We start from the raw sequence: 121,896 nt of genomic DNA, 5'->3' as shown, positions 1-121,896 counted from the left end.
TCCCCAGTGCCTAGCACTGTACTTGGTGTAAAAAGTGGCCATATGACTAGGTTTGTACCTGTTGACCTGGCTCAATTATTAACTGCACTCTCTTTTACTCTCAAAAGGGTCTTGTTTGGCAGATAAGCAATATATGGCCACCCTCTACATGGTATATGCCTGGTAAATATTTGAATGGATGAAGGAGCCTTCGTTTTCAGCTCTGGCATCTGAGCACTTACTACCATACAATAAATATAGGAAGAATTAAAAACATTTTTTAAGTGAGCTTCTTACGATGTCTTTTTCCTTAGCTTGACTACCGCTGATTTAACTTTGCTTCAGTTTACCTCGGGCTACACGGCGCTCAATTGCCTTTTGGACTCGCAGCATGGTTTCAGACTTTGCTGTAACTTGTCTCATTTTGTAATCATCAGCCACATTTCCTGATGCCAGTCTTTCAAAAGGTCAATAAATTAATAAAAACAAGATAGCCCGCAGTGGAGGCTGATAGGCAAAAACAAAAGGTGTCAGAATCACCACTTAACTCTGGAAATACTGCCCTCACGTCTACTTCGTCACAGCGGGCGCCAAGCATCTGTTTTGCCCAAGACAAAAATGGCCTCCGTCAGAGTCAATTCCCTTTCCTTTGCGGACCAATCGAAACCTAGCATTCAGGGCACCCGGTGTCCTCACTTCCGTCTCAGCTGCTAGGATCTCTAATTCTCTTAGCGAGTCCGGACCGTCCGCCTCCAACTCGGAAGGGCTTCGGCGGCTGGGGCGGCGAGGCACGCAGGCGGCGGGCGGGATGAGCGCGGCGCGTGGCGGAGCGGTGCGGTCGCTGCGGGTGCCCGGCCGCCACGGCTATGCCGCCGAGTTTTCCCCATACTTGCCGGGCCGCCTGGCCTGCGCCACCGCGCAGCACTACGGCATCGCGGGTGAGGCCGGGCCGCGCTGAGCCGCTGGGGCGGGGGCGGGTTCCAGCCGAGCTCCAGCTCCCTCTGGTGGTCCAAAAGCACTTCCGACAGTAGACGGCGCCAGAAAAGAACACCGGGGGAAGCAGAGGAACGCCTGGCTCTCTGACCGCCTTTGTCCAGTGTGGGGAGTTGGTTTAGAGTCGAGTCCATCACCTTTTCCAGTTACAGTGCGGAAGTAGCGTGTGGAAGATGCCTAGAGCCCCTAGTCCTTATGCCTTAGAGCGCACCGACACCGTCGCCCCTAGTGACACACACCCCTCCAGGTACACGTGGCCCTGCGGAGAGCGGGCTGAACCTGTGTGGGGCCCCTTCTACCGGTCCGACGGGACCAACAGCCCTTGGAAGACGGTCTGCAGGGTCACCCCAGTACCCGCTAATTGGACCACATTCCCCACAGGCTGCATTCCGGCTGTGCGTCTTAAGGATGCTCCTGAACAGACGCCAGGAGTTTCCCCGCAAGTGCCGACACGAAGTTGATCACGTGCTTTTCTCGCTTTTTCTTGTCTCCGGAGGAATACAAGCATTTGCAGGCAGTTAAGAGGTTCAGGTTAATGGTCTCTGGTCCTGGACTAGGTTGAAAGGCGGGGTTCTATTCTTGACTTACGGGCTTTCTTTTAATTCATCTCGTAGCTGTTGTATACGCACTGAAGGTCTATGAAAAAATTCACTGCATAATGTCAGCTCTCAACAGTATTTTTTGTTGGGTCCTACTGTGATTTAGTGATTTATAAAACTGAGAGGGAGAGAAATATTTGCCTTAATATTTTCACCATTCGCTTTTAGTGGTTGCAAATTCAGGTTTACAATACTTGCCTACCGTTTAGGTTGAAGACTCGTGAGTTTGTAATGATATTTTAAATTAGATCCTTAAAAAAACGCCTTAAGAGGAATTGATACGTTTTTTTAAGTCAGTCATGTTTAATAGTTTTTTTTCCTTCAACTCAATAACAAATATAACTTTTAAAATATGCTGATCCTTTAGTACAATAATTCCTCTTTGGTAGATAATGATATGTTGTGTTCAGCATTTTACCACCGAGTACGTGGTAAGTTCCACTAGGCATTTTGTTTTAAAATTCCATGCTGAATTTATTTTATTTTATTTTTTAAAGTATGGAACCAGTACTCTTTATTTTATTTTAAAAATAAATTTATTTATTTATTTATTTTTGGCTGCATTGGGTCTTCGTTGCTCTGCGCGGGTTTTCTTTAGTTGCACCGAGAGGGGGCTACTCTTTGTTGTGGTGCACAGGCTTCTCATTGCGGTGGCTTCTCTTGTGGAGCATGGGCTCTAGGTGCACGGGCTCGGTAGTTGTGGCTTGCCGGCTGTAGAGCGCAGGCTCAGTAGTTGTGGTGCATGGGCTTAGTTGTTCCGTGGCATGTGGGATCTTCCTGGACCAGGGATCGAACCAATGTCCCCTGCACTGGCAGGGAGATTCTTAACCAGTGTGCCACCAAGGAAGTCCCAGAATGTATTGTAGATTTATTGTGAAGGCAGTGTGATGTAGAAGGTACACAATCCCTGGGGTCTGTTAGCCTGAGGTTTCTCACCTGTAAATAGGGATGATAACACCTGTTTGGGAGGTTTGTGTGCCTGTCATCCTGCCTGGCCATAGAGTATGCACTTAAATATCTGTCCCCTGTTAGAGCTGTGTCTGGATTCCAAGCATAGGTGAGATGGTAAGCTTAATATTTAATTAAGCACAATGTAGAGAGAGAGACAGAGTCCTGATCATTTTGTATATGTGGCCTCAAGTAACTTGAAATTTGTGACTGTAAAATTAGGTACTCAGTACTTGATACCTCTTTGCCTTGACATGGTCCCCCAGCAGGTTCAACAGCATGACCTCAGCATTTTTCTCCTTAGGCTGTGGAACCCTGCTAATACTGGATCAAAATGAATCTGGGCTTAGGCTTTTTAGAAGGTAAGATGACTCGAACTATTGAACTTATATGTGTTCTTTGTTGCTTTTAAGACCTTAATAGAATTAGTTTTGAATCTTTGTGATCAATAAGATGTTTTAATTTGCAGTATAAAAGAACCTTCAGGATTTGCATAGGATAGAGCTTATTTTTGCCATGAACTTGTGATTATGTCACTTTTCTTCTAAAGCTCTTGTCTCTTAGTATTCACTTATAAATTGTAAAACTTAAACATAAAAAAATGTGAGCTAGTTGGTATACTGTTTGACCTTCCTGTCTTTGCTTTCTTCTTAATGTACTTTAGCTTTACTCATTCAGGAACTAATTATCCATTTTGTGGATTATCGCTTCTTTCCCTTTCTTCTTTCCATGCCTGTCTTGTCTGTGTGACTGTTAGACTCATTAACATCTCCATCAGAGTTAGTCAAGGGTAGAGAAAGGAAAGGAAATTCCATCAGAAAATAACTACCTACTGATAGCTCAGGTGAAAGATTTATGGGAAACATTGAAATTATTGATCTAAATTAGTGTTTTCAAGTGCTTGTTCTTCCCTCCTGTGAAACACAGAAAGCAGTGAGCACCCAGGTGTGGCAGCATGTCCTCATGTAAATGGTGCCATATTTCTAGTTGGGAGCCCTGATTTTAATCGAGCTGTGCAGTTTTCTGGCTGTATGACTGGGCTGTTCTTTTAAGCTCTCTGAAGTCGTTTCTGAATCTGGCAAGTGCCTGCTCTACGAATCTCCCATATTTGTGAAGACCACGTGAGATAATGTGTGTTAAAATAGGTGATAAACTGTAAAAAAAAAAAAACAATGATTGTTATTTTATGTTCAGCTGCCTATGTAACTAGATTTTTTTGTTTTAATTTTCCTGGTGTAGCTTTGACTGGAACGATGGTTTGTTTGATGTGACCTGGAGTGAGAACAATGAGCACATCCTGGTCACCTGTAGTGGTGATGGCTCGTTACAGCTCTGGGACACCGCCAGGGCCGCAGGGCCACTGCAGGTCTACAAGGAGCACACTCAGGAGGTAGGAAGGGAATCTTTCTGGGCTGATTGTTTTTCTTTGGTTGAAATCCATGTGGGGGTGGAAACATGGGGAAATGTCTTCAGGGGACAAGAAGTTTAAGCTTTAGTGTTTCTTGTGCATGTTAGATGTCACTTGTTATTTGATTATTCAAACATAAAGTACCTTTTAGCCTAAGGAGCTGGGAAAGAAGAAAAGGTCAGGCTTCTCGTTAGTCAGTAAAAACGCCTCCGGTAGGAAGTATACTGGGGCACCGTTTCCTCCAGAGGCGCATCGCTTTCTTTACGCTGTAAGGAAGGATATGTCTCCATACGGTGCCTTAAGATAGAGGTAGGTGGACTTTTCACAGAGACATCATAAGATTGCCTTTAGGACTTCACTGTGATTCCTAAGGATTTTCAGAATATATTGAAGCAAGAGCTTGAAATACTGACTATAAGGCAGAACTTACCGAAGAAGTTTAAAAACTAAATCTCTTACATGTGCTAGATATTGTGTGTGGGTATGGGTAGCATAGAGAATAGTTTGGCCTTCAGTCATATTAAAGTACATATATACTTTTCATGAACATGGTGGTAAAGACATTCTCTTTTGGTGTTTTACCTTAAATGTTTTAAGAATTTTCTCAAGGTAGCAATAGATGCTTCAAATGAAAACTTGCAAATTTACTTTCAAATTTGTGCCTGGCTCATGGAAAGACCTCAGTAAATGCTTATTAGGTGCAAGAATGTTAGTCTTTTGTAATAATAGACTGGTTATGTGAGGATTCTAGACATCATTTTTATAGTTCTAGCTATTAAAAATGAGTATCTCTAAGATCTGACTGAAAATAATAGAAAATTTTAGTTCCTCCATTTTATTGTAAAGGAGGCTCTTTGAATAAATGTAGTTATAAATGATCGTGTTTTCATAGAACCACTGAATACCAAGACAACTTTGGTAAAGGAGGAGCTTTAGTTTCAGCATGTTCAATGCAAAAATCCCCACAAAGCAGCATGTCCAAAATTCAGACATTTTTGTGGTACCTTCATGATTTTTGCCATTTTCTTATACCACTTATATTATGATTAACTTAATGTTTTTCTTTCTTTTTTAAAAATATTTTTCCTCTCAAAAGTTTTCTTTCTTTTTCTTAAATCGTTGGGCCTTGTATTGGTTATCTATATAAATTCTAGGGCTGTAGCTAACAAATCATAAAATAATATATCCAGTTTTGTTAAATGGTAGATACTGATTTAATGTTTTTCTTTAAATGAACTTTACATAGTTATTTCACTTATTCTAAAACAGCACATATTCATGAAACCATGGAATTGATAGCTTAGTGTGTACATTTATTTCATGTATGGTAAAATAAATATATAACAAATAAAATAAAATGTATGTACCAGTTAAAATCATCTCTTGTACAACCAATGGTGTTTGTACTGCTACTACCCTGGAAAATACTGTTCGAGAATGTTCCGTGTGATGGTCACGCAGTCTTTACTTCAGCTCAGTGAAAGTGAATTTCACTATCTCATGTGATAACTTATTTGACTTTTTTTTTTTAAATTAATTTATTAATTTATTTATTTTTGGCTGTGTTGGGTCTTCGTTTCTGTGCAAGGGCTTTCTCTAGTTGTGGCAAGCGGGGGCCACTCTTCATCGCGGTGCGCAGGCCTCTCACTATCGCGGCCTCTCTTGTTGCGGAGCACAGGCTCCAGACGCGCAGGCTCAGTAATTGTGGCTCACGGGCCTAGCCGCTCCGCGGCATGTGGGATCTTCCCAGACCAGGGCTCGAACCCGTGTCCCCTGCATTAGCAGGCAGATTCTCAACCACTGCGCCACCAGGGAAGCCCTTATTTGACTTTTTGATTGCTCTACTGGTTAGATAATTGCTCTCTTAGGCCTAAATCTACCTTCAATATCAACGAACTGTTGCTTCAGATTCCTTTCTCTGACATGGTGAGACTAAGTCCAGTCCCTCTTTTCCAGGAGAATCCTTGAAAATAGCTGTCATGCCCCCTGTAAGTCTTCCCTCTTCCAGACTGTACATTTGTAATTCCTTCGACCTGTCCTCAGGTTACATGGTCTCTATATCTTTCACCCTCCTGGTAAACTCCTTTGGGTAATCTCTTGTTTTACAGTGTTGCTTTTAATGTTGTAAACCTAATTTATTCCAGAAATGTGTTTATTAGTGCTGAGCTTTATATGACTTCGCCACCATGATCTTGAGCCTCTAGTTCTAATAATATTACCTAACGTGGCTGTGCATTTTCCTCAGCCACGTTGTAGTGCTGGGTTACTTTCAGTCCACTCGTAAAGATCTTTGTACTACTGTTAAACCAGTGGTGTACATCATTCTATAATTATGTAACTGGTTTTTTGAACTGAAGACTTATTTTATTGTTTGTTTTTTCAGACTGTTGTTCTAGGTTGTCCTTCCTCATTTTCTTTTCAAATGCAATTTTTGATAAGCATTTTGTATCACTTAGATGCCTTGGCTGTTACCATAAGAGAAAACCAAACTAAAAGTGCTTTCAACGATCTGAGTTTTTTATTTCACATAACCAAGGATATGGAGCTGGGAATGGGTCCAGGTTTGTTTCACTTAGGCTTGGCAGTGTCGTCAGATGCCCAGGTTTCTGCTGCCTTTGCACTCTGCTCTCCGCAGTGGGTTTCCTTCTTCTAACGCTCCGTATAGTTCCAGTTATCGTCTCATCACGTGCCCGGTCGTAACTCTGTCACTTGTGAGGGAAGCAAGTCACCACTCGTACTTTCATCTAAGTAAGATTCACCCCTAGGATGAGGAAAGGACAGAGCTTTCCCTGAAGGGCAAAACTGGGGTTCTGTGAGCAAGGAGAAAGGGAGATTGGTGGTTGGGGAGTCCCCATCACTATGTGCCACAATATTACTTCTTGTCTTCTCACGATTGTTAGTAAAAGTCGAACCACACCAAGCCGGATAACGAGTAGAGAACTGTAGGACCCTCAGGTTGTCCTCCATGAGATTGTTAAGAGAAAGAATTTCTGGTGATCAATCTAAAGCTCAGTATTATAATCCCAAATACTTGGCATTTTTCATTAAAGAGAAATACAGCATTTATCTAAAGTTTGTCTCTTATACCAAATATGCAGAAACACTTAAAAGGATTGATTTAAGGTCAAATAGAGTTTTGAGGAGCTAATAAATATTTGTTGAATATTCAACAAATAGTGTTGAATAAAGTCCAACAGTCAGTTTTCAGATAGTCAGATAAGTAGTTACTGAAGCAAAAAGGAAAATTCCAAGACCTAGATATATTTTAGGCCTTAAGGAATAAAGGTCCTGGTGAAATGAAAGAAAGAAAAACATGGAAAGTTTCCCTTTGCATGGCTTCTAAACTTAGCATCAAAGCAGGAATCGGATTCTTCTCTGTATTATTTAACTGCAGAGGCCATTATGTCTTTTGAGCCCCATAAAATGCCTTCAGCTTAGCCTGCTGCTGAATATATAATAAGAATGGAAGAATAAGAAAATTTTTAAAAGTTCAGCAAGAAGGAGAAAAAAGAGAGTAATTGAGAATTTTGTTTCTGACTTCATGGCTTATAGCACTGTGCTGTTGAGAGTGAGTTAAAAGTGACTTTAAGATGACAGACTCAGTTTAATATTTATTTCAGCATCTAATTCTCAATGTTCTTATTACAGTTTTTAAAAATAGTTAAAATTTGTCTTCATTGTCAAATAGTGAGGCTTATCAATTTGGTGAAAATTTTTAAAAGATATTTGATCCATTTAAAGTTTTTGATCATGAATTTATAAATAAAGGTAAAGAATCAAGGCATTTATCCTGCTTTTCCTGTATGAATTTCACTGTGGGGTAATCAAATCGTTGGTGCGGAAATTTTCTTGTAAAAGAATTCTACCTAGTAAATGTAGAAGGAATAATAGAATTAGAAAATCACCATTTAGTAGCCCCTAATGAAATAATGACCCTAGGCAAGGGTTATCTGTGGATGCTAAAACCATTAATTTAAGAGTGATCCATCTTATGAACAATCTTAGGATCACTAAAAGTGGATCAACCAGAAATTAAACACCTCCTAATACAATAGGAAGCTAAAAAATAGATTGAACTGAATCAAATCAAGCCTCTAGATCTAACTTCCAATTTAAAGAAAATAGGAAGGGTAGAGGAAAAAGTTGAACACCACCATGAGGAAACAATTAGCCAAATCCAGAATGTATTTAGAACATTCCATAGGACCAACAACTTTGTTTCTTCAACAAGTAAATGTCATTGGTGGGGTAGGGGGACCTGAACCAAGGTGGGAAAGGGAACTTTCCTAGATTAGAAATAACTTAAGAGACATAACAGCTAAGTATAAAATATGGATTTTGTTTGGATCCTATTCAGATAAACCAACTATAAAAGGATGTTTCTGAGACAATCAGGGAAATATGAACATGAACTGAGTATTAGATGATGTTAAGGAACTGTTGTTAATCTAAGATGTGAAAATGGCCTTGTGCTCATGTAAAAGGTGAAAGCATTCTTTCTCCTGAAGTATTTGTGAGTGAAATGGTCCGATGTTAAAATACTCCAGTAAGTAATGGAACAGATGAAACAGGATGGGTAAAATATTGATAATTATGGAAGGTATGTGATGGATACCTGGGGATTTATTATGCTATTCTCTCTACTCTTATGTGCATTTTAAAATATCTATAATGAAAAAAAATTTAAGTTTCACATTAAAAGAAATATGTAGCCCTTTCTAATCGCTCAGTAATTAAAAGTCAGTGTCCCTTTCCTTTGTATTGATACAGATAAGTATGAACATTCTGGACACAGTTTTTATTTGATGATTTTTAATTAAACAGACCAACTTAAAAAGGGCAACACTGTACAGTAGATTAAAAATGAGCTCTTTGGGAATTGGATTCAGTAATAAAATTTGTCCTCCTCAAACTGTGGTTCTAATGAAGTTCAGATTTCATAAAGCAGCACAAAATATTCTTCAGTATTTTTCTTTTTTCTTTGTGTAGTTTCCCAATTAATTTTCTTCACCACTACCAAGAGTAATTTCATTAAGAGAGGCCTTTAGAGGACCCTGCTTTTAAAGCATAGCTGCATATCTCTGTTCTTTTTATATTTCCTGTGTCCACTATTTGAGTGGGAGTGGAGGGGGGAATTGGGAATAGGGAAAAGATGTAAGAGTAGACTAATGTGAGATGTGCTTTCTAGTCTCCCGCCCTTGTTATTATTTTCTAGTCTTCTTACTCTACATTATTTTTCTTAGTAGTTTTTAAAAAATCACAACCTGAAATTGTGTATTTATGCTTACAGCCTATCTTCCCTTGCTAAAGTATAAGACCCATGAAGGCTGGGGCTTTATCTGTCTTGTCTAACACTATACGCTCCCTCCCACATGCCTTGTTCATAGTAAGTGCTTAATAAATATGTATTGAATAGTTATTTGACTTGAGGTTGGGATAATGGAATCTAATCATCCCTTTTCAGCTGTCTCCCAAACATCTCTCTGGTTGTAAACTTTTTTCAGGGCTTGAGGTTAATGTCCAAACCCTGTTCTTCCTAGACATTTCCACTTGACTGTCAGGCTGTCACCTCAAACGCACTGTGTCTAAAATTACACATTATCTCCCTTCCTCCAGTCTTCCGGTTTTGTTAATGCCACTGTCACTGACAGTTCTGAGGCACAGAACCTTGGTGTTGTCTTGCAGTTGTTCACTAGTCCTAGTCCCTAGGGTGCTTTATGTCCCTGTTTATGCCTTTGGGGGAGTTCCTGGTCACTATTTTCACCTCTGCTTTCTGCTATTGACATTTTAGCCAGCCCTCAGGGCCCTGCTAGGATACCTCTCTTCTGGGCATCAAGCTGAATTTTCCATCCCACCAGCTTTTGTATTTATGGTCTACAGTTTTGGTTTTTGTGTTTTAAACTCAATATCCTGGCTTATACTGTTAGTTTCTTTCCCATGTCCTAGTATATTAAACACAGTAAAACAAACAAACAAAAAGTGTGTATTGATTGAGTCACCTTTATTTCCTTTTTTTTTTTAAATAGAAATGTGGGAGTTGCACAGAAGTGGTATTTATTTATTTATTATTTTTGGCTGTGTTGGGTCTTTGTTTCTGTGCAAGGGCTTTCTCTAGTTGCGGCAAGTGAGGGCCACTCTTCATCGCGGTGCGCGGGCCTCTCACTATCGCGGCCTCTCTTGTTGCGGAGCACAGGCTCCAGACGCGCAGGCTCAGTAATTGTGGCTCACGGGCCTAGTCGCTCCGTGGCATGTGGGATCTTCCCAGACCAGGGCTCGAACCCGTGTCCCTTGCATTAGCAGGCAGATTCTCAACCACTGCGCCACCAGGGAAGCCCTATTTCCTTCTTTTTTATCCCATTTTTAACCTCACCGTGTATATCCTATGCTTGATTTTGTCCTAGACCCTGATGGTTGCCACTTTGTTATGAGTCACATAGAAGAGCTGGCAGCAGCCCTGGTATCAGCATAGTTTTCTTACGTCGTGTCTTTTGTTCTCATTGGGGCTGGGTTCTCTCTGAGCCCGCGGAGGCTCTTGCAGTTTTAGAAGGTGAGAAGTTGTCAGGTTTCAAGTCCTCTGTCATGTTGGAAATGTGTAGAGGTAGAGGAGTCTGAGCTAATGATGTTATCTTTTAATTGTATTTGTTCAGTTATCCTCTAAAATGAAAACAGTAGCTCTTTATAACTACTTGGCAACAGCACAGGTTGTGGAGATAAATTTGGTTGGTTAAATCATTTTAACTCAGTTTCTTGAGTGCCTATTATATTGCAATGAGCATAAACAAGATGGTTTTGTTTATGATGGTTCTTCCAAAATATAGCAGGTATGGCAGTTATTTAACACTAAATTTAGTAAAACATGGTAAATGCTGAACTAGGAGTAGGTGTAAGATGCTGTCGGAGTGCACAGAAGGAAGCATCTGACTCCTCGATGCCTGAGGGGTTCATCAGGGGAGGCTTACTTCACAGAAGATTTAAAGGGGCTGAGTCTTGACAGATGAGCGGGGGTTCACCAAGTGGATAGATAGGTAGGGGCTTTAATATGGGTACGGATAATTCATGAAAACAAAATGGAATCAGTCTGGGCCCAAATGGAGCTCCAGTGAAGGGTGATACCAACAAGGGCAGGGTTTTATTTCCTTAATATCACAGTGCCAGGTCACTGAAAAGTTCCATTTTAAAGTGCCTTCATGCAACATATTGTAGAGACAGCCTAGCATCATGACTAAAGGTGGACTCTGCGATTAGGCTGCCCAGGTTCAGACTTCAGCTCTGCAGCTTACTAGCTGTGGGAATTTGGACAAGTTACTTAACCTCTTTGGGCCTTGGCACGGTATCTACTTCACAGAAGTGAAGACGAAATGAGATAAAATATGTAAAGTGCTTATGACAACATCTGGCAAACAGTAGGTGCTCAATAAAGATTTCCTATTGTGGTTATTTTTGACTGTTCACATCAGCTTGGAGCAGGGGTTGGCCAGTTACTACTCGTGGGCCAGAGCCAAATCCAGCCCACTGTCTGATTTGTAAAGTTTTATTGGAACACAGCCATGCCCATTTGTTAAGTATCATCTATGGCTACTTTGTGCTCTACAAGGCTGAGTTTAGTAGTTGTGACAGAGACCAAATGGCCCATAATATATTTATTATGAACATAATAAATATATTAACATATTTATTATATAAATATTTAAGGCCTAAAATATTTATATGGCCCTTTACAGAAGAAACTTGCTGAGCCCTGGCCTAGAGGGTAAAATCAACCTCTTCTGGTCTCAAGCTCTTCCCTGATTGCTTCCGAGCCTATCTTTTTCCATCCATAACTGACAGGTGGCTGCAGCAGCACTTTGGATTTTGCTGACCCTTCTGTATACTTTATGAGCTACTCTCTGTTGCTGGATCATGATTTCTTTAGTGTTCCAACTGCTTTTCTCTCTTGTGCAAGAATATGGGCCGCAGCAGGGCCAGAACTGGGTGTTGAAACACTCACCTTAGTACATAATTTAAGTACATAATTTAAGGGGGCCCCAAAAGCTCAGTAGTCAAGATAAATAATCTCTTAATGCAGTATTTAAAAAATCAAAATTAATGTAAGAAAAATCTACGATGAACAAAATATCAAAGTTTTAAGTAAGGACATAATCGGTAGTACTAATTATTTTTTTGTTTTAAACTCAGGTTCCAACATGGCTAGGCATAGCACTAGGCAGTAGAGAACAGGGAATCCATACTTAAGCCACAACAAACCCCAGACAGTCGTGCTTCCTGCATAAATATGGTAGAGTTTGTAGATTCAAAATAACCTGCTGGTTGATCACACTTAATGGTATACTCAGGTCCATGGCAGGACTACTTTTGTAAAGTTTAATTATACACATATTTGGTTGAACTTAGCTTCCAGTAGTGATCTGTATATAATCTGTTGTATCAAGTAACAGAATTAAAAGTATTTCCATAAGTTTTCATATAGTTCATTGGAGATGGTTTACTGAGAGCAGCATTGGATAACTAAAGCTGTTTACCAAGAGATCTGAAAGTATCACGTCATTCCGCTAAGCTTTTTCAAAGAAAGGCCAGAAAGGGATATTAATTGAATTTTAATGCTTTCTGATAAACATTGACCTGGCAAGCTTTTTTAGATGACTAACTTTCTAATCTGCTCTGACATTTCTTCAGGGTGCTGCAAACAGTGATTTGTTGGTAGGTTTAAAAATATGTATAATTTGTTTTAGTGAAGAAGGTTTTGGAAATATTCTGTAGGATCCTGCTAAAGTAGAATGGAGTCTTATCTGTTAAGGGTGAGGCTGGAGGAACGGACAAGATGACCTTTCCCTTTCTCAGACGCCATATTGAGATTTGTAGGACTTTATTTGATGTTTCAACGAAGTGAATTAGTTGTTCTAACTGGCTATCACCGTTACAAACAGATTAATGTAATATTGAACTTGATGCTCTTTTGCATTCTAAATGACACTTTAAAATGTTTTTAGGTGTACAGTGTTGACTGGAGTCAAACCAGATGTGAACAGCTTGTGGTGTCTGGCTCATGGGATCAAACTATCAAACTGGTATGTCAGCATTACTGTATTTAAAACCAAATATTCCCTTCCTCAAAGCTTCCACTGAAGTTTTTTCTTTTCTGGAACATACTTCTATTGCTTTTCAGTTAGGCAGTTAATTTTCTTTGCAAAAAATATACTAAAGCATTTATTAGAATTTAAAATTTTCTAATCTTCTAGCTATAAACTAATAATTAGCTCAGTGTTGATTATTTTGGCCCCTTAAATACCATCTTGCTTTATATAAAAATAGACTTTAAAGAAATCCTTGAGATATATATGTATATTGTGTGTGTGTATAAATACATATATATGGTATATCATATATATTGTATATATAAAGCATAATGAATTTGCCTCTGTTAAGTAATTGATCTATTCATTTATTTGTAGTGGGATCCAACTGTTGGAAAGTCTCTGTGCACCTTTAGAGGCCATGAAAGTGTCATTTATAGCACGATCTGGTCGCCCCACATCCCTGGTTGCTTTGCTTCAGCCTCAGGTAAAGAATTCATTTACCAAAAGCGTTATTTGTAGGAAATGGTGGCCTCACTTTCTCCAGTAGGTGGCACTGTGTACCTTAGATTTGGAGAAGAAAAGGGACTACATTCCTATTTGAACTCTTGAGACTATTTCATTCTTTCTCAGTCTCTAGTTAAGAATTATCCCGGCCTGCTTCTAAACCTTTGACTTAACATGTGCCTTTTTGGTGAGGTGAGAGGTAAGGGACAAAGTGAGGGCTTTGGCATCAGACTTGATTGAATTTGGAAACTCTCTTCAGTGGCCGATTGTGGGGCGTCAGGGTGATGTGATGGGTTTTCGCATCAGTAATATGGGGCTAAGAATGTCTAACTTACGGGGTTGTTGTCAGCATGAAATAAGGAAGCATGTAAAATGTCTAGCACACAGTCAACCTCCTTTGCTTGATATTTACCTTCTTTTTAGGGATAGTCTGTTTAATTCATTGCCACTAAGCCATAGCAAGAATATGTTTGGTATGATCTTTTTTCCTAACTGTTTACTTTTGATTCATGTCAGCAATTCTAAGATAAAGCGGATACTTACATTTATATGTCTCTATGTTTTTTGTAGAGAAAAGTCATTTTATAGAAATTTAAAATTACACTTTGTACTGTTTGCATAAGGATTTACAAATTTGGTTTGTTGGCCGATTCCTAAATCATGTATAATCTGAACAATCTACTTTATATATAATTTGGAGAGAAACATTGCACAATTTCTCTGCAGTGCCATTTAAAACAGCTTGGTCCACCTGCCAAATGGTCATTTAAATAGCTGTCCTCATCTTCACTCGCCCCTGGCTGCTCTGGAGTGGGTCTCCCCTGGCCATTTACCTTCTTCTCACACCCTGTAACCCTGCCCTCACAGCTCTTGTACTTTCCTCCTCTTACCTTTTCTTTCTGCCAGTCTATCCTGTCACCCTTCTGTTGTCCTGACTTTACATGGACAAGTTCAGTGGAAGGGTCCTTCCATAAGGGGATGGGGAGAAGAAGCTGAGATAACGAGAATAACACTCCCTTCTTCCCATGGTTAGAAGGTAGAATCATTCCCAGTGGGGAAACAGTATGTTGGAAGACTTTAGAGGTTTTTAGAGGTTATATTCATGTGGTTAAGGATATGGAATATTAATTCTCAGTGATATTATATCTGCCACAGTATGACTTTTCATACTGTGAATTTTATAAGCACAACTATTAATGAATAAATATGTTTAATTAATGATTAATGGTCTGTCTTAGGCAGATCATAACCAGTTATAAATCTTTCAAAGTTGGGAACCAGTCTAGCTCCTTTTATTAGCTACTGAGCTGCTTTGCTTAGATGGCTTTATTTTTGGTTTGTTTATCAGAACAAAGGTTGAGTAACAGTTATAAGAATGTGTTAATTAATCATAAATATTTGTGGTGATTGACAAGATAATATCAGCACTCTTTATATCTTGCTTCTTTTATAACTTTCAAAAAATAAATTTATGAAGAGAAAACAGAAATGGTATCCCGATAATTCCTCTTTGAGCATATACGTAGTAAAGAAATTCAAACAAGACAGAAACATGCCAAGTAAAAAGTAAGTGCTCATTCCCCTCCTCCTATAGAACCACTGTTAACATTTGCTTGTATTCCTCCATAAAAATTCTTATGCTCATTCCAGAATATATGTTCAAAAAATTAAAAATGTTAATGGGGAATATTCTTCAGGAAAAAGTCAGATATCTTTAAAGGCTGAATTTGCTTAGTGATATTAGGTTTTACATGCTTATAGGTATAAAACTTTTGTCGTTGTTGAAATTGTACAGGAAAATAATTTTGTAATTTTGAGTCAGAAAATCTCCTGTCCCAAATTCATTTTCCCCACTGAAAACATTGTTATTATAAAACAATTTTTGATTGTGGAGATTTCTTAGTAGCTGTAGTCCATTATTACAGCTGAATTGACTGAATCATACCACCATTCAGAAAGAGTTCTTAGACTATAGGTTTAAATACACTTGTTGGAAGAGAACATCTCCCAATTATATATTATGAATTATACATATGCATTTATATTACATATTTAAGTTTATAAAATTAAAACAAATCTAAAGTAGAAAAAGAGGTACAACAGGTTTCTTTTATTTGATATACCACCAATAAACATTTGGCTAAAGAAAGATTTCTGATACTATTTCCTTCCTAAAAGCTCTGATACCTTAATATATACTGCTTCACTTTTCTTTTAGATAATTTGTATAATGTATTGAGTACCATTAAAGCTGTAAAAAGCATAGAAATAAAACAAAGGTGAGCAATTTAATTGGCATAAGCAAGGGCAGAGTTGCTTTTCTAAGGCTGCCTTCTTGAGTCACTTTCATCTGCCTCAGGAGACACATACTGGGAAGGAGAAACTGGTGTCTGCTCAGGGTATTCCAATGTGAGGAATGATTCAATTAGACCATTTGGGAAAATGTATACATAAATATAATCTATATGACACTTGTTATTTTACAATGTGTTTATTTCAGGGCAGCAACACCTTATAGATTAGACAAAACAATAACAACTTTCCCGGTCTAGATGATGTCAGTTTATTCTGATAATGAGAATGCTGATAGTGTCAAGGCAACAGATATTTTAAGGTTTGGACCTTGAAATGGTAAATGGATGTGTCTCCTCCATCTTTTAGAGGTTTGCCAATTCGATGAATGAAAAGTTACAACTAATTGTTGTTTTGATTTGTGTATTTGATTACTAGGGCTAGTGAACACATTCAGTATGTCAACTGGCTGCCGTAGTTGTTCTTTTGTGAGTCACCTGTTCATGTCTTTGGCCTGTTTTTCTACTGAGAGCTGTTTGTTGTTTTTCTGTATTGATGTATGAGCTCTTTTTATACTTAGGAATTAGTTCTCTGTATCTTACGTCTGTTACAAATATTTTCCCAATTTTTTTTCTGTCCTTTAACCTATTTATTATATTTTAATTTTTACTGTATAAGCATTGAAACTTTTTGGTAGTCAAAACTATCAATTTTTTGCTTGATAGGTTTCTGACTTTCATTTAGGATGAATAAGGAGTTGGCTCAGTGAAAAGTGGGAGGCCTTAGATGGCATAGCAAGAGAGAACATTCCAAGCAGAGTAGTATATTCAAAATTAAGAACTTGATGCATTTAAGAAACTGAAAGAGGGCCAGAGGGACTGTTGCCTAAGAGGAAAAGGGTAGTAAAAATGAGGTCAGGATCACAGGCAGGGGCCCAGATCATGCCTTGTGGGCTGGATTCAAGACTCTGGATTTTATCCTATGGACAGTGGGAAGACATGAAGAGGTTTAAGCCTGGGAGTGATATGATTAGGCTTGCATTTTTAAAAACTCATTTTGGCTGTCGTGTAGAGAATAGTTTGGAGGTGAGCAAGAGTGGATGCAGAGAAACAATTAAGAGAGAGATGAAGGCATGGATAAGGATAGTGGCAGAAGGGATGGAATAAAGTAGGCTGATTTGAGTGGTATTTCGAGATGATTTTATAAGATGTGGAAGACGTGGGAGAGGGATGAATAAAGAATAAGTCCTAGATTCTTGGCAAGGACAAATTCATGGATGGTAATGTCATAACTGAGATAAGAAATACATTTGAAAACGAAGATCTTGAGTTAGTTTTAGAGCATGTTGAGCCTGTGGGACACACATGTGGGGTTTTCAAGAGCAGGTGGAGTTTGGAGCTGAGAAATCAGACCTTATGAATAAGAACTGTGTTGTTAGCTCATAAATGGGATCGAAAGCCATTGCAGTAAATCAGAGCACCCAGGAAAGACTAAACAGAAGAAAGCTTAGAATAGAGCACAAGTTGGCAAACTATTGCCCTCAAATCAAATGACCCACTGGCAGTTTATGTAAATAAAGTTTTATTGGAACACAGTCACGCCCATTCATTTATATATTGTCTGTCTATGTCTGTTTTCATGCTGTAGTGGCAGAGTTGAGTAGTTATGACAGAGACTGAATGACCCTCAAAGCCAAAAATACTTACAGTTGGGCTCGTTACAGAAAATGTTTGCTGACCCCAGGTATAAGTCTTGAGGGGAGATAAAGGGATGGAAGGTCTTTTGCACAGTGTGGTTATTTAGGGGAGGAGAGAAGGCACAATAGCAGGGGAGGGGAAGAGTGCTTCCTGTATTGTCTCCTCGTTTCATTATCTAGCATCTGAAGATAGGCAATTGGTAGGATAATTGCTCCTTTCTTGCTAATAAGCTAAATCAATGCCCTGAGATGTTGAATTATGTTGAGTGGGTTCCACAGGAAATATAATATCACAGAAATCCTTTCTATTTGTTTATTATGTTTTTTAATTCTAAAACTTAAAAATGACCAAATGTCCCTGAATTCTGAAGTATGACTAGGTTGGAGAGCCTCAGAAGTGGAAACCTCCAGGTAAATTGTGAACAGACACATACGTCCCATTTAGATTAAGCAATTTTTTTAGATCCTAAGATAATAGTGAATTATAATAACTTCTGTGTGTAGAGGTTCAGGTAACTCAGAAAATGTTTTGTTTGCTGATTAAAATTAATAGTATTTTCTAGAATGAAGAAAGGTACATTAATAAAATTATTACTACTATTCTTAAATTTTCTAAGTTGTGTAAGTTGTAGTTTCTCAGTCCATAATTTGAACCAAATCTTTTCTGAAATATCAAGTCTTTGGGGATGGGACTGGTAATATATTTTTCCTTGTCACATTTCCTTTTCCAAGCCTAAATTTCTTCTTTGATTTTTTTCAGTCTTTCTGTGGCACAACTAGCCATAAGGCTGGGTGTGTATTAAGTAAATGATAGCAATATTAATACACTTGTTTGAGTTAACTAACCCTTTAGCCTGCATATATAACTTGAGTTAGTCATTTTTATGCTTTTAATGGAAATGCTAATGAGTTTCATGTTGATAGTGAATCAGATCTGCAAGATGACTGCAGTTAAACATAATGGTTATAATTTGACCATTTTATAATTTTACTATTGGTGAAAACCCCTAATACAGAGACTGTTAGTACAAGGTCAATTAAAATTCTTATAAGGATGTGAATTAGTTTGACATTAACATCATTTTCTTAGTGTAGGGATGCCCTTTGGTCTTATATTCTACATTTTCAAAGGATTCGCCTCAAACTCTGGAAGGAATTAGTGGTATAGAATAGATCCATCTTCAGAATGACCTGAAACATACTTCCCTTCTAGTGAAGCAGTGAAGACATGTCATCTAGGAGCTCTAATTGGTAGCATTTGTAATAAACTAGAATTAATAATGAGTATAAATTGGAAAAGTATTAATAAATAAAACCATAAATTACTGATAGATTTTTAAAAATTCCTTTACCTTACTATTGCATGTAATTCTATTAATTTGTATTATTATTTAAGGCCCCCAAATTATCTTTCTTTGTTTTTAATTGTTCTTTTACTGACCGTGACCAAAGGTAAAATCTGATAGCGACAAAGTCAGGCACGGGGGACCTACAAGATGGTGGAGGAGTAAGACGTGGCGATCACCTTCCTCCCCACAAATACATCAAAAATACATCTACATGTGGAACAGCTCCTACAGAATACCTGCTGAATGCTGGCAGAAGACCTCAGACTTCCCAAAAGATGCCTGAGGGCAACCTACATGTAGAGGTGGGGCCAAAACCAAAGTTGTACCCCAGGAGCTGTGTGAACAAAGAAGAGAAAGGGAGATTTCTCCGGGCAACCACAGGAGCAGTGGGTTACATCCCCACAATCAACTTGATGTACCCTGCATCTGTGGAATGCCTGAATAGACAACAAATCATCCCAAAATTGAGGCAGTGGACTTTGGGAGCAACTGTAGACTTGGGGTTTGCTGTCTGCGACTGATTTGTTTCTGATTTTTATGTTTATCTTAGTATAGTTTTTAGCACTTGTTATCATTGGTGGATTTGTTTATTGGTTTGGTTGCTCTCTTTTTTCTCATTATTTTTATTTTTTATTTTAATAATTATTTCTTTTTATTTATTATTTTATTTATTTTTATTTTTTTCTATCTTTTTTCTCCCTTTTCTTCTGTTTAAAAAATATTTATTTATTTTTGGCTGCATTGGGTCTTCATTATTGAGTCCTCGTTGCTGCATGCAGGCCTTCTCTAGTTGTGGTGAGCAGGGGCTACTGTTCGTTGCAGTGCATGAGCTTCTCATTGTGGTGGCTTCTCTTTTGCAGAGCTTGGCCTCTAGGTGCATGGGCTTCAGTAGTTGTGGCACACGGGCTCAGTAGTTGCGGCACACGGGCTTAGATGCTCCACGGCATGTGGGATCTTCCCAGACCAGGGCTCAAACCCGTGTCCCGTGCACTGGCAGGTGGATTCTCAACCACTTCACCACCAGGGAAGTCTCCTCCCTTTTCTTCTGAGCCATGTGGCTGACAGGGTCTTGGTGCTCCAGCCTGGTGTCAGGCCTGAGCCTCTGAGGTGGGAGAAGCAAGTTCAGGACATTGGACCACCAGAGACCTCCCGGGCCCACGTAATATCAATAGGCGAGAGCTCCCCCAGAGATCTCCGTCTCAACGCTAAGACCCAGCTCCACCCAACGGCCAGCAGACTCCAGCGCTGGGCGCCCCATGCCAAACAACTAGAAAGACAGGAACACAACCCCACCCATTAGCAGAGAGTCTGCCTAAAATCATACTAAGTTCACAGACATCCCAAAACACACCACTGGATGCGGCCCTGCCCACCAGAAAGACAAGATCCAGCCCCACCCACCAGAACACAGGCACCAGTCCCCTCCACCAGGAAGCCTACACAAGCCACTGAACCTACCTCACCCACTGGGGGCAGACACCAAAAACAATAGGAACTGTGAACCTGCAACCTGCGAAAAGGAGACCACAGACACAGTAAGTTAAACAAAATGAGAAGACAGAAATATGCAGCAGATGAAGGAGCAAGGTAAAAACCCACCAGACCAAACAAATGAAGAGGAAATAGGCAGTCTACCTGAAAAAGAATTCAGAGTAATGATAGTAAAGATGATCCAAAATCTTGGAAATAGAGTGGAGAAGATACAGGAAACTTTTAACAAGGACCTAGAAGAACAAAAGAGCAAACAAACAATGATGAACAACAAAATAAACAAAATTAAATATTGTCTAGAAGTAATCAATAGCAGAATAACTGAGGCAGAAGAACGGATAAGTGACCTGGAAGATAAAATAGTGGAAATAACTACTGTAGAACAGAATAAAGAAAAAAGAATGAAAAGAATTGAGGACGGTCTCAGAGACTTCTGGGACAACATTAAGTGCATCAACATTCGAATTATAGGGGTCCCAGAAGAATAAGAGAAAAAGAAAGGAACTGAGAAAATATTTGAAGAGATTATAGTTGAAAACTTCCCTAATATGAGAAAGGAAATATTCAGTCAAGTCCAGGAAGCACAGAGAGTCCCATACAGGAAAAATCCAAGGAGAAACATGCCAAGACATATATTAACCAAACTATCAAAAAATAAATACAAAGAAAAAATATTAAAAGCAGCAAAGGAAAAGCAACAAATAACATACAAGGGAATCCCCATAAGCTTAACAGCTGATCTTTCAGCAGAAACTCTGCAAGCCAGAAGGGAGTGGCAGGACATATTTAAAGTGATGAAAGGGAAAAACCTACAGTCAAGATTACTCTACCCAGCAAGGATCTCATTCAGCTTCAACGGAGAAATTAAAACCTTTAAAGATAAGCAAAAGCTAAGAGAATTCAGGACCACCAAACCAGCTTTACAACAAATGCTAAAGAAACTTCTCTAGGCAGGAAACACATGAGAAGGAAAGATCTACAAAAACAAACCCAAAATAATTAAGAAAATGGTCATAGGGAGATACATATCGATAATTACCTTAAATGTAAATGGATTAAATGCTCCAACTAAAAGACATAGGCTGGCTGAATGGATACAAAAACAAGACCCATATATATGCTGTCTACAAGAGACCCACTTCAGACCAAGGGACACATACAGACTGAAAGTGAGGGGATGGAAAAAGATATTCCATGCAAATGGAAATCAAAAGAAAGCTGGCATAGCAATTCTCTTATCAGACAAAATAGACTTTAAAGACTATAACAAGAGACAAAGAAGGACACTACATAATGATCAAGGGATCAATCCAAGAAGAAGATATAACAATTGTAAATATTTATGCACCCTACATAGGAGCACCTCAACACATAAGGCAAATGCTAACAGCCATAAAAGGGGAAACTGACAGTAACAAAATAAAAGTAGGGGAGTTTAACACCCCGCTTTCACCAATGGACAGATCATCCAAAATGAAAATAAATAAGGAAACACAAGCATTAAATGACACATTAAACAAGATGGACTTAATTGATATTTATTTATCGAAAAACAACAGAATACACTTTCTTCTCAAGTGCTCATGGAACATTCTCCAGGATAGATCATATCTTAGGTTACAAATCAAGCCTTGGTAAATTTAAGAAAATTGAAATCATATCAAGTATATTTTCCGACCACAATGCTATAAGAGTAGATACCAATTACAGAAAAGAAACTGTAAAAAATACAAACACATGGAGGCTAAACAATATGCTACTAAATAACCAAGAGATCACTGAAGAAATCAGAGGAAATCAAAAAATACCTAGAAACAAATGACAATGAAAACACAATGACCCAAACCTATGGGATGCAGCAAAAGCAGTTCTAAGAGGGAAGTTTATAGCAATACATTCCTACCTCAAGAAACAAGAAAAATCTCAAATAAACAACCTAACGTTACATCTAAAGCAATTAGAGAAAGGAGAACAAAAAAAACCCAAAGTTAGCAGAAGGAAAGAAATCATAAAGATCAGAGCAGAAATAAATGAAAAAGGATGAAGGGAACAGTTTCAAAGATCAATAAAACTAAAAGCTGGTTCTTTGAGAAGATAAACAAATTGATAAACCATTAGCCAGACTCATCAAGAAAAAAAGGGAGAAGACTCAGATCAACAGAATTAGAAATGTAAAAGGAGAAGTAACAACTGACACTGCAGAAATACAAAGGATCTTGAGAGATTACTACAAGCAACTATATGCTAATAAAGTGGACAACCTGGAAGAAATGGACAAATTCTTAGAAAAGCACAACCTTCTGAGGCTGAACCAGGAAGAACTAGAAAATATAAACAGACCAATCACAAACACTGAAATTGAAACTGTGATTAAAAATCTTCCAACAAACCAAAGCCCAGGAACAGATGGCTTCAGAGGCGAATTCTATCAAACATTTAGAGAAGCGCTGACACCTATCCTTCTCAAACTCTTCCAAAATATAGCAGAGGGAGGAACACTCCCAAACTCATTCTACGAGGCCACCATCATGCTGATGCCAAATCCAGACAAAGATGTCACAAAAAAGAAAACCACAGGCCAGTATCACTGATGAACATAGATGCAAAAATCCTCAACAAAATACTAGCAAACAGAATCCAACAGCACATTAAAAGGATCATACACCATGATCAAGTGGGGTTTATCCCAGGAATGCAAGGATTCTTCAATATACACAAATCAATCAATGTGATAAACCATATTAACAAATTGAAGGATAAAAACCATGTGATCATCTCAATAGATGCAGAAGAAACTTTCGACAAAATTCAACACCAATTTATGATAAAATCTCTCTGGAAAGTAGGCATAGAGGGAACCTACCTCAACATAATAGAGCCCATATATGACAAACCACAGCCAACATCGTTCTCAATGGTGAAAAACTGAAACCATTTCCTCTAAGATCAGGAACAAGACAAGGTTGCCCACTGTCACTGCTATTATTCAACACAGTTTTGGAAGTTTTAGCCACAGCAATCAGAGAAGAAAAAGAAATAAAAAGAATCTGAATCGGAAAAGAAGTAAAACTGTCACTGTTTGCAGATGACATGATACTATACATAGAGAATCCTAAAGATGCTACCAGAAAACTATTAGAGCTAATCAATGAATTTGGTAAGGTAGCAGGATACAAAATTAATGCACAGAAATCTCTTGCATTCCTATACACTGATGATGCAAAATCTGAAAGAGAAATTAAGGAAACACTGCCATTTACCATTGCAACAGAAAGAATAAAACACCTAGGAATAAACCTTCCTAAGAGGACAAGAGATCTGTATGCAGAAAACTATAAGACACTGATGAAATAAATTAAAGGTGACACAAACAGACGGAGAGATATACCATGTTCTTGGATTGGAAGAATCAACATTGTGAAAATGACTCTACTACCCAAAGCAATCTACAGATTCAATGCAATCCCTATCAAACTACCAGTGGCATTTTTCACAGAATTAGAACAAAAAATTTCACAATTTGTATGGAAACACAAAAGACCCCAAATAGCCAAAGTGGTCTTGAGAACGAAAAACAGAGCTGGAGGAATCAGGCTCCCTGACTTCAGACTATACTACAAAGCTAAAGTAATCAACACAGTATGGTACTGGCACAAAAACAGAAATAGAGATCAATGCAACAGGATAGAAATCCCAGAGATAAACCCATGCACATATGGTCACCATATCTTTGATAAAGGAGGCAAAAATATACAATAGAGAAAAGACAGCCTCTTCAATAAGTGGTGCTGGGAAAACTGAACAGCTGCATGTCAAAGAATGAAATTAATACACTCCCTAACACCATTTACAAAAATAAACTCAGATTGGAGTAAAGACCTAAATGTAAAGCCAGACACTATAAAACTCTTAGAGGGAAACATAGTCAGAACACTCTATGACATAAATCACAGCAAGATCCTTTTTGACCTACCTCCTAGAGAAATGGAAATAAAAACAAAAGTCAACAAATGGGACTTAATGAAACTTAAAAGCTTTTGCACAGCAAAGGAAACCATAAATAAGACGAAAAGACAACCCTCAGAATGGGAGAAAATATTTGCAAACGAAGCAACTGACAAAGGATTAATCTGCAAAGCATACAAGCAGCTCATGCAGTTCAATATCACAAAAACAAACAACCCAATCCAAAAATGGGCAGAAGACCTAAATAGACATTTCTCCAAAGAAGATATACAGATTGCCAGCAACATGAAAGGATGCTCAGCATCACTAATCATTAGAGAAATGCAAATCAAAACTACAATGAGGTATCACCTCACACCAGTCAGAATGGCCATCATCAAAAAATCTACAAACAATAAATGCTGGAAAGGGTGTGGAGAAAAGGGAACCCTCTTGCACTGTTGGTGGGAATGTAAATTGATCCAGCCACTATGGAGAACAGTATGGAGGTTCCTTAAAAAATTGAAGGCAGAACTACCATATGACCCAGCAGTCCCACTACTGGGCATATACCCTGAGAAAACCATAATTCAAAATGAGTCATGTGCCACAGTGTTCATTGCAGCACTATTTAGAATAGCCAGGACATGGAAGCAACTGAAGTGTCTATCGACAGATGAATGGATAAAGAAGATGTGGCACATATATACAATGGAATATTACTCAGCCATAAAAAGAAACGAAATTGAGTTATTTGTAGTGAGGTGGATGGACCTAGAGTCTGTGATACAGAGTGAAGTAAGTCAGAAAGAGAAAAATACTGTATGCTAACACATATATATGGAATCTAAAAAAAAAAAAAAAAAAAGGTTCTGATGAACCTAGGGGCAGGACAGGAATAAAGACACAGATGTAGAGAATGGAGTTGAGGACACAGGGAGGGGGATGGGTAAGCTGGGAGGAAGTGAGAGAGTAACATTGACATATATACACTACCAAATGTAAAATAGCTAGTGGGAAGCAGCTGCATCGCACAGGGAGATCAGCTCGGTGCTCTGTTACCAGCTAGATGGGTGGGATAGGTAGGGTGGGAGGGAGAGGATATGGCGATATATGTATACATATAGCTGATTCACTTTGTTATACAGCAGAAACTAACACAACATTGTAAAGCAATTATATTCGAATAAAGATGTTAAAAATAAAAGTCAGGCAGAATTGTACATATTAGCCCTTTATTCAGGCTGAGTCACACACACTTCTTTGTATTACATTGGCCTTTTGTGTAGCATAGTATACATAATATTGACTCTGGATGTTATATATAGAATATTCAGTGTGTAAGACTGAATAGCAGATAAAGACTGTGTAGAGAGTTAGCAGTATAATTACAAAACTTAAGTATCTGTACTTTGTAAATAGATAGTATATAAAAAGAGTCTTTCATCAACAAAATGTCCATTTGCTTTAACAGAAAAAAAAGACAGTTTAATGACATTACCTTCATGTGTTGTATTAGAAATGAATGTAAATAGTGGTTATACCAGCCAGCATGTCTTTGGTTGAAAGTGAAAGAAATTCTGACCCAAACTGCCTTAAGGTAGAAGATAATTTATTTGCTCACATAGTTGAAATGTCCAGAATTACACCTGGCTATGTACACACAGCTGGATGTAGGGCTCAAAGACTGTTCTTGCTCTCTCTTTTGTTCTGTGTTCTGTTAAGTTGGTTTCAGTATCAGGTACCACATGATAGCAAGATGGCAGTAGCTCTAGCCCCTGCATCCTTTCTTGTTTCTGTCCAGTAGGAGAAAGTGGGAGATTCCTTTTCAGACATCTAAAAATGTTTCATTTTCTCTCATGGACTCTGATGGCCTGTGTGGATGTTCCTAAACTAATCACTGTGCCTGGGAGAGGAGGCTGTAATGTGTTGATTGGCTTGGGCCTGGCTCAGCTCCTGCAGTTGAGAATGGGAAACGGGAGAGAGGGTGGTACCTAGCTACATACACTGAGAATGGCAAGACTGAATCCTGGTTAGGTGAAGAAGATGGATAGGGGGTCAATATGAACTAAATTGTCTGCACATCCAAGGCTTGGAATAAATCAGAAGGGATTTGACAAAAACCTAGCACTGGACCTGTGAGCTGTAACCTATGTTCCTTAAAAAAAATTGAATACAGTAAAGCCATTTTCTGCCAGATTTTATGATTTTGGAAACTCAGTGGAAGGTTTATTTATCAAGCATTTGACATTTTCCTGAAATATTTCTCCATGATGATTTTTCCAATATTAGCCTACTTAATAAAGTTGAAAAGATTTGAAGTTTTTCTTCCACTCTACAAAAGGAGGGTTTGTGGCATAGTAAAAGTTGGGGTAAGCTCTAAAGCTCTCATTGTGCCTTTGCCATTTCAAGAGAGTTAAGAAAATTTGCTTACCAAGCTGTGTACAATGCACTTCTTTGCATATTTTCTTTGCTTGACTTGTTTTCATATATTTCCTATAGGGCATGTAGTCTTTGACATAGCTGAGCACCTTACACAAGCAAACACTAAAATTTTTTGATTATTATTATATAATATACGGGAATAATCATCTTACCAGAATTTTAAAAACATATTTAAGATTAATTTTGATTGTTGACAGGGACATTGTCAGTGAGTCAGTCATATATTTAGTGAATGTCCGCCTTTGTCTGGGCACTGAAGATACAGTGAGTGTATAGTCCAGTGGGAAAGAGAGATGCTAAGGAAAAACCTAGCAACAATAACGATCAGGAGCATGAAGTTCTTTGAGGAAGAGGGCACAGCACAGTGGTTAGGGACATGGACCCTGCAGCCAGGCTCCCTGTGATCAAATTCTGCTTTCACCAGTGTTACGTGACTTTGGTCATGCTACTTAACTTCCGTCTCTTCATTCCTCATTTAAAAAATAAGGGTGATAATAATACCCATGTCATGGAGTTTTGATGAGGATTAAGTGAATTAGTATGAGCAAAAAGCTTAGGACAGTGCCTGGCACAGAGTAAGGGCTCTCTGAGTGGTGCCTCCTATGATTAACCTGTGTGCTCAGAACTCTGTGGAAACATAACAAAGAATTCTTGAGCTTGTCAAAGTTGGCTGGTCGGAGAAGCTTCTCTGAGGAAATAGTGTTTAAACTGCTACCTTATGAACAAGTAAGAGTTAGGAGATGAGAAGTGGGAAGCAGAGGGAGGGGATGTGGAGAGAGCAGGGCATATTTGAGGAAGATCTGAATGGCCTTTGCGTGCGTATGTGCTGTAAGGATTAAGAGTCAGTGCTTATCTAGAAACTAAAACTCTGAGAACAGAGTTTTAGAGTAACTTCCTTCAGGTAGAATCTGGAATGCATGCTTGTGTAATAACGTACTAGTCCAGTGATCCTGAAACCTGGCCCACCATCAGAGTCATTGGGAAGCTTGAAAAAACAACAGAATTCTAGCCTTCATCTTAGTCCTACTGAATCAGATACCTCTGAGAAGTGTATGTATGTATGTATATATGTATGTATGTGTTTATTTATTTATTTTTGGCTGTGTTGGGTCTTCCTTGCTGTGCACGGGCTTTCTTTAGTTGCGGCGAGCAGGGGCTACTCTTCGTTGTGGTGTGCGGGCTTCTCATTGCGGTGGCTTCTCTTGTTGCAGAGCATGGGCTCTAGGTGCGTGGGCTTCAGTAGTTGTGGCTCGCAGACTCACTAGTCGTGGCGCACGGGCTTAGTTGTTCCACAGCATGTGGGATCTTCCCGGACCAGGGCTCGAACCCGTGTCCCCTGCATTGGCAGGTGGATTCTTAACCACTGCACCACCAGGGAAGCCCCAGAAGTATATTTTTTAATCACCCCAGCTGAGTCTAGTGATCAGCCTAATTTGGAAAGCACTGTACTAGTCTATGGTGTCACTCTGTTTAAGATGCCTAAATAAATAGCTTATTTCTGTTGATGTAATGGAAATTGCATGTTTGTTTTAATAGAAATATACTCATCTCTTTAAAAAAAAAAACTGACAGAATGGTTTCAGTGCTGAATTCAGAGAGGAAGTGGTTTCCTTGGATTGAGAACTCTTTAGTTTTTTTCCTCAGTTTTGTCGGTTATAGTTTGAGTTATATTATGGTCTTTATCAATTAATTCTCTTACTTTGTCTTCTTGCTTACAGACAAGAACTTGCTATAAAACATACTATAATCTTTGCATAAAAATAGTTTCAACTGCAGAATTCATGGTTGAGAAACCCAGTATTGTAAAATATTTGTCTTCACAAATATTACAAATGGTAGAAGCTTGTATGATAGGCAGTCAAGACGTAGTTTTATGTCGAATCCTGTGGCACACGTATAGCTAATTATGTCTTTCAACTGCTTATAACAGTTTATATTTTAAGATAGTATATGCGAATATAGCATTTGAGTTTTTCCAAGAATCTGGTCACCTTCAAAGTTGTATGGTATTTGCTAATCTAGACCTAAATATATCATTAGCTAAGTTAAGACAGACCAAAGGGAGGAGTATATAGAGATTTAGATCTTCCTTAGCAGAGTTCTCTCAGGACATTGGTTTTGTTTAGTTCATGAAAGTTGTATTAGTACAGAATTCATATTTCTAAATTACGTGAGATGAAAGGGAAGAATATTTGAGCTCTTTACATAAAGAGGATTAATATGAAGTAAACTTTTTTTTGAACCATGAAAACTAAATTACTGCTATTACAGACTCCATATAATTGCATAAATCATAGCCATGCCTGAATATGTGGAGTCCAGTAGTTTAAAAAAAATCATTCTACTCTAAGAAAAAAGTCATATTACATCTGATAGGCATCTGGCATTTCAAATAAATTATTTGGGCCCAATATGCATCCTTTTTCTACTCATTTCACTTCACAGTTTCAGATTCACTGTTTACACTTATTCTCCTTACCCAATTTCTTAACGCTGCAACTTGAATTAGACATAGTAGTAGCCAGTACATCCTATACCATATTATGCACTTAAATTCACTGGTTCTGCAGCCAGTGGCAAGTCTGCAACGGATAAGAGAAGCTGGTAATTCAGGTGGTTCTATGGCACTATCAAGGGCCCTGATAAACGTCTGGCTGACAATGAAAGGCCAGTTGTCTGGAAAATGCAATTTAAAAAATATATAAATATAGATGTCGTGGGGGCTAAAAGAGTTGAATGAGTCCTGGTACCAGTGGGCCAGGAGGTCCCTCTCCTACCTGGAAAGCAAAGTGATGAGGAGGAAGTGACGAATGTGTGCAGCAGAAGTGGAATTCTCAGCTCCTTCAGAGCAGTTCTCACTTTTTTGTGCCCTTTAAATTAACTGCAAGAGGGGACAACCTAAGCCATGGTGTTTTTAAAAAGCATTGCTTGAATATGATGGTGAAGAACCAAAATATTGTCCCAGAGTAATTTGAAATACACATATATAATGTATATTATATACATAATATAACAATACAATATATAATACACATAGAGAACAGTGCATAATCTTAAGCATGTGATGAATTTTCACAATGAACACATCTGTGTACCAGCACCCAGATCAAGAAACAGAGCATCGCGGAGGCCTCCCTCACATCCTTCAGTCATTACCCGACCCCCACTCGAGGGTGACTACTGAACTGCCTTGTAATAGATTAATGTTACCTGTTTTTATGTTTTCTTGTCTAGTTTCTTTTGCTCAACATTATGTTTTGTGAGATTCATCCATATTGTTGCTAGAATTACTAGTTGTTTCTTAATCTCCTAGTCCACGTTTATTGTAATATTTTGGTACTTTAAAACATTCACATACACCCATAAAATGTAATTATGAGGAATGTAATTATTAGGATGAACACAAGCTCATTGAACTTTAAACAAAGCTTAGTCATGGTTTATAGCAGACTTTATGATTTCAGACCTGGTATTACATATAAATTTTTGAAAGCTAGTATACATCATTTAGGCATTTCCTATGTTTTAGTGGAAGCCTTGTGCCAAATCGAATCTTTTTTCTCTGGGGCTAGGCTTTATAGAGTTTGAAGCTTCAGGTGAATCCCATTCACTGCTTCCATGATGATAAGGGCTTGCCTTTGCCTACAGGTGATAGAACTTGTGCAATCTTAGGTCTTTGTAGAATTTATTGAAAAGCAACCCCAGAAGGGGAAGGGATGCTTAAATGACCCCCGGACACATTCTCTGTCTCTAACCTGGACTTTTCTCTGCTTGTTGACTTGACTCTGCAGGCCAGCTTTCTCCATACAGTGAAACACATGGCCACCAGCAGCTTCTCAATTTTATAAGCTGTAAATTCTACTGTGAGAGAGGGACTGACATTATTTTTTCAGTTATACTTCAGAAAAATCCCAAGTAGATACTTTTGACCTGTCAGCTGTGGCAGGGGCAGAAAATGAGATAGTATGACTGGCCTTGCTTAGACCTGTCCTTGGCCAGTCGATTGTGTTGAGCCATAGGTCTTTCTGGAATCACATGGTGAAAAGAGGGTGCTGTTCCTGGAAGGGTGTTGCTGGGCAGACCAAACTCTGGACATCCACACCACCCTGCTGTAAACTCTGAAGGTTAGGGGAAGTCATGAAAGATCATCTAATCAAAGCTACTTAGACTTCTGAAAGAAATTCTACTGACTGGTGGCTAGACCACAGACAGTGATGATTATTAGGACCCCTGAAATGTTGGGAGCTCTAGTCTATACCGATTCTGAACCATTTCCGTTTGGTACTTTCAAACTCATCATTCGGTCTCATCCCCACTATCCTTAGCTAGATTCAAAAACGTTAGTCACTCTCTTCTATCAGAGTGGTTTTCAACCTTTTGTAAAATAGGAGGATGATGCTTTTTAAATAAAAAAAAATTTTAATCTCACACACAAACAATAGTACATATTTATGAATACATAAAAATGTTGTAGAAGTATCACCAAAACACAAACTACAGGGAGGCACACCGAATTCAGCATTGTGGTAGCCTCGGGCAAGGAGGATGGGGAATGGGGTTGGAAATACAGTAGAGGTTTCAACACTGTCTGTTGTGTTTTGTTACTTTTACTTCTAAAATAATTGTGGGGCAAATATGACAGAATGTTATCTGTGTGTGTCTATTAAAATTTCCCCCAATTTATAAAATAATTAACGTATAAATTAAAAGAATAATTCCTCAAGGTTTCGCCAACATTGATCACGTGGCACTTCTCCTCCGACAACGTTAGGGGGCACCATTGTGTAGTTATAGTTGACACAGGCTAGGAAGCCAGACAGCCTGGGTTCCGATTCTAGGCCCTGATTCCATTGTTTCCTCTCCGCTGACTTACTTCAGCTCCATGTGCTTCAGTTTCCTCATTTGTAAATGACTACAAAAATTACTTTTTATTTTATCAAAATTTTTACCTCACTTGTTGTGATGTTTTTAAAGTTAATATATTCATCTCTTGGTATCTGTTGGGGATTGGCTCCAGGACCCTCCCAGGATATCAAAATCCCTAGATGCTCAAGTCCCTTATATAAATTGTCGTCATATTTGCATATAATCTATGCATATCCTCCTGTATACTTTAAATCATCCCCAAATTATTTAAAATACCTAATACAATGTAAATACTGTGTAAATAGGTGCCAGCACAGCAAATTCAAGTTTTGCTTTTTGGAACTTTCTGGAATTTTTTTTTCCTGAATATTTTTGGCCCATGGTTGGTTGAATTCACAGATTTGGAACCCACGAATATGGAGGACTGACTGTACATGTAAAATGCTGACCAGTATTTGGCATATAGTAAGCATTCAATAAATATTAGTTATTATTTATTCATGTTATTAATAGGGACAGGAATGACTTCTAATCATGGTTATGTTTTGTTATTTTATTTTTAAAACTTTATTTCATTTCAACTTTATAAGGCGGATTTGTTTTTGTTGTTTTTTTTTTGAAGTATAGTTGAGGTACAATGTTATATAAGTTGCAAGTGTACAATATAGTGATTCACGATTTTTAAAGGTTATACACCATTTATAATTATTATAAAATATTGGCTATATTCCCTGTGTTGTACAATATATCCTTGTAGCTTATTTTATGCCTAATAGCTTGTACCTCTTAATCCCCTACCCCTATATTGCCCCTCTGCCCTTCTCTCACCCCACTGGTAACCACTAATTTGTCCTTCACGTCTGTGGGTCTGTATAAGACAGTTATTTTATCATAGGTGAGGAAAGTAAGAATCCAGGATGTTAAGTAACTTGACTAAACGTCAACAGCTACCAAATGATTGAGCTGGATTTGAACCAAGCTCTGGAGCTCCAAAGCCCCCATTCTTAACCTCTACATTTCACTACCACCAACAATTTAATTCTTATCTTTCTTAAACAACTTGCAAAGAAATCAGAAAAAAATGCTCTAAAACTCTTGAACTTAGGTAAATGACGTATGATTTAGAATTGGGATGATAGGAAATTGTATGTAGGTAACTAAAGGAAATTTTTTAAATTTAGCATTTTTAAAAAAAAATAAATTTATTTATTTATTTTTGGTTACGTTGGGTCTTTGTTGCTGCGTGCAGGCTCTCTCTAGTTGCGGAGAGCAGGAGCCACTCCTCGCCGCGGTGTGCGGGCTTTTCACTGCGGTGGCCTCTCTTGTTGCGGAGCACGGGCTCTAGGCGCGCGGGATTCAGCAGTTGTGGCTCATGGGCTCTCTTAGAGCACAGGCTCAGTAGTTGTGGTGCATGAGCTCAGTTGCTTCGCGGCATGTGGGATCCTCCCAGACCAGGGCTCGAACCCGTGTCCCCTGCATTGGCAGGCGGATTCCCAACCACTGCACCACCAGGGAAGTCCTAAAATTTAGCATTTTTATATACCACATATTAGCGTATCTACTATATGCTAGAGACCATGCTAACGATTTACAGAAACTTTATTACACTAAATTCTTATACCATCATGCATGTAGTCATTCTGTTTCTTTTTTAGAAATGAGGAATCAGTCTCAGAGATATTACATAACTTGTGCAGGGTCACACAACTACTAAATGGAATCAAGACTATGCCTGCCATCACATTGTTTTTCTTTTTTTCATTAAGCTGAACTAGCTTTCTCACATGATCAGTTATTGTTTGTAATTTAATTTTGATGTAGATATACATATATTCAGGGTTTTTCATCTGGTCATTTTGTTATTTCCTCATAGTTTACAAAATTGAAGGCAAACAGCATGTAAAACATTTGATCAGGGTTGACTTCGTGCAGCTATGTGATATAAATCATTTTTGTAGTAATTCAGAGTATTACCTGTAGTAATCAGCGTAATTCAGAGTATAATAATTCAGAGTATAATCATTTTTGTAGTAATTCAGAGTATAAGGACAAATTTTCTCAACTTGTTTTTTTCCAAGGTGAAAAATATACCTTCGGATGGCCCTTTAAAATGTAATAAATGTAAAAGCTAAGATTTGAAAATTATCCATTTCAACTTGGTAGATTTTGCACACATTTAACAGTAAGACTATTACCACTTTGTTTCTTATAGAATATGCTGGTATAGGGTGCTGACTTTATTTACAAGAAACAAAGATTTTCAGGGCCTTTTCCTATCCTGAAGAAAAATGCATTGGGTGTGTGTTTAATCACTGCTATGTTTGTCTTAGTGTGAGATTTAGATTTTCCTGCTTTGAGTAGATCTAAAAACATTATCATGGTGCCTTATTTTTTTGTAGTTCATCACTTTTAGTAGGTCTTATGCATTATTATAGTACAAAAACAATGTATATATGATATATAGGTGGCAGTATCCTGATAGTGAAAGTGGTGTGTTTTCCCCTGATTGGTTGTCATGGGTACCGAGTATCCAAGTGGTGTGATGGAAAGTGATCAAGTCTTCCTCTTTCACCAGGCGATCAGACTTTGAGAATTTGGGATGTGAAGACAACAGGAGTCAGAACTGTGGTTCCAGCACATCAGGCAGAAATTCTGAGTTGTGACTGGTGTAAATACAATGAGGTACCCTGTCTGGTTCTATCCTGAGCTGCTGAGCCCTTCCTAATGTTGAAATGTTTTAGATTTTATTTTATCTTTGTTTATGTGGACTTTGATAGTGTTTATGGACCATTAAGTTAAATTCAGTCCCTTTCGTTTCTAATTGATGATTGTGAGTGACCTGCATTAGCATTAATTGGATTTAAGTGCACATAAAACAGGCTGAATAAGAAACAGAAGTTCTCAAAAGTTCAATAGTGCAGCCTTACTTGTTTATTTGGGAAACTGCTTTACAAGTTACCTAATTTTTTACTTTATTGCTGTTAACCCTGCCAATTTGTATCATCTTTTGCTTTCATTTCTTGTTCATTTTGCTAGTGAGGCTGCTGAACTATTTGTAACTTGATTTTTAATTTGACAGTCCATCAGTTTTTAGAATTTTCTGTTTCGTCTTCCCTTATAAGCCTAACCAAGCTTCATGTTTCTGTAAGGATAGCAGTGTCCATTTGTAACTTTTTGCAGAGCTTCAGCTAACCATATGAGCATATGAATTAGAAATAGAAATGGATTAAATATGTGTTGATATGCTGTTTAAATAGATATATGTACCTGAAGCAGTCTGTTGACTATGACAAATAAGTATAACATATGCCTTGTTTTTCCCACTTTTAAAGTAATCAGTGAAGGTTAAGAGAACATTGTATCGGCTGAGTTCTTTAAATAGAAAGAAATAAAATAGATTTTAAAAATATAGAACATATTCAAAATAATACTTGATTTTAATAAAATTTTCAGTGCTGATGACTACAGTTCAAATCTCTCTCATGAATTTTCCAAATAGGAAAATGAAATTGTGGACTGTGTGTTATACTTTTGGGAATTCTAAAAAAGTTGCTGATATATACTTGAGAGTAGTTTAAAAATTAAAAAAAAAAATCATTGCAGCTTTTTTTCAGAGGAGCTTATATTGAAGTGGAAAATGTTCAGACAATAGATTACTGCCCTGGTTGATGTGGAATGGGGCTGAGTGCGGGCGCAGCTCTTGGCCTCTTCAGCCATGAACTCTGGGTTCACCTAGGGTGCTCTTAGATAGCAGAATTTATAAAACCTGACTAGATAGGAGACTTACCACTTTCTGCATAAATTCTCAGATAGTGTTACATATTATATTAAGACATGGCCCATGAGAGTTGAGAACAGTGATTGATTTAGAATTAGAAAAACATAAAAATTTAATTTATACCTTGCACTTTCAAATATTTGTAAATTAGCAGGCATCTTGCCTTTTAATGCTTGGTAGAAACCTCAGAGGATGCTGAAAAGAAAGGTGGGCTCATTTGTCAGGTATAATTTTTAAAATCTTATGTTCTTATTAATATTCCTAGAAGTAGATTGGAAAATCTACAATGCTGTTTGAGACTCTGCCTTTTTCTGTTGTGTATAGTGTTCCATCATATGCCTAAAGCATATTGAGTTCCTTTTCTCTCAAGTCCTACTAATTTTTGCTTTTTGATGTATATTCTGACTCCTTTCTATAATGTTATATAACTTTTCAAGAATGACTCCTGGGATCAGATTAAGTAAATAACAGAAAATAGACACTGTTTCTAGTAGGAAAGCTTGGGTACTGCTTAATTGCACAGATGTCACACTTTACTTTTCTCTGAATTGTTTTCAGAATTTGCTAGTGACAGGGGCAGTTGATTGTAGTTTGAGAGGCTGGGACTTGAGGAATGTACGACAACCAGTATTTGAACTTCTTGGTCACACCTATGCTATTAGGAGAGTGAAAGTAAGTTTTTATCTTTTCTTTTTATACATAGAACAAAAATATAATTAATGAAGTATATATAAAAGGTGTTTAGGGGATGGGGTTATTGATTCTTTTTTATGCATGTTTTTGTTATCCAATGAATGATAATGAATATTGAAAGATTAAAATTGGGTAAAATACTGGAATAATTATTGAATGAATTGTAATAATGTAGTCGAGCAGTACTTAGGATTAAATAAAATGTTTTTCTCATTCTGTCATCCCCATTCTATTATTCCTTTTAATATTTTTTAACTATAGTAATTTACTTTTAGTATTATATTCTTTACAATTTTTCATTCAGTGGGAAGATTTCTTTATTTTGTTGAAACTTGCACAGAGAGAGAGTTAATTCTCTATTTTCCCTAACATGATTGTATATATGAATGTTCTCAGAAGTTTAGGGTATAGACAGTTTTCCACTTTGTAAACAGCAGAGGATGAGGTAACTTTTTTCTGCTGATCCCCTCAAATTTGTCAGGTATAAGGTGACTTAAGTTAGTTTCCCAGCTTTTATTTAGGTAAATTTTGCTAAGTCACTGTGGAAAACATCTTATTAAGGGACATTTCCCAATTTCATTCTTTGTTTTTTACATTAAGGATAAAAAGGTACCTTTTTGATCTTTTCATTAAGATAATTATGTTATTCCTATTTAAAAAATTCTAAATTGTAGTTAATATTTTAAATTTTACTGGTTACAACTCAACATATGAGACACAGTGCCCTGATGTTTTTTCATGGCACACAGGTTTTAGTAGTTAAAAAATATTTTCTATATATATTTCACAGTGCTTCTGAGAATGAAATAGGGTAATGTAGTGAAAGTATTTTGCAAACTATGAAGAGCATTCAAATGTAATTATATTATGTGTATATAACTATTAAAGTACTGGTAAGAAAAACATGGAAGAAATAAAATTGCAATGGGCAGCCTGGTGAAACATGTTTATTACTAAATATTACTTGTCTTTAAATTTGCAGTTTTTGACCTTGATATCATTTTCATTAGATGTGATATACAAATAACATAAAAATTATTTAAAAACTTTTAACATTTAAATGTTTATTTGATACTTGTGCTAATAGCAATCATAATATGTATTCACAAAATTGGTTAAGTTAGATGAACTTTATTATAATGTTCATGGAAATGACCTTATGAAGTAGCATGTTATAATTACAGTTAACCTCAAAAAGGGTTTTTTGTGTTTTTTTTGTAGTTTTCACCATTTCATGCTTCTGTGTTGGCCTCTTGCTCCTATGATTTTACTGTAAGGTACAGTGGCTTTTGATATGTTTCATTGTGAAATACCAAGTACCATTTGCATCTTTGCAGCTTTTCTGAAGGGTAATATGTTATCTTACTAATACAAAAATAATCTCAGCTGGGCACATAAGAATATTTGCCACTGAGATTAATATTATATTTTTCTGTTTTTATGATCTGGCCACATATATGAGTAAATTCTTTAGTATTTAAAGGTTAGCTTGATTGCTCTGTTTAAAAGCCTTTTTTCCTGACAGTTGTTCCTCGTAATATCTTCCTATGCTATAAATTGAATAGCCAGTATCTTTTAAATTTAAATTTTAAAAATTATGAAATTTTATTTCTTCAGTCTAATTATGTGAATCTTAAGGCTAAGATTGTTATATATGAAAAAATCAGCATGAGTGTATATATGTTTGTGAATATATATGTATGACCGTTTATGTATGTGTATGCACGTGTGTATCTATGTATTAATATGTGTATGTGTATCTCTAATCATACCCCCAGTTCTGATCCCACACCACACATGGTTCATTCTACTTTTTCTCCTTTTCCAGATTTAAAACTCCTGATTCTTATTATTCACAATATATTTACCTATTTGCTACCCTGGAATTCTCGGAAAGTAGTTTAGAAATCACTGTATATCAGTTCATAGAGATCTTTTTCATTCTGCATAATACTCCATTGTGTAGACGTATTCTAGTTTATTCAACTAGTCTCCTACATATGGGCATTTAGCTTGTTACAAATATTTTATAAATAAACAGTGCCACAATGAATAATAACCTTGTAAGTACATACACTCACATCACTAGAGAATTAGCTTCAGAATATATTCCCAGATGTGGGATTGCTGGATTAAAAGGTAAACATATACATACATATATATATATATATATATATATATATAGTTTTGTTAGATATTACCAAATTCCTGTCCGTAAGGAATATACCAGTTTCTATTCCAAGCAGCAGTGTTTGAGACTCCCTGTTTCTCTACCATCTAAAGATGGTTGATTCTTTTTTTTTTTAATTAATTAATTAATTAATTAATTTTATTTTTGGCTGTGTTGGGTCCTCGTTGCTGAGCGCGGGCTTTCTTTTAGCTGTGGCAAGCGGGGGCTGCTCTTCGTTGTGGTGCATGGGCTTCTCATTGTGGTGGCTTCTATTGTTGCAGAGCACGGGCTCTTGCCACACAGACTTCAGTAGTTGTGGCACGTGGGCTCTAGAGCTCAGACTCAGTAGTTGTGGTGCACAGGCTTAGTTGCTCTGCGGCATGTGGGATCTTCCCAGAGCAGGGCTCGAACCCGTGACCCCTGCATTGGCAGGCAGATTCTTAACCATTGTGCCACCAGGGAAGCCCCAAGATCATGGATTCTTTAGGGGTTTCCAAGTTTGTGATCATATCATCTATAAATATAGTTTTACATCTTCAATTCCAATTCTGATGCCCCTAATTGATTTATCTAATTGCATTGGCAGATACCTATATTACAGTGTTAAATAGTGTTGTAGAGGATGTCTTAATTCTTGTATTAGTAAAAATGCCTCTAGTGTTTCCTTGTTAAAAGTAAGATACTGACTTTAAGACAAAGTGTATATACTTATTTATCATGCTAAGAAAGTATGCATCAACTCCAGTTTTCTTGAGTGTTTTTTTTTTTTAGAGTCAGGAATTGATCTTAAGTTTTGTTGAAGGCTTTTTCAGCATCTATGGAGATGATCATGATTTTTTTTTTTGAGCTATTAATATAATGTATTATATTAATGGATTGAACCAACCTTGCATTCTTAGACTAAATCCCTCTTGTTCTTTGTGTATCATTATCTTACTGTGGTGTTGGATTTTGTCTGCTAGTATTTTATTTAGAGCTTTTACATCAATATTTGAAGGTGATATTGACCTATATTTGTATGTGTACCTGTAATCATACCCCTCATTCTGATCCCATGCCACACAGGGTTCACATAGGGGTTTTTTTCTGTTTCTTTTTTTAAATTTTTGGTTTGTGTATCAGTGTTTTAATTGCTTCATAAAAAAGAATTAAGAGGTTTTTCTACATTTTCTAAGCTCTGGAACAATTTGTGCAACACAGAGGGTATTTGGTTTTTGAAGTGTTGATAGATTTTCCCTGTGAAACCATCCAGGCATGGTTCTTTTTGTGGAGTACTTCTTGATAACTTTCTTTATTTCTTCTATGGAAATTTGTCTGTTTAAACTGTCTATCTCTAATGGGAGTTTAGGAAATTATCCTTTGCTTATAGGTTTCACATTTATTTATACGGATGTCTGTAGAGTCATGATTTTTTAATTTCTTCTGATTCAATGGTTATTTCACTCTTGTCATTTCTGATTTTGTATATATGTGATTCCTACTTTAAGTTATCTAATGGCATGTTTATTTCGTTATTTTTTCTTCAGCATACAAGATGTTGATTTATTAATGAGAACTACTGTTTTTCTATTCAGTACCTCATTAATTACTGCTTTTATCTTTATTTCCTTCTTGATACTTTCTTTTGGCTTACTTTCTTCTTTTTCCAAGTTTTGATCTGGGAATTTACTTATTTTTATTGTTTCATTTTGTTAATAAAGTGTTTATGGCTATGAATTTTCTTCTAGTTTTCATTTCAATTGTAACTCATAAATTCTGATATATAATTATTTTCATTATCATTAAAAAAATGTGTAACTTCTATTTGTATTTCATCTTTCTCCCAAAAGTTGTTTAGTAGGAAGTTATTTAATTTCCACATGAAAGTGCCTTTTAATTTTTGAAAATTTGTTAATAATTTCTAGTTTTATTGTGATCAGAGAACACTGTTTTTAGTCATTCTGTTTTATGGAATATGTTGATTTTTTTGTGGAGGAGAACCTAATAAATGATCAGTTTTTGTGAATGTTACATATGCAATTGAGAAGAAGGTATATTCTCTATTATCACACTGTAAAGTTAAATATATAACCATAAGCTCTACTAATTGATTATGTTATTTAGATCTTCTGTATCCTTTCCTATTTTTGGTCCACTTAATCCATTTTGTACTGAGAATGGAATGTTAAAATCTCCTATTATCAGTGGGCTTCTATCTATGTCTCCCCGAATCTCTTCTAGTTTTGACTTTGTAAAGCCATATGCTGTATTATTTGGTGCATAGATATTTACAACATATGTTTAGTGAACTGAGACTTTTAGCATCAAAGAGACTCTTTCTTTGACACAGTTAATTGCTTTTTAGTTTTAATTATGCTTTATCTCTTCTTAGTACCATTGCCCCTGCTTTCATATTGTTCCCATCTTCCAGGTATACCTTTTTCCATACTTTTATTTTTAGTTTTTTTGAACCATTTTGTTTCCAGTATGTCTTTCGTATAGAGCATATATTTGGGTTTTGCTTGGCAAGCTAAATCAGAAATCTTTTTATTATAATATGCAAGTTTAACCTATTCATATTTCTTGATAAAAATATGTTTGATAGCAAGTCTGTCATATTATTTTATGTTATGATTATTATGTGTATTATGTTCTGTTCATTGTTTCTGTGTGTGGTGTATTTTTTGTTGTGCTTTGGGTTTTTTTTTGCTCTTTTATTAAAAAATTTATATTTAGGTAAGTTTTTTTCTTTGTTTCAGTGGCTTCCTTTGGTCTTATAAATTTTGTAATGCTTTTATTCCCTTTATTTTGTTTTATTTAAACTTAAAAAAAAACCACCGCAAACAGTTCACCCACTTCTCCTTCTCCCCATCTGCTGCCTCTGGCAACCACCAATCTTCTGTTCTATCTGTGAATTTGTTTTTGTTTTGTTTTGTTTTTGTTTTTGTTCATCCATGTTGTTGCAAATGGCACAATTTCATTCTTTCGTTATGACTGAATAATATTCCATTGTATACATATGCCACAATTTCTTTATCCATTCGTCTGTTGTTGGACACTTTCTTTCCATATTTTGACTATTGTAAATAGTGCTGCAAGGAACATGGGGATACATATATCTTTCTGTGTTAATGTTTTTGTTTTCTTCAGATAAATACCCAGGAGTGGAATTGTTGGATCATATGGTATTCTATTTTAAGATTTTTGAGGAACATCTGTACTGTTTTCCATAGTGGCCTCACCAGTTTGCATTCCCACCAACAGTGCACAAGGGTTCCCTTTTTCTCCACATCCTTTCCAACACTTACTATTTCTTGTCATTTTGATAACAGCCATTGTAGTTTTGATTTGCATTTCCCTAGATTAATGATGTTGAGCAACTTTTCATGTGCCTGTTGGCCATCTCTATGTCTTCTTTGGAAAAATGTCTGTTCTGATCTTCTGCCCATTATTAAAATTGGATAGTTTGGTTTTTTGCTATTGAGTTGTGTGAATTCTTTATATATTTTGGATATTAGCCCTTCATCAAATATATGATTTTAAAATATTTCTTCCCATTCCGCAGGTCACCTTTTCATTTTGTTGATGGTTTCCTTTACTGTGCAGAAGCTTTTCAGTTTGGTGTAGTCCTACCTGTTTCTTTTTACAATACCATTACCATACTGTTTTAATTACCATAGCTTTGTAATATAGTTTGAAATCAGGAAGCATGATGCCTCCAGCTTTGTTCTTCTTTCTCAAGATTACTTTGGCTATTCAGGGTCTTTTGTGGTTCCATACAAATTTTAGGATTGTTTGTTTTATTCTGTGAAAAATGCCATTGGAGTGGCCATCAAACTCAATAGTAAAAAAGCTAAAAGTTTTTCCTGTAAAGTCAGGAACAAGACAAAGGTGCCCACTCTTGCCACTTTTATTCAACATAATATTGGAAGTCCTAGTCAGAGCTATTAAAGAAGAAAAAGAAATAAAAGGCACCCAGATTGGAAAGGAAGAAGTAAAATTGTCATTATTTGCAGATGACATGATATTGTATCTAGAAAACCCTAAAGACTCCATAAAGAATGTTAGAACTAATAAATTCAGTAAAGTTGCAGGATACAAAATCAGTACACAAAAATCTGTTGCACTTCCATATACTAATAATGAACTATCAGAAAGAGAAATTAAGAAAATAACCCCATTTACAATTGCATCAAAAAGAATAAAATACTTAGGAGTAAATTTAATATAGGTGAAATACCTGTTTATTGAAAACCATAAGAAATTAATGAAAGAAATTAAAGAAGACACGAAGAAATGGAGAGATATCCTGTGCTCATGGATTGGAAGAATTACTATTGTTAAATTGTCCATACAACCCAAAGCAATATACAGATTTAATGCTATCCTTATCATTAGTCCCTTGTTTTTCAAAAAATTCAACCATTTATTATCTGGTTTGTTAGTTAGTTGTTTTTTTTTTTTTAAACATCTTTATTGGAGTATAATTGCTTTACAATGGTGTGTTAGTTTCTGCTTTATAACAAAGTGAATCAGTTATACATATACATATGTTCCCATATCTCTTCCCTCTTGCATCTCCCTCCCTCCCACCCTCCCTATCCCACCCCTCTAGGTGGTCACAAAGCACCGAGCTGATCTCCCTGTGCTATGCGGTTGCTTCCCACTAGCTATCTGTTTTACACTTGGTAGTGTCTATATGTCTATGCCACTCTCTCACCCTGTCACATCTTACCCCTCCCCCTCCCCATATGCTCAAGTCCATTCTCTAGTAGGTCTGTGTCTTTATTCCCATCTTGCCACTAGGTTCTTCATGACCTTTATTTTCCCTTAGGTTCCATATATATGTGTTAGCATACTGTATTTGTTTTTCTCTTTCTGACTTACTTCACTCTGTATGACAGACTCTAACTCCATCCACCTCACTACAAATACCTCCATTTCATTTCTTTTTATGGCTGAGTGATATTCCATTGTATATATGTGCCACATCTTCTTTATCCATTCATCCGATGATGGACACTTAGGTTGCTTCCATGTCCTGGCTATTGTCAATAGAGCTGCAATGAACATTTTGGTACATGACTCTTTGAATTATGGTTTTCTCAGGGTATATGCCCAGTAGTGGGATTGCTGGGTCGTATGGTAGTTCTATTTTTAGTTTTTTAAGGAACCTCCATACCGTTCTCCATAGTGGCTGTATCAATTTACATTCCCACCAACAGTGCAAGAGGGTTCCCTTTTCTCCACACCCTCTCCAGCATTTATTGTTTCTAGATTTTTTGATGATGGCCATTCTGACCGGTGTGAGATGATATCTCATTGTAGTTTTGATTTGCATTTCTCTAATGATTAATGATGTTGAGCATTCTTTCATGTGTCTGTTGGCAATCTGTATATCTTCTTTGGAGAAATGTCTATTTAGGTCTTCTGCCCATTTTTGGATTGGGTTGTTTGTTTTTTTGTTATTGAGCTGCATGAGCTGCTTGTAAATCTTGGAGACTAATCCTTTGTCAGTTGCTTCATTTGCAAATATTTTCTCCCATTCTGAGGGTTGTCTTTTGGTCTTGTTTATGGTTTCCTTTGCTGTGCAAAAGCTTTTAAGTTTCATTAGGTCCCATTTGTTTATTTGTGTTTTTATTTCCATTTCTCTAGGAGCTGGGTCAAAAAGAATCTTGCTGTGATTTATGTCATAGAGTGTTCTGCCTATGTTTTCCTCGAAGAGTTTGATAGTGTCTGGCCTTACACTTAAGTCTTTAATCCATTTTGAGTTTATTTTTGTGTATGGTGTCAGGTAGTGTTCTAATTTCATACTTTTACATGTATCTGTCCAGTTTTCCCAGCACCACTTATTGAAGAGGCTGTCTTTTCTCCACTGTATATGCTTGCCTCCTTTATCAAAGATAAGGTGACCGTATGTGCGTGGGTTTATCTCTGGGCTTTCTATCCTGTTCCATTGATCTATATTTCTGTTTTTGTGCCAGTACCAAACTGTCTTGATTACTGTAGCTTTGTAATATAGTCTGAAGTCAGGGAGCCTGATTCCTCCAGCTCCATTTTTCGTTCTCAAGATTGCTTTGGCTATTCGGGGTCTTTTGTGTTTCCATACAAATTGTGAAATTTTTTGTTCTAGTTCTGTGAAAAATGCCATTGGTAGTTTGATAGGGATTGCATTGAATCTGTAGATTGCTTTGGGTAGTAGAGTCATTTTCACAATGTTGATTCTTCCAATCGAAGAACATGGTATATCTCTCCATCTATTTGTATCATCTTTAATTTCTTTCATCAGTGTCTTATAATTTTCTGCATATAGGTCTTTTGTCTCCTTAGGTAGGTTTATTCCTAGATATTTTATTCTTTCTGTTGCAATGGTAAACGGGAGTGTTTTCTTCATTTCACTTTCAGATTTTTCGTCATTAGTGTATAGAAATGCAAGAGATTTCTGTGCATTAATTTTGTGTCCTGCTACTTTACCAAATTCATTGATTAGCTCTAGTAGTTTTCTGGTAACATCTTTAGGATTCTCTATGTATAGTATCATGTCATCTGCAAACAGTGACAGCTTTACTTCTTCTTTTCCAATTTGGATTCCTTTTATTTCTTTTTCTTCTCTGATTGCTGTGGCTAACACTTCCAAAACTATGTTGAATAACAGTGGTGAGAGTGGGCAACCTTGTCTTGTTCCTGATCTTAGTGGAAATGGTTTCAGTTTTTCACCATTGAGGACAATGTTGGCTGTGGGTTTGTCACATATGGCCTTTATTATGTTGAGGAAAGTTCCCTCTATGCCTACTTTCTGCAGGGCTTTTATCATAAATGGGTGTTGAATTTTGTCGAAAGCTTTCTCTGCATCTATTGAGATGATCATATGGTTTTTCTCCTTCAATTTGTTAATATGGTGTATCACGTTGATTGATTTGCGTATATTGAAGAATCCTTGCATTCCTGGAATAAACCCCACTTGATCATGGTGTATGATCCTTTTAATGTGCTGTTGGATTCTGTTTGCTAGTATTTTGTTGAGGATTTTTGCAGGTTTGTGAGTTTTTAATGGTATTTATTTTAACTCCTACTTACTGCATGTACAATAACCGATGAGCTTATTTTACCTTCCTTTTTTTTACTCTCCCTTTTGCATCAAATTTTGAGTTGTTTTATTTATATTTTGTTAGAACATACCACATATAACATGTAATACATATCATATTATATATTATTCTTCCACTCTTGTCTCCAATTTTGTTTTCATCTTAGGTACATAACTATATATATTAAATGCTCATCATCAATCTTTTTGCTAAAATTTCCTCATCATGTTTTAGTTTGATGAAGTTTATATTCTAGTAAATTCCTCAAGAAGGGCTCATGGGTACAGACTTCTCAGGAGCTCTCGCATATTTAAAACTATTTCTCTGTAGTCTCGATGCTTGAAGGATAGCTTAGCTGAATATGAACTCCTTGATTTACATTTCTTTCCTATAGGGACTCCAATTAAACATAAATTGAATCTCTCTTACTTGTCTTCTATATCAGATACTTTCTCTCTGATACGTTTTTAGTCTCATTTTCATTCCTTGGTTATTTTTCTCCTGTCTTTGATGTCCTTATATTTTTGTGTAAATTTATTCTTTGAGCACCATGTAATTTTGTCTTCATTTCTGATATGAATTTGCCGTTTTTCTTCTATTTCTTTCTTGTGTCCAGTTAGCTCTATTTCACTTTTTCCTGTTTTTGTCCACTTCTTTTCTTTGTTTTTGAATTCTTGATTGTAAGGGGAAAGCTCTATACTTCCGACACCAGATGTATGTGGAGTTTTCCCACACCAAGAAATTCTCTAATTCTCAGCAGACACCAATGGTGTGTCCTACAAAGTTAACTCAATTCTAATTCTATCTACCTGGAGATAACATCAGATCCCACAGATTAAGAGCTCAGTTCCACTAGACTGCCCTTACTTCAGATGCAAATTGCAAGCCTAGATTGTTACCTGTACTTCTGACTGACTAGCTGTAAATTGGGGTTCCCAAGAGCCCCTCCTCAGGTTTGATAATTTGCTAGAATAGCTCACAAAGCTCAGGGAAACATTCACTATGTGTACTAGTTTATTATAAAAGATATTGTAAAGGATAAAAATGAACAGCCAGATGAAGAGGTACAGAGGGTGAGGTCTGGAAGAGTCCTGAGTGCAGGAGCTTCTGTCTCCATGGAATTGGAGTGCCCCACCCTGCCAGCACATGGGTAAGTTCACCAACCTTGAAGCTCATCAAATCTTGTTCAAGAGTTTTTATAGAGCTTAATTTCCAGCCCTCCCTCTTCTCTGGGAGTTCAGTGGATGGAGCTGAAAATTCCAGCCCTCTAATCACATGAGACTATGTAAGGACTCCATCCTAAGTCACCTCATTAGCATAAACTCAGGTGTGTTCCAAAGGGACTCCTTATGAATAACAGAAGACATTCCTATCATTCAGGAACTTCCAGGGGTTTTAGGAGCTCTGTGCCAGGAACTGCGGACCAAGATCAAATATATTTCTTATTATACTACACTGAGCTAGGTCAATTATTTTTCCTTCCTGTCCCCAGATGCTTGTTTAGCGATATTCAGTTTAGAATGTTATATTACAGTTTTTCTTACACTTTGCTATTTATTTTTTTGAGGTGGTCTTTTGTCAGGTGAAATGTTTGAGTTTATGGTATCCATTTTATTTTTATGTTTTTTAAAAAATAGATTAAGACTTTATGTGTTTCTGCATATCCATGTACATGATTGATGGTTTGGGATTAGTACCTTTCCTTCCTTTTAATCCTCTTTTCCCTTTAAACTATTAACTTCCTAAAATAGCTCCTTGTGTCCTATGTACTTTAAAATCTGTACTCTATTCTATGCTAGGCTTTTTTCAGTATTTTCACCCATAGGATGGGCTTTTTCTTTCTGGTGGTGGCTCTAAATCAGTTTTAGACCTTATCCTAGCTCTTCCCTGTTCTATTCAGTTTTTCCTAAATTGCCCTTGCTGTCCAATAAAGCTTAGATCTGGAACATGGGAGAATGCACATTGGGACTCTGGGGGATTTTTTGTTTTGTTTTGTTTTTTTACGTGTAATTACAAGTTTGGATGTGTTGAAGCCTGAGTTTTATTTGTTCTTTTTGTTGTTCTGTATTGGTTTTTGTGAGGATACACTAAGAGGTTTGGATGTACATGGCCTCATTGCTTCAAACTACCCAGAATTCCTCTCCGCTTTACTTCTGAGTCAGTATTTGATATGGCAGAAGCTATGTAACTTTGTTAGTGTAGAATGTAATTCTAACAATAAATTAGAACAATGCCTTGGGAGAAATTACATGCTCTAACTTGGTTTTTTTGTCTGATCCAATACAAGCAGGCAGACAAACTGGGAAATATAATCACACTGTCTTCCAGCTCTCAATTAAAAGGGTACCATAACCAGTTTTTTTCTTTAATAGTCTGTATAAAATAGTATGGAGTGATTATAGAATTTTTAGCCTGGGAGCCAAAAAACGGCAACCTGGCAGACAGGAGGAAAACTTATCAGTTGTTCACCACCCACCCCAATCTTTTCCAAAGTGCATCTCTGGAGCTAGATCATTGGCTGGAGGTTAGGGCTGTAAATATGGCTTTGAAGACCATTAACTTACTGATGGTTTGGTCCATAGGAATGCATCAATCAAAGGGTGATAAGTTTAGAGAAAGAAAAGCAAAAAAACAAAAACAAAACAAAACAAAAAACTATCTTCAGGAGGGAATTAATGTTGGAAGGAAGAAGGGAACAGCCCACCCAAAACAGGAGGAGACCCCAGAACATGCAGTATGTCAGAGAAACTGCTGGCGAGGATGTCAACCAGATGTGGATCTGGTGTGGATCAGTAATGTGAGATCCTCCAGGTAGGCTGAGCAAGATGAAGAGTGAACTTGGAATCTTCTCTCTTACATAGTGTCACCTGTGGGCTCAAAAGGGATTTCCGAATATAGAATCTAGTTCTCGGATTTCAAAGTCTTTTCTGGTGTTTAAAGCTGATTGCCAAAGTCTTGACAACTGAGGTGGGAGCATTAATCTTTTGACGTCTTAAATCCATTTCACTGTTCTGTTTCTAACTAAAGGGGAAAACCTAGTGACTACTTATTCTTTCTTTTCAGAATTGTCATTATGATCTTAATTCTACTGACCACTCCCTGTTTTATCTATACACTTAAGTATCCTGAAACACCCAGTTGGGAGATGCCTTACCTTTGTTGATGTAGGTTTAACTCGGGAATATGTTAAATAAAACTGGGCTTTTGAATGCAAACTGCAGTACTCTAAAATCTTGTAGGTACCTAACTATGCTCAGAAATCATTACAGTTTTTGGCTCAGCGTCTTAATATTCCCTTCACTTTTTATTGAAGTATAGTTGATTTATAATACTATATTAGTTTCAGGTGTACAACATAGTGATTCAGTATTTTTATAGATTTTTTTCTCTCCACTTTTAAGAATTAGGCTTTGATTCTTTCCTGAATTCTGAGCAAGACTGGAGATTGGGGGATAGATGTTTAGTGCTTCTGGGGAGAGAGAGATGGCTTAGGTCATGGTTCTATGACATACTACAAGATCAAAAGCATCAGAGCTAGATTTGTAAGCATTTGGAAAAATTGAGATTATAATTAGGTAATATCAGATCTTAAACATAGTTGAAAAAGACTTCAAATAGGCAATTTTTCTATATAACTTAGAGTTCAGGTTTCTTTACTATGTAAAATGGAATTAGTAATATCTGTCCTCATAAGCTTGCAAGGTGATCATAAGAACTGCGTAAGAGAACATACTTGAAAATACTGTGTTAATTCTTTATCTCGGTTTCCAACCTTTGCTTCTCTTCTCAAGCCACCATCCCCCCCAGCCCTATTCCCTGCACTTTCAGCAAACAACCTTATCTCTCTTTAAAAAAAAAATAATTGTAGGATGCAAGCGCAGATTATCTATTTTCACTGCAAGCCTGTAAACTTATTTAAATCTATACCTATCCGTTCCTCCTCTGCTATTCAGAAGCCTTGCACATGAGTGCTTTTAACCCCATACACTTCTGTGTCCTTCAGCACTTTGTTCCATTAAATTACCTATTCTCTCTGTTATATCCTCAGTCTCCAACTCTCTACTGGCTTTCTCCTCAGCCTGTAACTCCTTCCTTTATCCTGTGTTTTCCTTTAACTTTTCTTTCCTTCTTAGCCAAGCTTTTAGTGTCGCCTTAAGCTCCATTCACCAAGGCCATAAAAGCTCTGCAGTCCCAGGGTGCTCTGCTTGGAGGTCTTACCCCATATCATTTGAATCTATAAAATGGATCCACATCACTGATTAAACAGGGCTAATTATCTTGAAAAGATTTTTATACTTTGGCTTTTGAAGTCATTTGGCAATGAGTGGCTCACTTACGATTGATTATGATTTCTTGGCAATTATTATGCTTACTTAGGAATTTTTGTGAAGTAAAAAACTCTAACTTAAAAATTGTTTTCAAATGGAATGAAATGTTTAATACAAAACTTATCAGTTAATAATGTTAATTTATATACATTTAATTAAAAATTGATTTTAATTTTCAGCTCTTAGACATTTTTGTAGACCCTTGAAAGCGTATAGTCCTAGGCACTTATGGCTATATGTCCATTTACTCCTAAGCCCACAGCTGGCTTTAGCCACACTTCTTTACTGAAATTGTTCTGGCAAAAGCCATCACTGACCTCAGTAATACCACATCCAGTCCACTTGTCAGCACCTGTCATACTGGACCTCGCTGCTGTATTTCAAATTGTTGATCACACCTTCCTTCTTGAAACTCCTTACCCCAGGGATTCCATGTTCGTCTTCTTTTTTTTTTTTCTCATCCTCCCTGACCCTTCCTTTTTGTACTTCATCATGGAATCTCTTTCTCTCCCCCTTAAACTTGGCAGACTCTGGCTTAGTACTTTTTTACATGTCCATTCTAAGTGATAATGCCCACCCCCCTTTTCCAGCTCTGACCTCTGTTGAGGGCTTCAGGCCTGCTTATTCAGCTCTATGCTGGATGCAGGCACCTAGCGTCCAAACAAGCATCTCACACTGAGCTCTTTATTTCTTCCCTTCCTTCCCTCTGCAAGGCTTGCTTATTTATCTACATTATTTGTCTCAGTTAATGAGAACAGTATCTCTAGTCAAGTCTGAAACCTGGAGTTCTCCTTTTTTCCTACAAAATTGGTAAACATTTTCCCAGTCTGAAGTGGAGTAAGAAAACTTAAACCAAATTGCTTCACTGGCAGTATATAGAAGCGACATCATTTTACTTCCAGAAATAGGATTTTAATTTTAACATACATTCTAGCTACTATTACTGTTCCACCTTCATACTAAATGTAACTGGGGCTACTAATCGTATATTCCAATGTAGGATTATCAAAGACTTTCTTATGCAAAGGAAAATGAATAGAAAAAAGAAAACAAAATGATTTGAAAAACTTTAATTTTTGAATGTATGTGTATTTGTATGCATATTTGTAACTCATCACATGTTGAAAATACGACTTTTAATTGTACTAATGCCTTGTGTGAGTTTAGTCTCTCATTACTTTTGTGTGGTGACCACTCATTAGAAAGGTCAGAAAAGGTGCATTTTGGGTAGATTTTTACACCATGTGATACGAGTTAAATTTATCCTCTGAAGAATTTTAAATCTCAGTGGATTGATGATATTTTTAGTGGCAGAAAAATTATTTTAAAACAAAAAAGATTTGAGACATAAGACCAACAGTAACCTGTTTAGTTTTTAGCACTGATAATTATACAGATATCACTCTAGATTCTGTATGGCTAGTTTTTGTAACGTAAACTCTTCAAATACAAGTTTTCATTTACTTGCTGATTTATATTTTGTTTAGTTTTTTAAGCTTTTAAAATAGTTTATATGGTGGGCATTATATCAAAACCGACACTATGACGGATATTTTAGTTTTATAAATTGCAAGTTCCATATTTTTTTACATGGATATATTATCATATCTAATAGGGAAAATCTTTAAGTCCTTCACCTGTATAGTAGTTCATTATGCTTCATCAAGTAAGTAATAAAGATCTAGAAAGTAATGTATAAAACAGATTTGAAATTATTTTGTATGATTTAGGTTAAATAAAAACTCCAACCTTTTGGAAAAAATATCAGAACTCTCTTCAGCTGATGGGCAATATATTCTGTAAAAATAGACATTGGTTCTCTCTAAACTTCACTGAAGATAGTACTAAATTTAAAATATTTCGGAGTGGATCATTTCCATTCTTTTATGAATGTTATCACCATAGGTTTTAGCATATTATCTTTCTTCCGATGTACTTTCCATTAGGTTACTGCTTCTTCTGTCAAGGCGTGTTTGCTGTACCAGCCACACCTAGGTATGGTTTGAGTTCTAAATGCTAGTGTTTGGTTTTATACCAAGTAGATCATTTCATAAACACAGGCAGAAATCAACAAGCCAAATAAAAATAAAAGCTGCTATAATTATGTTTCTTCATTAGGAAGAATATTTTGTCTCTTCCATGTTGTAGCAAATATTTCTCAGATAAAGATATAGCTTTCATAAATTGCTAAAGCTAAAACAATTAGTTTAGCCTCAAACAGAGTAACACTTTTCTGTTTCATGATACTTTTATAAATATTCTAACCTTTAAAACATTTTAAAATCGGTGGTCTTTGTTAATAATAAACCAAATAGCAGGGGTTTTTTTAGACTTACAGATTTTTTTCTTGGCAAGAAAAATATGAAGTGAATTTTAATTCCAATGTTTTCAAACTGTACTCATCTACAGCTTGTATGATGTGAAACTCTTTGCCCATACCAGCAATTTTAATGTTTCCAACTCAACTGTTAAGCTCCTTTTTGGATATAAAATGGTACCGCTGTACTCTGCTTTAAAATTCAGGCATATTTTACAGAATGGCTGTTATCTGTCAGCCATTGTGGTAGACAGTTTGGAATATCTTGCTGAGGAAATGATAAAAGTAAAGGCTTAAAGAGAAATAGAAGCACACAAAGGAACCCCGAGCATGTCAGTTGTGTTGGCGTAGTGGGAGATACGTAGTCACAAAAATAGATGTGGGGTAGTGAAAGATACATGTTGAAGGGACTAACTGTGGGTTGGCACATTCCCGGGTAACACAGGAGTTATGGCCCCAGACTATGAAGGCCAGACTGCCTTTAACTCTCTGTATAAGCTTGAACAAGTTATTTTAAAACTGTGTGGCTCAATGTCCTCATCTTTAAAATGGAGATAACGATAGTACCTACTGCATTAAGATTGCTGTGAGGATTAGGTGAGTTAATATATACAAATTCTGGCACATAGTAAATGCTATATAAGTGTTTGCTACTATAGTCATTATTATTATCGCCAGAATGGATGGTGACAGAAGAGCATCTCTGTGGGGTTGAGGCCCATTTCAGCTCTAGTCTTCAAGGGTAAGATAATTTTTATTTTACGACAACAAAACAGGCAGCCTCAACCTGGCCTTTTGTTGGCCCCTGCCTCCTTGGAGTTCAGTTTCTTAGTGACAGTGTGAAACTTGTTGTCAACATGTTCTCCAGTACATAACTTTTACATTCATAGTTCTAGCTCTGAGTTCTAAAAATATAAATACAAGGTAAGAGTATTTTATCAATGCTTCTCTTGTGTGTAGATCTGATAATGACACCATTTGAGTTTATTAACAATTTATTATTCAACATAAAACACAGTGAGGGCTGACCAGTGGTGTGCTGATAGATATTTAACAACCAGCTCTTTAGGTGGGTGGGGGGAGCCTGATGTGTAGTGTTTGAGATAGGAGTTCAGTGGTGTCAATACCCCCACCAGGGCAGTATCAAGCTACCTGTGTGTTATGATGTCAGTAAACATGGGGTCGGGAAGAGATGTGCGCATCCAGCTCTCACAAGCCAGAATGAGCTGGCTCCAGCACTCTGCTGGGGCTGGCCCTAGACCTAGATGCTTGCTATCTTAATAATTATTGATTTTTTAAAAACTTCTCTAATTATATGTGCATATATCTACATTTTCATTGAAAAATGTCTGGAAAGGAAAGGTATACACCAGGTAAACTTTACGTAAGCATTCTCTACCTCCTCTCCTTTCAGGGGCTTTCTGCCCCCTTGGCAGAATGTTTTTTCCCTTCAGTGCATCTTAGATTTCTAGAACTTTCACATTGTCTCCATGGGCTTCTAGAAGAACATTCTTACCCATTTATTTATATGGAGGTAAAAGGGCTTAAGGCTTAACGTGTATGTTTTCCTAGTTACACTTTAAGTTACACCTTCAGTAGTTCTTAGTGGGGACATATTTGATTTTGTGGCAACGGTGGAAGACAATACTGGCATTTGGTGGGCAGGGACCAGGCATAAGGTCCTGCAGTGGCAATGACAGTCGCTACAGTTAGGAATTGGCTCCCCTTCCTCCAGTGTCAGAAGTGCCCCGATTGGATTGGATTTCAGGCAGTCGGAACACTGAGTGGGATAGGGCCAAGAGGAGATGAGTCTTTATTATGCCAAAAATCCTTCCACATCAATATCTGTTCTCACATTTAACTTCTTAGTTTTGGTTACCTGGGTCTAACTTACATTTTCACACAACACTACTGTGGGGCGTGTGCTCATTTTATACAGAAGACAGTTGACTCAGAGAGAGAGAAAGACTGGCTGATGTCACATAGAGCCAACTTGAACCTAGATCTTCTATTTCCAGTCTTTTTATGTTACTTGATACCTGAAAACATCTTGTAAGCCTAGGGCTCTTATATTTCTGATCGAAATTGCTGAAAACAAGCAGAATCACTAAAAGACTCAAGTCATGTTGTCTGTAGTTTATTTTTAGATAGCTCAGCAGATATTATTTTATATGCGTATGTGTAGAGAGAGAAAGATAAAGCAAATGTGGCAAAATTTTAACAACTGGTAAATCTAGATGAAGGGTATATGGATGTTCAGTATATTATTCTTTGAATTTTTCTGTGGGTTGGTAATTAAAATAAAAACATTTGAGAGAAAAATAAGCTGTATTTGCTCATGTAAAATAAGATGCTGAAAATGTTTCTTACTATCAGTACCTTTAAATTAATTATTAAATGTGATATTTAATTATAATGTTTAATTGTAAAATAAGATAAATAGCTTTATTATGTTGCATAAGTGTGAAAATGGCCTTTAGGTGGATTGTAGTAAATTTAGAAGCCTAACAAAGCAGCAGACACAGAAATACCTTTTATCTTTGTCACATTTACTCTCGTGGGATTTGCCTTTATACAGTAAGTGTCTTTACTTTGGTGTGCATGATGGGCTTTTTTTGATCCTTATGATTATTAGCACAGAGATTTCCACGAGCAGATACTTCTTTTTCTTCCCCTTCCCCATAAAAAAAGGTCAGCCAAAGTAAACAGATAGTATAGCTGAATATGTACTCTGTCTCACAAACCTTTCATTTCAACTTTACCTAGTCCCCCTTACTCACAAAAAAAGGTCAGTTAAAGTAAATAGATAAGAAATGTGGCTGAATGTGAGCGCCTGTGCAGGCTTCAAATGATCATTTTACTTCATCTTTTAAGATAGTTGCTTTTAATTCCTCTACATTTGTTCTTCAAACCTCAAGAAGTTGTGTGGCTAATGGTATACTAACTGTTAATATTTGTGGGAACTACCACTGTATTCTTAAAATGATCCAAGAGTTGTTTAATGTTCCATGCCTTTCAGAGATCTTAGATACAAATGTCTTTGTAACTCTATCACATTTTTTGCTTTGTAGCAAAGGTTCAGTAAACCTCATCACTGATATTAAGAAAGCATCTTAATGTAGTCGTCTTTGGTTTCTTTTTTAACAATGAGAACATTTGCATTCACACCTTTGTTTAATTCTTGCAAGGATATTTTAGTACCAAATATGTTAATAAAGCATGTTGCCTGATTACAGGGTAGGACTTATCTGTTTCCTTGTTTTGTCCCTGGCATCCGGGGCATGGATATACTAAATAATTGTTTATAAATATAAGTGAATTTAAATTATATGAAAATTTACGATATCCTTTGGTCACTCTGATCTTAAAAGCCTGCAAAAGATTGTATTTAAATGAGGTTTTCACTTTAATTATGTTTGAAGTAGTAATTAATAAAACCAAATTTAAAACGGAAAGTCCTACTGAGATAAAATGATATTTTTCAAGGAGAAAACTTGCTGTTCTCTTGTATTTAAGTCAGTAATGACTAGATTGCAAAATTTTACTGTTGAACAAAACTTGGAATCTTTTATTGGTATCCTAATTGTTAACTAAAGTTACAGAAAGATATTTTTATTTTTTTCTACAATCAATTGTAATATGCACTTTGCTGTTAAATCTCTTTAAGCTTTATATTCCTAATGGTTAAGATATTTGTAGGTATGAACCAGTAACTCCCAAGTTCGTTGATATGTCCCCAAAGATTTTTTCCATTTGACTTGTTTAAATTAGAAAATTCTTAAGGTAATTATTCTCATACTGGAAATATCTTTTGATGAAGTGAAGCATAACTTTGCTAGTTAAATGCCAGGTGAAAAATGAAAATAATTTCCTATAAAATGAAACCACATACATTAATTAGAAAAAATGTGTAAGACTTTGGATTTTAAATACCTTGATTTATAACTGCAGAACATTTTTCAGAATTATTTAGTACTAACATTTTTCTTTAAGAATCACATCAAATCCATGTCTAATTCAAAACCTAATGCAAGCACACGAAGAAATAGATCTAAAAGGAGTGAGGACGCTGGTCAGAATGGCCATCATCAAAAAATCTACAAACAATAAATGCTGGAGAGGGTGTGGAGAAAAGGGAACCCTCTTGCACTGTTAGTGGGGATGTAAATTGATACAGCTGCTATGGAGAACAGTATGGAGGTTCCTTAAAAAACTAAAAATAGAACCACCATATGACCCAGCAATCCCACTACTGGGCATATACCCTGAGAAAACCATAATTCAAAAAGAGTCATGTACCACAATGTTCATTGCAACACTATTTACAATAGCCAGGACATGGAAGCAACCTAAGTGTCCATCGACAGATGAATGGATAAAGAAGATGTGGCACATATATACAATGGAATATTACTCAGCCATAAAAAGAAATGAATTTGAGTTATTTGTAGTGAGGTGGATGGACCTAGAGTCTGTCATACAGAGTGAAGTAAGTCAGAAAGAGAAAAACAAATACCGTATGCTAACACACATATATGGAATCTAAAAAAAAAAATGGTTCTGAAGAACCTAGGGGCAGGACAGGAATAAAGATGCAGATGTAGAGAATGGACTTGAGGACACGGGGAGGGGGAAGGGTAAGCTGGGATGAAGTGAGAGAGTGGCATGGACATATATACACTACCAACTGTAAAATAAATAGCTAGTGGGAAGCAGCCGCATAGCACAGGGAAATCAGCTCGGTGCTGTGTGACCACCTAGAGGGGTGGGATGGGGGGGTGGGATAGGGAGGGTGGGAGGGAGACGCAAGAGGGAGGGTATATGGGGATATATGTATACATATAGCCGATTCACTTTGTTATACAGCAGAAACTAACACAACATTGTAAAGCAATTATACTCCAATAAAGATGTTTAAAAAAAAAAAAGGCCACTCTGGGAAACTGTAAAAATAAATAAATAAATAAATAAAAGGAGTGAGGAATGTTAAGCCTTAGCTTAATGCAGTAGAAGTCACCGCTTTGAACTCTGAATTGTGCTGATTAGTTCCAACAGAAAATTTATGGATTTTGTCAGTTAATTTGCATTATAATTTAAAAAGTCTGTTGTGCAGTGTCAAAAGGCAACTGAGTGGATTTTGCTGTATATATTTATACAGCATCTAATGTAAATGTTGCTTTGCCTCATCTTCCATAGTAGGAAGTCAGAAGATAAAATCTGAAAATGAAAATAATCAATGAATTCTGTGTGTGTATTATTTAGAAAATATGGACTAAAATATCAGAAGAAACAGCTAAAAGAATTTAAAGTGATTGCCTCTGAGGTGAAGGGCTGAGGAGGTACAGCAGGAAGCGGCTGCTCTTTGTCATGAACCTTGTAGAAGTAATGGACTCTAATCTGTGCAGTTACGGTTTTTTTTAAAAAGTTATAGAGCAGGGAACCTCAGTGTTTTCCTCTCTTAGTGACTTGCATGCATAGTCAGTCTCTTTAGATCAATGGGGTACTTACCTGTCAGCTGTTAGTAGTTTACTCTGTCCCCTGAGCACTCAGGGATAAATAATTCACCTTTGAGGGCTGTCCTGAAACCCCAGGGTACAATGTGGGAATACTAAATGTTCTAAAACTGAATTCTTAGAGATTTGACCTAATAGAATGAACTATATGGAGAATAAAAACCAATTATTAATCTGTTTTCATCTTAAACAAAGCTCAGCAGCGTCCCTTTTCTTTCTTATTAGATCGTGTGTGTGTGCGCGCGCATGTGTGTGTAAAACAGTAACCATCTTGAACTAGCTTCAATAGAAAAGGGGAATATTTCTCAAAATATGGGATCCCTCAGAGTCCAAGGGTAGGCGTGTAGCAGAACCTAAGGAAAGTACTGAAACTGCTTTACTCCAAATGCCTGCTTCATCATTCCTCCTCTTTCTGCAGACTGATTTTTTTTTTTTTTCTGTTTTTCCCTTAAGCTTTCATGTCCAATCACCAGAAAAGAAACAGAATTACTTGGTCTGGTCTGTCTCTGTTTTTCTCTGTCCCACCCTTATTCGTGTCTGTGTTCTTCCCCTCACCCCCTTCACTGTATCCATCCTCCTCTGAGGAGAGAGTTGTTCAACAAAGGAGATCCTTGTAATCTGTGCAGACATTTCACAGCCTGATAACCCGAGTGGGTTTATTCACAAATGCTTAGCTGCTGAGGTGAAGACATTAAGTATTTCATGGTGATAGAGCTAATCAATGACCAGAGCACGGGCAGGCAGCTGCTGTGAGTTGAATGTTCTTCAGCACTGAGGTGTGGAGTGAGGTTCTACTGCAGCCTCACCTGATCATGTTAATCACGTCATCGTCTGTACTTCTGTGAAATGCTCTTCTGCTCCAGGTAGTCACATGTTGGCACCAGTTACAGTTGAGATGTACATAGACTATTCGTCTCCCTGAGATACTGATACTACTTCACGAGTAGATAGCGTTCTTACCATTTCTTTTTTAGTTAGTTTCTTTTGTAGTCAGATATTTGTTTGGAACTTTACTGCGAAATTATTTCATGGTTCTTCAGTTTGGACCAGTAAGCAGTGAACAAACCCAGTGTGAGTTTTTCTTTTTTCCTTTATCTCCTCTTGTTGAGGTGTGGCATTCTTCGGAAAGTCATCTGCATCCCTATGGATCACAGCCATAAATACTTCCAGAACAAGCCTTCCATCAGCTAATGGTTTTCTTTAATTTGCCAAAGTACTCTAGGCTTTGTGGTGTATGGTTCCTGGGCTTAATGTTTATTGTGATGAAGTAGAGTCAGCCCATCTAAAATACTGATCTAATTAAAGTCTTAATTGAAATATTATTATTAATTCATTTGGATAAAGAAGCTTAAGTCTAGAATTTTATCATATTTAACCCTGAAAGTTTGTAAATATGGTATGGTTTCCGGATATCTGTAATTCAGTGTTCTAAAAGTCATCTGTGAAAATTGTTAAGTAATTCTTCAAAATTAATCATATATTCTTCATTTAGCAGGCAATTAGTATTTTTCTGTTTTAAACTTTATTTTGTTATTACCAGTTCCAAAAACAAACAAAAAACACAAATAACTCTCCAGTCTAATCATTCAAATAAAATGAGCATTAGCACTCAATAAGCATTTTTGAATTAATTAATGAAAGTTTACCTCTTTAAAAAATTGTTTTGATAGTCTACAATTTCTGTTTTTTTAATCCCCTCCAAAAGTGATACAGATGATAAAATAATAAGGCCATGATTTCATGTGTTCTACCCAGGGGGTTGTGACTTCAAAAGGATGGGAATCTCTGAGGTTACGAAAAGAGCTGATCACTTGAGTGATACCTAAGTTAGGAAGAGAAAGCAAGGTAGATGAGAGGATGCAGTAAGTGCACATACAAAAATATTGGAAGAGAGAAAGGAAGATTCCTATGCTTCTTGCCATGGGAATGCAGATTTATTCTAATTCATGATTTCCTTGGGGTATTGGTTTTGAATCTAAATTGGCAGGCTAATGGAGTCTTGGTGTGGGCTTTGGTTTATGAAATTTTCTATGGAGTTTGAGGAGTTTGGGGGAAGCCTGACTTGGTCCAGTTCATTTGAATTTTCAGGATGTTAATCAAAACCACCTGAAGAGTCCCAGATCCTTCCCAGCTATATTCCAGATTCCCTGGCATGGCCCAGGCCTAGAGAAAAAGGGAATGGGAGCATCTTTCGGTAGAATGTACTGGACTTGAAGCCAGTAGTGTCTCGTGCCTTGGGGCTGCCGTTAGTTATGTCACCATGAATTGCTTAATTTCTTTGCCCATAGTCTCCTCATCTCTGAAGTGAGAATAATTATACCCTCTATATCTACTTTGAAAAGTTTTTGTGCTGATCAAAAGCAGTACAAGAGAATGAGAAAGCACTCTGTAAACTGTGTCAGTCTTTGTTGCTGAGGATGGATTGGGTAAAGTGAAGGAGTCAGTTTTGGATCGTCTTTGTTCTTTATTATTGGTAAGCTGGAACTAACAGCTGTTAATACACTAACAGGTTATTAATAAATTCTTCCCAGTAATTTGTTAACCACCAGTGATCAGTGATTCTCAAAGTGTGGGCTTAAGACCAGCAATATCAGCTTCACCTGGGAACTTGTTTCTGAAGCAAATTCTCAAGCCACACTCCAGAACTTCTGAATCTGGTTTTAACAAGCCCTCCAGGTGACTCTAATGCAAACTTAAGTTTGAGAGCCACTGGTCTAGATCAGTGCTTCTCAATTAATGGGTAATGCCCCCCACGGAGGTCAGACGTTCTCAACCTGGGCTGCACGTTACAATCACCTGGAGAATGTTTGCACCTCCCAAAGCCGGTGGTGCACCCCAGACCAATTAAATCAGGATTTCTAGGAATAGTGGTCACAGGTCAGTATTTTTTAAAAGTTTCTCGGTTGATTCCAGTATAGTCAAGGTTGAGAACCACTGCCCTATTGGCCTCACCTTCTGCCTGAAATCACTACTGTTTCTAATGGGAATTTATCAGATCTGTATCTTGAAATAAGTTAAGTTGGAGAAGTACTGCTTTGGATGGTGATTCCCAAACCTAGCTAGCTGAGCATCAACATTCCCTGCGAAAAGCTTTCTGGATTCCTTTCAGACCCAGTCAATTGGAATTTTCAGGAAAAAATTCCTCAGCAAAGCTGGGGAATGTGTATTTTCTGAATGTCTGGTATAAGGAGTTTTTGGTCCATCATTTGGGAACCACATCAAAAGGTGATTTAAAAGTTACCTTATTTGTGAGGTTGGCCTTAGTTATCTATCTTGTCCTTAATATCCTCACTTAATTTTTTTATTCATCCATTCATGAACTATTCTTTGGATGTCCATGTGTCAGACAGATACTTTTATACATGTAAGAGATACAAATAGGATACTGTCCCTGAATTCAAGGAGCTTAGTGCCTATTACAGGAAAATAGATCTGTAAGTAAGTAAATGCATGGAAGCATTGTAAGTATTATGATAGAAGCCAGAAACATGGGAATCATTCTTGATTTCTTCTGTCCTATGGATTCTTCTGCCTAAATTTATCTCCAGTCCATGAACCTTTCTTAATCTTCACTGTTACCACCTTAAATCCAAGCTGCTTTCTCTGCTTTCCACCTAGCTAACTCCTCAACCTTCAGATTTCAGCTCAGTGTCACTTCCTTGGGAGTTCATTCTTACATCCTTCTGCGTTGTCTTTTGGGGCATTTGTCAACTGCAATTACATTTGTGTTTTTGTGATTTAAAAAAAAATGTCAGTCTACCCCACTGGCCTGTGAGCTGTGGAAGGGCTGAGGCCAGGTCTCTCTTGCTTCTGGTGCTTATACCTCACACATTCTAGGGCTTATAAATTGTTGAATGAATAAGTAATTAAATAATGAGGAAAGAAGCTGTTGTTACATTTTTGCTCATCACTCTAGAGAGTGCTGGACCCAAATAGTGCAAACAGAGGGAATTACAATGGTGCAATTTGCTTAAAATTTCAAAAACACCAGATGACTATGAGTTACTAATGAAGGACCTAAAATGCCTTCTGATCCCTAAAAAATTAAATTATGAGCAGTGTGAAAACAAAAACCTCACAATTACTATCTGATTACTAATTAATAACCAATTTAAATTAATGTACATGTAAGGCATTGAAAAGTTGCCAAAACATTTCCCCATCTTTTTCTTGTAGTTAGGAAAGACTCACAAAGAGTTAATAACTAACTCAAGTTGAAAACAGGAAAGAAAAAGGAAGAACTTTGAAAAATATTTTAAACCCTTTGCTGAATTCACCTGTAGGCTTAATTTCAAAAGCATTAGTATAGAGATTTCAAATTACATTTTAATCAAGTAAAAAGTAATTTCAGCTTAATTTTTGAAATAATTTTGGTCTTTTATTTGACACAGTGCTACATGCTTGCTTTGTTCAAGAATTGTGCAGTCAGAAGGCAAAAAGGAACTCAACCAAGACATTGTACTATGATGAATTTTTCTCTCTTTCCATCTCCAATTTAAATGAAAAATGTCCCTACAGTTCTGTAATATTTTTAATCATTGGAGGCCTGTCCAGTATATTTACTTCCCATGAGAGAGCTTAAATAGTCAGTGATTTCATCAGCAAAGAGACGAAAAGGCACCAAGTAGTATACGTGCTGGACCAAAACAAACATTTCACTTAAAAATAATGTGCCTTATTTGACCACTTAATGATATATGTAGCCTGACTTCTCCCATATTAAAAGGAGGCTATTTTACTTGTGTGGTAGGTGCATGAAGGCTCTCGGATATATAGAACTTTTGGGGCCCTAGAGTCCAGAGGAAGATTGCAAGGAGAGACCTTGCCCACTCCCTTAATTGCAATCGTGAGAAAACCTGGAGAAAAACTCGCCTCCTCCTTACAGTTCACCCCTTCCTGTTGGAATTTGAACGGAGATAGATAAAAAAATTCTGGCAGTGTACATGTCAAACTGTTAACAGTGGTTGCCCTTGGAGGGTGGGAATGAGGAAAGAAGGACATACATTTCTTTTGTTATTTATTGAAAAGGCCAATTATGATTAAAAAACAAATTATAGTTTATAGTCATAGTGCTCAGCTTTTGGTTTTCTCAACTTATTTGGCTTATGCAATTTACTGTATTCAACTTGATATTTTTGATAAGACGTTTTAATTTACTGAAAATTATTAATATTAATATTGCTTTTTCTGGTTTTCCTGGCTCCTCCCTTTGAGGTTGAGAAAATTGAAGCTCGGGTTCTCCCTATTTCACACACCCTCTAAGGCAACAGCTGGATTCATGTTCCATGTCCTCCTGTGGGTTTCAGTGTTCACATAGTTTTTACCTGCGTGTTCCTCACTGATGCTTCTGTGAAGTTTTTGTGGTGTTTGTTTTTCTGTATTATGTAGGATTTTGGTTTTTTTCAGTAAGAGTGTTGGTCTAGGCACCTAGTCAGCTATTCTGCTGGGAATGAACCTCCCATCATTTTTGCAGCATAATATACACTTTGTATATTACATAGTTTCTATCAGAGCTATGAAATGGTATCATAACCAATAGCACTTTTATGGCATTCACTAGACTAGCCCTCCCTTCACCAAATACTAACCTTAGAGTTTTAGCATGCATTTTGTTTGATGAGGTTTTTTTGCAAAATGCAGATAAATACTTGATAGTTTTTCCTGTGTTAAAATTAGGATGGTATGAATCTGTGGTGTGGAACTGGGTGGGGCTGTGACTGCCCATTAAGCTATGTATTAGCGCAAATTCAAATTGACTTTTTGAGTAGAATTTCAGCTCTCCTGCATGTGTGACTTTCCCTATCACACTTATTCAAGCTGAAGTTGGATGGTTTCACACTTGTGTCCTCATTAGGTAACCTAATGTTCATAAGGCCCACCTCTCCTGTCCTCAGTGCAGCCTTATCCTTTAACTGGCTTAAAATAACAATAAAAACTGTTTTCTAGGAACTTGTCAGGAGGGTATAAATGAATCCTTGTTGCTTTTTATTATCCCTAAAAAATTCTAAAAGAAACCAGTCTTTATGGTTTGTCTAAAGAGTAACCCATTCTACTGAAATAAAATCTAAATCCCAAATGAAGTCAGAGAGCTGATACCTGGATTAAATTGACCTTCCCATAGAAGGACTCTGCTAAACTACCCTTTGGGGTGATGCCATTGACTCATGAGTAACAGCCCATGAAACAACATCTCTGTGTTTCCTTAAGAGATGTTGAGGATGCTCTTCATTACCTAAGCATAGGGTTTCTTCTCTGTGAACTCCCAAGGATGAATTTCCTTCTGAGATTTCCAAGAGCAATTTAGATGTAGACACTATGAATTCAGGGCCTGATCGTGTCTCCCTTTCTTCTTTGGCTGATGGAAAGCTTAGCGTCTCAAGGTCCTCCCTGTCAAATATATACAACTTCATGAATATATTTTTGTTTACCAGTCTCATTGCAGGTTTGAATTTACTTTACTATCCTTACTTTTCCTTTAACTTACATATTTTTGCCATATTAAATGCATATTTTAAAAACCATTTTGAATATTTTTTGGAACAAAGTGGGTATATGCAAAATCATTTGATTATTGTTTCAAATAATGCAAATCAGTAAATAACCATGTTTCAGGAATGAAATTACACAATTACATATTTACTTTTGGTTATTCAAAATCTGGAACATTAGATTTCAGTACAATTTCTGTCTCTAGACCCAAAGGAACAAATATGCAAAGACAGTGGAGACCGCTATTATGATTTCTGAGAGAGACTGCAGCCTGTTCCCTCATTTGTTTGGACAGGAAAATTTTCAAAAGTAAAATCACTCTCTTTAAATATTGTATAGATTTCAGTAATCTGATAAATGAGCTATTTATTCATTGTCTCTCTGGTACCCAACAGTGGATTATCCATAGCAACAATCCTTTTCAAACTTAATGAGACCGACTCTGTATTTATTAGGGAAATAATACCACCAGGTTAAACAAACTGACTGTTGGTTCTGTGTATTTACTCTCTTTCAAAGAGATCTGCTAAACCTTCAGTGTGTTCCATGTCGTAGATCATTAGGGAAGCTGAATTGGATATGACTCTATGATTCTGAATATGCCATTTTTGTGGTGTGTTTAGAGTCAAATAATAAAGATGATGAGCAAATAAAGCTTTAGACATAAAGTACTATTTTGTGCATTGAAAATAGGGCCAAATTCTTCTCCGTGCAGTAGAAATCAGAGATATATTATGATAAATATTACCACTCCCAGTCTATAGAGGATAAATAGAATACTTAATATTGGCCCAGGAAAACATATTTCAGTTTTTCTTTACGCTAGAAATTACATTGACGTGGACTCTATAAGAAAGGCTGTGCCTCAGAAAAAAGGTAGTTTCAGAATTGCAGAGATTTTCATAAGAGAACAGATTCTTTTTAAAGACTTTGAATTGCTGTTGAAATGTAAATTAAACCTGCAATCTTTTCATGTCAGTTGTTGAGAAATGAAGTAGTATTTAAAAACACAAAATGTTAGAGTTCATGTAATCCAATATCCTTATTTTATAGCCATGAATGCTTTTAGAAATTGCTAAAAAACTCTAGTGTCTCTCATCTCAAATGTCCTTGTACTATATAAAAAAAACAAACAACCAAAACTTGTTAGGCTTCCATCCTACAAAGTATGCTAATAAGAATATAATAAACTTTTGCAAGGGTAGATTGATTAATAATTCCATTTGGTTTTTGTCTTTTTATATACAGTAGAAAAGAGCACATTTTTTTCTTTATTAGATTTTTAAATGTAGATTAGTAGTGGGGCTCTGCATTTATGAATTGGTTGAACCTGTTTTGATGAAATCTGCTATGTTAAATATCTATTTTTTCTTAGATAAAATTTTTTGTAGTTTTAATATTTAAATTATTTCTTTTTCTTTATGTTCACAGATTCTGGAACTTTTCAAAGCCTGACCCTCTTCTTGAAACAGTGGAACATCATACAGAATTTACTTGCGGTTTAGATTTAAGTCTTCAGAGTCCTACTCAGGTAATGGATCAATCTCCTCATGTTTTTTCTACCCATACAGTTTACAAATACCTCTACATGTGGCATGTGTTGCTTTTATGAGCAAGAGTCTTGCCTTTAGGGCAGGGCAAAGTACGTTTACTTAATAAACCTGATCTTTTTTTGCTGTATAAACTTGAGCATTTGAAATACTAGGGAAGAAGAGGTATCCAGAAACTTGGCATACCTCTCTCCTTTTGAGAGATTGACTTGTCTGAGAGGAAAAGGAAACTTCCCCAAAAGTATTGTGCTTAACATTGTAGACCTCTTCCAATGGGTAACAAAAGAAGAATGGAATGAGGAAGGATTGTCCCCAGAGGTTGGTGGGAGTCAAGAGTATGTGGTCCTGGATTCAGCTGTCCCGCTAAGCATTTGAGATGACGGGCAGGTCATTTCTCTGTCAGGACTGTCACCCTCATCTCCACACCCCACGACGGAAGAGAGGCTTTACATGAAGAACAAAGTAGAGGAGAGTGGCAACTGTTTTAATTACTAAAGTTCACATTTCCCCCCTTTTTTTCTCTTGAGGACTTCAGAGTCAGTATTTTAGATTTTAAATATTCTTCAGGTTTTTTAAAAAAGCAGCTTCAGTTTTGAAAATTGTAAACTCAGGTCAGAAACACTGGACTATGTTGAGTGATAAGATACTTTATAATACAGACTATGTGAAAACACCAACATATCAATGGAACAAAGTAATATGTGAACATTCTACAGTATGACTAAGAAGTTATGCATTTATGATAAATTTTAGAAGTTAGACAAAAAACAAATTACATTTCTCAATACTGTATTCTTAAGTTTAAGTGAATACGTGGGTTTCTTATTATTTTAGGAGTTCAAGACAATTCTGAGTTTAAAATATTTTCATTAGACATTAGAATATTCTCATTAACATTAGAATAATTGTTTGAAAATGACTTAACAGCATCTAAGAAGAGAACAAATTGAAATAGTGAGGGGTGAAATGGCATTATCTTTAATGTGTATACAATGTGCTTTAAATGTACTAGTTCTTTTTCTGAGAAAAACATTTATTATAGATGATTTTTTAATAAAATAATTATACCCATTTGCTATCCCAATTTTAAAAAGTTGTAACGTACCTATTGAAATATGGCAATACCCAAAAAATGACCCTAAATAGATATCTTCCTTCTCATATATTTCTATTAACCCATCTCTGTGATCCCCAGACTGTGGCCTGAGGCAACACATGTGCCTCCGTGACACATGGCAGTTCCTCACCCGGGTCTTGGAGAGAGCCAAATGTCGAATTAGTGTTTTCACTTTCTTCAGATAAGTACCTCGAAGTGTAATTCCTGGATCATATAGTAGTTCTATTTTTAATTTTCTGAGGAATCGCCAGTATTTTTTTCCATAGTGGCTACACCAATTTGCATTCCCACCAACAGTGTATAAAGGTTCCCTTTTCTCCACATCCTCACCAACGCTTATTATTATTATTATTATTTGGCTGCGTTGGGTCTTCGTTGCTGTGCGCGGGCTTTCTCTAGTTTTGGTGAGCGGGGGCTACACTTTGTTGCGGTGCATGGGCTTCTCTTTGCAGTGGCTTCTCTTGTTGCAGAGCATGGGCTCTAGGCGCACAGGCTTCAGTATTGTGGCACGCAGGCCCTAGAACATGTGGGCTTCAGTAGTTGTGCCACGTGGGCTCAGTAGTTGTGACTCGTGGGCTCTAGAGCGCAAGCTCAGTAGTTGTGGTGCACGGGCTTAGTTGCTCCGTGGCATGTGGAATCTTCCCAGACCAGGGATCAAACCCGAGTACCCTGTATTGGCAGGTGGATTCTTAACCACTGCGCCACCAGGGAAGTCCTAGAGTTAATTTTTGTGTATGGTGTAAGATAGTGGTCCAGTTTCATTCTTTTGCACGTGGCTGTCCAGTGATTTGTGTTTTTAAAGGTCATTCTGGCTGTTGTGGGAGAATAGACCATAGGTATGATTGGAAGCGGGGAAGTCATATTGGAGTATCTTGGAGTAATCAGGCAAAAGACAATGGTGACTTAAAATCTAAGAGATGTAGAGATGGAAAGATTCAGAATAAATTGCTGGATGTTTCATATGGATCAACTTAATAGTTTGGAGATAGTGATTGTAGGATTTGCTGCTGGATTGGAAGTAGGCTATGAGAAAAACAGAAGAATCAATTTGGATTTGGATCTGAAAAACAAGGTGAAATAGGGGAAGAGGAAGGAACTTCAAATAGGAACAATCAAGAGTTGTGTTTCAAATGTCTCCTGTTAGACATTCAAATGGAGATAGGCAGTTTGATAGAGGCTGTCCACCTCAGGGAAGAGTTCAGGGCTAGAGACACAAATATGGGAATTTTTAGCATATAAATGGCTTTAAAAGTTTGGGGGCAGAGTGAAATTATCTGGAGAGAATATGTGGAAGAAGAGGCTCAGAAAAAGCTAGAAGCCTGAAAGAAGAGAATTCCAGCAAAGGGGATTGAGAAGGAATGACTAGTGAGGTAGAAGAAAAACTATAAAAGTATGGTATCTTTGAAGTTCAAAGAAAATAGTAGTTCAAGGAGGAGAAAATCACACATGCTGCTGGTGGGAATATAAAATGTTGCCATCACTTTGGAAAAGTTTGACAGTTTCTTAAAAAGTTAAATGTAAATTTACCATACACCTCAGCAATTACACTCTTAGATATATACTCAAAAGAAATGAAAATATATGTCCACATGAAGACTGGTATGTGAATGTTCATAGCCAGAAAGTAGAAGTAATCCAAACGTCCATCAACTGGTGAATGAATAAACGAAATGTGGTATACCAATGCTACAACATGGATGAATCTCCAAAGTATTATGCTAAGTGAAAGAAGCCAGATACAAAAGACTACATATTGTATAATTTTGTTTATATAAAATGTCCAGAAAATGCAAATCTATAAAGATAGAAAGGAGATTAGTGGTTACTTGGGGAAGGAGCTGAGAATGGGAATTATCTGCAGATGAACACAAAGGGTCTTTAGGGAGTGATGGAAATGTTCTAAAACTGGATTGTGGTAATAGTTATACAGCTGTGTAATGATACTAAAAATCATTGAATTGTACACTTAAAATGGGTGAATTTTATGGTATTTAATTTATATTGGGTTGGCCAAAAAGTTCGTTTGGGTTTTTCCATAAGTTGTTTCTGAAAAACCTGAATGAACTTTTTGGCCAACCCGATACCTCGGTGAAGCTGTTTAAAAAAAGAGAGATAGAATGGGAAAAGTTCTGATTTTTCCTAAGATGTAAAAAGATGAAAATCTTTTCACTATAAAAATAAGAAAAAAGGCAGATAAACTATAAAATCAGAACTTTGTGAACCCATCAGAGAGCTGAGGTGGCAGGGAAAAGAAGTAGCCTGAAATCCAAAGAGAGACAGACCCCTTCCTCTAAGGAGAGATGGGACACTAGGACTATTTTACCTGTGACAAAGCACAGGAAGACACAGCTGCTATACGAAAGGGATATAGTGGGAAAAGTGAACAACATGTGTGAACAAATGAGGGATTTCAGCAGAGAGATGAAAATATAAGAAAGAATCAAATGAAAATAGAAAAAATTTAGAAGTACAGTACAAGGGATACAGTCCTTCAATATACTCATCAGTAAATTTAGAGATAGGTCACTAGAAACTACCCAAGCTGAAACAATAGGAGAAAACAAGAATGAGGGAAGTAAAAGAGAACAGAACATCCAGGAACTATGGGAAAATATCAGATTGGAGTCCAGATGGAAGGAGAGAATAGGGAAGAAGTATTTAAAGAAAATTTTCCAGGGAATTCCCTGGCAGTCCAGTGGTTAGGACTCAGTGATTTCACTGCTGTGACCCGGGTTCAGTCCCTGGTTGGGGAACTAAGATCCTGCAAGCTGCGTGGCATGGCCAAAAAAAAGAAAATTTTCCAAAATAGTAAAAGTTGTGAAACCACAGATCCAAGAAGTCCAGAGAAACCCAAGCAGGATTTAAACAAAGAATCAAAACATCAAGGCATACCCATATTCAAACTGCTAAAAAACAAAGATAAGGAGAAAATTTTAAAGGCAGACAGAGGAAAAAAGAAACATATCCAGAAGACTAGAGATAAGAATTACAGCAGACTTCTTGTCATAAATCATATAGGCCAGAAGATGATGAAATGTCTTTTTAAAGTACTGAATGAAAAAACTGTAAACCCATAATTCTATACCCATTGAAAGTACCATTTGAATATAAAGAGAAAATAAGGAAATTTTCAGACAAAGGAAAGCTGAGAGCACATCTCTGCTGTAAGAAATGTTAAAGGAAGTTCTGTGCAGAGAAATAAGCCCAGACCAAAATGTGAAACTATGGAAAGAGAGAAAAGGAGGGAGGGAGGGAGGAAGGAAGGAAGGGAGGGAGGGAGGAAGGGAGGGAGGAGGGAAGGGAGGGAAGGAAGAAGGAAGGAGAGAAAGGGAAGGAAAATGAAAGGAAGGGAAGGAAGGGAGGGAAAGAAGGAGAGAGAAAAAAAACCTCTGGAAATGGCAAAAATGAAGTAAATGTACCAGACACTTTTTAAGTTAATTTTATCACTCTGAAAAATAATTAACTGCCTAAAGCAAAAGTAGTATTGTATTCAATACATTTGTGTACAATATACTGTAAGGTTTTTAATATATGCAAAAGTAAAATGTAGGACAATAATAGAACAAGGGAAGAGAGGGAGGAGTTAGAAGTATACTGTTGTAAAGGCATTACTACATGCAAAGTGCTATAATACTATTTGAAGGCAGACTGTGATAAATTCAAGATGTATATTGTAAACCCTATGGTAACCTCTAAGAAATTTTTAAAAAAGAGCTATCATTAATAAGCCAATGGTGGAGATGATTATTTTTAAAATCGATTACTTCAACATAATAAAAGCCACATAGAAAAATCCTTAGCCAACATCATACTCATTGGTGAAAGACTGAAAGCGTTTTCTTTAAGATCAGGGATAAGACAAGGATGTTCACTTCTACCACTTCTATTCAACATAATATTGGAAGTCCTAGCCAGAGCAATTAGTCGAGGAAAAGAAATAAAAGGCGTCTAAATTGGAAAGAAAGAAGTAAAATTATATCTTTTCTCAGATGACATGATCTTATATGTGGAAACCTTTGAATCCAACCATTTCAACAATTATATTAAATGTAAATGGTCTAAACACCGAAATTAAAAGACATTAAAAGTGATAGATATGTGAGGGACTTTGAGAAGACTAGGTCAAGATTTAGTGACCTATCAGATTTGGGGTTTGAAGAAGAGGTTTTCTGACTCCAAGTTCTAGGATTTGGTTACTCTGTATAACATTTTCAGTGATTAGTTTATCCTGTTCTCCATTTTATTTATACTGTGTCTTGGGCTTTAAACTTTCCTTTCAAACTAAGATCATGATCCCAACCAATATGTTTTTTTTAAAAAAGCATATCTAACATTAACACATTTTAACCCAAACATTTATTTTTATTATTAATGTATAGTTTTACCAAGTAACATTAAACTCCCTTCTAGGGGAAATAAGAATCAAGTTCTTAGTGAATCTCCCTATATTTTTCTCACTTATTTTATCTCAGTTGTCTATTGCTATATAACAAACTCCCCCACAATTTAGTGGCTTAAACAACAATTTTCTTTGCTCACAGTTCTGTGAGTCAACAATTTGGGCTGAGCTCAGCCAAGCAGTTCCTCTGTTGGTGTCTCATGTGGCTCCAGTCATCTGGTGGCTTAACCAGGACTGGGTGGTCTAAGATGGCCTCACATAGATGTGTAGGGTGTAGCACTGGTTGTCTTCTGATCCATGTGTCTCTAGATAAGTCCAGGTTTCTTCACCTAACAGTTGTAGCTTTCCAGGAGGGTGAGAGCAAAAGCTGCAAGGTGTCTTCAGGACTAGACTTTGAAGTCACACAACATTCCTTCTGTGGCAAAGCAAGTTACAAGGCCAGCTCAGATTCAGAGAGTGACAGAGAGACTCCACCTCTTGTTGGGAGGAGCTGCAAAGAATTTGTAGCCATTTAAAATCTACCACATTAACCTTTTGTTGGTATAGTTGGTAGTTTAAGTTATTTTTGACATATAATATTTATCCTTTATTCTCACAAATATGTATTCAAGTTTACTGGTTGCATGTTAATTTAATTTCACTCTTTGTTCATAGTTTATTCTCTTAGAAAGTATCTTTCCCTCACCTCTTAGAAAGTACCTTTCCATCTGCTTTCAAAAACTTGTCATCTCTTGTGGTGATCTTAACAGCTGTGAGACTTTGCTGATGTTACTTTTGGGCTCCCGTGTCTTAATATATTCCCTGTCTTAAAAGAGATTTTTCTTGTATTTATAATTTTATATTTATAATTTTCTTTTTAGCTTCTCCATTCTTAGAGTTCTGAAAAATGAGATCCAAAGACATTCTTGTATTATAACCTTCTTTCTTTTTGACAGAGTGTAAGATCTTGTCTTTAAAGGTTTAAAACTTGACAAGTAAGTGTCTGGGGTCATTCTTTAAGGATAATTGCTGAGAAATACTCTGTGCCCTCTTGTTAACCAGGCTGAAATCATCTTTCACTTCAGAAAAATTTTCTTTGAATTTTTTCCCTCTGATCTTGATTTGTATAGTCCTGGCATTTTCTCTTTTCTTTCTTATCCTTATTATCCCTATATTGGAAACCTTTTTTCTGTTTTTAGGCTTATGATTCTAGACCTGTAATATGTCCATTTGTATAATTGGGATTTTCTGTATTAATGTATTTTTAGAATCCCTGACTTCGTGCTCTGCAGTATCAACTCTGCTCTTTTGAATGCTCATGGACATTTAGTTTAGTATGTATAAGCTGGGTACAGGTTTATATATCATTACACATTCCTTTTGGAAGATAGTTATTTCTCTTTTAAATCCCCTTTAGAGTAGGCATTATTAGTTCATTCCAAGACATCTCATCTATGTGTTTAATAAAGTTATCTTTTTTCCCCATGATGAAATTGGGAAATTATATTTAGAAGAAAGAAAAAAGATTACCCATGGTTTTGCCACTCTAGAAAGAATCTCTATTATACCATATTAACTTGTTTCTTTTCAGCCCTTTTTAAGGAATTTTTATTTGAAGTGTAACACCCATATTGGAAAATGCACATATTTTAAGTGTGCAACTCAGTAAGTTATCAAGAAGTAACTATACCTGTGTAACTACCATTTAGGTTAAGTATGGAACACACTACCAGCATCCCTAAAAGCCCACTCATGTTTCCTCCCAAATCTTATACCCCTTTCTCCTTCCCAAAGATAAGTACTCTCCTTTTCATTTTGTTTCAGTGGAAGATGCTTAGATTTGGTTGTGATTTAAACTAGTTCTGTAGGTGTGTTTTTAAAAGTATATTTGACTTTATTAATGTTTTAGCAAAAAAAATTAGCAATATGTGTGTGTGTGTGTGTGTGTGTGTGTGTATATATACACATAGAATCATTATGCTGATGTAATGTGGCAGTTCTATCTCAATTAAAATAAAATAATAAAGAAACAACAACAAAAATATTAGGGTATCATTTAAAAATTCAGCTCATGTTTTGATTCAAATCCCTATTCCCACAATCTTAGATATCAGGTTTAAAGGTTGACAGTGGATAAAATATTTTAAAATTCTCAGTATGAGGTTGGAAAATCAGATTTTGAAGATGGCTAGCATTATTGGTAGTTAGGATATATATGTCCTGTTCACCTTTAATCTGAAGTGATATTTTCTGCATCTGTCGCAGACTAGCTTTAGAGTTGAAAAGAACACGTGCCGGAAGCACCCAGTGTCCTCAGGCATTAGTCTCTGTTGTTTCCTCTTTGATGCTTTCATAATTGTGTAATTTTTAGCTTAAAACTGTATGACAAATGCTTGTTTTCCCCCAGCCATAAAACCTTCCCCAGGCCCAGCTCCATAGGATCTTGGTGTAACCCTGTGTCTACTGCCCCCTGCACTGCATGAGTTGCCCTTGCAGTGAGACCTTCTGAAATTGTTGACGCCTTAGCCTCTGCTGCCTCTGGGCTGCCATTCCTGAATCAGTCATTTACTCTCTTATTCATTTTTCTTTCTCTAGACTATAGAGCATTACTTATTAAAAAACAGCAGACTTGACACACAACAAGTTACTTTTCAAAAAAACTTCATTTGGGCTCTTGGTCCTACCAGCTTACCTCTGAAGTCTTTTTGATTTTGTAACCCACTCTCCACAATGTCGTTCCTCAACCTTCTGCAGTATCATTAACACTCCGGACATTTGTCCTTACCTCCTATCTTATTGTTAAAATAGACAAGAATGAATATCTTCTTCCAGCTCTATCACCTCAAAATATTTATGTTGCATCTCTCTTTTTCCCCTTTCCATTAGGTTCCTAATTTTCTCATTGGCTTCTTCATCCAGGTCAGTAATCCACCGGTTTTTGTTTTGTTTTGTTTTTTGTTTTTAGACCATCAGCCAGTTCTTTTCTCTATTTTCAAAACTCACTTGATCCCACTGTCTTACCTCCCTACCAGTAAATTCAGTTTCTCATCTAGTATTAGACATTGAGAATTAGTAGTTTACCTGTTGCTTTTAGTTTCTCAAAGTCAACACTCTCTTTTAAGCCCCTGTATCTATCTTCCTTTCATCATTCAATTGAAGCTAAGCCCCAAAAGGTCACTAGTAAAAGCTCCTGAAAACCAAGTTAGCCTTTTCTCAGACTTTTTTTAGCTATATAATGTTAATTTTTTTAAAAGAAAAATCTTCTCCTCCTATTGCTTTAATGCTAACCATGCTAAGCAGTTTTCCTTACCTGTTTGCTAAATATCTCCATCTCTTAGGCCAGTTTCTTCCTTACCATCCTTCCAAAAGCAGATATTCTCCAATATACAAGTCTTAGTCCTCTAACTTTTATGCATCTTCTTCTTGAAGCTGGCGTTTAATTATATGTTAGTGATGCTTGACCCATTTATCCGATTGCCTTTACTGTGTGATCTCAGTAGATGTTATTATATACTTATCCTTCAGTATTCCTAACGTGGTCAATTGATTGCATGATGGGGCCAGACTAGAGACCTGGGAAACCATCCTAGTTTTCTTGTTTCTCTTTGCATCCCTAAATTCAAATGGGCATCAAGCTTATGAATTTTTCCTCACCAATATCTCTGAAATGTGGACCATACTATTCTAGCTCCACTGCCTTAGATAAGCATTTATTAGTATCTCTGCCATGGATGACTGCAGTAATCTCCTAACTGGTCTCTAAGCTCTTTCCATCATTCCACTGATTTCTCAGCACTGCTTATGGGGAGAGCTCTCCATAATGCAAGTCTGATTTTGTTAGTCCTTGACCTGAAATATATCAATGGCCCCATTAAAGGCAGCAACAAGATGAAGTTTGCCACCCTTATTACTGTTAATCAACATGGTTCTAAAAATTGTAGCCAATTAGTAATAGGAGAAAACAAAATGGAATATAAATATTTTTAAAAGGTAGAAAATTTTATCATTATTTGTACTTCATACTATTGTCAAATGTTATAATCCAAGAACATCAACTTTAAACCTATTAAAAATAACAAGTGTTCAATAAGAAGATCAATTAAAATATACAAAAATGAACACCATGTGGATACCAGTAATCATCAGTTAGAAAATAAAATGGCAAAAATTACTTTTACATGGCAACAACTGTGTGTGTGTATGTATGATACAAAGAAGAATAAAAATTTTAAAATGTGCAGGACTCTAGATAAAGAAAATTATATGCCTTCACTAAGGGACTTTTAAAAAAATCTAGAATAAATGAACAGACATAATCATGTTCTTGCAACAGAACACGTTTTTTTTTTTCTTACGGCTGTCATTTTTTTAGGCCTTTCTCATTTTATAAAGATATTACGTTTGCCTCCTAACAGGCCTTTCTCTTTTTGGAACGCATGGTCAGTCACTCCTGTGATTGCTCTTTAACTAGTCTGACCGTTAACTTTCTGCCATACTGGTTACATACCAGTTTTAATTTACAAATCGACATAGTTAAATTGTCATCCTCATCATGTCCTCTCAGAAACCTTTCAAGAGGCAGCTTATTACCTCCATAGTAGAGTCTGAACTGTTAATCCTACTTTCAAGACTCAATATAATCTATGTTGCTTTTTAATTTTATTTCTCAACCATCCTATGGAATCTCCCTATTTCATACCAATTGTATTTTATTATTTGTGATCTCCATGTGTTTGCCACTTTTCCCCTCACCGTCCTCCACTTCTGCCTGGGCAAAGTATTTCTGCCTTTCCAAGTCCTGGACAAGGTCTTCTATTCCTTCTCTCCTTTCTCTTTTTTTTCTTCAGTAGATATTCGAGTCAAATTCTGAAAAAGCAGCCCAAACATTATGTTGCAATGTATTAAATAACAGGCTAAAGAAAATATGTCTTATTTACTCAACCAGCTTCCGGAAGGAAGTGACTACAGAGAAGAACGTGGTTTATTATGTTAATCAGTATGGAGTTTAAGTAAAAGTAAGGAAAGTGTTGACTAATATACTAAAAAAAGGTCTTTTCATTCATTCATTCATTCAACATTTATTTAGTACATACATATCAGGGAGTTTGCATAAATTCACTATGTAACTCCGGACACATGGCTGGTTTGCGTTTTGATCTCAGATTGAAGGAAACTTAGAGGACATAGGGATGAAATGTACTGCATTGGGTGCTTGCAGGTTAAGAAATAAATTTTCTACTTGAATATCCTTGGGCAGAAGATGTAGAGACTGGAGGCTCCTACCCTGTGGTGTCCACCTGCACAGTCACCGCAAGGGGAGAGGGTCACACAAGATAGGCCTTGGCAGCCAGCCTTCAAGAAACCCTAGACGGGAGTCAGACAGGAGCCAGAAAAAAGCCTCTCAAAAGATTAAGAGTTTCATCAGAGGACTTATAATGCAATTTAGTTACCTTTAAGCTAGAACTTTCAGTTTTTCATTTATTCTTTTTTTGTTGTTGAAGTATAGTTGATTTACAATATTCTGTTAGTTTCAGGTGTATAGCATAGTGGTTCAGTAGTTTGGCAGATTATATTCCATTACAGGTTATTTTAAGATAATGGGTATAATTCCCTGTGCTGTACAGTATGTCCTTGTTGTTTATCTGTTTGATATGTAGTAGTAGCTTGTATCTGTTAATCCCATACTCCAAATTTGTCCCTCCTCTCTTCCTTCTTCCCTTTGGTAACCGTAAGTTTGTTTTCTATATCTGTGAGTCTGTTTCTATTTTGCATGTATACCCATTTGTAGTATTTTTTAGTTTCCACATGTAACTGATATCCTATGGTATTTTCTTTCTCTGGTCTTCATTTATTCTTATTTATTCCACTGCCTAGAACACTTTCCTTCTCTCCATTGTATCCCTGCCCCACAAACAAAGGCTCTCTGGCTTAGGCATACTTCTTTAAGCCACAGCTTAGATAATATGTCCTCCTGAAAGCATCCACTTTCCTCAGATTTGGTTATAGTGATCCTTTTCCTATTTCTACTAGACCCTGTCATTCTTCTATCATTGTTCACATCACTCTGCACTGTAGGTGTCTATTTACTTATTCATCTCTCTGCTGGACTCCAGATCTGTGGGGACAGAGACGAGGACCATCTTGTTTACTGTAATATCTCCAGCACACTTCTGACACAGAAGAGGTGCTCAGCAAATATTTGTTGAATAAATGGATGAATATAAGTATATATGTATATGTGAATTATATTTTAGATAGCTTCGTAGTGCAGAGGAGTATTTTACTAACAGCTCCTGGGACATAAAAGAAAGCTCCCTATGAAACCTCTAATTAATACAGGCAGACCTCGGAGATATTGCGGGTACGGTTCCAGACCACCACAATAAAGCGAATATCTCAATAAAGTGAGTCACACAAATTTTTTGGTTTCCTGGCGCATATAAAAGTTATGTTTACCCTCTATTGTAGTCTGTTAAGTGTGCAATAGCATTAGCTCTAAAAAAAAGTACATACATTAATTTTAAAAATACTGTATTGCTAAAAAATGTTAATCATCATCTGTGCCTTCAGTGAGTTGTAATCTTTTTGCTGGTGGAGGGTCTTATCTCATTGGTGACGGCTGCTGAAGGCTGGGGTGGCCGTGACAATTTCGTAAATAAGACAGCAGTGAAATTTGCCGTATTGATTGACTCTTCCTTTCACAAACAACTTCTTATACTATGTAATGCTGTTGGATAGCATTTTTACCCGCAGTAGAACTTCTTTCAAAATTGGAGTCAATCCTTTTAAACCCTGCTGCTGCTTTGTCAACTAAGTTTATATAATATTCTAAATCCTTTGTTGTCATTTCAGCAGTCTTCACAGCATCTTCAACCAGGAATAGATTCCATCTCAAGAAATCACTTTCTTTGCTCATCCATAAGAAGCAACTCCTCATCCGTTAAAGTTTTATCATGAAATTGCAGCAGTTCATTCAATTGAATCACAATTCAATCAGGCTCCACTTCTAATTCTAGTTCTCTTGCTGTTTCCACCACATCTGCAGTTACTTCCTCCACTGAAGTCTTCAACCCCTCAAAGTCATCCATGAGGGCTGGAATCAGCTTCTTCCACACTCCTGTTCTTGTTGATAGTTTGACCTTTCCCCATGAGTCATGGATGTTCTTAATGGCCTCTGGAATGGTGAATCCTTTCCAGAATGTTTTCAGTTGACTTTGCCCAGATCTATCAGAAGAGTCACTATCTATGGTAGCCTTATGAAATGTTTTTCTTAAATAATAAGACTTAAAAGTCGAAATTACTCTTTGGTCCATGAGCTGCAGAATGGATGTTGTGTTAGCAGGCATGAAAACAACATTAATCTAATTGTACATCTCCATCAAAGCTCTTGGGTGACCAAAGTGCATTGCCAATGAGCAGTAATATTTTGAAAGGAATCTTTTTTCTGAGTAGTAGTTTTCAACAGTGGGCTTAAAATATTCAGCAAACCATTTTGTAAGCCGAGGTGCTCTCATCCAGGCTTTGTTGTTCCATTTCTGGAGAACAGGCAGAGTCAATTTAACGTAATTCTTAAGGGCCCTAGGATTTTCAGTATGGTAAATGAGCATTGGCTTCAACTTAAAGTCATCAGCTACATTAGCCCCAGATGAGAGAGTCAGTCTGTCCTTTGAAGCTTTGAAGCCAGGTATTGACTTCTCCTCTTGAGCTATAAAAGTCCAAGATGGCATCTTCTTCCAAAAATAACCTGTTTAGTAGTCTAAACATTGGGAATCTGTTGTTTAGTGTAGCCGCCTCATTATCTTAGTTTGATCTTCTGGATTAACTTGCTGTAGCTTCTGTAGCAGCACCTTCTGCTTCAACTTTTATGTTATAGAGAGGGCTTCTTTCCTTAAACCTCATGAACCAACCTCTGCTCCTCCAAATTTTTCTTCTGTAGCTTCCTCACCACTTTGATTTCTTCTTAGAATTGAAGAGAGTTAGGGCCTTGCTCTGGATTCCGCTTTGGCTTAAGGGAATGTTGTGACTGGTTTGATCTTCTATCCAGACCACTAAAACTTTCTCCATGTCAGCAATAAAGCTGTTTCACTTCCTTATCATTCGTGTGCTCACTGGAGTAGCACTTTTAATTTCCTTCAAGAACTCTTTTTTTTGCATTCACTCACAACTTGGCTAACTGGTGAAAGAGGCCTGGTTTTTGGCCTGTCTTGGCTTTTGACATGCCTTCCTCACTAAGCTTAATCATTTCTAGCTTTCGGTTTAAAGTTAGAGACATGCAACTTTTCCTTTCACTTGGACGCTTAGAGGCCATTGTAGGGTTTTTAATTGACCTGTCTTAGGAGTAGAGAGGCCTGAGGAGAGGGAGCGAGATGGGGCAAACGGCCAGTTGGTGGAGCAGTCAGGGCACAAACACCATTTATTGATGAAGTTTGTTGTCTTGTATGGTCATAGCTGTGGCACCCCAAAACAATTACAATAGGAATGTCAAAGATCACTGATCACAGATGACCATAACAAATATCGTAATAATGAAAACACTTGAAATATTGCAAGAATTACCAAAATGTGACACAGACACAAAGTGAGCAAATGTTAGAAAAATGGTGTCAGTAGACTTGATTGATGCAGGGTTGCCACCTTCAATTTATAAAAAACATAGTATCTTCGTAGTACAATAAAGCGAGTCACGATAAGATGAGGTATACCTGTATTCATGGTGCTCAGAAATTTCATTTATCCCCCAAATCCTATAAAACTTTTTGCCTTTACCCAGATCTCTGACCTCACACCTGATTAGGTGCTCGTTACCATGTTTGAGGCTCTACTCAAGAAAATCTTTGGAGGAGGAAAATCACTGCTCATACATGGATTCACTCATTCATTCATTTATTCAACAAACATTTATTAAAGGTTTATTATATACAAAACACAAGGAATACAGATTTGCTCAAGATATGTAATCACTGACTCTAAAAAGATCCTGTTTAGGTTTAGTTGTACAAAAGTGTTTACATCCATATGTGAATGTTGTTAGAAAACAGAAGCTATATTGCCCAGAATACTGTCACTTTCTTCTTAGTTGTCATAAAGCTTAGAGCCTAATTTATTGTGCAAGTGTGGTAATGTGCTCAGCTCTGATGCCTGAAAGATTTTGCTCCATTTGTTCCCTTTAGAACAGATTTTTAAAAAATCTGCAATTCCTTAATTTGGCCCTGTGGGTTTTAGCCCATTTAGAACTCACCAGGGTACAAATCTCAAATAAAATGAGTAAAATAAAAATATTGTTATTAACCATAGTTTAAATGGGTAATAAAATTTTCTAATGCGTTTAAGTAGAAATTCTGGATACTTGCTTACGTATCAATAGAATAAGATCAGGAAGCTACATAAACTTTTGGTTAAGAACGCTTCAGGTAGGACTAGTGTTTTTCTTTAAAGATAGTTCAGTCATGTTTCTTCTTTCTTAGTCCTCCTCCCAATTCACAGTCTTCCTACCACATATCAACCTACCAGATTTGAAGCTTAGATTCTAAATAAAAATGTGAAAATATGGCACAAGGTGTTTTCCATTATATTAGTGGCAAATTAACCTCTTCTTTCTCCTCAAGAAAGGAAGAGAAATTTTCCTTTAGAAGATTATTTGAATAATGCTAAATTTCTTTTTAGTCAACAACAAAAAATTCCTGCACATAAAGTACTCCCAAAGAACTCCAGGTTAGTGCACAGGACAAAAGTCCTGTTAATTGATATACAGTCAGCCTTCTGTACCCATGGGTTCCCCATCCACACATTTAACCAACTGCGGATTGACTATTAGGGGAAAAAAATTCCAGAAAGTTCCAAAGAACAAAACTTGATTTACCACACACTGTCAACTATTTCTGTAGCGTTTACATTGTATTTACAACTATATACATTGTATTTACATTGTATTAGACATTATAAGTAATCTAGAGATGATTTAAAAGTATATGGAAGAATGTATATAGGTTACGTGCAAACACTACAGCATTTTATATAAGGGGCTATAGCATCCATGGATTTTGGTGTGTGTTGGGGTCCTGGAACCAGTCCCCTACAGATACTAAGGGAGGACTGTATATCAGGGGTTCTATATTAGAGGTTCTCACTTCTGGCTGCATATTAGAATCTTCCCTACGTATTTATAATACTCAGCTGGAGAATGCTCTGGATTAACTTTTGGAGGGCCAGGGGTTGAGACTCTGAAGGAAATGATTGATTTTCTCTCCCCTCCCCTCCCCTCAAAATGTACATACCCACAAAATGTTGCATTGTGGACTTTCTGAATTCCATCTGTGGACCTTGGTTTAAAGACCCCAGGCTGTAGATCAGCCCTAGGTGATAGCAATGAAGCTGCTCCCAGGACCACACCTTGAGGACCAGTGCTATGAGGATGGCAGTCATCTGTCTTACCAAGCCCTCCAGGTGATTCTAATGCACACCAAAGCTTGAGAACTACTGCCCAATAGAAATGCCTCTAGGAAACTACAGTCTAATAGTATGCTTTTGTCTTAATTGAGGGTTGGGATGTTTATTTTAAAAACAGCCATGTGAAGAATGACTTGTATCTCTTGTAAATCCACTCTTTTGGTATTTAATGCTTTTTGTAGTGGAGGTATATTATTATATATTTCTCTTATAGTCAAGTTCTAGAAAAAACTTTATCTCCCCTGATGAACTGGTAAATTTATTATGCTATTTGCTTATCTTACATTATTGTTTGCATTTGTCAGCTTTGCTGTCAGAAGGTGGAGATAGAGCTCAGTTTCATACCCCATTTTAGCAGTTATTCTTAGCTTCTTTTTCCTAGTATAATTATCGGCCCCTTATCCCCATTTCATGTGTGTTCTTTTAATGAACTGGCTTTTCTGTGGCCATGTTAAAGGATAATTTTCAAAATGGCAGTCATGGCTCTCATACAAATATAGCATGAACATGTGTCAAAGACCTTATGTAACTTGTGAAGGATTTTACAACTAGCTCAAAGGAGCCTAAGAAAAAACACATATAGGCAATTGCTGAATGTGAAAATGAATTTACTAATAGGTGCAGAACTGGTCAGTATCTATAAGGCAGTAACATTTAATGATTAGAATCATCTCTTGGGAGACAGGATGAGGCATCGGTTGCATCTCCACAGGACAACCTTCATTTGCAATTTTAATGGCTGAGAATCATTTGATTACTATCAGTTTTCTATAACTTTAGAGTTGTAAAATAATCCAGTCAAAGACATTGGAAGGCATAGACCCCTATAGAATCAGGTAACCCTGTGGGGCTCTAGGACAATGCCAGCATTCTGCTGAAAGAACACCTAGCAATCTTTTTGCTGATTGCAATCTTTCACAGTTTTTCTTGACAACAAGGTAAGGAGCAAAGAAATGAGTCCTCATATAGGAGACTGAAATGGAGAAAGAGGATCTTCGGTAGATGAGAAAGGAGATATGCTGTTATCGTCTTCTCATTCTCTATGCTGAGTCTGGCCTTGAAGGAGTCTTCATGGCAGGAGTGCATTCCCAGGGATGGGAGGGAAAGATGGCTCATTGTAGAGAAGCAGGATGGGACCTGGGAAAGATCCCTTGCTGTGTTTGGCAAGCTAAAACAATGAGTGGATCGCATCCAGTAAAGCAGATTTTTTTATCATCATGTCATCTGCTTGTTTATTTTTTGGTCTTTTTGTTAACCCTTATTTTTAGCAAAGTCTTTTTTTTTTTTTAAATGTCTTTTAGGCTGGCCTCAGATAGGTAGTATGGGAAATTAAGAAAAAGCCCCATGTTTACCCTAAGTTATAGAATGCCTTTAAGGCCATTGGAGTGGTGATGGTAATTAACGAGCGCCCCCTAACCCCAGACCCACAGCGACCACACGGTCACCTTTCTTTACCGGGAAGTCTCTACAGTGCCTTCCTTAGAGAATCTGGAGCTGCATTGTTAGTTTACTAAAGTGCTTCTTACCTTACTATTATTTTTTTAATTGTTAGCTTTTTAAAACTTATAACACTAGATGGGGTTTATTTAATTAGTTAATGGAGAAATAGTGTTTGCATTAATTTGAGTCAGTCTATTCATAATTCTGTATCATTGCAGTTTTAGGTCTTTCTCATATTACCAATTAATGTAGTATAGAATTAAGAACATTTGCTGATTCAGTGGCCTTGACATCTGTTAGTTATAAGTTCTGAGTAATTAAGAAGCTGGATTGAAGGGTGCTAAATAGGGATTCAGAAAGGTAATTTATGGATACCTTATATTAGAAGCTTAAGTCTCATTTCTCTGATTCTCTTCTCCATAATAGTTGACACTTAACATGCAGAAAGGCCCAGCACTTGGAAAAAAATATACATAGATGAGACGAATAAATTTATATAATGATCTTTGTATTCTGTGGTATAAAAATTTACAATTGCAGGATTAGGCAGATGATGAGTGTCAGTTGGCCTTTTGTGAGGCACTGTTTTCAGTGGACAGACTCAACAGATTTAGGTTCTGGTTCCAACTCTGCTGCTCTAGTGTGGTTATGAGAAAAAGTTAATCTCTGCAGTCTTAATCTATAAAATACATTCTTTGAGCTAATCTTCCTTGAGTCATTGTTATGACATGGACCATGACATGGTCCATGCCCTCAAAAAGCTGAAGACATATGCGTCAATAAATAAGCACAGCTGATTATTATAGGTACAATGAATGACTTCACAGAGGAGGTAATGCTTAAACGGATTCTTCCCAAAAGAGGTGTCATCTCCAGGCAAAACAAGGTGAGGGGCAGAGGGAAAGGGAAGGAGAAAGAGGTTATTCAGGGGAGGGGATCAGTGAGAGGATAAGAGCACAGAGGCATGAACAAGATGCCAGGATTTGAGTGTGTGAGCCTGGTGCAGTGAGAATAAAAGAAGTGGATAGCAGCCAAATCTTGAAGAGTCTGGTTTTTAATGCTTAAATAAAAAAAGTTTGACTAAAAGGTCTCTAATGCTTTCTCTAGCTTGGATTCTGATCTGAGGTATTGTTAATGGATGATAAGGAGTTAGTATGTTTAGTATGTTCTGATTAATCTGAGCAGTTCCTGTGTTCTATAGTGACAGCCAGGTAATTAGATGGACCAGGACTGTGAGTTCCCTTATATAACTTTCATCCTTTGCAACCATTAAAGGACGGGAAATACAGTGCAAATAACTTGGGTCAAATCCCTCTCCTGCTACTTCATCTTTCATGTTACTATCTACATTTTTTCATTTCTTCTTCTTATTTTATTGTGGAAAATTTCAAACGTATAAAAAGCAAACAGTAGGATAAGGCACTTCCATCATCCAGCTTCAACAATTATCAACATTCTTGTTTTGTTTATTCCTCTACTCATGTCCCACTCCTCATTCATTATTATTATTATTGCTATTATTGTTGTTGTCATTATTATTCTTACTGTTTCTAGGTATCATTTACATACAGTGAAATGTACAAATCTTAGATATAGGTTTTTGACAGATACACTTGTGTAATCTACATCCCATCTCAATACAAAACATTTGCAAAACATTTCCAAAATTCCCTTGTACCCCTTTCCAGACCTTCCCTGGCCCCATCCCTCCCTCCAGCTGAAAAGACAAAACAAACCAAAGGCCTAATTTTTTTTTTCATCTTAGATTAGTTTTACCTGTTTTAGAACTTACATGATGGAATCTCCTGGATGTACTCTTTCGTTTCTGGCTTCTTTCACTCCACTTATTATCTGTGAGATTCATCCACGTTGTCGTGCCCATCAGTAGTTCCCTCCATTGTGTTGCTTAGCAACATTCTGTTGCATGAATTTACTACAATTTGTTACCCATTCTTTTGTCTGTCTTTTGGTTGTTTCCAGTTATGCAGTATTGTGAATGAAGTTGCTGTGTACATCCTTGCATACATTGCTTTGTGAAGATGTTTTCATTTCTGTTGGAAACCCCTCTAGGAATGGAATCACTAGGTATATGTTTAACTTTATAAGGAATGGGCAGTTTTCCAAAGAGTGGTTATACCAGCAAGGTATGAGAGTTGGAGCTGCTCTGCATCCCTGCTAACTTATGATATTGTCTATCTAAAATTAAAATTTTAGCCATTCTCATGAGTAAGTAGTGGTATCTCATGGTGGTTTTTATTTGCATTTCCTTGATGCCTAATGATGGTGAATATTTTTATGTGCTTATTGGTCATTCATATATCTTTTTTTATCTGTTAATACAAAATTTTTTAATTTGTGTTGTCTTTTTATTATTGAATTATAGTTGTTCTTTATATATTCTGGTTGCCAGATATATGTTTTGTGAACATTTTCTCCCACTCTGTGTTTTGCTTATTTGGTTTCTTAGCAGTGTCTTTTGATGAGCAAAAGTTTTATTTTTGATTGAGTCTAAGTTATCTAATTTTTATGGTTATTGCTTCCTGTTTAAGAAATCTTTACTTACCTTCAGATTGAGACTATATTCTCCTGTGTTTTCTTCTAAAAGCTTAATACCTTTGGCTTTTATATTTCAGTCTGTGGGCCATCCATCTCAAATGAACTTTTGTTTATGGTGTGAAGTTGGGGTTGAGTTCATTTTTTTCCATGTGGACATCCAGTTCTAGCATCATTTGTTGAAAAGGCTTTTCTTTCCCTGTTGGATTGTTTTGGTACATTTGTTGAAAAGCAGCTGTCCAAGTGTGGGGTCTCTTCCTGAGTATGTTCTGTTCCTTTGACCTACTTGTATATCCTTATTCCAGTATTGCATTGTCTTGATTACTGTAGTTTTATGATAAGTCTTGAGTCAGACAATGTAAGTAGTATAACTTTGTTGTTCTTTGTCAAGATTTTTGTGGTTATTTTAGGTCCTCTGCCTTTCTACTTAAACTTTGAAAGTCACTTTCTCCATTTCTATTAAAAAGCCTGCCGGGATTATGAATTATTTATAAATTATTTGGGGGGAGAATTAACTTCTTAAATACTGAACCCATGAACATGGTATATTTTCCATTTATTTGGGCCTTCTTTCATTTCTGTCAGCCGTGTTTTAGTGTGGACATTTTGCATATCTTTTGTTAAATGTGTTACTAAGTATTTTGTTATTTGATGCTATTGTAAATGAATTTTTTGATTGTAATTTAAAATTTTTTTCGTGCTAGTATACAGAAATATGATTGATTTTATATAGTAATCTTATACCCTGAGACATTGCTACACTCACCAAATTTTTAACACACAGTTCCTGAGCACCATGAACATCTTCCCTTCATGTTTTTATGTGACTTTTTGGACTTGAATGTCCGTATCTCCCATGTCTGCCCCTAAAGAGGGCCAGTGTGAATGCCACGGCATTTGTGAAATCTTCTGACACTGCCCCAGTTGGATTCAAAGAGTTCCTCTCCTGAGACTCTCTATTAGAGCACTTTCCACTTCTGGTTTTGAATGAGCCATTCTTTGAAGGCAAGAGCTATACTTTACCTCCTTTTTTATCCCCACAATAGCTAGTATGGTGCCTTGGTTCACAGTTTAGGAATGTATCTTTTCAGCATTTATCTCAGGACCTATAGGGAATTATGTAGCTCTGGCAGGAAATCCTTACAGGCAACTTCAATCAATTGGAACCAATCCCTGAAGTGTATCTTAAAAAGGGAAAATAGACCTTTTTTCAAAAACGTGTCCCTGTGTACTTCCTATTTAAAGAGATGTTCCCTGGTGGATGATCTACTTACACTCTAAAAGACTCAGGCTTTTCTGCCAGTTTTGAACATTTGTAGATTATGTTTCCTTTTTGTTTTCAGGTGGCTGACTGTGCTTGGGATGAAACAATAAAGATATATGATCCTATTTGTCTTACCATGCCTGCTTGAGATAAACTACTCCATTCAGAAACAAAGGATATGACTGAAGAACTGCTTAGCAGGAAATAAATGATTGATAACATAGAGTTTATGTTTTTATATACTATTCAGATTTCAAAATTTAAAAATTTATTCTGGAATCAGTTTTGAGGAAGCTGATAAAGACTTTGGCTCACTATTTAAGCCTGGTACATAAGCCATGTTTCTTAAAATCCTAAGGAATATTGAAGTTATGGTATATCTTGTAGTGTTTATTAAAATATAACCTTTCTAGTATAAAATGGATTAAATATGAGAGATCTATAGATTATATTGACAGTGATATATTTCATTTTTAATTTGATATTTTTGATGAAAATATAATCACTGCTGTTGATAAAAATCACAATAAACTGCATCCCTTGATCATTTATGATTTTATGACACCCCCAACAAGGTTACTTTTTCTAATATGGTATATATGTGTAACACTATATAATATAGATATATCTGTGGTTCAGTAACAGGGCTCTAATAATCACTGATTTATTCCGCAGTTATTTATTGAGCATCTACTGTGTGCTTGATACACGGAATGAATGAGATTCTTTCAAGGACTGGTGTCTGTCATGCTTTAAGAACATGGATTCAGAGAGTTAAGAGGTTACATATATTTTACATTTATTCAAATATTTTTAGATATTATACCCATGACCCTATGTCTCTCTTCCTATTTCTCTACAATCAAAATTTTTAAAAACTGGTCACTGGGCAAAAAGTCTTAGGTCCCACCAAGGTTTCAAGCAATTACCCTTGAAACTAAGTAATGAAAGCCCTAAGTAATGCTATAAACCCTCCTTACTACCTCCCTAAGTCTTGAAAAACCTTTAGGTGTGATGACCTATAAAAAATTAGGTTAAAAGGGAAAAATAGACAAGGGAAGAATAGACAACCTTGAATAACACTTATGTTTTTATATAATATTAAAATAAAATGTGTTATAAATGGCAAAAATTGTCATTAAATTTTTAACAACTTTTTGAGATTTCTTTAAAGAGCAAAATATACTTGTAGTAATCAGAACAAAAATAAATGTAAATATATGTATATTGTCTAATTTACATATTTCCCTGTTTACTTGTTACAGAAAAAAGATTAAGACAGCTTACAAAATACAAAAACAAGACCACAAGAACAAAACGAGACATAAAGTGGAGCCAGGAGTGGGCTTGAAAATATATGCCTTAAAGTCCTAGAAAGTTGCTACTGGCAGCATAAATGGGAAGTCTGGTCAAGTACACAATGCTGCCCAAGGCCTGAGGGCAAGGACTTCGTCCTAGTCCCTGGCTTGGCCCTAGCACCATGCCTGGCACATAGAAAGTGCTCAATGAATATTTGTCAAATGAATGAATGGTCTCACAGAAAGTATAACTCTTTTCAGTTCTTAGACCAATCAGTGCTAATTGTTTTTGAGAGGCCCCCACAGAGAGGACACTGCTTCACATGAAGGTCGTGTAAGGAACAAGGTGCTCAAACACATCCTGCGATGTGTCACGATGATTAGGTTGGTTCATAGAGCTGCTTTGTGTTGCATGCAGTTCAATAAAAGTGGGTTCACAGTGAATGTTCTCTGTATCGGCAGAATTTATAATAGACCTTTTAAAATACCTAACCCAGATCATATTTACAGTGAAATGAAATTACTTATTTTTCTTTTAGAATGCAAGAGATTTTATTAAAATAATCTACCATGTATCATTTGAAACAAATACTTGTGATTTTAAAAACTAATATCTCTCTTGATTTATTTCCCCTCTATTTTGGGGATGTTAGAGATGTCTAGAACCCTACCTTCATAATACTTAACTCAGGTGCTTGGAGTCTCTCAGTCTGAAGGAGGGTGGGTGAACATTTCTTCAGTGAGTTCGCTGAGCTAGGACTGGCAAACTAGAGGAAAAGGAGCTGGATTGTGTCCTGAAAGGGAATGCACACGATTTTTGAATTCTTGGTAATTCACAAACCGAGCAGCCTCTGGACTTTAGAGGACAACCAGTCCTCATTCTTCTAGTTGGGAAAATTAGAATTTGTCTCCTGGCAACTGAGTTCTTGGGTTTCATCCTGCCTGCCCCGCCAAGCTCCTCCTGCACCTGCAGTGACGACACAGCACTGAGGAGTGGATGCAGGAGAGGGGAACCCAGGTCACTGAGCGTCTTCTGTGACCTGGGCATTACGTGAGATGCTTTCTGTATCTAATCCCCTTTAATCTTTATAACACCCCTGCAAGGAAGCCCTCCCATTTTCCAGACAAGGAAACGAAGGCTCTCGGGAGTCATAGTAGCCAGGAAATATGGAGCTGGAATTTGAAATCTGCTGTGACTGGATCTGGTCCTGCCATGTGGCCACCTTTTCCTAGGAATAACAGAAATTGGCCCACTGAGAAATAGTAAAGCTGTGGGACATTCTGGTGACTAGATCCTGATCGTTCCTGAGAAAACTGGCAAAATTGTGTTTCCAAGTCTAAAGCGCTAAGAAGCTGACCCGGGGTCTGGGGTGACCCTGAGGTATGTCAACCCCAGGGAGACCCAGGCTGAGAGCCAGCTGTCCCTTCTGCCTTTGGCAGTGAGTGTTCTCTGTATATCTTAGCTATAATTTGGCTCTTCCAGCAATGAACTCATTAATTTCTTACTTAACTGGCCTCTTCTTGAAAGAGATAATCCGCTTACATGTTTTTGACTTCCATACTGACTACTCCCAAATCTCCTGCCTTCCCCACTTGGGTCTCCCTCAGCCTTTGCACTCATTTTCTTTCTACCAAATTCATCTTGCTCACCAAATGGGCTCCTCCTGCACATGCTTTTTTCATTTGTTGTCAATACTGTCCACCCAGGCGCTCAAGCTAAAGACCTAAATGCCATCCTTGTTCCTTTCCTTATTCCCACCTCTCCAGTCCAAGGCACATCAAATAGGTCACCAAGTCCTATCCCTTTCACACCCTAAATACTTCTCCATTCTGTCTCTTCCTCTCAATCCAAACACCACTGCCCTCGTTCAGGCCATCATTAGCTTTTCTCTGGACGATCACAGCAGCTTCCTCAATGCTTTGTCTGTTTCAAGTTCTGTACCCTCGGAGCCATCCTCCTCAACACAGCTGCCGGAGGCTGATCCGAAATGCAATCTGACTACATCAATTTCAGTGTAAAACTTTTCTCTGCTTATAGGATTGTCTACGGGAAAAAGTTCAAGCTCACTAACCAGGCAGCCAAAGTCCTCTGGGGCTAGCCCTTGCCGCTCTCTGCAGCATTGCTTCTCTCCACATTGTCACGGACTTTGTGCTCCAGCAACACCAGTGTGCTCACAAACTCCCTGTGTAAATAATGCAGGTTTTCATTTCTATCTTAGCTTAAGGTAATCCATGTGCCTGGATTACCCTGCTCTTGGCTTGGCAAATTCTTACCCATCATTTATTTGAAAGTCATGTGAAATGACTAAAGAAAAAGTTTGACAACACACAAAAATTAAAATAGCAGAACACACTCTTAGCAAAGCTAAAAGAAGACGTATTGGAAGAATATATTTGCAGCATACGTAACAAATGATTTAATATCCAGAATTTATAAAGAGCTCTTAAAAATCACTAAGAAGACAACCAAACATAAAAGCAACAAAGGATATCAATAGGAAAACAAATATTTAATATACTTCAAAAGGATACTTAGTTGAACTTTGTCTCATTGATGACAAAGAATTTTTTTGCTTATTAGTTTGGCAGACATTTAAAATATTGATAATATCCAATATTGGTTAAAGCGAAAGTACTGTTATATACCTTTTTGGAAGGCAGTTTGGCAATGAAGGTTTTAAATTAGCTGTTGACCCAGCAGTTTCAGGTCTAGGATTCCCTGCCTGTACCCAGCCTCCCCCACCAAATCCTTACAGAAGTGTCTAAGAACAAATTTCCAAGTGTAATCATTACATCAGTATTTGGTAAAACCTAGACGCCTGTCTGGAGAAGAAAGATTATATGATAGAACAGTCATTTAAAAGAATAAGGTAGAACTATGTGTGCTGACATGGAAAAACAGACTGTTATTGATATGTGTATTATCTACTTCTGTGTAACAAATCACCCCAAAACTTAGCAGCTTAAAGCAACAAACATTTATTTATCTTACAGTTTCTAGAGGTTTGGAATCCAGGAGTAGTTTAGCTGCACTGTTTTGGCTTAGGTTTTCTCATGACATTGCAGTTAAGCCGTCACCTAGGTCTGCAGACATCTGAAGCTCAGCAGGGGCTGAAGGGTCAGCTTCCAAAGTCACTTACATGATTGTTAGCTGGCCTCAGGTGCTCACTGTGTAGAACCCTCCACTGGCTAGCTGAGTGTCCCTACGACATGGCATCTGGCTTTCCTCCAGACTGAATGATACAAGAGAAAGAGAAAATTCAAGATGGAAGCCTCGGTCTTCTGCACACTAATCTCAGGAGTGACGCCATCACGTCTGCTGCGTTCTACTGGTCACTCGGACCGACTGTTGTACAGCATGGGAGGGGTCAACAGGAGTGTAAACATGAGGAAGCCAGCCATCTCTGGGGACTCTCTTGGAGGCTGGTTACCACAATATGCGTTTATAGACAAATGTGTATGATATCCTAATTTTATTTTTTTTTAAAGGGAGAATTATGTATGTATACATATATGCACAAGAAAAACTGAAAGGTTCACGCCAAACTCTTAACAGTATCCAGCTCCGTGTAGTGGGTCTGGGGGTGGGGAATATTGAAGACAGCATGTTCACTTATTACTTACAAAGTTTGTTTTCCTTTTATGTACTATAATGAGCATGTATTACTTTTACAATTAAAATAATGAAATAAGACCATATTTCCTTCTCCAGGAAGCCTTCTCTGATACCCTTCCCAAGCTGGTGTTATTGCCCTCCTCAGCACTCTCCTGTTTCTGCCACAAGCCCCCACTGTTGCATGAGTGTCATTGTGTTGCCGCGCCTCCCCCTGTGAATCCCTAAGGACTAAGATGAGTGCTCATCTTTGAATCCTCTGTGGCTAACAGACTGCCTGGTACAAAATAGTAGCTCTATATATGATTGTTGAATGAATGAACTAAAGGATTTATTTAATGCCATCAAAATTTATTGTGTAGCTCCAAAGGTAATAGAGGTTGAGTCTTGACCCTTGATACCAGTAGGTCCAATAGCTTTTTGACCTTCAGATCTACATTCGTGTTCAATTAACCTTGCTAAACATAGTATTCTTATTTTTCCCATTTTCCCTTAGAAGATTTCCCATTTTTCTTTTAGGAGATGATCTAGTAACTGGTGTGGGAGATGGTATTAAATTTTTTTTTAAATGAAAGCCCTAATGGAAAAAATTATATGCAGTAAAATGGATAAAATGTACTGTTTCATGCCAATGTAGGTTTCAAACATTAAGCTAAATATTCTTGCCTAAATGAGAAGGGTAAGGTAGCTGAATCAGCCCCAAATCTTTTACCTAATGTTAGTATCACAAATGGAAGCAATTATAATTGCTGGCAGAAATGAATCATTCCAAAACTGGGTCTGTGCAGACAATTCTTTATATTCACTTAATATGGCTTAAAACAACCATTCTTTACTTGGAACAGTCCCCAGAAGTAGAAATGTGTTATTTGCTGATGCTGTCTTTAAAAAATTCATTTTCAAAGTTTTTATCTGAGTGTACTATGAATATATGCTTATACCACACATATAAACATAAATTTCAACTGTTGCTTCAAACCTCATTATTTTCTAAAGGAAGAACATCAACACGTGAAAAACAGTCTCTGAAATAGCCAGTAGAATGTAACCATAGCTTGTAGCTACAAAAACCCAAGAATTCCCCAGGGAACCGGAAGCACAGTTTTCAGTATAATGCTTTCCGGTTGCCACAGGGGGCCATTCCGCAAGCATTTTCTTGAGTGCCCACCTCTGGGGGCCCTACTAGGCCCTGGGCATACCAGCAGGAGGATTGGTCGAGACCAAGCTCTCTCCCACCAAAGTGAGCTCCCAGCACACACAAAGCTGACCCAGATGAAGGACTGCAGTGATGTAAACTGTTACTTTGCTGCTGCGGCAATAATAATCGCGGCTTCAACATCTGGCCTGGAAGCGTTGCGTTTAGCACAGAAGTGGAAATATGGAGAAGAAAACAAAAGAATTAGTAGGGAAATGTACCGTGTGTATTAGGGCAATGTGGTGCTTAGAAGGTTGGGATCCCAGTCGGGGTGGGTGGGTAATAGAAGTGAAGGAAATGAGAGGTAGGGCGCAGCGATCTCGCGCTCTCTTCCTCGCTCCCGAACCCTGGCCAAGCCGGTAATTTTTAAGCAGCGCGAAAACTAAACTGTGCTGACTCTTTGTGGTGACCTCTGCTGAGCGAACCCGCTGTTGCTACCGAGTTTACGGGTCCGGACATTACTTTCCAGGGAACGAAATTCAGATCGTAGGGACACAGAAGTCTTGCACCTGCAGAAAATAAGAATTTCATTCTTTTTACTCTTAGCCAAGTAAGAAGTAAACAGATCACAAGTCCTGTGGGAGACAGACATGCCCTGGGCCGGGGAGGCAGGAGGTAGGGGTTGTCCTCCCCAAAGCGGCCTGTGACGGTTCCGCAGGTGGCGGTCGGTTCCAGGGCATCCAGAGAAAGCTGCACCCAGTCTCAGCTCTACGTCCGGGTTCCCGCCCCTGGGACCACGCCCTCCCTCCCCTGCCTCCGCCCACACCCCATTCCCCAGAGCGGCCAGTCTCTCCCCGCTCGCCCCTGGGAACCGTTGCCCCGGCGATCCTCCGGAACTAGTAGAGGCTACTTGGACTTAGTTTGTGCTGTTTTGCTTATTTCACATTTTTGCCTCACTTGGAATAGGTGTCCCTGCCCCCGCCCCCAGGCTCGGCTGCTCCGCGAGGCCACTGCGCCCCCGGGAACCTCCCCCCGCCCCTAGCCGCGAGCGTAATTCCAGGTTCCTCCGCGGCAGGCGCACAGACAGAAGAGCGCGTCGCCCGGGACTGGGAGGGACCAGCTTCCCGCTCTAAATAAAGCACGTCCCGGCGGCGGCCTGGGGCCCTGGGCTCCTTCGATGTTGGGGCGTTGGCGCCCGAGCGTCCGGGAGCCCCGCAGCCCGCTGGCACCGACCTTTTCCCCTTCCCTGGCCGGCAGCTGAACAGGGTCCCGCGGCTGCGCCGGGAGGAACCGTGGGTGGAAAAGCCGCTGCAGCTCAGGGGGAAGGGGCCTGAGGGAGCCGTCACTTGTTGCGGCTAATGAACGGTGCCCGACCGTGGAACGCAGTTGTTTCTAAAATCTTTAGCTGTGCCCGCGATCCCCCAGCCCGCGCCCCTCAGCTCGGAGCCGGGAAGCAAGGACAAGCGGGAGCCGCTGGCCATGCGGGAGAAGAGAGGACCGCGCCCCGAGAGCCCGCCCGGGTGGGTGCTAGGTGCCCGAGGGGCGCAGGTCCGGTCCCGCTTGCGGCCGCTGCCGGGGCTTCCAACCGCAGAGCGTCCTCCCTGACGGGGAAACCGCGCGGGACACAACCCAACGCAGCTCGTCACCTACTTACAAATCGCTGTCGCTAGGATTCCCGCCACTCCTCTCAGACCAGCCCCCCACCCCTGCCACTTTTCGGAGTCCCCCGCCCCCGTCACTGCCTCCCCGGAGCTGCGGGGCAGTCGGACGCGGAGCCGCAGAGCCGCGAGGACGCCTGGCTGGAGCTGCCCTTTGCAGCCGAGCCGGCGCCCCCTGCCCTTCGCCGTGGTGTTGGGCGGGCACCCCTGCCGCCCTCGCTCCGCTCCTCCCGGCTCTCTTCCCCGCTCTCCTTCCGCAGGTCTCGGAGCTCCACCACCGCCGGGTGCGGCGGGGCAGGCGCGATGCGGCAGCTGTGCCGGGGCCGCGTGCTGGGCATCTCGGTGGCCATCGCGCACGGGGTCTTCTCGGGCTCCCTCAACATCCTGCTCAAGTTCCTCATCAGCCGCTACCAGTTCACCTTCCTGACCCTGGTGCAGTGCCTGACCAGCTCCACCGCGGCGCTGAGCCTGGAGCTGCTGCGGCGCCTCGGGTTCATCGCTGTGCCCCCCTTTGGCCTGAGCCTGGCTCGCTCCTTCGCGGGCGTCACCGTGCTCTCCACGCTGCAGTCCAGCCTCACGCTCTGGTCCCTGCGCGGCCTCAGCCTGCCTATGTACGTGGTCTTCAAGCGCTGCCTGCCCCTGGTCACCATGCTCATCGGCGTCCTGGTGCTCAAGAACGGCGCGCCCTCGCCGGGGGTGCTCGCGGCCGTGCTCATCACCACTTGCGGCGCGGCGCTGGCAGGTGAGCGGGACCCGCGCGGACCCCCGGTACGCCCCACCCCAGCAGTCAGAGACCGCGGAGATCACTTAGGGCAAAGCCCTCACTTCCAGATGGGGAGACTGAGGCAGAGAGAGGCGGAAAGCTTTGAACGTGGTCGCTCGGCTCGAAAACGGTACTTCTGAGACCCAGCAGAGCCTTCCCCAGGGTTCCGGCCTCCCCCTTTCAGAGCCCCCTCCCCCCCCCGTCCTGGCTTCCGACCCCCGCCCGTCTCACTCCGTATCGCCGTTCCGTTCTCGCCCTCCCCCTTCCGTCTTCCCCCTTTATTCGTTCCTTCCTCCGGGAGGGGTGGGAGAGCCGCCTGAGCCTGGGAGCTAGAGTCCCCAGACCAAGACGGAAGGAGGGGGCCGTGAACTTCCCTGGGTCACTCGGGGCCGGAGTAGGGAGGGACGACGGGAGCCAAGCTGGAGCCCCGGGGTTAGCTTGGGATCTCCGGCGCCGCGCGGGGGGCTGCGGGCGCGAGGCAGAGGCAACTGGATTGACACCCATGCGGGTCGGGCTTGGAGGACTGAGCGAGATGGGAGCTGGCGAAGCGGGATGCCTTCATTCGAGGGTCGAGGGGAGGGCGTTCTTCGCCCGGTTCCCAGCCCGCCCGCGGTTAGAAGCCACTAGCCGGGGCCCGCTCGCTCCTCTGGTGCCCCACGGAGGCGACAGGCGTACCACGTGCCTGGGTGACATCCGTGCCAACTCGGGAAGCCACAGCGCCTACCCCGAGGGCATCTGCGCTGTCCTGGGCCTCTGTCTTGGATAGAGGTAGACGGGAGACCCCCGGGGATAAGGAAGGGAAGGCGCGCCTCTCCTGCCTCGAACTGGGCATTGACTGAACTTGGCTCTTCCTTTTGATAAGCGTGGGTAGAGCTGGGGCGTGAACCCTGTCTACTTTCCAACCGACGCCGTTGCCCCAGTGGGTACCCACCCTTGCCAACCCGGTGTCTTCTCTTTTTCCTTCCTGCCCTGGCTCCTCGGTCCTCTTGATGCGCTCCAGGAGCCGGCGACCTGACCGGCGACCCCATCGGGTACGTAACGGGCGTGCTGGCGGTGCTGGTGCACGCCGCCTACCTGGTGCTCATCCAGAAGGCGAGCGCCGACACGGAGCACGGGCCGCTCACCGCGCAGTACGTCATCGCTGTCTCCGCCACCCCGCTGCTGGTCATCTTCTCCTTCGCCAGCAGCGACTCTATCCACGCCTGGACCTTCCCCGGCTGGAAGGACCCGGCCATGGTGTGCATCTTCGTGGCCTGCATCCTGATCGGCTGTGCCATGAACTTCACTACGCTGCACTGCACCTACATCAACTCAGCGGTGACCACCAGCTTCGTGGGGGTGGTGAAGAGCATCGCCACCATCACGGTGGGTATGGTGGCCTTCAGCGACGTGGAGCCCACCTCTCTATTCATTGCCGGAGTCGTGGTGAACACCCTGGGCTCCATCATTTACTGCGTGGCCAAATTTTTGGAAACCAGAAAGCAAAGCAACTACGAGGACTTGGAGACGCAGCCTGGGGGAGAGGAGGCGCAGCCAAGTGGAGACCAGCTGCCGTTCGGCTTGGAGGAGCTGCCCGCGGAGGGTGGAAATGGCGGGTCAGAAGGTGGGAAGGCAGCAGGTGGCTCCGCTCAGCAGGGTGGGCAAGAGGCGAGGGGCGGCCCCAGAGGAGTCCCGCTGGTGGCTGGGAGCGCGCAGATCTCAGACAGCCCTGAAGAAGTGAGCAAGAGGTCATTAAAGGATACTTACCTCGAAGTGTGGAGGTTAGTTAGGGGAGCCAAGTATATGAAGAAGGATTATTTGATAGAAAATGAAGAGTTACCCAGTCCTTGAAAAGGAAATGCATGTATGTATATATGTACATACACTTATTTTCTATGTTAGAGATGACATATTTTAATGAAGAGCCGCCCAATATTTTGCTTTGAGGAGTGGGGAAGGGAAGCAAAGACAGAAGCTGAAACGCCTGACAGCAACAAAATTAGCAAAGGCGTGTGAATTATTTAGCGCAGAGTTTAGCAGAGGCATCACAGAGACAAAAGAATGTGAAGGTGACTAACGAATTAAGGCAGGGTTTCCGGCTGCAGACTCCTGGCACATTTTTTGTCATTATGACCATAACCACATATCTGCACGTACCAAGAGTCCTTCAACCACCCCTTACAAAGACGGAGTGTAGAAATGATGGCAGCGCTTAGTAAACTCAAAGATTACATGCAGGGGCACCTTTTTGATGATAGTTAGAACTATAGTTTTTATGGCCAGCTGGGAAGAGTATATTATTGAAATGACATTTTTAAATACACTGAACTGATGTTTACTGTTTATAGTCATCTGAAATATGTTTCCTCTAATATTTCCTCACTTTTAAAAAATATATAAGTGCTCTACTATTCTATTATTCTATTATATATTGGTAGAAAATGTTAAAGCTATTTTGAAACTATGAATCCTCAGCTTTAATCATGAAGTTTAAAGTTGGCTTTTAGTAATTATAAAAACAATTTGAGAGGTTGTTTTGGTTCATGCTTTATAATATTTATTATTGAATGCCATAACCTTTTTAAAAGAACAGTTTTACTGTGTCCAGTATTCTCTCAAGTAAATGCAACGGCTGACGTATAATTCAGTATTAACTGAAACCCAAACAGAAATGAGACCGTTCTGTTAAGCTAGGCCTTTCAAGTTGCACTGCACATCCAAACCGTGTTACAAAAAGAGCAACTGCTATATTCACTTTATGATATTTTTCTATCTTAAATTTGTCAAAATAAAGTATGAGTCTCTCTGCTAAAAGGGATAATGTTAGAAATTTGTTTTAGACACATCTGTGTTCTCTTGCTGTTGTGTGGCTTGTGTTTGCCTTCCATGGTGGTGTCTAGTATCTGGGAAGCAGGGCCCATCCCATCAGGAACTTCCTAAATTAGCATGGCAGTTTGGTTTCAAACAACAACAGCATCAAAAGCACTCTCATTTTCCAGTCAAGGAAAAGTAAAGTAAAATAAAGTCCTGCCTCATGCTGTAGTATGAAAGCCATCCACAGCCGACTTCAGTTAACATAGAGTTTGAGACATAATATTAGCAGGCAGCGAGGGGGAAGTCTTCCGGTCAGCCCTCTCCCGGAGAGGTACTTGGAGGGTGAAGACACTCATTATTTGCCAGCATATTTCTGAGACTCCCAGATGGTGGCATCCTTTATTTTTCTTTATTTTCCAAAAATCAAAACAGAGCAAAAAGCAGAGGCATCAGTTTGTCTCCACAAGCTGGTTAAGTGACATTGTAATGGTTTGTGATTGGTTCTGGCTTACTTGTTTTCACGGCAGTTGATTGTTTTCATAGGTACCTCTACAAGCCATTTAAGATGTAGGAGCTCTCATTTGGCTGCAGTTAGAAATGGTTGGCTAGAGTTATACTGACTTCTTTCAAAATAAGCATTAATTGTTATGCCAGCATGCCGGAAGGCAACATCCTGCTGCAACTCTGTGAAGCTGAGAATTATTAGTGAAAAGCAGCGAAGTTGAATGAAGTATATATATTTTTGTTAAGTCCACTATCAGGCAAATGGATAAAATGATTGTTTTTCACTGAAAAAAAAAATTCCTTTTGGTTAGAACTGTTGGTTTCCATTTATTACAAAAAGATTAACTCTTTTCTGTCAATAAACTTGTGGAGACACTGTATCAGTTAGAATTCTCCAGAGAAACAGAACCAAGAAGGTGTGTGTGTGTGTGTGTGCGCGTGCGTGTGTGTGTGTGTGTGTGTGTATACTGAACCTAGAAGATCTATCTATCTATCTACTTTAAGGAATTGACAACTGTGGGAGTTGGCAAATCTAAAATCTGTAGGACAGGCCAGCAAGTGGGAAACTCAGGTAGGGCTTTTATGTTGCAGTCTTGAGGCAAAATTGCTTCTTCGGCAAACCTCAGTCTATGCTCTTAAGGCATTCAACTGATTGGATGAGGCCCACCCACATTATGGAGAGTAATCTCCTTTACTCAAAGTTTACTGAGTATAAATACTAGTTATATCTTAAAAGTGTCTCCACAGCAACATTTAGACTACTATTGGACCAACCAACTGGGCACCACAGCCTAGACAGTTGTCATAGAAAAGTAACCATCACAGACACCTATGGTAGGAGGGATGAGGGGGGGTATGATAGGATAGAAAAACCCCAGGAAGATCAAAAGTGTCCCATGCATTGGTTTGGGCCAAGCTTAGGAGTCTCTCCGTGGAGAAGCAAGTCACAGGGCAGGGCAGCATAGGAGTCAGTGCTGGGGCTCAGCCACAGGAGGGCGTGAGCAGGTGGCAGGCATGGCCTGGTTTGCAAATCCTTCCTCCATGGTCAGTAGCACTTGAGTCCATCTACAGACTCAGGTCCACCCTGACCTTTGGCTCTGGCAAGGCATTGAGTCAAGCACGAAGGAGGCTTCTGACATTCTCCGGAGTATCACCATGGGAGGGACTCAGCTGGAAGTCATACAACCGTCGTGTAAGTGACCCAGTCTTTGTGCCCATTTCTGACAACTTGGATTCTCCCTTTTTCTGAGAATATGCCCCCACACTGTACCCCTTTTGGTGTCTGGTCTCAATTGACAATCTGTTCCTCTATCAATTCTTCAGGATGGAGGCCCTGCCTCACACTCACTTGCCACTTCTCAGCTGGAATCTGTCTGTGGAACACAGCATGATGTCAGGCCTTCTCAATGCTGGCCCTGCTGCTGGACCCCTACCCAGATGCTGTCTAGCCCTCAATTGTTAATTGAGTCATAGATCAATCAGAAGCTCTGGGGTAAAAGATTTCCCAGAACTGTGCGGGTGAGAGGGTGTGTACATGCTACTGTGGGTTGCTGAACAGAGCTGAAGCAGTGACCGAAACTTCTAGGAGATTAGCCATCCTGAAAAGTGGTGTCAGAGGGCCTACTAGTCTGTATGATTAATAGCAATAGTTCACCAGGACAAAGCTAGGTGAAACTCACAAGTCCTTACCTGACTGAAGGTTTTTTTTTTTTGCCTTTTAGTCTGAGAAGTTTCTATTGACCTATCTTCAAGCTCACTGAGTCTTTTTTGGCCATGTCCAGTCTGTTGATGAGCCCATCAAGGTCATTCTTCATTTCTGTCACAGTGTTTCAGTTTTTTTAAAAAACTTCTAGTATTTCCTTTGAATTCTTTCTTAGAGTTTCCATCTCCCTGCTTACATTGCCCATCTGCTCTAGCATGTTGTCTACTTATTCCATTAGATCCATTAGCATATTAATTATAGTTATTTTAAATTCCCTGTCTGGTAATTCCAGAACCTGTGTCACATCTGAGTCTGGTCCTGATGCTTGCTTTGTCTATTCAGACATGTTTCATCCTTGCTACTTAACATGCCTTATAACTTTGTTGTTGTTATTGAAAGCCAGGTGATGTATGGGATAATAGAAACTGAGGTAAATATGCTTCTAGTGTGAGATTTCATGGTAATATGGACTTTGTTTAATGTTTGCTGCAACTGTAGGTGCCAGAGTGTTTAAGTTCCTTTAGCTTTCTTGTTTTTATCTCCCTGTTGTCTTTGGGCTTCTCTAAGAACTCCTCCTTAAATAGAGTTTGACACACCACGGCTCTTACAGCTGTAATCCACTCATTAGATTGGGGCCTTGTCGGTGTGCTGGTAAAGTGTAGGGGAGGGGACGTGTTCTACAATCTTATTATTACATCTCAGTCTGTTAGGGGCCTGTGTCCCTGGTTTGTGACCTTCATAGGTGTTTCTTAGCCTTTTCTTTTTTCTCTCCTTAGATGGGACAGGAAGACCAGAGGGGCCTCCAGTGGGAAAAATGCCCTTTCCCCAGGGTGGGAAAGTCTGGTAAGTCCCTGCCGCTGGAGAGTAGGCCTCTGTTGTGAAGAACTCTCTGGGCATATTTCAGAATGATTACTCTTTCCCTCCCTCTGCCAGAGTGCCAAGGTTTCCAGGAAGTCAAACCCATGAAAATGTAGGGGCTCCCCTAAGACTCCTCCAGGAGTTTCTCACGTGATAGTCCACATTCAGCCTCCAGAAATTTATAAAATTTACCATTTAAGTGTTTCTACCAGTTTATAGCTCCAATGGATTCTGCTTCAGGTAAGGAGGTCTCTGCTGTAACTTTCTGGATTCATCTGTCTCTCCAGATTTGGGGGTGGCAGTTTGCCCTGTGACCTCAGTTCTCTGATGAGTCCTTGAAAAGTCATTGATTTTCAGTTTGTTCATCTTTTTCTGCTTGTAAGGAAGGTAGTAACAACTTCCAAGCTCTTTATATGATGGAGCTGAACCAGAAGTCCTGGTTGAAGATTTTTGAAAAGTCTGCTCAATTTCTATAATGACAGCCGTTGTGAAGGGAAAGTAGACATTCCTAAGGAAGGTTCCAAAAGAAAATAAAAGCACACAAAGCTACTGGCCCTTCTTGTAACTCCTGCCCGCTGCACCTCATGTGGCGTGTTGGCCACTCCTGCACTCAAGCTGTGGTGATATACACATGTGAGTGTGGGCAACTTTTGAGTCCAAGTGTGAGCAAGAGTCAATGCACATTGAGATTGGTTGCCATGGTAGTTGTCATTAGTATAAAACAAAGTCTTTTTTATTGTTGCTATTTGCTTAAGTCATTTTAAGTTGAGATTTCTGCCACTTTCAACCCAAAGAGTCCCAAGTGGCACAAATATAAATGAATGGTTCTTAGCCAACAGGGTGGGGTGAAGGAACAAAAGAGGTTTTTGTTTGTTTGTTTTGTTTCTGTTTTTCATTTTTCACCATGCAAGCTGTTACCTGCACCTGACTAGGGATTAGATATGTCACCCTGGTCTCTTACAAATTACCATCTACCATGTATCACCCATGGTCTTAAACAACCCATGGTTTTACCTGTCGTCTTTCCCTTCAGTTTACAATTCAGTTGAATCCCACATTCATGCTTCACAAATTCACTGGACATTGGAGCAATGTTGTGTATTGCACACTATTATAAATAATAATACCTGAGGCTTATTATTGCAGTGCTTGCTATTTGCTAGGTGCAGTTCTAAGTGTTTTACATGGACTAATTCATGTAATTCTCACAATATTCCTACAGGTTGTCATTAATATTATCCCAATAATACAAAGGGTAAACTGAGGCATGAAGAGGCTCGGTAACTTGCCCTGGTCTCATAGCTGGTAACTTGTAGGTGTGGGAGCTGATTTGAACCCAGGTGGTCTGGCTCCAGTGCCCATCTGTCTCACCATTATGCTATTCTGCCTCTTGGTAAGAAGCACTCAACCTGACATCATAAAGCTGGAGAAGGTGGGAGTGGTGGTGGGCAGTTCCAATGCTTGTTAATTTTGCAACTCAGTGAGGACCCAGACTCTATCCATGATTCCTTTCTGCTGTCCTCAAAAAGGAAAAGGATCCAACCTATATGTTTGTATGTACGAACAGTTTTCTGTTTGTGAGCACTAAGGGACCCAGAGAGCAGTTGAGGTACCATGAAAACAGAATAGAGACAGGGGTCCAATTGCTATTATAACCAAGTCCCCAAGATCTCCAGGCTTTTTGGTCCACCTCTCATTTAATATTCAAGTAAAACAACTTAATCCTTCACCTTAAATAACCCTGAAAAGTACAGAGCTTCAGATGAGTGTTTCTGAGGATTCCTTGAGCATGCTCAGTGCTGTTGATTACTTCCTGCTCCCAGCCGCTGTGCCAATCACTTAAAAAAAAAAAAAAGCTTAATTGAAATATAATTTACATCCATAAAATTTGCTCATTTTAAGTGCACAATAGTCATTAGTATGTTTACAGAATTGTACAACTGTTACCACCATCTAATTCTAGAACATTTTCGTCATCCCAAAAAGAAATCCTGTACCATTAGAAGTCACTATCCATTTCTCCTGAATCTTCCCAGCCCCTAGCCTCACAAATCTACTTTCAGCCTCTATGGATTTGCCTCTTCTGGTTGGATGCTTCCTGCTGTCCTGAAATTGCTCTTTCAAGCTGCTCTTCCTGACCTGCTCCTGTGCTCCTTTTTTAGGCCAGGTATTGCTAATAGAAAGTTGATGTTGGGATGCAGTTGAGGAGATCTACTAAACGCTTGAAGCTCCTTATCATAAGGGCATTTCAGTGCAGGAAAGGAAAACTTGAAAGTTAATGTCGAAAGTCCTCGCTCTTGGTGTCTCTGAGTATTTCTCTCCCTACTTGGCCCTTGCTTGCTGCTATGCACAGTCCCTTTCCCGTAGTCACACTTACCCTAGACTTAAGCCCCCAAGTTCCTTATTTTCTTAATATTTTTCTGAAGAAGTAACCGGAAGGGCTATAATACTGTTCTCTAAGACAAAAGAGCAATCATTCTCCAATATAATTCTTCACCACGTTCTAGAATGTGGAAAAGCCATAGTTATTAAAGCATCACCCCTTTTCTGTCCCACTACACAAAACACACACACACAGATATGTATATATGGGGAGATATATATACATATATATATACATATATATATACACACATGTATGTATATGTATATATATATATATATATATATATATATACACACACACACATGGATAGAGAAAGTTACTCTGGAAGATTTTACAACTAATGCAAAGTTGATTGCCCATCTGTCATCTCCCAGCCCCTCTCCTATTCTTCCTTGCACACAGAACTCTAAACTTGTTCAGGTACAAGCAGCAATATGCTCAGGGAAGGTGGGCCGACCCCCTAGTTGGATTAGTCATCATTTTTCCAAAGCCATCATGGTGGACCCATAGCTCTTTGCCAATGATTGGTTTAGCGGTGGGCCTGTGACCCAGCTAGAGAATGAGGTGAATGAGTAAGTATGCTAGGGAAGGGGTTCTTGGCAATTTCGCTATTATAAGAAGACGCTCTTCAGAAGAAACTCCCTTTATCCTGCCTTTGCATGCAGTTGGTGTGGATGTGATGTCTGAAACTACAGTAGTCATTGTGCAGCCATGAGTGGACAACCCTAAGGGTGTACAGCAGTGTGCTGAAGGCAACCAAGAAAATGAGGGAAAGAGTCTGTTTCTTGACACCTTCATTGTGCTGCTGAATTAGGAACACTGGAACTGCCTACTTCAGGCTTCTTGTTATAGGAGAGGATAAATTCCTATTCTAAAGTCATTTTTAGTTGTGCATTCTTTTTCTTTCAGTCAAAAACTTCCCAACTGATATAATTTAAATTTGATAATTAATTTTGCTTCTGAAAGAAAATACACTTGAAAAGCAAAACTTTTTTCCATTGCAACACCGATTTTAACCCATCTATCCATACTTTATCCCTTTATTCAACATTTATTAAGTAAATATTATATACCAATTTCTGAAATTTGTTTCCTTTTTTAAAATATTTCTTTATAGTCAATGTAATTAGTGATTTTATATACATGAAGGATTCCTTCCAAAAGGGCTAATTTGAAGATAAAGACTAGTCAAACATTCTTTGAAAGGGCAATAAAAACTCTAAGGTTTCTCTTCTAAAGTTTATCTGAAAGACACAACTGGACAATGTTTCCCATATTCACCAAGAGTTTAAAAAACGAACCAGAAATGTGATAAAAAAGGGGCAAAAAGTGTCAAAAGAAAGTTTTTAGAAAAGGAGATCAAATGTCTCTTATACAGATGAAAGGATCCTTAACATCATTTAAATAGGAGAAAAGCAAATTAAACCACAATGAAAACACGCGTGTCAGCAAGGCTGTTGGAACGAAGGTTGTTCAGGAGAAAGCATGTTGGTACCACCTCTGAAGACAAGAAAACGGATAATAAATAATGCACCTTATTATGGGCTGAATGTTAATGTCTCCCTCCTCTACCCCCAGTTCATATGTTGAAATCCTAACCCTCAAGGTGTTGGTATTAGGAGGTGGACCCTCTGGGAGGTGATTAAGTCATGAGAGTGGAGGCCTCCTACCTGGGATTGGTGTCCTTATAAGCAGAGACAAGTGAGCGTGCCTTCTCTCTCTGCTCTCTGCCATGTAAGCGTACAAAGAGGAGCTGGCTATCTGCAAATCAGACCCTCACCAGACACGGGATCTGCCATCACCTTGATTTTGGACGTTCCCAGCCTCCAGAATTGTGAGAAATAAATTTCGGTTGTTTAAGCCACTCAGTCTATGGAATTCTGTAGTCCAAACTGACTAAGACACAGCTATTATTTCATCCAGCGATTCATTCTAGGAATTTATCCTAAAAATATGATTGCACATGGGCACAACGATATATGTTGAAGGACTAAACCATTTTGCCATAGCAAAAATGACAAGAATCCTACACTTCTATTTAAAGAGTACTGGTTAAATAATTAATGATACAGCCAAACAATAGAAGACCTGCAGTCATTTACAAAGAAAGACTTGGGGATGATCTTCAAGATATGTCTAGGAAAAGCGTGCAGTATAGAAAAGTGTGGATTGTATGCTACCATGTGTCTACAAAAAGGGATGCTGTCCTTTTGTATGCATATGATATCTTTGGAAGACTACAGAAGAAGTTGGTAATAATTCACAGTTGTCACTGTGAAGGGGAATCAGGTGACATTGATACAGGGGTCAGAGAAAGACACACTGTGTACCCCTTGGTACCATTTGGATTTTGTGTCCTGTGAATTATCTACTTAAAATTATTAGCATAATAACTTAAAAAGGTGACTACATTCCATGATGGGACCAACAAAGCCTGTTTGTCTCCCAACTTCCCCTTTCCATGGGTTCTTGCTAAATACTGGTGTTTGTTGGCTGCTGTTGAACATGATACTGACAACCCACTAATAAATACACCAAGGCTTGGTGAATCCTTAATATTCCCCCCAAAGTATAGAGGATAAATAAATCAAATTCTAAAAAGTAATTCAAAATATGTGATTGTGCCCGATAAGATTGCTAAGGTCTGAATGTTTGTGTCTTCCCCAAATTCATATGTTGAAAAAATAATGCCAAATGTGATGGTATTAGTAGGTGGGGTCTTTGGGAAGTGCTTAGGTCTTGAGAGGGGAGACTTCATAAATGGATTATTGTTCTTACAAAAGAGACAAAGATTTTATTTTAGATAAATACCTTTGGTGGGCACTTAGTTTTCCCCAGGCATTCCTTCTCCCTTCTTCCTTCTGGTACTGGAGCGCCTTGCTTTAGCTGCAGACCTCAGACTACAATCCCAAGTCTCCCTGCAACCAGCTGTAGCCAATGGGATATGAATGAATAGAATGAGGACGATGCCCATATCACTTGTTTAAAAGAAACTTGCTTGTTGACGAGAAAGTTTTGGAAATGGATAGTAGTGATGGTTGCACAACATTGTGAATGGAATCAGTGCCATTGAATTGTATACTTAAAAATGGTTAAAAGGGCAAATTTTACTATATATAGTCTGGTCAGACTGCTATAACAAAATACCATTTTAAACCACAAACATTTATTTTCACAGTCATGGAAGCTGGAAGTCCACGATCAGGGTGCCAGCATGGTTGGGTTCTGTAAGGACCCGCTTCATGGCTTATGTAGACAGCCACTCTCTTGCCAGGTCCTTACTTGGCTAAGTGAGAGCTCTGGGCTGTTCATCCCCTTACATGGGCACCAATCCCATCGTGGGGCTCTACCTACATGATCTCATCCAAATCCAATCATCTCCCCAAAGCCCCACCTCCAAATACCACCACACTGGGGATTAGGACCTCAACATATGAATTTGGGGAGGGTCACATTCAGTCCATAGCAATATATTTTACCACTATTAGAAAAACTAATAATGTAATATACCCAAGTCCATTGACCTGTACACTTTAAATGGGTGAATTGTATGGTATGCATATTTTTAAAAAGTAAAAGAAACCTGCTTGTCCTTTCCTCTCTCTCTTTCCTGTCCCATGGCTGGACTGTGGATGTGGCACTGACCCAGCTATGACAAAACACATTTAGAAGAAAGCTGGGAACCTGAATAATCCTGTGAGTGAGGTTTTCTACCATTACAACCCTACCCCTACTTTCAGACTATTGTGAGAGAGAAATCCACTTGTTTGTTGAGCTTCTGTACTCAGGATTCTTTTTAGTTCAGCAGTTTAGCCAGTGTTCTCACCGAAACACTGTCACCCCACTTGTCACAGTGAGAAAGACAATGATTTTGAAACAAAGAGACAGGGATTGAGGGCATCCACCTACTCTCTTTCTTCTGCTCCTTCCCTCCGTCATCTTGACCAACACTCCATTTGTAACCAGCAACGTCCCAGGGTTCCACAATTCCTATACCCACTACATAATTTTACTCTAATTTACAGAACTGCTGAACGCACAGTACTGTATATAAGAGTAAGCTACTACTATCCAATTTTTTTCCATTGATTTCATTCACAGTGAATGGAGTTTCAACGAGTACAATATTCTACAGTAGAACTTAAATAAGAATTAGTTCATGGTTCACGCCAACAGAGTCAATTGAATATATCAACTATGTTCAAATAAGCAAATCAATTTTTTCCCTAGCTATCTGAGTAATGTCTGTTTGCCATTTGTTCCTTTTATTTCACTACAGAAAAGATTATGGAACATGAAAGCAAAAGGGTAGAAACCATCACTTTTCTTAAATCCATTCTTTATTATAAACTAATTCAGTAGATCTTCAGAGCTTGCAAGAATGTAGCAATGGATTAACTTCAGTGATATGTCCTCAAAATAACCCATAAAGTAAATTTGGTGCAACAGAGAGAACAATTTCTTATTATCAAAGGGCATGCCTTTGATTATGTCTCTTCACATGATGTAATCCCAGATATGTCTGGTTCATTTCTGCCTCTGGATCAACCTTTTCCTGTGGTGTGATGGAAGAGACAAAGGTTGATTTCAATTGTTTGATACCAAAACACCTGTTGAAAAATTTAAAAACTTGATAATCTTGATATTTTTCTATCTTGATGCAGACCTAATTCAGAGAGATCTGGACAGTGGACCAAATTTCTTGCTTTTTGTTTGGCTATTTGGCTTCATGCAAAATAGCCGTGTGTGTGTATGTGTCCTTGTATCAAAGATCTCTTAATGAATGAGAGATGCTGTTGGTCTTGGACTGGCTTTCCATACAATTATGATGAATCTAGAGTGCTAATGTATTGTGTGATTTAATAAAACATCACCAGTTATAAATCTCTGCTATATAGCACCCCTGCCTTGGATTAGTGGAAGTTAACACAGGTCATGTCTGAAATTCAAAAGTCCTGACTATATGTGGAGTGCTTTCACACTGATTGCCCAGTTCTCCGAAGGGCTACCATTCTTTCTCATCAATGATTGCTATGCCCAGTTACCCTTAAAGCAGCCCATTGCAAGCAGGCCAGTTCAAAAGACCAGTTTCCTATTTTCCTTTCAGGAGTAATGTTCAATTTTCAAATGAATTAGACAGGCAAATTGGGGAAAGTTTTACATTTTGCAATTCGCCTAGTGGGTGTCTTCCAAAATCTGCAATGTATTTTATAAACGTTATTACTGACTTGGTAAACGGCCATTTCTGTAGGCACTTACTGTCATTGCGATGGTATAAAGGCAAATTCACTTTACCTAATATTCCCTAAGCCTTCCAGAGTGCTGCAGTAATCATAGGATGGCGCTACCTCTTCCATGTGATGAATGGTTTTGTAAATAAACACTGTCCCCTTTAATTCCATCACCATATGGAGAGATGATTGTGGAAAGGGAGTCAGTAAGCCAGACAGTTCACTGCACAAAGGCAGGTATTCCACTGTCTTAACTGCCCTATTTCCCACTGCCCAGCACTGTGCCTGGAACGCGGTCCAGCACTCAATAAATATCTGTTGACTGACTGACAAAAGAAAACCAAGTCATGAAAAATCAAAGCACAACTTCAGTTTTCTCATTCAATTGGAAACTACATTGGATTATAAGCTCTTCTAAGATGGCTTGATTGGTAAGCCTGATTTCCCTAAAGTGCCATTCTTGGAAAATAAAATGCTGTAAATTGAATCTGCTGGGTAAGGAATTGGCTGTGTAGTCTCTGCATAAAGGCAGAGGCAGGGAGGCTTGGTGCAGACTGTTTGGAGGTCTGCTCAGCGAGATGGGGAGCTCTCGCCCAGCACTCTTGGCGCCCCGGGGCTCCATGCAGTCAGGTTTTAGGAGACTTGCTCTGACTCAATCCAATAAAAATGTTCATAAAGAAACTTTTTTTTCTTTTTTTTTTGGCTAGGATGCTTGTCTTGAAAAATAATATAGAACATTGTTAACAATTCAGACAGGAATGGTAGAAATAGGTCAGACAAAAAATGAAGGATGAAGTTGTCCTGGCCTTTCTTTAATCTTTTGAACAGTGTTTGAAAGAGCTCTTGGCCGATGAACAAATTTGTTCTGTCTTGTGGAGTTAATATCTGTGCCAGGGTTTTTGTCATCCCTCTGGGCATGGTGATCAATATAACTAATAAATAGGAAATGATTAGACTGAGCCCATTGGAGGCCAGCAATCTCCCTAATGGGGCCCACAAAAGAAGACACCCTGAGATAACAGTCACACTGAGTTTGGAGAAATGTGGGTCTTCACAGAACAGTTAGTGGCTCCTCAGTTAGCACTGAGTTACCTTAAGGAAGCTTGGCAACATCCAAGGATAACACTAGAAAAGAGACAGCAAGAGAGTGAACCAAGTGAGTGAGGGAAGAAGGAACCATAGAAGACAGTGAATGAGCAGAAAACAAGGGAGCCTTTAAAAAAAAAAACACTTTATATTCTTAGAGCATTTTTAGGTTCACAGTGAAATTGAGAGGAAAGTACAGAGATTCCCTACACAATGCATGGCCTCCCCCATTATCAACATCCCCCATCAGTGATACATTTGTTACAATTGATTAGTCTGCATTGACACATCCCTCTAAGTCCATAGTTTGCATTACAGTTCACTCTTGGTGTTGTATATTCTGTGGGTTTCGACAAATGTACACACATCCATCATTATAATATCATACAGAGTATTTTCATGCCCTAAAAATCCTCTGTGGTCTGCCTATTCATCCCTCCCCCACACTCCCAGCCCCTGGCAACCACTGATCCTTTTGTTGTTTCCATAGTTTTGCCTTTTCCAGAAGGTTATGTAGTTGGAATCATACTATATTTAACCTTTTCAGACTGGCTTCTTTCCCTACTTAATAATACGTATTTTAGTTTCCATGTCTTTTCATGGCTTGATAGCTCATTTTTCAGTGCTGAATAATATTCCATTTTCTGGATGTACCATGGTTTACTTATCCATTTACCTTCTGAAGGGTATTTTGGTTGCTTCCAAGTTTTGGCAATTATGAATAAAGCTGCAAAAACATCCGGGTTTTTGTGTGGATTCAAGTTTTCAACTCCTTTGGATAAATACCAAGGAATATGATTTCTGGATAGTATGGTAAGAGTATATTTAGTTTTGTAAGAAACTGCCAAACTGTCTTCCAAAGAGACTGTACCATTTTGCATTCCACCAGCAATGGATGAGAGTTCCTGCTGCTCCATATCTTCACTAGCATTTGGTGTTGTCAGTATTCCAGATATTGGCCATTCTAATATGTGTGTAGTGGTATCTTACTGTTGTTTTAATTTGCATTTCCCTGATGATATATGATGTGGAGCATCTTTCCATATGCTTATTTGCCATCTGTATATCTTCTTCTGTGAGGTATCTGTTAAAGTCTTTGGTCCCTTTTTTAATGGGATTATTTGTTTTCTTGCTGTTGAGAAAGGATCCTTAATTAGGACAGCAGAAGAGTTTACTGATGTTGGGAGTGAACCAGTGGTCTGTATCTGATATATATATATGTGATATATATATATATATATGTATATGTTTATCCAGTGCTAACACAATCTAATATATATATGTATATGATATATATCCCTGATATATATATGTATCCAGTGCTAACACAATCTAAGTCACACCCAAGAGAATCTCTGATTAAAACACAATGATAAAGAGAAAAATATGTAGTCACCAGCTCAAATGCAAAGGGAAAAAATGCATATTATCGGAGGTATTGTTTGATAATCAAATAGAAGCCCTGGGTCCAATAGGATTTTTAGGTTTAATGGTTCAATAAGAAAATTAAGGAGGTTTTTCCCTTTAGAGGACAGTTGACTAATTGCCAAAATAGAAACCAATCTAGTTACCAAGTCCTTCAACGTTAGCAGGAAGTTAAAGATGTGTATGAAGAACTGCAAGGCACGAGCATATGCTTTACACCAGGCTCCCATTATTACCCAGGGTGGTCTCAGTTTTCCTCTTTGAAAACTGGGATGATCAAAGAGCTTCAGGATTAAGTTTTTTAGTTTCTTTGTTTTTGCTGTTGTTTTAAGAACAATGAATACACCTTGGTTATTCTTAAAAGCTTAATATGTCAAAATCTGACTAAAAACGAAATAAATGATTTGCTTTGCAGAAACTTGCTTTACAGATTCTAAACACTGTTTAGGTTAGAAAGTTACCACATGGGGGAAAAAAAAGAAAGTGACCGCCTCGGAAGAGCCTGTTCAGCTTCCTCAAGCCTCTCCCAGAAGGATGCACGTCAACACCTGTTAGAGGACTCCCCCCACCGTTCCACCAGTTATGTTTTTATTTATGTTTGTGTATTTGTGTCCCCACTAGACAGAGCTTCCACGGAGCAGGGCTTGGGTTTGTTCATCTTTGTATTTCTAGTGACCATGTGCTTTATAGCACCTAGTATGCAATTAGTAAGTGCTTGCTCAATGCACGAATCCCTTCTGTGTTGAAAATATGTTTTCAAACAAAGACACACGTGTAATAAAAGGTGTTCACAGGCCCTTCCATGGCAGACCTTGAAAAACAGTGATGCACTGAAAATCCTCCCTGAATTTCCTGCTATGGTAGTGTTGTCAAAATGTTAAAACCAAATTATACCACAGACATCCAGTTAATTCTTCTTCCCTTTTTATTAAGTCGGCCCTGCATTTCTTACTTGCAAATTATGTTGTCCTCAAACCTAGGCAAGTCACTGTTATGTAAGCTGGACATTTAGGGACAAAGAATTTGTTTTTTGTTGTTTTGTTTTCAGGTTCAAAACTGGAAAAAGATCCTCAGGGAAACTAGCAAAGCTGGATGAGTCCAACTGTGGAAGGGCAGGAAAGGTGGCTTTCTAAAAGAGGCCTAATCAATGGAGCTACGTCTTTGTGGCTGAGAATGCATTCAAATGCCTGCCAGAGACTGTTATTAGTTCTGGATGAACAATGAGAACTGTAATTTTTATTGGCTTAACTTTGAGGATTTTCCCAAAGCTGGAGGCACTCTGATTAAAATCTCCAAATTTGTTAACTAACAAACATTCCTAAGCAGGCTAGAATTTCTCCTGATTGAACACTCTTAATATACAACATAGAAGTGCAAGGTACCCCAGTAGATAATTATTTAAATGAGGTGCCAAATACTTGTGTTAAACAGACATCTTAATTAGCAAAACAGATATATCCATATTTTTGCATTTGAAATACTTAATAATACCACTATTCAAGAGTTATAAAGACTGTCTTCTCTGAGAAGGTCAATGAAGTCCCTACATTGTTCATTTCCATGCATCCCAAAGTGCCTTTCTTATTTCCTTCTCTTCATGTCATTCTCATGGATTTGCTTGAGGTGTTGCACTTTGCTGAGAGAATAATTTTCATTGTCAGATATGTAAAATGATGTTTTCCTAAGACTGTATGAATTGGCAAAACTGAGAGTAAGAATATAACCTAAAATATTTTCTAGAGAAGCATCTAGCTTGTTTGTGATGGTTTTATTAGCTGCTTATGGGAAAAAAGTCTTTTTTTTTTTTAAGGGTTCAACAATGCATGATTTTTATTCTCTTGCTCTGAGAGCTTGTATCAAAAAATATATATATTAAACCAAGGAAAGTAACTGAAGATTTATGGGCCTCTTGTGCTTTAAAAAGGAAAAAAAAAAGGTAGCCACTAATTTGCTCAGATACAGCAGGCTTAGTGGTCCTGTATTTTGAAGATTTTAAGAATGTTTCTTAAGGTGAGAGGAAAGGGAAAACATTCACTATCCCTTTCCAGAATTTAAACAGAGGGCAGTAGACATTCTTTACACCCAAATAAAATTATGGCAGCAGTTCACATGTGACCAAGGTGAATGTAGAATGGAGATGTTCCAAACACAGCTAGGACTCTCAGCAAAGCTAATACTCTAAAATCATATGATTACATTTTGAAAGAAAATGCACAAAAACCAAACAGGAATTTTGAGATTTTCCATTTGAAGTAAATCTTAATGCTATTAAATTCACAAATATGTTAATTTAAATACCCAATTCTATTATCTAAAACACACATTGCAAACATACAAATATCTATTCTCTCCACATGTCAGAGCCCATTCATTTCATGGTTTGGAAATGGGGAGAATAGATCCCCTTAAACTGCAAGTCAGCAGGTGTTTCTTTACAGTTAACTTTAGCAAAATTCATACAAAATATTAATTAACAATGATCTTCTTTACTTGTTAACTCACAAGGAAACACCTTCAAAACTGCATTTTGTTAAAGTTTCTGTACTAAAATGTAGAAAAACTGAACTACACAAATATTGAAAAGTTAAAAATTCCTTAGTTTTTTTATTCCTGGTACCACTACCACAATTTACAGGGCAATAGACCTGATGTAATGAAAAGAAAAAGAAAAAGACAAAGCTACAACAGATAAAAGACCTCAGGAATGTACATCTAATTGACACTCCATTGCATTAATCAATAGCTGCACTTTTTGCAAACTGTGGCTAGGACAGTCCTGAACAAGAAGGGTTTCCTGTTTAAGCTGCAGTAACTTTTCTGACTATGGATCATCGTTCCTTCTGCGGCAGGTTTTTACAGTTCCTCTAATGCATTTGGGACGACTGTCTCAAAGTAACCTGCAGCTTTCCTGACACCTCCTCGCTCTCTCTCCTGCTAAGAACTGTAGCCCTTTTCTTCTGAGTTTTGAGAACCTTCTGCTACCATATCCACCACTTCCACCACCAGATCCATAACCACCACCATAGGGACTTCCCGAGCTTCTTCCACCAAAACTGCCCCCCTTCATGGGTCCATAATTTGATTGCTGTTGTCCACTATAATTTCCAAAGTCATTATAGCTCCCACCACCACCACCATAGTTACCTCCAAAATTTCCTCCTTCATTGTAAGCATCATATCCTCCACCACCGCCACCATATCCACCATCTTGGTTTCCATATCCTGGTCCACCACCACCATAGCCTCCTCTACTACTGTAACCAGGGCCACCGCCATCGTTACCACCGTCGCCTCCAAATCCATCATATCCACCATCACCTCCTCCACGACTACCTCTGCTGCCACCACCTCCACCACGATAGCCTCCTCTTCCACCAAAGTTTCCACCACGGCCAAAGTTACCTCCACCGCCTCCAAAGTTTCCTCCACTGCCTCCAAAGTTTCCTCCACGACCCATAAAGTTGCCAGACCCACCTCCACGAGTCTTCCTTTTCTGAGATGGAGTATGATTGGTCCTTGTCCGAAGCTCTTATTAGAATTATTAAAAGAAAGGTGTTATCATTCTCTCTGAGTGATACTCAACCTTCTCGGATGATGGATTTTAGTGTCTGCAACAGTGGTTTAAATTTGAAAAAGACTCTGGATTTATACAGCTACCATGACAGATCAAAATTAGAGAGTATATTCCTAAACTTGAAAAATATTAATATGATCTATTAGGCTTCTTTTTTTCCTTGACCAATCATCCAGGTAACAAATATTTCTTTGGCACTCTGTTGAGTAGGGCACTTTGGGCACACAAAGAAATGTACATAAGACTTAGCTCCTGCTCTCAAGGAGCTAACATTCTCCTTGGGAAGCTAAGATATATGTACATGGCAAGTGACCTAACAATCCAAAATAGTACATGTCAGTACCAAAAGCAAAACAAAACAAAACAACAGACCTTTCATATGCAAACTATAGATGTTTGCTCCAAGGCAGAATAAAGTTAGTAACTACCAAAGCAGGATTAAATTTCACTCCCCTGGTAAGTCTCTAAGCTTGAAAGATTAGAGGCATATAATTTGGGAATGAGAACTATTGGACTACAGATAGTACAAGTCTAGATTGTGAGCCAGATCCTTCAGACAGGTTAGTAAGTGGAAGAAAAACGAATTTCATAGAGGCTACGTGAAATGACTAGATTTATCAAAGTAACTATTGGAAAGGGGACAAATCATTCCAGCAATTCCCAGGCAGGCTGGAATGATTGGACACCAAGCATCAGTAAGTAGAAATAATGTTAATGAGATTCCTTCTCAGGTGCCACAAAAAGCATTATTCTTCCTCTGTTCATATCATTGTGGAATAACCACAATGGCTGATGTGCTATTGACTTTCTGGGACCAAAATCTTGTGCAGCTAAATCAACCTTTCTTACTGTTCACGCTGGGATTCTCTAGATTTCACCATCAGAGTCCTTGTCACATACAGGGTTCTCCCTTCCCGCTTCCCCTTGAGGAGGTAGACGCATCATCCTCAAAAGAGGCCAGGTGCTTTTCTGCTCATTCATCCCACATTGAGATGAGTCTACCTGAGCTGTTTCAAACAATGCCCCTCCGGATTAGAAATGACCTAGAATGAGATCAGACTCTGAAAGGTGGTCCATATCTGGAGAAGGTTAAAATATGAATGTGGCTTTGTAGAAGACATTATTAACAATGCCTGAAAACCAACAGTTGAAGCCAAGGACCGGTGATAACCAACTTGTAATACATGGAGGTTTGGGGGGACCACTATTACTTTCGAACACAAAATTTCCCATTGCTACAGAAAAAGGAATGTAGAAAGAGCTATGAGAAGGGAAAGAGGCTGACTCAAAACTCAAACAGGAATATTTCAGGTTAACAAGCTGCCTTCCAATGGTTTAAAAAAAAATTCACGGGTCTCCATTAAACTGAATTTCAAACACATCTCTTTCATGATCTGTTAATGAGGACAGTTTGACATTTTCCCAGGTGAAATAATTTAAGTAGAAACCATGTGACATTATAATCAATTTAAGCAGCTCTCTAACTACTTCAAGTTTGTCAAAGTGTTTTACAGTTAAAGCTATAATTAGCTAGCCCTTCTAAATTCACTGTGAGGTAAAGAGTTGAATTATCAAGGAAGCTTTATAACTGTGGAAACAAAGAACAAATAATTTTCAGAAAGAGGCAGCCATTTGGGTGCTGGTTACAAGGATATGTTCATCTTGTGAAAATTGATCAAGCTATGTACTTAAGTTGTGTGCACTATTGTGAATGTATATTACATATCAATGACAAGTTAACATAAAAATGTGTGTGTGTGTGTGTGTGTGTGTGTGTGTGTGTGTGTGTATTAAGAAACCTGGTATAAAGAGAAAGAAGAAAGATCTCCTTCCAGATTAACTTTTCTGAAACTACCCAGTAAGGGCGTTTGTGTTTAGTGTAATGGGCCTTTGTCCTGCTGAGCCAGCCGCTTGAGGTGCTAAAACTAACTCAGTTCCTCCTAGCCTTAAATTGGAGTTTGAAAAGAATAGAATTGTGTGTTCAGGTGTGTAGATGGGAGTTAAAGTGGCAAGAAGATAAATAGATGGATTATCACATGGTTTGTTTACCGAGTGGTTTGCTTCTTGGACGGAACTCTTGGGTCTTGACGGCCTGGTGCACTAGAAGGAAGTCATGATTGTGACCTCCTGGTCCAAAGCTTTCATCTCATGGAGAAGGGAACAAGCTCCTAGAGGTGAAATTGCTAGAGAGTGGCTGACGCTCTCACTCCCAGGGCCTCGGTGCTTTAGATTCAGATAGATGTGGAACCAAATTCCAGCTCGATGGTTTATGTACCCCGGGCTGTGGGCAAACCAGTGGACCTTTCTGACTCAATTTCCTGAGAAGCTTAAAGAGAGAATATAATAATGCCCATACGCTAGAACTGCTGGGATGATAAAAGGGAAAAAACACACAACGGTCTGACAGGCACTAAGTGTTGTATGAATTCCTGCACCACATACACCACTCTTTTTTTTCATTTAAAACCTGAGAAATGGATCAGATTAGTCCCAGAGTTCTCAGCAGGCAGGAAATAGAAGGTGACAGCACCTTCTTAAAGCAAAACTCACCTCTGTCTCCCTCCCTCTCTCTCCCTCTCCCTCTTTCTCTCTCTCTCTCTCTCTGTCTCTCTCTCTCTCTCTCTCTCTCACACACACACACACACACACACACACACACGTTCCTCCTTGACCTGAGTCTCCTGACTATTTCCCGTCCCCTCTTTCCACTAGCTTTCGATGTCAAGCTTCCTGAAATTTGAGTCTGCTCTGCTGTTTGCGCGCTCGCGTCTCCCATTCAGTCTTCAGTCTCTGAGATCTGGGTTCTAGCCCCACCACTCCACTGCAACCGCTCTGGAAGATCCTCAAAGATGCCACGCTTACAAAAGTCAAGTCCCTTCTTTAGCTTGATCTTATTACTTTTCTGTGGCGTTTGCCCCTGTCGATCACTCTGTCTGTGAAACACATTCCCTCCGTGGATTTTCCGTGGCTCTCATGGTTTTCATTCTGCCCATCTGCCCGCTGCTTCTCAGTCTCTTTCTCAGGGTCCCTGAAATGCAGGTGATCTCCAGGGCTCCCTACCTCTTCTTGACCATCTCACCCCCACCTGTGGCTCCTCCTACCTGCCAGATGGCACCCAAATGTGTCTTTCTATCGTGCCCAGTCTCCTGAGCTCTACGTCTCTGTATCAATCGCCCGTGGGATGCTCCATTGATTAAACTCATCTCGTCTCAGCTGTGTCCACCATTGCCGCTCTCTCCACTTCCTCCTCCTCTATCAGGCTCCCTCTTCCTGAGCCCTGAATTGTACCACCATCTATGCTGTCGCTTTAGCTCTCCCTCACTACTAGCAACGAATCCATCGATAGGTTTGGTACCCTCGTTTCTTACAAATCCTCTTGAAGCATATGTGTTTCTTGTCCTCACACTCACTGCTCTAACCCGGCCTTTTCTTTTTAACTATTATTATTTAGTCTTTTTTTAAAAAAAATTATTTATTTATTTTGGCTGCGCTGGGTCTTCATTGTGGCACGCAGGCTCTTTGTTGCGGTGCGTGGGCTTCTCTACTTGCAGCTCGTGGGCTTCTCTACTTGTGGCTCTCAGGCTTCTCTAGTTGTGGCACTGGGCTCTAAAGTGCGTGGGCTCAGTAGTTGCGGCTCGTGGGCTTAGTTGTGGTATGTGGGATCTTAGTTTCCCAACCAGGGATCAAACCCGGGCCCCCTGCATTGGGAGCATGCAGTCTTAACCACTGGACCACCAGGGAAGTCCCTAGCCCTGCCTTTTATCCTAGTTGGTTTTCTTGATTTGAGTCATTTAGAAAGGAGGTGACAGCCTATGTACAACACTGACGCTGTGAATGCAAATCAGATTAATCCCTTCTTAAACCTGCTAGTCATCGCTTCCCATCTACTTCAGAGTGAAGGTCAAGCTCTTAGTATAGCCTTCAAGACCCTCTATGATTGCCCTGGCTCTCTTTTCCAAATTTCACTTTTTCATTCCATATCTTATATCTTGAGATTGCGCAGCTGAGATTGCCAGGAATGTCCTTCGCTTTTCCTGAACAACTTCCATTCATCTTTCAAAACACAGTCAGCTCTGGGAAGGATTCTCTCACCTTCGCCTTCTGCACTCTGGCCCCAGCTGGGTTGGGTGCCTGGTTCATAGCATCCTGCTCAGAACAGGACACTTCCCTCCCTGCATTGTGATTGTCTGTCTACTTGCCTGCCTTTTCCATTAGAGGCAGGAAATGTGTTCTTTCATCTGTTTTGCCAGGGCATAACACGATGCCCACGTGTACCAGTCCCTCCATAAATGCAATTTGAGTGAGTGATGAGTTGGCTAGAGCAAGTCTGTGGGAAACTTTGGTGAGGATGTGGAGGAGGAGGGAGGTGTGAGTGTGTATGAATCGAGTGGCTTATCGACTCCTCCACAGTCTAGAACTAGCTCAAAAGTAATTTAAATACAAAATGAGAAGCTCATTTTTTCCCCCTGATCCACCCACATTATCATTTCACCGCTACCTGAAGACTAAAAACCATATAGCTTTCTGTTGCTTGCATGACCCTGTCAAGTGATCTGAAACATGTCATTCGTGAGCAGTGTCTCTGGCGGGGCTGACACCCACAGGAGAAGATTTCTCCCAGCCTTTGTTTTTTTTCTCCTTCATTCTTCTGAAACACATCATATATTCCTGTGAGCTTTTTCATCCGGGAACAATTCTCCTCTGATGAAAACATCCTCTTCATCTTGTTCCAACCTCCCTCTCCCCCCAAAAACCTCCGTGGAGAGAACAAAGGTGATGACTTTTTAAAAATTTTAATGAGGCATCCAGGGGAGTGGCATAGAAGGAGATTTTAATGTTGCACTTAAAAGAAAAAACAGACAATTTGTCTGAATCGTCTTTTGGAAATGTATCAAAGGGAAATATTTGGAATTCAAATGTAAATTGTAAAACAGAAAACAGAGTGTCCATTAGAATGAAATTGATGCTGACCAGGGGCCCAACAATCCCACAGAAACAAAGATTTGTGTTCCTTTGAAGTTAAATAAATGTTAGTTATACTATGTTTTTGACCTCATCTGTTTTTCCTTAGAAATACTAATATAGAATGGAAGATAAAAATCCATAGGCAAACGATTAAACTCAATCTTATCTTTGTTAATCTGTCTTCATTGTTATTTTACATCAAAGTCTGGATCAACTTAATTTATAAGGAAAAGAATATTTATTCCATGACCCTATGTTGAAGGAAAATTGTTGAGTTAAAAAACAGTTATTGGGTAGAGGGAGCATGCAATATTGAAGAAATTTGTTACCTTTTGTGGACATCAGTATCTGTAAGCAGCTACCTTACAACTATAAAAATTCATTTTGCTTAAGTGAGAGAAAGCCTCTTAGGGTTATTATTTAGTCACAGACTTCCTCCATTTTCAGTGGGTGTTTACTAAGAAAATGGGAGTAGAAGAGTGATTATTTGAGCAAAATGTGTTTCAATGCTGATTACCAAAAGCCTAATTTTCTCTACGGAGTTAAGATCTCTTCAAATTCTCTCTCAATCTCTCTTTTTGTTGTCGTGTTTGTTTTTTTGTTTTCCTTTGAGTAAACACAGCCATTAATGACTGAGCTACTGTGGCCAGGCCCCCAGTCACCCACTGCTGTGGCTGCTGCTCTGGAGATAATTTACCAGGGAGGAAATAATGTAGACGAGAAGCTGGCAGGGGGCAGTGCGTAGCAGAGGGTCTCTTAGTAACACAGATCTTCTTTCTCAGTTCTCATCTTTCATTTATCCAAGTTCCATTCCCCCAAAGAGGTCTTCCTTGCCTCTCCCTCCAGGCCCTCTGGTTCCATAGCCCTCAGCAACTACATTCATAGCTATGCTTATTTATGGACTTTTCTCATGTCCTTCTCAGATTATTGTCCATCAGTAGGTTTGATTTTCTCTAATAATTTATATATTCTCTAGGAGACTGGGTTTCTTGAGTTGGGAGTTGAGAAACAGACAGAACCATAACTCTATTGACCCTCGTTCTCTATCAGTGAAGGTGACCCTTTCACTGGGATATTGTATTTACCGTGAGTTTTTATACTGTTGGTTTGGTAGTCTAGACAACACCCTTTTCTGAAGGATGAGGTCATTGACTAGGTCAGTCATTCGAGGAAGATTTGCAGCACTCAGATGCTTATGGAAAGTTGAGAGAAAAGAGGTCCAGGAGGGCTGTGGGATGGGAGTCTGTTGGGGTTTTGACCAGAGGGTCTCAAGAGGTCCAGGAAGTAGTTCCTAAATGTTGGATCATAAGATGGCAATCTCCACAAAGAACTAAGTTGGGAGCAGAAGAGACCAGGAGTTTGCAGTTCTGGGTTTGTCTTTGGTGCTGGATTAGAAGGCAGAGACTAGACATGCTATGCTCAGTCAACTACGACAGGGTCAGATCCCAAAGTCCCATGTCAGAATGTTTGTAAGCTTATTTTATTCTCTGTGTTCATTTCCATTTTATCTGCTGAAAATACTGAGTAAAATCTTTTTGAAAATTTGAGGTTTTTTCAGATATGCTAAGAGGAGCTAAGGGAAAAGGTATAGGCTTAGGTTATGCCTCTAGACCAGGAATAAATATTTTAGGTTTGTGGGCCATACGGTCACTGTCACAGCTACTCAGCTCTGCTATTGTAGTGTGAAAACAGCCACAGGCAACACATAAATGAGTGTGACAGGGTTCCAATATAAGTTTATTTACAAAAGCAGGCAGGGAATTCCCTGGTGGTCCAGAGGTTAGGACTCAACGCTTTCACTGCCGGCGGCCTGGGTTTGATCCTTGGTTGGGGAACTAAGATCCTGTAAGCTGCGTGGTGCCTCCCCCCGAAAAAAAACCCAAAACAGGCAGCAGGCTATCATTGGCCCACTGACCTTAGTGTGTTGTAGACAGGAAAAGGGGGTATGATCCACCTCTGAGGGCCAGGGTAGCGGTAGCAGAAGGAAACAAAGTAAGAGATGCAGAAGGCACAGGTGGCCCAGGAGACAGGCTAGGATCTCCTGGCTGCCTAAGACTTGAGTGTTTGGGTTTTAATTTATTAAGAGAGATACTTCCCTACCCCCACCTCAAAAAAATCTTGAGAACAGGGATTTCTTTTCTAGTTTGTTTCTGCTGTATCCTCTGCACCCATGCAGTTGCCTGGCACTCCAAAACACTTGTTGATGAGTTAAT

General features: G+C 38.6%; 2 protein-coding genes across 4 annotated transcripts; both read left to right on the top strand.

The window, feature by feature from the left end:
• The first annotated feature begins 677 nt into the window (after window positions 1-677).
• PEX7 (peroxisomal biogenesis factor 7) lies at window positions 678-91,677 on the top strand. 3 transcript variants are annotated; one of them, XM_036871977.1, is made up of 11 exons: window positions 678-917; window positions 2,824-2,881; window positions 3,759-3,909; window positions 12,915-12,992; window positions 13,377-13,485; window positions 34,165-34,271; window positions 35,926-36,039; window positions 37,282-37,337; window positions 65,376-65,475; window positions 73,876-73,908; window positions 86,772-86,917. In XM_036871977.1, exons 1-11 carry the CDS (start codon window positions 788-790, stop codon window positions 86,838-86,840), a joined length of 1,005 nt encoding a protein of 334 aa, XP_036727872.1. In that variant the 5' UTR covers window positions 678-787; the 3' UTR covers window positions 86,841-86,917. The 3 variants fall into 3 exon arrangements, with proteins under 3 accessions (XP_036727872.1, XP_036727874.1, XP_036727873.1); XM_036871979.1 differs by lacking the exon at window positions 86,772-86,917 and adding an exon at window positions 87,958-91,677 and having other exon boundaries at window positions 679-917; XM_036871978.1 differs by lacking the exon at window positions 73,876-73,908 and having other exon boundaries at window positions 680-917.
• Window positions 91,678-94,526: 2,849 nt separating this feature from the next.
• Window positions 94,527-97,947, top strand: SLC35D3 (solute carrier family 35 member D3). The gene is made up of 2 exons (XM_036872075.1): window positions 94,527-95,138; window positions 96,160-97,947. Exons 1-2 carry the CDS (start codon window positions 94,700-94,702, stop codon window positions 96,987-96,989), a joined length of 1,269 nt encoding a protein of 422 aa, XP_036727970.1. The 5' UTR covers window positions 94,527-94,699; the 3' UTR covers window positions 96,990-97,947.
• Window positions 97,948-121,896: the final 23,949 nt, after the last annotated feature.

Source organism: Balaenoptera musculus, chromosome 12, assembly GCF_009873245.2.
Source record: "Balaenoptera musculus isolate JJ_BM4_2016_0621 chromosome 12, mBalMus1.pri.v3, whole genome shotgun sequence".
Taxonomy (NCBI): Eukaryota; Metazoa; Chordata; class Mammalia; order Artiodactyla; family Balaenopteridae; genus Balaenoptera; species Balaenoptera musculus.
The sequence above is the reverse complement of the archived record's forward strand: the minus strand, read 5'-3'. Positions and strand labels throughout refer to the sequence as shown.

Coding starts and splice junctions, on each gene's coding strand:
- PEX7 (XM_036871977.1), top strand. CDS start 788: ATGAGCGCGGCGCGTGGCGGAGCGGTGCGGTCGCTGCGGGTGCCCGGC. Junction 36,040..37,281: donor ATGCTATTAGGAGAGTGAAA/GTAAGTTTTTAT, acceptor TTTTTTTTGTAG/TTTTCACCATTTCATGCTTC. Junction 37,338..65,375: donor TCCTATGATTTTACTGTAAG/GTACAGTGGCTT, acceptor TTATGTTCACAG/ATTCTGGAACTTTTCAAAGC.
- SLC35D3 (XM_036872075.1), top strand. CDS start 94,700: ATGCGGCAGCTGTGCCGGGGCCGCGTGCTGGGCATCTCGGTGGCCATC. Junction 95,139..96,159: donor TTGCGGCGCGGCGCTGGCAG/GTGAGCGGGACC, acceptor GATGCGCTCCAG/GAGCCGGCGACCTGACCGGC.